The 115071-nt window shown below is 38.5% G+C and overlaps 4 protein-coding genes and 1 long non-coding RNA gene across 13 annotated transcripts; 4 read left to right on the top strand and 1 right to left on the bottom strand.

Annotated features, from left to right (window-relative positions):
- The first annotated feature begins 15949 nt into the window (after positions 1-15949).
- LOC131685751 (repressor of RNA polymerase III transcription MAF1 homolog) lies at positions 15950-44838 on the top strand. The gene is made up of 3 exons (XM_058969681.1): positions 15950-17404; positions 33778-34055; positions 42201-44838. Exons 1-3 carry the CDS (start codon positions 17060-17062, stop codon positions 42262-42264), a joined length of 687 nt encoding a protein of 228 aa, XP_058825664.1. The 5' UTR covers positions 15950-17059; the 3' UTR covers positions 42265-44838.
- LOC131685752 (uncharacterized) lies at positions 23060-25522 on the top strand. The gene is made up of 3 exons (XR_009304864.1): positions 23060-24400; positions 24471-24543; positions 24630-25522. It is a non-coding gene; the product is annotated as an uncharacterized LOC131685752 (long non-coding RNA).
- Positions 44839-47800: 2962 nt separating the features above from the next.
- LOC131679489 (uncharacterized) lies at positions 47801-48586 on the top strand. The gene is made up of 2 exons (XM_058960224.1): positions 47801-47936; positions 47995-48586. The coding sequence occupies exon 2, from the start codon at positions 48059-48061 to the stop codon at positions 48584-48586; it is 528 nt and encodes a 175-aa protein (XP_058816207.1). The 5' UTR covers positions 47801-47936; positions 47995-48058.
- Positions 48587-50290: 1704 nt separating this feature from the next.
- LOC131679488 (zinc finger protein 582-like) lies at positions 50291-50839 on the top strand. The gene has a single exon (XM_058960223.1). It carries the CDS (start codon positions 50291-50293, stop codon positions 50837-50839), a length of 549 nt encoding a protein of 182 aa, XP_058816206.1.
- A 2577-nt stretch (positions 50840-53416) lies between these two features.
- Positions 53417-80610, bottom strand: LOC131685749 (ubiquitin carboxyl-terminal hydrolase CYLD). Of its 9 annotated transcripts, none has more exons than XM_058969674.1 (10): positions 80539-80610; positions 77494-78111; positions 76023-77028; positions 58112-58427; positions 57860-58050; positions 57108-57262; positions 56827-57045; positions 56526-56760; positions 55127-55465; positions 53417-55070 (listed from the first exon to the last, which is right to left on the bottom strand). In XM_058969674.1, the coding sequence occupies exons 2-10, from the start codon at positions 77962-77964 to the stop codon at positions 54877-54879; spliced, it is 3126 nt and encodes a 1041-aa protein (XP_058825657.1). In that variant the 5' UTR covers positions 77965-78111; positions 80539-80610; the 3' UTR covers positions 53417-54876. The 9 variants fall into 9 exon arrangements, with proteins under 9 accessions (XP_058825657.1, XP_058825662.1, XP_058825660.1 ...); XM_058969679.1 differs by having other exon boundaries at positions 77494-78059; positions 80539-80554; XM_058969677.1 differs by having other exon boundaries at positions 77494-78100; positions 80539-80553.
- Between the last annotated feature and the right edge of the window lie 34461 nt (positions 80611-115071).

Below are 115071 nucleotides of genomic sequence, written 5' to 3'. Positions count from 1 at the left end.
TGTTTCGGATTATCCTCGTCAGTAACTAACATCAACTTGATGCTAATTAGAAAAGCGCCGGTGGGCACTAATATAAAAAAGTCACACATGTTAAACGAACGCTTAAACGACTGGCTGGTACCGAGTGATGTCTCGGTAGCAAGCGCAGAAGCTCATGTTTACCGAAGCGTGTTTTTGGGATGAATCCCAAAAGTCCTAGAAGTAGCTCCACCTTTACGCGAAACGTAGTGCATCTTTTCCCATTTTGTGTTTATCTACCGTTTCTTTACGCAATTTCGCATAGTATCAAATTTTTGCATAGCATCAAAAATTCCGAAACGGGAATATTGTTGAACCCAACCAAGACAAAATGTTGTGCCACAATCTCTCACATAAAAGTTTAATTTTTAGTGTTGCTGACAAAGAGAATCCGAGACACTAAAAAACTAAACTTTTATGTAACATTTGATCAACTATACCATAACCCAGCATGAAACCTAAGCTCAGGGCAGATTATAGGAATTTATTCCGAAACGGCGCAAAGAAACGGTAGATAAACACAAAATGGGAAAAGATGTACTACGTTTCGCGTAAAGGTGGAGCTACTTCTAGGTTTAGGAAAGGCGCAAGAGAAATAATCATAAAACTAACGCGAAAGCTCATGCGCAAAAGAAGCGGTCAGCTATCATCATAGGCGTGCGCAGACTTTTTCACTAGGGGGGGGGCTAATAGCTCAAATAACTTCAGTTTTGCCAAGCCTTCATTATCAGTTACACTTTTGGTCGAGGTTTCGATACCAAAATAGTTATTTTACATACTTATTTTTCATATTTTATTTTCCGTCGGCCTCTATCCGCACTGAGTACCTATCACCGACGCAGAAGAGGTAACTTCACTATCTGGACCCTAGGTATGGACCACGGAACCAACAGCTTTACTGCCCTTGCGAAGGAAGAGGTGACCACATATTTTTCACCTCGAAAAATCTAAACAACCTCAGTTAGGATTGAACGCAGACCCATTGGGATTATTATACATTTTCTAAACATGAAATTTTAATAAAATAGTGAATGAATCCTATTAGCAGAACGTAGAACGCTTGCAAATATTCTCTTATGAAATAAAATGACACTGGAGGTTGCAATGATGTGCGCAAGGATTATTTGGAAATACTCATATCAATAAATAAGCATAAAATACTCTTATTTATAGTACTACGCTTTAGCATAAAATACTCTTATTTATAGTACTACGCTTTCGAACTTTCTTCCCCTCACTACATGATGAAGCAATAAAAAGCACATATTTGCATCATACATACTCACACTTTATTTATCACACATATATCTCATTTTTAATAAAGATAAAGATTTTAATAAAGTGGAGAGAAAATAAATTAAAGGGGGTGTCGATCTTACCCCTATGGTGTGTCGGTTTTACCCGCAGTGCCTACAAAAAGTCACTTTGTTTTCCAAGTTTTACAACCAATAATTTTTAATAAAAATGGAGCGTTGAAAAAATTAAGTCTTGTTAAGAATTTTCTGAAGAAGAATTCTGCATAAAAATTATGATTTTATTGGTTTTGTGGCAACTTAGAAAAAGTGTTAAGCTTAAGGTGTCGGTTTTAACCATAATTCCCTTACTGTGCGATTTAGTGATGAGTGACGGTGCCCAGCAAAAAGCAACACAGATGCGGCCGAACTGTGTTGCTGTTGATTTTTCAAAATGCCCCGTAATACCAGCCATTCGGGAAGTGGAACAGTTATTAAAAGTGCAGATGGAACTTAATCTGGCTGAAGTGAAAACCCTACAAATGCATCATATCAAACATTGCGTGCTGATTTCGTTCAACAACATTAACCAAGCTGAGTCATTCGCCTCGCGAAACAACATGCAGCACACCACCGAATGCGGCAATGTTAAATATAGCATTCCCGTATACATCGAGAACGGCGCCGTAGAAGTTAGGGTCCATGATTTGGCTACGCGTACCCCTGACGGCGCACAGTGGCTGGAGGCTGGCCAAAACCTCAAAAATTTATTTTTGAAATATTGATATTTTATATTTTTCCTAATTTTCTCATGTATTGAATGATGTATATTGAAAATTTTATGATAATTGGATAAGAACACGATTTTTAACATGAGTTTAAACGTAGCAAAGTCCGGACTTTTTAATGATTTTCATTTCCGAAACCACCATTGTTCTGTTCACTTCAAATGCACGTTGCTCTTCTGATTTTGGTCCGATTTTAGCATAATTAGTTTCATTGTAAAGAGGAACGAAAGAACTTGGTTAGTGAATGAAATTCATTTGGTAAATTTGCTTCGAACTATGACTTTTTAGTTTAAATATGTTTAAGGTGGTCAGATCAAAAATACTTTTTTCGCTAATGTGTTCTGTACAAATTTCGGAATCATTTCGGAACGGTCACATAGTATACATTCTATGGGAAATAACCTCTACTTTTCGAATATCACGATCTCGTTCTGCGCCTAGGTGCGCAAAAAGTTTTAAGGAGATTTTGAAGCTTTGTTGCTGATATGGAGGCGCATGGTGTTTTGTTTAAAATAGTTAGACAATCTACAGTAAACCAACACGTTGTACAATGGATTTAAAGTAGTTTTCTTCATTTTTTATGATATTGCTGACATTGGTGAACAGTAACGAAAAATCTATCATGAAAACGGGATCATAGTTATAAGAAAGGTTCAATGACACTGTATGGAAAACTCATTTAATATTTTACGACTTTTGACATCAAAGATGAGCTCAGTACTTCAAAATTAGCTTAAATTGTGATTTTCAGCCAAATTAGGTAACATTTGAGGTTTTGTCCGACTTTTGTTTGAAGACCCGCCACTGTGCGGCGCGATTAAAAAATGCTTGCAAAAATACGGAGACGTAGACTCCGTTACACATGATACATGGAGGAATTTTTTCCCGGGCATCCCTAACGGTGTTCGTGTGGTGAGAATGCGTGTGACCAAGCCAATTCCCTTAAGCTTCACAGTGTTAGGAAGGGACGATGCTCTCATTCAACAGACATCACTAGTCACGTACCCAGGGCAAATTCCTACGTGCCAGTTCTGCACGAAGAAGCTGCACCTCGGAAAACCTTGCGTAGAAACTGTTAAGGAAAACTCAAATCCAACTGAAATCAGCACACAACCATCTTACGCTAAACCACTAACAGCTGCAAAACCAGCTTCTCCGGATCAAGAAGCAACAAACATGAATTCTACAACGATCGCGTTTAATGTCTCTAAGCCAACAACCAGCAACAACAACAATGAAGCGAAATCAGAAGAGAACGGACACACAATAGCGACCCATACGATTAGCATAAGCATAAGCATAAGCATAAGAGATCGCCCGTAGTTGCTACTCCGTTATTGACCAGAACCAAATGAGATTGCAAAATGTTCATTGGAACAACATGCTTGGGAATAACATGATGAGCCACATTGTACAATCTATATTGATCCCTGCATGCTGATCAATACCGACGCCGGCCACGTCCGAATGCAGATCTTCTGGGGAAGGAAGGAATGTTAGTCCGATACCTGTTGCTACTAGAGACCGAGGAATCCTCTGCATCTCCACATGTATCACGGGAAGGGGAGAGTTGTTAGTAAGTATGCCAATAGCGTTATCATGTAATGATTGCTCTGGGCAGCCGGCTGCCGAGAATCTGGGAAATTTTTCATTTGTTATATTAATACGATTAGCAAAATAAGCAACTTGAACTCCGAATAGTCGGCTATAAGGAGCAATGCTTATACTTTAATAAATCGGTAACGTTCACTTTTCAATCACGCGACGATTTTTTTCGTGGTTTCTATCGTGTCGGTGTTGATTTCACCCAGCGATCGTTTGGATAAAATGCAGAATCCTATACAGAAAGTATTTGCGCGCGTTTTTATTTATTTATTTTTTTTTCTTGTGCCAAGCACTATTCTTGTAGATAGTTGGAATTGCACATGTATAATGATTTCGTAGTAAGAGGGGCTTTTATTAATATTAAACTTTATTAAGTAGTATGAAAACAGGAATGTAAACTGAGTTATTTCCGTAGCATTAGTATAATAGAATGCCGATTCTAAGTTAATAATAGAATGCCGATTCCAAGCAATCACTTCCGCGCACGATTTATTTATTGTTATGATCACTACTGGTTATGCTTGATAAGTCCTAATGAAGCATAGGCATACGAGATCGCCCGTGTGTTGCTACCCCGTTATTGACCAGGACCGATTGAGATTGTAAAACGTTCTTTGGAATAGCATGCTTGGGAGTACCATGCTGATCCACATTGTGCAATCTCTCCTGATCCCTGCATGCTGATCAATACCGACGCCGGCCAAGTCCGAATGCAGATCCGCTGGGAGAGGAAGGAATGTTAGTCCGACACATGTCTCTGCTAGAGGCCGAGACTGCATCTCCACATGCATCACGGGAAGGGGAAGATTATTAATAAGTGTGCCATTAGCATTATCGTGTTCTTTTTGCACTGGGTAGCCGGCTATCGAGATTGTTTAAAAGATTTATTGGATGTTCTATTAGTTCTATAGCTGGCTTTTCAAAGGACTGCGTGTAGATTATTTGATACTTATCATGCTACCGATTGAATAATTGCTTTTGTTTTGGTAGAACGTTAGATTATCTGATGTGGTTATAAGTAAACGCCGAGGTTTGTTTTGAACGTGGTCGAGTTTCAATGCGCTCGCGCTGTAGACTATCATATTATGTCTACAGATTGTTATCGTAGCAGAAAGAATCTTCACAGAGCAAGTTCCGTGAAAGCAATATGAACCTTAGAACGGACAGCTATATTATTTTCGTTTCAGTCGAACATATCGATCGAATACCGCATCTAAGTAACTGATCTCGGGTGCCATTTTTTATTGTTGAACTGTATACTGATTAGATGTATCAGAGATAAGTAAGGGAATATTCTACTTTTAGGAGGGGAGAGCAGATTATTTTTGTAGACTGTATAGGTAAAAATTAGATATATCTAGAAAACTAGGGTAGACATTGGGTTTCGAACCGTATAAAACCATCAAACGAACTCGACTCTCACTTGTTTCTATAATAGGTACTGGCCAACGATAATCTTTTTTTTTATTAAATAATCAAATGTTAAGGTCCCTATGCATAATAAAACAAAGAAAAGGCTGAAACAGTCAAACTGCTGTTTAAGACAGAAAATGTTCTGGCTCCACGATATCCGCAATAAGTGCATGTACCTAGTAATTTATCCTAGGCACAGAATTAACTTATTCCAATTGTGATTCCTACGCACAATCCCTCAAGTCTAATGCAATAACAATGCATAAAGAGCAGCCCGTCATCACTCATGGAGTCCCTGAATCCCAACTTAGTCTATACAAGATTCTCTTTTCCACCGCTCTGACCAACCAAACGTCAGTCCATTCCATTGTGAAATGTGCAATACCACCGTTGGCGGTACCAACATTGCGAAATAGCCCTGTGGTTAATCAAATAGTCTTGTAACGAGTCCAAATCAGAGTCGTCAAACTGATTTACGAGGTCCGCCTCCAAATTCCAACACGATCTGTCTTGTCTTGTCTTACGTATCGCTTCACGGCTAGGCAGTCGAGTAAAATAAAGAAAAGAAGGAACACAAAGAAAACTAGTACCTTCGGTCTAATCATTGCCGAGCCATACTGAACTTGCGGCAATACAAATTATTTTGTTGAACACCGATTTCACTGGCGCCACTCCAATCCTCATAGGGTATTTATTCATATGTTTACTGTAACACCAAAATTCCTTATTTTTCCTTTTTATATAGTGCACATGGAGCATTACCGGGATTTGCAGGGTAATTTGCATTGGGTATTGGCTATTCCACCTAATGGCGACTGTTTGTTCGGAGCAATAGTGCATCAAATGTATGGTATAACCCCAAAAAATCAGCTATTCAGTCCATACACTCTGTGGCTACGGCTAAAAGCTCGAGAGGTACTATTAGACTCTTTTGACTTTTATCGAGAACAGATAGTCAGCTCTGCACAGGAGGTAATAGAGGGGCACTTGCCTTTGGACTACAAAGTTCGTGCTTATTTGGAGAAGCTCGGATGCGTCGGTTTTTGGGGGGGCTCTGAATGCATTTCTGCGTTGGTTAATCATTTTAGAGTAGCTATTCATGTTTATCAGAATAACGCTTGCATAAGATTCGAACCTCGCCAAACGAATGATGTTAACCTACCTGTTTATCGGCTTCTTTATCGCGGTCCTGCAGAGTCAGGGGAAAGAAATCATTACGATAGTGTAATTTGTATCAGGCCATTCCAGTATTGTACTGCATCGTTAGGCATATCTGGTACCGATATCACTGAAATAGCTGAAAGTGGTATGAGAGCGAAGGTCGTGCGGTTTTCCACTGGCGCGGATACTCTAATAGCTTCCGTTGGTCACCAGATGACCGGAGCAAACGTTGATAAGGTGTTTATGGACAATCTTCGTTTAATAATTGCTGATTTTGTGGAAGCCCAACCTAGAGCGGAATTAGAAGTGCTTGGAATACCGTGCGATTCCTTAGATGAGCTATCGATGTTTGTGTTTCGCCTGCGAAATGGCCAGATCAATGGTGGATCATCTACGTTAGTTCTGCTATCTGCGTTGTTAGGCATAACTATATATGTCCACAGTGAACATCGCCCAACTATTCGTTTGGACCCCTCTGATAGGCAAGCAGCTGTTGCAATACATTTGCTAGAATTTGGTGCGAGTCATGATTTCAGTTACGCGAGTGTGGTTTCCTTGGTCACGGCCCCTGATGAGGAAGGGCCCCGACCTGTGCTTCATGGGGATCATCTTTTAGTCGGCGAAAAGGTTTTACGAGCACAAACATTTCAAACACAGATTCCTGTCAAGCCAAATATCACTATCGAATCTAATTTCGGCTTACGAGTTGCTTCTTTAAATATTAACGGATGTAGAAAGTTAGCAAAGCGAGAAGGGGTGGATGCAGTATTGTTCGCGCACAATGTTCATGTTGCTGTGCTGCAGGAAGTGAACCTAGAAGGTGCCGAACTCATAACCCAGAATTATAGATGGTATATGGGAAATGAGACAAAGAGCAAACGAAGAGGTCTTGCGGTCCTCATAAGATCAGGTACAAGCTTGCAAATTGACGACGCTAAATGTGTGGGCAAAAATATTCAGTATGTTAAGCTGACTTACGAGGTATTTATGTAAAATATATAATCTCACCTCTTGTTTACTTATCTAACTTCATAAATATATTATTGATAATCAATTACAGGTTGCATCGACTTCTCAATGTTTGCATCTTGTAAATGTCCACGGGCCAAACAAGAACAGCTCTAAATTTTTCGGGAATCTAGGATCGCTTATTAGAGAGCTGGAGGATCTTTCTAGAGTTCTTGTCGCGGGAGATTTTAACAGCCAGCTTGGGCGCACCTCGTCAATACCAGGGGAGAACTTGTTGATAGGAAAGTATACTGGGCATACTGACTTCAATGCGAACGGCATGCAAATGAGATTTTTTTCTCAATTTGCACCGATTTGCTGTTCGGAGTACACAATGTAACGCTAGTTTTAAGATCACGTGGAGTAATGGTAGGCAATCAAGCCAGATCGATCATTTGCTAACGCATGCGGATTCGTCTCTGTTTCTTCGACGCATGCAGTGCACTTCAGTGAAGGGTTTATCGACTGATCATAAGATGCTTCTAGCTAACATAGTACCGAACCGATCGAGTCAATTACATATCATGAAACAAACAACCAGAACATCTGCACCAGACATCAGACACGCCACCGAGCCCTCTTTGCTCCAAAACGAACAGATCAGGCGGAAATTTCAGGAGAGCCTTGACAATCAACTCAGTCCTTCACTATCGAGTGGCAATATCGATGAGAATTGGCGATTGATGAAGGAAAAAATTCAAAATTCAGTTTTGTCAACTTTAAAACGATCTACTCGCCTTCCAGCTAATCGTGAGTGTAGAATTGCATTAGGTCGTGTTAAAAGGTGTATGTTTTGGTCTCGGCGATCATTTCACCCAAAGTGGACTCATAGGCTTGCAGAAGCGAAAGAAGATCTCCAGCGAAAAATTCGAGAGAGCGAGGAGAGGGAAATTGCTTCCTTTTTCGAAAATTTGCAACGATTCCCTACAGGGGAAAGAATTAACCGAACGTATAAGTATCTAAAGCGATTCTCTAAAAAAAGACCACGAAAGACCCTATCAACCATTCAGCTCGGTGATTGGATTCATGAGAGTCATAGCGCACACTTGATCCCAGACCCACTTCCTGAACCGTCAGATACTATGCTACAAAGCCCTCCAACTCTAGAAGAAATAAAGTTGATACTAGCTCGACTGAAAAATGGGAAGTGTCCAGGAGTGGATAACCTTTATTCAGAGTATTTGAAATATAGTAGTGAGCAGACAGTTCGTAATCTTCATCAGCTTCTTGTCAGAGTGTGGACTGAAAATCGCCTACCGCAAGAGTGGAAGCATGTAGTGGTGGTCCCGATACCAAAAGTAAGATCTCCAAAGTCAGTAGATGATTTCCGTCGAATAAGCTTAAGTTGTACCGCTTATAAGATTTATTCATTATGGATTCTCGACAAATTACAAAATTTAGTAGGACCCCTTGGTAGCCATCAGACAGCTTTTCTTCCAGAAAGATCGGCCACCGATCATTTGCATGTGTTGCAGCGGTTGTTGCAGGAAAAGTGGAACGAAGGAACTTCTTTGATACTCATGTCACTTGATTTGGAGAAAGCTTTTGATCGCGTGTCATTATTACCTCTACCAGCAATCCTCAGAGGTATTTTTGACTCGTAGCTGAGCTATGCAAATACTTTCAATGTCTTTTCTTGATTCTTAGGAAAAGGTATACCCGATGCCTTTATCAATCGAGTGTTGGAGTGTTTGCGAGGTGAACAGCAACAGGTATTATGGCAGCAGCAGCTATCTCGGCCCACCGAAAGAATTCGTGGTATCAAACAGGGCTGTCCATTATCACCCTACATTTTTAATCTAATAATGGAAGCTGTTCTAGAGTCTGTCGAAGAAGAAGTTGAAGGATTGAGATTGAATCAGAGCGAATATTTCTCATTGCCGATAATTTTGGCCTTTGCTGATGACCTCATAATTGTAGCGCGAACAACATCAGATGTTGAGAAAATTCTATTAAAAATCAGGGAGTATCTTTCCTATGTAGGGCTGAACTTAAATGAGAGTAAGTGCAAAGTTCTCATTAGAGAGCCGAAGGGTACAGCTATTGAGTCCGTAGAAATTTTAGGTAAGACCTATAGAACGACAGACCCTCTGCGATATTTGGGTGTTTACCTAACTGCTCGGCTAGATCGTCCAATGACTATCCGTACTCGCTGCCGAAACGCTGTCCGTGCTTCTAAGCTGATTCTGGATTTTCTCAAACGCTATAGACCTTCATGGCAGGTAGCAAGAATTATCTATGAATCTGTGGTTGCTCCTAGTATGCTCTACGGTACTCAAACAGCTATTTTGACGAAATATAGCAGAAGATCCATTCGGGGTTACGAGCGACAGATTGTATTGTCTATGATAAAACTGTGTCGTGGTCAGGAGTCATCAGAATTACCAAAGTCGATAAACTCATTACTACAGAAACGGAGAATCACGAAAAAAATTCGAATGTACCAATTAAGATGGTGGGGGCACGTTCGACGACGCGTAGTATCTCACCCTCTTCGCGTTGCTGCTCGTTTGCGACCATCTCGTTTACGTGCTTGTCGACCGGGCTTTACATGGCGGGATAGTATTCAACAAAGCATGGATCGTTACGATCTTAACTATGAGGAATGGAAGCTATTGGCTGTAAACAAAGATCAATTCCACAAGAAACTTTTAGAGATATACGACAAAGAAGAATCCGACAGTAGTGATTGGGGTAACTAGTATTTCGATTGAGCATGCAACAAATAAACATCTTGTTTTTCAGAGACAGATAACGAGTTGTGAGTGGATTATGGCAGCTGAGCAAGTGTTATGCAGAAATGACATGTATTCTTTCAGGGCAATAAATATACACTCCTATAGGTTATGACCACACGACCGAATATCCAAATATCCAAATTTTTCCGAACTATTTCTTCCCACTGACACATGTAGGAATGTTTCCCAGTCCTTTTGACATAAACATAATTAATTTTCACCATGCCCAATACGCATAAAATTCTTTGCAGAAATTAATAAGTTGGAAAAACAACACCATCCGTTGCGATCACTACTCTTAGAAAATTAGGCATCAGAAAACAAAACAAAAAACAAACAATACAGGTACAGAAGAAAAATATTTCGCGTTAAAAACCAAAACTGTGGTATAAAAACCTTTTATCGCATCTAATGGAACACAAACCAAACCACTCTGGTATTTTACAAACCCCATTAAAACTTTTTTTGACCCGGTGCACAGTGTAAACAGACTATCGTACTCAATAAATCAACAGTCTGTCACCTAAAACAAACCGACAAATAAAAGAATAGAATAGAAACATAAAAAATACATGCTCATAACCAGATGCAAATAGCGGGAAGAATTTCCCAAACATTAAATAGATGTTTATTCTTGGAAAGACTGAGCGCCACACCTGGTCTTCGTTGAGAGTAGGTGAAGCAATTGGCCCCCAGAGACAGCCACCCAGAACAGAGGCCCTGATGGACCGACTACACCAAACAATACATCCAACGAACATCGCAGCATTGTAACAATCGTAATAACCATCAATACCTGAGCCTCGCGCCTCGGAAATTGTTTGGTTCCGGAATCTGGCAACAGTATTGGGTATCGAAAAAAACTTTGATTTCACGAACTTCCACTACGTATTTTCGAGATGCCTCTGATGTTAACGATACCATGAATCATAAATATATACACAAACAAAATTTACACTCCGATGAATGCTGTCCAAAGTAACATTGAACACAAAGTGCAACCTAGAACAGAAAAGCATACCAAATATATATGTAACTTATCTGTGGTATTGCAAACACTGCGTTAGCACATAATGCTCAATTTAACTTATTATTTAGTTCGATACTAAGTATCGAACTAGAAAAAACTAATGTTTTGTTCACACCTACGCGAGAATCTGTTGAAACATCACACAATAGCGACCCATACGATTAAAGCACAAACCAGAACAACCGATCGTGAACATCATGCGAGTAGCACAGATGAGGATATGGACGAGTACGACAACGAGAAAGAAGGCAGACCAAATGACCCTCAAGATTCGGCGAACAACTTTTCATCGCCAAGGAAACGAATCTCAACACGCAGCAGCAAGCTGCGTCAACAAGATGGCACGAGTAAAAAATAAATATTGTTTAATTCTTTATTTTTACATATTGTAAAATATTAAAAGATGTCCGGCTCAGTTATGCTAACGCGTTGAGCCGTGCCAAATAAACAGAGGAAAAAAAACTACACCACGTCCATAATTGTATAGTGGTCATGTTGAGAAGTTTAGCCAGCTTCATTGCAAAGAACAAGTAATACTAAGTCGAGCAAGACAACGTTAAAATGCAGATTCCTACACACAGAAAAAAAATATTGGTAAAAGTAAGAGTGTTCCGCTCTTAGCAAAAAACAATCAACGCCAACTATTAGGTTGAAAGTAAAACTTTTAAATTAATCAAGAATAATAATCAAAGTAAAAGTTTTCCTTCCAAGCAAATGAAGAATAGTACTCAAAACAAGTTTTATTTTTAAACTAAGAGTATGCGTTGGTTTTTTTTGCTAAGAGTGAAAAACTGACGGTGAAATCGAAGTACGATCACACGACATAGCGCCGCGCACCAGATTAAACCACATTTAAGATCCATGTCGGAATATGCAAGTTCTCCCGTTACGAGCGATGCTCGGAGAAACCTTTTCACTGGCGTTCACAACGGCGAACAGTGACGGGTCTTCAAACAAAAGTCGGACAAAACCTCAAATGTTACCTAATTTGGCTGAAAATCGCAATTTAAGCTAATTTTGAGGTGCTGAGCTCGTTTTTGATGTCAAAAGTCGTAAAATATTAAATGCATTTTTCCCTACAGTGTCATTGAACCTTTCTAATAACTATGATCCCGTTTTCATGATAGATTTTCCGTTTCTGTTCACCAATGACAGCAATATCATAAAAAATTAAGAACAGTACTTTAAATCCATTGTATAACGTATTGGTTTACTGTAGATTATCTAACTATTTTAAACAAAGCACCATGCGCCTCCATATCAGCAACAAAGCTTCAAAATCTCCTTAAAACTTTTTGCGCACCTAGGCGCAGAACGAGACCATGATAATCGAAAAGTAGAGGTTATTTCCCATAGAATGTATACTATGTGACCGTCCCGAAATGATTCCGAAATTTGTACAGAATACATTAGTGAAAAAATATTTTTGATCTGACCACCTCAAATATATTTAAACTAAAAAGTCATAGTTCCAAGCAAATTTACCAAATGTATTTTATTCACTAACCAAGTTCTTTCGTTCCTCTACACAATGAAACTAGTTGTGCTAAAATCGGACCAAAATCAAAAGAGCAACATGCCTTTGAAGTGAACAGGGCAATGGTGGTTTCAGAAATGAAAATCATTTAAAAGTCCGGACTTTGCTACGTTTAAACTCATGTTAAACATCGTGCTCTTATCCAATGATCATAAAATTTTGAATATACATCATTCAATACATGAGAAATTTAGGAAAAATATAAAATATCAATATTTTAAAAATAATTTTTTGAGGTTTTGGCCAGCCTCCAGCCACTGTGCGGCGTTTGCGTGATTGGTATGTGGCTGACCAAACCTATCTCTTCCTATCTGTCTTTTTAGCCAACAATAACATTAATTATAAGTCTTTTTCCTTTTTTATTTCGACTATGTTAGTCACATTTTCTTTTTTACGTTTACGACATTCAATTAGCTAGAGATTACTGGGTAGGGAAAGTTATGAAACTTAGAGCCATAGTACTCAAGTGAGAGCAAGGATGTGAAGCAAACAGATCGGAAAACTAGAAGTGGGAGGGTCATTAGAACAGGCTTAATATCGTACGGGCTTAATCTTTGCCTTCTGTTAATGAGGGTCGAGCTTAGGCAGAATAACTACGAATCACCCGAGTTCACTAACATGTGTCCTGATAAAGGTAGACGTATCTATCTTTACCGTGACAATCAACAACAACGACATACACTGCTAAAACACACTGAAAAGGCCACCCAATAACTGATGCATTTTATCTAGTAACCTACTTCCAGTACCGACTGAGCGGAAACAACGATTTTACCCAGTGCCTCTAAAGCAAGAACCAGTAACACCAATAAAGAAGCAAACATTGATGACGTAACGACAAATAGTATTATCATAGAGTAATGCGTAATCGTTCGTCTTCTCGCTGTGTTAATCACTGGCAAACTATTCTGTCAATGGACGTTGTCTGCTAAACAGAACACGGAAGAGCAGCGTATAAGCAATATTGAGCTACGTTATGTCTAGATAGTTATCACAGTCAATAAATCATGAAACCATCCAGACATGCAAGTTTTTTTTACGTAGGACCACGTTTTTGTTTTCGATGTGGGGCTGCACTTTGCAAATTCTACAAAAATTACAATTTTAAACGCATATAATTCAGCCATCTCACGATAAATTGTCAATTTTTTTGCGCATGTCGCCCCGAAATACTTCTAAGAACAGATTCCAATAGATAAACCCAAAGATTTTTGATACAATGGCATAAAAATTTAAATAATGTACAAACTAGTCAAAATATCGCGCATTTACACACAGAAGATAGCGCTTCCCAAGTCCGGCACGACCGTTTCGTGTACCTAGCGCGCTACGCTTCTATGGATGACGTCATCGTCGACTATTTAAAGAACGGCTTTGGCCGGACAAGCTCAGTTGCCTGTTGAACAGCAGGCGAAGCAGATCACTGCGCTGTGTGTTTTCGCAGCCAGTGTAGCTGAGTTAGAAGTCCGTTGCACTGGCTGTGGCGGTACGCTACCCAGTGCTGTCCAACACGCAACTGAGCTTTTTCGTTCAAACATTATGTTTTCTTTTGTGTTGTGCTCGTTTCCAGCACACTTTTATGTACAATCCCGATCACAATTATTCGTACACAAAATCGTTTGTGCATTCGAGCTCCATTTGCAAACACGGTTAACATAGTGTCGTGGTACTAGTTGTCTTTTTCACGCTACCCATCATCATCAGCGTTGACTCATTTTGCTTTGTGCGCTTTAAAAAATCGCTACGCTACAGCAGGCTATAGGCACAAGTGAAGTAAGCCAGCGTTTTGTTCAGCAGCCCTTACACGTTCAATATTTTTGTCAATACCAGTATTGACGATATTGTTGCAATATTTCAGTCCCGTTTGAAATCCACATCGTCAATACAACTTTTTTCCATTACACGTACAATACTTTTGTCAATACTCGCTTAAGGGCCGCACATTGTCATCCCATTTGAAATGCACATTGTCAATCCAACGTTTTTCCATTACACGTTCAAAGCTTTTGTTAATACTCTCTAGTATTCTGGTTGCAGTTGAAAACAATAAAATCAAACCAGCAATAATCGTATTTTCTATGGTTCTAAACAATGAAAATATGTCGGGATTAGCGCGCATTATTCGTACAATTATGTGCTATAATGTGTACTACTTCCGACGTCATGGATTAGCACTGAACAAAAGAAAAAATGAATTTCACTGGTTGGATTTTCCTGTTTTCAACTGTAATGATAATATTAACAAATATATTGAACATGCATTACATGTGCTAAGGGCATGTTCAGGAGTGTTTCAGTTCTAGCACAGAGAACAGACATCCATGATCGTACAAAAATATTTAAAAAACGTGTGTAAACATTCGAATTAATATACGAAAAACACTAGCGCCGCCACACCAACCTATCCCAACTATCCGTCAAATCGATTCCGGAGCCGATTCGAAATCCTGGATGGATTCAGCATGGAATCTAGCTCAAAGAAAACAACCGATTCCAACTCTATCGGTTGACGCATTTAAGCTGGAATTCATGCTGGAAGTCCGAATCGGTTCCGGACTAGTTTGACTGGGTAGAGGAATAACCGTTGTCAATTCTGTCGCACTCAGCCACAAAAAACATGACGACAGTAGCGCACCTGGTTTAGATATCCAAACTACCTTCGAAACCGTTAGAGATTTTACACAAGTTGAATGCTGAAGATGGACGTCTGTTCTCTGTGGTTCTAGATTCATAATTTTGACAGTTCTATAATATGAAACTAAAAATTTTAAAACTAGAACTTGCCGTCTCCAGCAGCAGTTTTAGCGGGTGTTCTATTTAGTTTAAAATTCATGTCTCGTCATGCCTTCAGCGTTAATGCATTCAAATTTATTTTTCCCGTGTCTATCGGATCTAAGTGTCTGTGCTGAAAACTTTGCATGTATTTGAAACACAGTTCTATACATGTTTTAAAATCAGCAACAAGTAGAACGGTATAACAGTTTTAAATTTTGAAACAAATCTGTTCGAAATAATAAAACAAAACGCTCTGCTGGGGATGTGAAAGTTTCAGTTCCAGTTCTACTTTGAAACTCCTATTTAAAATAAAACGCTCCTGAACATTCCCTAATGGCGTAATTTGTGATGGATCCTATTGAAATCGGACCGGGCTCACCCACTAAATATTTCTCTCTGTCACTCGTTTAGTTAGCTGCATATACATGGTTGGTTGTTTCTCTCGCTCTAGTCGTTCTCTGATCACATAGCACCAATGTGTGTATTAAATACATGCGGGTGAACTCCATATTTGAATGTATTTGTAACCGAAAACATCGATGAAAGTATACGGAAATCAAAATTTATTGCGTCATGAAATTGTAAAAATCGAACGAGAGCAATAGCATTGCCACATCTTTGTGAATTCATCTCATTAGCATAACACCACTATTTCAGTCGGACGTCTCAAGTGCTCAGTTTGTAAATCGCTTTTCTCAAAACAAAAATAGCTTCCTAGCTGTGCAAAATTTGTCGTAAAGTGAAAAAAGTTTAGCGCGAAGTGAAAATTAAAGGTTTACGAAACCCGTGGCGGTAAAATTTTGCAAGGAAAACCTAAATTTCTAAGCAAAAAAGTATTTTTCGTTGTTCGTTCGTTGGTCTAGAAGCGAAAATGATGGAAAAATATAAGTCCTCTTTGTACATCTATATGTAGCTGTAGTGGATCACCGAGCTTCGACAGCAGTTGTATGCGTGTGTTCCTTTTCTGACGCGAAATCAGATTGCGTTTGTTACCAAAATATGCTTTGAATGTGTATGTTTATTATGACTGAACGATAGACGCCAGCCGAAGCTTGACCGTGGAGGCAACGAGAAGCAAGTGAATATTTACAATTCGCTAGAAAGACGCAAGTTACTCACTGAGGAAGTGAAGAAATCGATTGGGTGTTGTTTTTATATGAAAATACCCTGCCCTTCGCGATATTTCAGGCAAAGGAAGAGCCGTTAAGTGCGTGTGCGCTAAAAGTAAAACTAAACTAAACGTTAAACTGTTTATTATATAAAAGTTCGTTCAACTGCTGCAGCGGTTCTGCAAAGTTACCGCCTGTCCCGAGTTGTATTAAATGTGCCCGCAGCGAACGCAGCATTACAGCAGTCGCCGATTCGCCAGTACCAAGATATTAAAGAAGAGACTTTGTGTGCACCCTACGACCATGTTCAGAATCGCCCGAGTCAACAATAGCTTAATAAGAGAGAGGTCGCCCAAAATGGTCATGTACTCAGTTCCACAGATCTTTACCGCGTCGAGTTTGCATCACTGTTAAGCTGATACATCTCCGCTGTGTGGAGTATTTTTCTGTGTTAAAACAACACATTAGCTTAGTTCTGTAAGCTAGAAAAAGCATCGTTTGTTGGTGTAGAAAATTGTTCAAAACAAACCAACTAAGCTATTTTACACATTGCATAAGCTCAAAGTACACAACATTTAATATTTGATAAAAAATCGAAAGCATAACCATTTCATCTCATCGTACAAAATAAACAACTGATCAAAAATGAAGCTACTGGAAAGCACCAGCTTCGAGGCAATCAACAATGCACTCCACATTCAAACCGGTGACAGTACCATTCATGGTCGCATCGAGAGTTACTCCTGCAAAATGGCAGGAAACGACAAGGCCCTGTATAAACGTTTTACTTCAGAGCAGGCGCCAACCGATTTGGAGGCCCTTTCGCCTCCTCAAACACTGCAGGATCTGTCACCGCAGTTTATGCGTAACTCACTGTCTGGAGACGAGGGGGTAACCCTCTGCGATACCATTTCGCGTAAAACTTTGTTCTATCTGATTGCAACGCTCAATTCCGCCTTTGAGCCGGACTATGACTTCAGCGATGCTAAGGTTTGTATTTATGTATCATATTTTGTTTTCAATGCTGTGTCTATATGCTGCCTAATACTGCAAACTCGCCTGCCATTATTCTTTAGTATTAGCATTCTAGATTGTCAACGAAAAAGTATTACAGTTGAATTATCCTATATAAAAATATGTACCAGTTTTGCCCAAATTGTTTCCATCTTTTAAATTTATCAAAAAATATTTTTCGAGGGATTAAATTGTACGCACACATGCTAATTTCATTTTTAGATCAGAGTCGTTCGAAACTCATTTTTATATGGACAAAATCCAACATTAGAGCGAAACTAGAGTGACTCGAAATCCGCATAAGTAATCTAATAGCATTTTCGTTTTTATACGGTGCTACACCGGTGTAGTACATATAAAAAAGGGATAGACTAATTGCACCCAAGTTTGAATGAGTGTAGCACCGACTACACCGGTGTAGTGCAGTGTTAAAAACGAAAATGCCATAAGATGCGATGAATATTATAGGACGAAATGAGTGTGAATTTTCCTCCGATTACCAATTTTATTTTTAGAGAAAAGCAAATTCAGGAATCCCATTCGTAAACAAGTGAAGGTAGCTTGTATTCGTGCTTTAGTATTGCGTATCAACGTTTTTGCTTTCTTGTGTGTGTCATGTTGCTTGCTTGAAGACAAGTAAATGTATATTGCTTGCCCTTGAAATTTTTACAATAACACTCCTTTATATCCTTTGCTTTCTCGCTAAGCCTTGAAAAATTGGATTAGTACATCTTATAAGGATGTTGAGTGTCGTTCGTGTGATTTTTGAGAATCTCATAAAGTGTTTGTATATCTGATTGTCCATAAGAATGAATCAATAATCAAAACGGATCGTTTTTGTTATGCAAAATTAAAATGGATGCTCGCTTTCATCGTAACAGTGCTTTTAGCTCGGAACCGAATTTGTTTCGAATACAGCACTACACAAGAAATCCGCTGCGAAAGCCGGTTTTCTGACGCACCTTACAGTGCGATGTCAATCATCATAATAATTATTGATGTTCGCGCGCACTACCACTACAATGATTTTTGATTTGTTTGAAATGGGTCTAAGAAAAATTTATTGAAAGAAAAAGTGAAAATTTCTCTTTGTTTTGGGATTGCTAGTCGAAATTTTGGTGTGTGAGATATATGGTTATGTCGGAAACGCTTGTTTATATGAAATCGTGAGTCGACAAATGATCCGATAATAGTCAATCTTTTATAATACGTGTCATAATTAGACCGTACGGCCGTTAAAAAATTGAAATAAAAACATCCTTTTGTTCAATAGGCGAAATCTCGTCTCGTTAGAGAAAATTGTTACCGATTTATCGGGAATCAGAATTAATGGGTTTTAGAAGAATTTTATCCCTCTATGGTCGTCGGCCGGTGCGAGGAGGAATGAAGAATATATGCGTACAATAAATGCATCATTGCTTTGATAACTCGTGAATCTATTGATGTTTCGGTTTAGCACCAATGACCCATACAAATGACATTTAGCAGGATACACAACAGAGTTCGTTATGTTCCATTTTTCGCATTAAGCATTTTGTTTGCATTGGTTTCAGTTGCTTTGTGTCGAGGCTGCTTTACCGTTACTCACGTAACAGTCCCATATGCAAAATTATCATATTACCACCCAAATCAGTTTCATTGAGGAGCATTTGATCAGGAAAGTCGAAAAAGTATCACTACAAATATAAGAGATAAATATTATCTGCAGCTTTCATCCAAAATGCATACGGGATTGGTATGCGGGTACTTCTCGTATGGGACTGACACTAGCTGGGGTTTTTTTTTAATAAATCAATAATTTACAGTGCGTTATTTGATAGCGCAATAAAAATGTGACCTAACCCTGAGATTAATTCAAAACTGATGAAAATGTACGTGGGACTGTAATGCGGGAACCGGAAGTTTATTTTTCCACTATTTTTCCAGTGTCCGGCATCTAGCGTAATGTACTTCTTAACTAAACGCTACGTAATTATTTTGCTATTGTAGGATATTTATTTTGGTTTTGTGTTAGTGGGACAATCATGCGTAAAATTTTAACAATGGGACAAACAGACTTGGTATTTTTTTCACGGAGTCTTCGAACAAACTATATGATTTGGATGTGTTTTCTGAAAATTTACCTCAAAAAGGACAGTTTGATGAAAAAAAGGAAAAAAAATAATCAAAAAGTAACATGGGACAATTATGCGTAGAACGGCTGTGTCATCAAATAATATTTCCGTTCGAATATTGCCTATCCCGAGAGGGTGTACCCCATATGGCATAATGGACGTTTGGCATAACGGGTTTGGCATAAAGACGTTTGGCATAATGGACATTTGGCATAATGCTTATTGAGAGGTAGGGACATTTGGCATAATGGACGTTTGGCATAATGGACATTTGGCATAACACCTATTGGGGGTTAAGGGACATTTGGCATAACGGACGTTTGGCATAATGGACATTTGGCATAATACCTATTGGAGGGTAAAGGGACATTTGGCATAATGGACATTTGGCATAATACTTATTGGGGAGTGAATCCAAAATTATCATAATCAACTTTCGTCATATATATGATGTTTTGTTTTGTTACTTGTTTTGTTACCAACAGAAAAAAATTCATATTATATGAATCACGCAATCTGTAAGTAGTTAGACGGATCGCAAAGAAAAAAATGATTAGAGATAGGCACATTTGAACATATTTTTAATAGGTTAAAGGGCCCTTTGGATTACGTGATGTAAATTCTGCAAGTGAAATTTTCGTAATTCGATAGCTTGAATAATGAGTAACATGTAAACTGTACATTGTACAATACTACAGTAGAATACAGAAGTATAATTGCGTTCTTTGTAAAGAAGGGCGAATCACTATACTTTTCATATACTATTTATTTATCAATATGCACAGAATAGTATACATATTGCGCGCACGAAAGGTTCCTCCACGCGCTGACGTGTAGAAACTCTTACAGCCAAACCCGTGTGTTAGCGAAGAGTGTGGGGTTATGCTTCGCGCGTGCAGGGTTCGATTGAAAAATTCATAACGCCGAAAATACTCAAATGTTCTTTCCAAAATGTTAATGGCGTTAAGAAAAATGTTTTAAGAGAAAAGAAAGTCATCCAACATTTCAATATTTTACATTAAATAAGCAGCATGATTATTTTTAATAAACTTCATTCGAAAACTGAGAAAAGCACACATTTCATGTTTTCAACAATTTTTAATGTCTTCTTCAGTTATTGCAGTATTGGCGATCAAATAAAAGTATTTAAAAAAATTAAAGCGAATTACTACTATTTGAAAAAAAATACGTGTCAAATATTTTAGACAGCCAAATCGAAAAAATGGTAAAAAATTTGGGGTGGTAAATTTTATGTGGAATGCTCTATATATAATGTAAAGTAGGGTGCATCACAATTCTGTGCCTAATAGTAATTAAGTATTATATGAAATGCATAGCGATGCAGCCTTCTTTACAAATAACACAATTATACATCTGTATTCTGCCGTACATGTTATTCTTTATTCAAGTTATCAAAAAACGGAAGTCTTACTTGCTGAATTTACACCACGTAATCCAAAGGACCCTTTAACCCATTAAGAATAATGTGTGTAAATGTGCCTATATTTAGTCATTTTTTGTGATGATCCAACTAAATACTTATATATTGCGTAATTCATACAAAATGGAAAATATTTTTTTGGGTTGATTCCAAATTACGAAATGAAACATCGTATATATGACAAAAGTTGATTATGATAATTTTGGATTCATTCCCCAATAAGTATTATGCCATTTTATGCCAAATGTCCATTATGCCAAATGTCTCATTACCCCCCAATAAATATTATGCCAAATGTCCATTATGCCAAACGTCCGTTATGCCAAATGTCCCTTAACCCCCAATAGGTATTATGCCAAATGTCCATTATGCCAAACGTCCATTATGCCAAATGTCCCTACCTCTCAATAAGCATTATGCCAAATGTCCATTATGCCAAACGTCTTTATGCCAAACCCGTTATGCCAAACGTCCATTATGCCAAATGGGGTACACCCTCCCGAGATAAACTAGCGTTTCGTCGATTTGTTGCTATATGTGACACAAATGAGTGCGGCGAACGATACAAAAATAAACGTCAAACCGTTTTTTCGCTTGCACTAATGCAAAGTGAACATGCGCGTAATTCGGCGCACGGCTTGGTGGCGCATGGCTGAAAAGTCTCGATGTGGATTTTAGAAAAGATTCGCAATATCGCTTCACATCGGCGTTAGAGCTTTGCGTATAAGATTAAGTTCCATCCGGGTACTGCTAAACCAAGCAGAGTATATTTTTGCTTTTTTCAGTTTGATAACCTAGGAACTGATACCTGGGGAATACGTATTGTTTGGTCTGTAAATAGGATGGTGGCCAATGTTTCTTGTTATCAACAAAAAAGTGATTTCTGGATTCAGAGTGAGGGCCAGGTACACGTTTTCTTTTTGTTGATGAGGGACGGGTTTGTTCTGGGCCTGTGGCTTTCGTCGTTTGTTAGGTTCCATTCTCGTCGCTAAGGATGTCTTCATGACTGGTTGGTGGATTTATATTCCTACTTACAAGTCAATTGATCACTTCGCTTGGGCGGCGACGCATAAGGGTCCTGCTAATTGTCAATTATTTTGTCCTTGGGTTTGTTGACTAGTTCAGCAAAGGAATGCAGAACTACTGATTGTTTCGCTCGACCGGTTTCTCTTAGAAATGGCGTACCGCTTTCTCAGATATGCTTGGTTTGGCGTTCGGTTTGACCAGATTGAGTCATTCGCTATGCTTTCCCCAATCATAACAACTACCAATATCGACTAGAACATGGATTATCAAAATCGGTTATAATCAGCCTTATTCTGCATTACGACGGATCGCATTTTCGAACGAATGTGGTTCGATCGAAGCAGGCTCCCGTTTGCTTTTACTGTCGTTACAAACGTACGCAAACCGCTCAATTTTGTAAAATTTGACTCGCAGGGCGGGTCGAAATCCACTTAAGTAGCTATAAGCTGCCAAATATAATAAGAAAAAATGTAGCGAAATAGGTATTGACATCTTCTATTATCGCATTTATTAATACTCGCTTGTAGCTCTCCGAATCTACGGGTTGGTGCTTAGTCCTGTCACTAAGCTAGTGTCGGATTCTGATGAGAAAAACTCGAAACCCATCTCCATAACTAATTTAATTACAGGTTTTGTGTCTTTTACGCGCAAATGTGATTTTAAACAATTTTCTCCTTAGTGAAAATACAATAGTTCATTCCAAAATTTCCGCTAAGGACAAATATAGTGTTCACAATCGTAACTCATAAATTAAATAAAATGGATATTCTGGCTCACGCCGAGAACACACAAATGAATGTACACTGCTGGTCAATAAAATAGGTGTGAGATAAAAATACATGAAATTTTGAGTTTTCTCCAAAAATATTTTTATATTCAAATATTTTATAGTTAGGCACAGTCGTAAATATGAAAAGGAACATTTTTATTTGTAAAATAAATGTTATGCGTTATCATAACTCTCTCTCTTCTCCATGAAATCCAAAAAAGTACCTGGTCAATGAAATAGGTGTATTGTAGTCCATTGCATTAAAAATTTTCAAAACCATTGATTTTAAGACTTGGTATTTTTAACAACTAGTAAACTGTGTAAACTCGCTTATTCACATAAATTTTACCCATTCGTCTTGGCATTGAGTCATTCAATTGCTGATAAGTTTCCGTTGGTATAGCGTACCATTCCTTTTAAGCTGCTTCCCACAATCGATCCTTATTTGTGAAATTTTGATCGAATAACTTCTTTTTAAGTACATTCCGTAGATTTTCTACGGAATTGATGACAGGAGATTGGCAGGGTCCGAAATTATAGTCACTTTATTATCCCGAAATCATTCCTTTAAATATTCCGATGTGTGTTTTCGATCAATATCTTGCTGAAACTGCCATGTAAAGGCACGTTATCTTTGGGATAAAACTGCATGACATCCTTTAGGATGTCCATCCTTTAGCCTTGCATTCGAATCTTGCCATTATAGTGATGTTGTGAAAAATAGGACCTGCGCCATTCCACGAAAAGCAAGGCCCAATCCTCATTGTTCTCGCTCCCGTGCTTTACCATACTTTGCGTGTGTCGCAGATTAAACTCTATGCACTTTGGACGTTTAACGTTTCTTTGTGCATCGGAGAAAAACAGATTTGTCTTCGGTTCGGCCCTCCGAAGGATATGTTGCCATTTATTGATTCCTTCCGAACCAAGCCCATTAACACTGTTAAAAAGCAAATTGCATATTTCTTCGAAGGCTTTTGCTTCGCAATAGTGGACCCTTCTTAGCAATTCTTTCTGGAAGATTGGAATTTTACGGCCTACTGCGAACTGTTCTCGGACCTACCACTTTTCCAATCTGTAACCACCGGTTACGACAGTTGTTAGTTGGCTTTGCCAAATTGATAAGTGTCGCTAGGTTTGCTCATTCCCTTTCCCAATCCCTAACTCCTACTCTGTGTAAAACATCAAAATGTGTGAGTGATGGCCTTCCAAGTCCAGGTTGTCATCTGAGACGGGTGGGTCACTCACGCAGAAGGGTTGCAGGCGCTCACCCAAGGTGTCTCATCACAACGGTGTGAGCATAACGTAGCGCAACATGCTATCCATCGCTGTCGCAGCCATTGGAAGGGCTGCCAAGGTTTTGACAATTTAAATGTCAGTTCGGATGATATTGCAAAAATTGAGGTTTTTCGGTATCATCCGAGCTGAGTTAGGCTCGGCGGTCGCCGAGATAGTTCTTTCGGTTCTCGACATTCGAGGAAGTCAGAAGTGCGCGCGGTTTTTGCTCATTATTCAATGTGATTTTTCTTGTACAGTTTAAGTGGTGTATTGTGTGAATAATGTTCTTTTTTAGTTTTAGATATAGATAGATTAGATTAAAAGTAAAAGTAAACGGTTATAGTACGGTTAGTAAATAGTGATAGCGTATTGTCCTAGTATAAAACAAATTGTAAATTTTTGTATGTATTTTAACAGTGTCACAAAACGAAGAAAAAACGAAGAAATTGAAAAGCACGAATCCCATACAAATTAAAATCAAGTTGAAAAGGTAAAATTGCTACATAAAACAGGTTAAAAGATGGTGCGGGATAGGGTTTCGAAACACCTTAGTATATGCTAATTTGCGCTGTGCAGGTCCACAGCGGGCCTTTTTTTCTCTGGCTTCGGACTACGTCCGAAGGGTTTCTTCGCAGGAAGCACGCCAAACAGAAATCCTCAAAGCGAACCGATTAGAGAACCGAGAGTCCTTGCTGAAGAACCCTAGATCCGACGCGCTGGGGAGATTCGCCGCCATTTTTGGCAACTCCGCCAGTGTGCTAACGCCGCCATTGTTATTGACGGTGTACAATTACGAGGTCGGCAGGTTTGTCGCCTTCAAAGTTCCGGACCGTTTTCCTGCCACCAGCGAACCCAGATCCACCAGAATTTGCCATGGCTGTAATAGTCAGCCGCACAACCACTGTAAACTTGCACCAGATAAAAAGATCCGCAAGTAGCTAAATCGTGACGTCACATAGCATTAAGTTTAGTTAGGGTATGGTAATAAATTGTATGTATAAATTAAAATTCTGTACCATCTGTATATTCTCGTATAACATTGTCCGTACAATAACACCACTACTTTGAATCGGTTTCCGGACTCGAAAGGAGTCGTCAGTCCTCGTCCTAGGATGTTTCCGCTGAAAGAGCATTCACGGTATCGCTTTTGAGCATATTAAAATATTGCTTTACCTTTTTAGTTGTTCACCTTGGTTGCAGCAGCGATTGATGGTCCGGTTTCCCCTGTTCCCGAAGTGAATGAGTTCCGTGGTGAGTACAACTAAAACCCTGAATGTATACCAGCAGTAGAGAGCATAATCCCCCTCCAACCACCCACTGAGCAAGTCGAGGGGCTACAAATTGGCGCCCAACATAACAACCCACAGTTAGATTTTTTTTTCAAAATCCCTACGGAGGGAGTACAAAACAGAACGCTGTTTTATTAGGTTATTTTCGTCCTCTGAACGAAAGTATACAGTTTTTCGGAAAATGGATGTTGAATTTGATATTCTGTATAAAAGTTTGCTCGTTCATCACCTGGAAAGGGATGAAATCGCACACGAGCTCGCGATCCGCGGAATAGAATTTACGGAAGCTGAAACGCGAGCAGCCCTCGCGCGGCGTTTGAGGGAACAAATTAAAACAGAGAAGAACAGTGATATCCGCGATATTGATTTCAATCGGCTTGATACAACGGTCGATGAAGAGATCAAGCTTATAGATAGAAAGATTAAGGACATTAGAGATTATTTAAGAAATCCCAGAAGGTACGAAGGGTCACGTGAAGCGTTAAAAACTAGGCTTGTACATTGCTTCGCGCGCGTTAAACGAGTGGCGGAAAATACGGATGAGGAGGAAGATTTAAACGATGTAGATTCGCTAGTGTCGTGCATTCGCGGTGCGTTTAATATGCATTTCTCTTTTTTCTCGGCAATAGGCCAGCAAGAAATTGCAACCCAATTAAATCAGTCGATGGCGAATATGTCCATCGGCCCCGCCGGTTCGAATATCGATAGGAAATCAACTGCGTCGTCTAGTCAAAACGACGATAACGATTTCGTAACCCCGGGAGAACATTTAAAACGAAACCTTAAATCATTAGACAATTTTTCGACTGGTTGGAATATTCCAATGAACAATTGGTTCCCATGGATGACGCAACCTGGTGCATACCCATGGATGTTTGGACCCCCACAAATGCAAATATGGCCTGCTCAGAAAGTGCTTCATTTTAGTGCAGCAGATAGTGCGTCCAACCAAGTAGACCCTGTGATTGACAAGAATAGGGAAATTTTCGTCAAAAGCAAAAATAAGAGTTCGTCACCCAAGTCGTCGCGAAAAAGTAAACCAGTTTCAGAGACATCGTCTGAAACCGAATCCGGTTGCTCGACGGATAGAACGCAATATAGCTCGCGGAGATCGAATCGAAATGTCAGGGTTAATAATAATCGTCGGGAGTATAGACCAGGACCGAGATCAGGGAAGTGTAGGCCAGTGTCAGACTGGAGACTAAAATACGACGGGTCCGATGACGGTCAGTTGTTAATGAAATTTTTACGGGAAGTTGAGTTCTACGCGAAGTCGGAAAATATGTCCACCAGAGAATTGTTCCGTTCAGCAATTCATCTGTTTAGTGGACCGGCGAAATCGTGGTACATGACGGGTTTCGAGAATGATGATTTCTCATCTTGGGAAGAGCTTAAAGAAGAACTCAAGAGGGAATTTTTGAGTCCGGATCACGACCACACGAGCGAAATACGCGCGATCGCGAGAAAGCAGAGTCCCCGCGAAAAATTTCAGGATTATTTTCTGGACATACAGAAAATTTTCAACTCGTTAACCAAGCCTATGACAGAACGCAAGAAGTTTGAAATCGTGTTTCGTAATATGCGCGCGGAATATAAAGGCCATGCGGTGTCGTCAGAAATCGACAACTTGGCTGATCTCAAGAAATTTGGCAGACGGTTAGATGCCACCTATTGGTATAAATACCAACCCCACGCGAACGAGAACAATCCCCGGGGGAAGCAGGTTAACGAAATCGAAACCGGCGCGAAACGGAAACAGAAAGCTAAGCCCGACAACGAACAGTACAAATCGCGAGTCTTTAATAACTCCAAATCGCGCGCGAACATTTCGGATGAGGAGATTAAACGTGTGCCGAACTCGCAACAGGGTAGTGAAAGGGATCGACCACAGGGACTGCAAATTGTGCTGGATAACTATCAAGTACCGAAAGACGGCGTTTGTTTCAACTGTCGCCTCAAAGGCCACCATGCTCGAGAGTGTGACAGACCGCGACACCAATATTGTCAACGATGTGGCTTTCATGATGTGGATACCGACACTTGTCCCTTCTGTAAAAAAAACGCAGTCAAGACTGTCCCGAAGGGCAGGCCAGTCTGCCGCTCATAAAGCCCCTTTTACCGCAAGATTGCACCGAACAATTGCAAAACCTTGGTCTCGACCAAGTTTGTTCCTCCGAGTACGTGCATTCTTACAATTACGAGATTAATGAGTCGATTATACACCCAGAAAATGACGAGAGACCGTTTGTTAAAATATCTGTCCTAGGAATACCTATGGTAGGCCTACTGGACAGCGGCGCTCATTTAAGTATCCTGGGTGTCGGTTCCAAAAAAATTATTAAAAAGTGTAATTTGAAATTACTCCCTTCAGATGTAAGCCTTAAAACTGCAAATGGGGAGCAGCTGAAAGTTAGTGGAGTGGTGTGCCTTCCTGTTACTTTTAATAATGCAACGAAAATTGTAGAAGCCCTAGTAGTTCCCTCCCTAAAGAGACGAATTCTCCTTGGGATGAATTTTTGGAAATCGTTCGATATTCGACCAACCATAGGTCAAGCAAAGGTGGAAGAATTAGAACGTGACGATGAATCAAAATTATGCGCGAACGAGTCCGGTACAGATACGGACAACGATGAATTAGAATTAACGGAGGATCAGAAACATAGATTAGAATATGTAAAAACGTTATTCAAAGTAGCAGGAGAAGGTACCCTTGACACTACACACTTAATTAACCATCGAATCGAGCTAACAGAAGAAGCGAAAAAACTTCCGCCCGCTCGAATTAACCCGTTCCCAACTTCGCCGAAGAAGCAGGAACAAATCAATGAAGAATTGAACAAGATGCTTCAAAGCAAAGTGATTGAAAAGTCTTACAGTGATTGGGCCTTACGCCTCGTCCCGGTAGACAAAACAGATGGCTCTATACGTTTATGCCTTGACGCGCGTAAACTCAACGACCGCACTGTCAGGGATTGCTATCCTCTCCCACATGCGGACCGTATCTTAAGCAGACTCGGGGCGGCGGAATATATTACAACCATAGACCTCTCTAAAGCCTTTCTACAAGTTCCGTTACACCCTCGTTCGCGAAAATATACGGCATTCTCCGTGTTGGGGCGAGGATTGTTCCAGTTCACCCGAATGCCTTTCGGTCTAGTCAATAGCCCGGCAACGCTGTCGAGACTGATGGATCGAGTCTTAGGTGGAGGTGAACTGGAACCAAACGTATTTGTATACCTGGACGACATAATTGTGGTTTCAAATACGTTTGAGTAACACCTGGCCCTGCTAGAAGAGGTTGCGAAGCGTTTAAACGCGGCCAATCTCTCAATTAATTTAAGCAAATCTCGTTTTTGTGTGGCAGAAGTTCCATACCTGGGATACATCTTGGGTCAAGGAGGCCTAAGGCCCAACCCTGACCGAGTATCCGCCATTGTCAACTACGAAAGACCTACCTCGTTAAGGGCTCTAAGGAGATTCTTAGGAATGTGTAACTATTATAGACGGTTCATAGCCGACTATAGTGAGGTTACACAACCCCTAACAGAGCTCCTTAGAAATAAGCCCAAAGCCGTAATCTGGAATGATAAAGCAGAATTATCATTTGCAAACATCAAGGGACTCTTAATTAGTGCCCCAATCCTTACAAATCCAAACTTCAACTTACCTTTCGCGATCCACTGCGACGCAAGCGATACGGCGATTGCCGGTGTCCTTACACAAACGCATGATGAAACAGAAAAGCCTATAGCCTTTTTCTCGCAGAAGCTAAGTACAATCCAACAAAGATACTTCGCCACAGAAAAGGAAGGATTGGCGGTAATAAGATCCATCGAAAAATTTAGATGTTACATCGAAGGTGCTAAATTCACCGTTTACACCGACGCGTCAGCATTAACATACATTATGCGAAGCAGTTGGCGTACGTCATCTCGCTTATGTCGCTGGAGTATGGACCTGCAGCGCCATGATATGACCATTCTGCACAGGAAAGGGTCCGAGAATTACGTTCCGGATGCTTTGTCCAGGTCCGTTGAAGAAGTTATGTCCACTGATGAAACCGGATGGTATCCGGAAATGGTTCAAAAGGTACAAGAAAACCCTGAAAAATATAAAGATTTTAAACTTGAGCGGGGAATCTTAAAAAAATTTGTTTCCGTTCAGGGAGATTCGTTAGATTACCGTTTTTCTTGGAAGACTTGTGTACCAGCTTCTGCGAGAGAAAGGATCCTCGTCGAAGAGCATGACGACAAAATGCATCTAGGGACGGAGAAGACTTTAGCTTTTGTTAGGAAGAAGTACTTCTGGCCCAAAATGGCCGAAGATGTCCAGAAATACATTCGACACTGCTCACTATGCAAACAAAATAAGCCCGCGAATCGTTCACAAATCCCTGAACCCGGTAAACAACGCCTAACAACGAAACCCTTCCAAATCATCGCACTAGATTTCATCCAGTCCCTTCCCCGTAGTAAAAACGGCAACGCACATCTACTAGTCGTGATGGACTTGTTTTCGAAATGGTCGATCTTAGTTCCAATGAAACGAATCTCCGCGCCCCAAGTAACCAAGGTTCTCGAAGAATGTTGGTTCCGTAAGTACTCGGTTCCGGAATATTTAATATCCGATAACGCGACCACCTTTTTGTCCACCGAATTTAAAACTCTACTATCCAAATACGGTATTCAACACTGGGCCAATTCGAGGCACCACAGTCAATCGAACCCGGTGGAACGGCTGAATCGAACAATAAACGCGTGTCTCCGATCCTACGTCAAAGAAAATCAGAAGATTTGGGACACCCGGGTGTCCGAGATTGAGTTTTGCCTCAATAATACACCCCATACCGCGACAGGTTATTCTCCCTATCGAATTCTTTTCGGACATGATATAGTTGAAAGAGCAGGAGAGCACAAAATGGATAGGGACGAAAGGGATATATCTGAGGAGGAAAGAATGGAACTGAGAGGAGAGGTGAACAGGAAAATTTACTCCATAGTATACAAAAATTTAAGAAAAGCCCATGACAAACATGTCATGGACTACAATTTGCGGTCGAAGACGGCTGCTCCTGTTTACTCTGTAGGGCAGAGAGTGTACAGGAGGAACTTTAAACAGTCATCAGCAGCTGATGCCTACAACGCCAAACTGGATGCGCTGTACATCCCGTGCGTAGTCCTTGCACGAATTGGCACCAGCTCGTATGAGCTTGCCAATGAAGCTGGTAAACCGATTGGGGTTTTTTCCGTGGCTGATTTGAAACCCGAAGCCTGAAATGGAAAAAAAATCGAATAAGACTTCCAGCAAATTATTTTCAATCAATTTGGGGGCACCATTGAGCGGTCCGGACCTCAATGAGTAGCAACTGTAAATTGCGATCTGAAATGAGATTTATATAGTCAATAATAGATGTCGATTAGCTTGTTTATATTGTCTACTTACGTGAAAAAAATCTTCAAGGGAAATTGTCTCCTTGCCGTGAAACCTTCCTCCAGCAAATTTCCAACGAAACCGACGAATGTCATCAAAAACGACCAGAGCTCACTAGAAATTTTGCCGATTTTGGTGCACCGCGAAAGCTTCACGGCAACGACGCGTTTTTCGTGCACAACCTACCTGTAAAATAGTAAAATAACACTTCAAAAATATAATTAAATGAGATAAAACACTTTTCACTCACGCACGCGTAGCGGTATAGTAAACAACAATCGTGATCGACGGCTGACAGTTTTCAACACACACATGTGTTGGTGTAATGAGTTCTTTCTCCACTTCGTTGAGTGAAGTGGATGTATAGAACACTTTTTAATAAGGGCCTATGAAGGCGTACCTGGGAATAATTTTCCAATCGGCAAAATTATTTTTCGTCAGGGAACGTTAAGATGTGGAATAATAACAATTGTTTGTTTAATTTAAACCAATACTTCGTTAATTGGGAGGGGGACGATGGGGTATTGTAACCACCGGTTACGACAGTTGTTAGTTGGCTTTGCCAAATTGATAAGTGTCGCTAGGTTTGCTCATTCCCTTTCCCAATCCCTAACTCCTACTCTGTGTAAAACATCAAAATGTGTGAGTGATGGCCTTCCAAGTCCAGGTTGTCATCTGAGACGGGTGGGTCACTCACGCAGAAGGGTTGCAGGCGCTCACCCAAGGTGTCTCATCACAACGGTGTGAGCATAACGTAGCGCAACATGCTATCCATCGCTGTCGCAGCCATTGGAAGGGCTGCCAAGGTTTTGACAATTTAAATGTCAGTTCGGATGATATTGCAAAAATTGAGGTTTTTCGGTATCATCCGAGCTGAGTTAGGCTCGGCGGTCGCCGAGATAGTTCTTTCGGTTCTCGACATTCGAGGAAGTCAGAAGTGCGCGCGGTTTTTGCTCATTATTCAATGTGATTTTTCTTGTACAGTTTAAGTGGTGTATTGTGTGAATAATGTTCTTTTTTAGTTTTAGATATAGATAGATTAGATTAAAAGTAAAAGTAAACGGTTATAGTACGGTTAGTAAATAGTGATAGCGTATTGTCCTAGTATAAAACAAATTGTAAATTTTTGTATGTATTTTAACAGTGTCACAAAACGAAGAAAAAACGAAGAAATTGAAAAGCACGAATCCCATACAAATTAAAATCAAGTTAAAAAGGTAAAATTGCTACATAAAACAGGTTAAAAGATGGTGCGGGATAGGGTTTCGAAACACCTTAGTATATGCTAATTTGCGCTGTGCAGGTCCACAGCGGGCCTTTTTTTCTCTGGCTTCGGACTACGTCCGAAGGGTTTCTTCGCAGGAAGCACGCCAAACAGAAATCCTCAAAGCGAACCGATTAGAGAACCGAGAGTCCTTGCTGAAGAACCCTAGATCCGACGCGCTGGGGAGATTCGCCGCCATTTTTGGCAACTCCGCCAGTGTGCTAACGCCGCCATTGTTATTGACGGTGTACAATTACGAGGTCGGCAGGTTTGTCGCCTTCAAAGTTCCGGACCGTTTTCCTGCCACCAGCGAACCCAGATCCACCAGAATTTGCCATGGCTGTAATAGTCAGCCGCACAACCACTGTAAACCTGCACCAGATAAAAAGATCCGCAAGTAGCTAAATCGTGACGTCACATAGCATTAAGTTTAGTTAGGGTATGGTAATAAATTGTATGTATAAATTAAAATTCTGTACCATCTGTATATTCTCGTATAACATTGTCCGTACAATAACACCACTACTTTGAATCGGTTTCCGGACTCGAAAGGAGTCGTCAGTCCTCGTCCTAGGATGTTTCCGCTGAAAGAGCATTCACGGTATCGCTTTTGAGCATATTAAAATATTGCTTTACCTTTTTAGTTGTTCACCTTGGTTGCAGCAGCGATTGATGGTCCGGTTTCCCCTGTTCCCGAAGTGAATGAGTTCCGTGGTGAGTACAACTAAAACCCTGAATGTATACCAGCAGTAGAGAGCATAATCCCCCTCCAACCACCCACTGAGCAAGTCGAGGGGCTACAAATCTGTGCTGAATTAGTCTTGGATGACGCGAATGGATCAGATTTCGCTAATAATGCAATACAATGGTCAGCTGCTGTAGATGTTTTCTTGGGTGTTTTGCGCGTTTCCTTTTTTCAAAGATTTTAAGGTTGCACAGAGATCGCGCAAAATTCGCAAACGAAAAAAGCAGTTTTTTCCCACACCATATGTCAGATCTTCATAAAAATCAATCAGCGTATGTAGAATGTTGTTACAGTACTGCTGATTGATTTTTATGAAGATCTGATATACGGTGTGGAAAAAAACTGTTTTTCTCGATTGCGAATTTTGCGCATTCTCTGTGCAACCTTAAGACATTTGTAACGAAGTTTTCTCTCGTTCTCGTTCCACTCTAGTAGAGTGACATGCTCGAACCATTCTATAACAAATCTTTGACTTATTCAACATTTAAACATTTATTCGTACGCAGGATTCAAACGTCACCAAATAAAACGTATAATGGAATTATGTAAAATAATAACCCTTTAATATATTTCACACACCTATTATATTGACCACACGAAAAAACCTGCGGCAGTCTTGTTTTGCATCTTGACAAAGATTGCAAATGTAATCAGCGCCAACAACCCACTAGAAACTTGACAGATACTAAGGCTTGTGTGTGCGGTAGGTGTGATTGAGACTGCTGTAACTTTGTCTGTGTAATTGAGAGAAAAACAAAATAGTCTATCACACACCTATTTTATTGGCCAGCAGTGTATTTAAAAAGATAGACGGAGCTATGTCCAAAGATCTATTTTTTTCTTGTCTTACGACTCACGCAATCCGCTCACTGTAACAAAACCGCTTGTAACGTCTCTTCTTGTTTAACCAAAAAAGACGTATAAATGTACTCATTCAGTCGACAAAATAGTTTAAAGGAAGTATGGTAACTATTTTTTTTCGTTTTTATATTACAGAGCCACGAGTTCAGCAGGGAGCCTTCACTCCAGTGGGTTCTCAACTCGATCGAGGGAAATCTTTCGGCGGTTGCCGGTGAGCAGTACCAAAAGATTCGCACCGCTTTGTGGTCAACCATTGAGGAAGAAATCTTGCTGAATGATTGTGACATCTATAGCTACAATCCGGATTTAAACTCGGATCCGTTCGGAGAACCGGGCTGCTTGTGGTCATTCAATTATTTCTTCTACAATAAAAAATTGAAGCGCATCGTGTTCTTCACATGTCGGGCAATCAAGTAAGTGTAGTCACCATGAATCTACTAATATGTTAGATGTTGTTTCTTATGGAGGATTTAACCCTAAGGGTCATTCTTCTCCGAATCTACCAATATTTTAAATCATGTGTATTCACTCCCGAACCCCGTAAAATAGCATTTAAAAGTGTTCTTTTGTTGAAAAAAAATGGATGGTAATGTCAAGGACATAAAAAATACACTGAGATTTGGTTAAATCAAATATATTGATATTTCAGAAGTTATGTCGATATTGTGCAACGGAATAATATATTAAAACATTGATAACCGCAAGGGAATGATCGATAGATTCCATGAAAACTTCACTTCTACTAAAAAAATGGATCATAATCGCATAACACCTACCTTCCGGTTGCTTATATTTTTTCCCGCATCTAGGACACTTTGGGAAGCAAGTAATATTAAAAGCCTATCTCCAGTATCTCGTATCTAGTAGTTATCGATATTCAGCGCAGCTTATTTTCTCTGACGTTCAGTGGCAGCCCAAAACAGCTTTGGACACAGCACGGATTGCAAACATTTCTTATTCGCACGCAACGTTGGATGCTCCCCTCGCCGGTCAAGTCATGTGTAAAAAGCAACTGATTCATAGGTACGGAGTTATCAGCGTTCCAAAAAGGTTTTGCTCAGGCAGCAAATTAAATCGGTCGCTCCCGACCTTTCGATAAAAACCCTTTACCAAAATGGATGCGATTCCTTATCTAAAACTCAATTTTTATTTCGTTAAACTTCGACGTTTCGTTCCTGGCAAACCTTCGTCTTGCTTCGGCAAATACGCGTTTACGCAGGTTTAGGTTGTCTTACCTCCATTCTATAACATTTACCCTACGTGTGCCCGAAAGCCATTTACCCGAATGGTATTTGTCCGAATGCACAGTAATTTGTTTTCGTGCTCAAAATTAATAGCGTCTAAACCGTTAACTTTAGTTGTTCTGAGAAGTTCTTGCCATTAAGATTGCGCATCTACATGAATATATTCTTCAGTGATTAATTTACCTATAATTGATAGAAACTTTTTGTATTCGGCAGAGTTGTGGAACATTTTACTGCAAAGGAAATTGTTGAATACATCATATTTCTAGCTTTAATGGTTTTCGAGTTATGATACATGTTATATGGAAGACCCTTTAAAATTAGTTTTTTTCATGATATGTTTGCAGTGTTCAATCATATATTTTTGCGGAACAAAGTAACTTCCTATCTGTTATATTGAAAATATATAGGGTTAATTGCTTCTTAAAATTAGAAGTAAATTAAATGAAAATATCTTTTTAGTTTAATAAATTTAATTTCCTGCTGTGTATTTTCATTTCGATACCCGGCCAGAAGGGCAAGTTGCTGGCTAACAGGGGGCTATTTGCCAACTCGGATGCGCATTTCCCTTCAATTTGCGCGCAAATTGCTGATAATTAGGGGCCTATTTCAAATGCAACATTTGGGCGATTTGCCGCCGTCATTTTCTTGACGCCTTTAAATCGCCCACGGAACGCGCCATTTAATCGCCCTTAGTTGCCTAATATGAAAATTACAAATAATGCTTATTTTCGGATTCATTATCTACTCACATAAACTTATCAGCATACTAGGTAATCACCACCAAACTATAGGAAGAAGCATGGTGAAATTGGACATTCCGGAAAATGGTATTCCGGGAAACGACATACAATCGAATCCAACTTCAAAATCAAATCCTTCTCCCGTGATACTTGTGGAATGCGCAGTAGTATACGCGGCCTCCAGCAGCAAGTATCGGACTAACCAATCCTTCCCTTCCGTGATCTACGTTCGGGCCTGGCCGGCGCCGGTATTGATCAATGAACACTGAGGATTACCAGGAGTTGCATATTGAAGGATGTTTCGCTACTCCCAAGCACAATTCGACATAGATTTTTCATTAGGGCTTAAATCGCAAATGTAAACAAACTCCGTTTTCGCTATTACGACATTATGCAACAAAAATACTACAAGATTGAGGTGAAAATTAGTTAAAATGGTTTTTAGTTCGATGTATAATTAAAGAAAACAAAACGGCGAAACATGCATTTTCTTTGAGATTTCGACTTAGGCCCTTCTTCTCATATGGAATATAAAGGCCAAACTTACATTTTTAGACAGAAGCGGGCGTACGGTTATTATTCACAAATAAAAGAATAAACGGCGGTTCTGTTATATAAATGATAAGCAATATCTACTATGATCATGTCTACTCGATAGTTGTTGCACATAAACATTCGAATATTTCGATATTTTCATGAAATTTGAAGAAAAGATTCACGCGCCCTTTCTTTTACATTGGGTTTCTATGCGCCCATTTGCTGAGCCCTATAAAAAGTATACTGTCAAGCTCGCCCATTTACCCAGCCCTACCCAGCAAGACAGAGTCAGTTTAGCCCATTTACCGCGCCCTTCTGAAAATTATGTACACGGTTTAGCCCTTCCGCAAATGGTGGTTGCTGAAGGGCGAAATCACGACTGGGATGCAAATTGGGCGTAAGCATTTTTTTAGTTTCTACTCACTAAAAGCACATAGGAATTGAATTCTTTGTTATATTGTCATAAGGTTTAACGAAAAATGCTTCCGGAAAAACACGGTCATAAAGTAATTTATACCTACAATAAAAACTACATTTAGAAAACCTTCGCCGAATATTAAAACTGATTTTTCTCCATTTGAGTACATTGCGACTTAGGCCCTAATGAAAGATCTGTGTCGAATTATCCACTTATTCCCTATGGAACTGCAGCTAATCCAGATCGGTAACGGAGTAGCAGCCAGGGGTGGTTGCACAAGCTCAAGCTCGAGCAAGTAATCTATTCGATTGTATAACATTCCCCCGAATACCATTCCCCAGAAAAAAAATACCGAAGCTTTTTCCCCAGAAACACATATACCAGAAAGTACTAATTCCCAGAAAACTGATTCCCAGAAAGTACCAAAGCCCAGAAAACTTTCACCAGAAAGAACCATAACCCAGAAAACTGTTCCGCAGAAAGTACCAAAACCCAGAAAATCATTTTACCGAAATTTTTTCTTCTATTTTTTCAATAAACAATTCGTTACATTTAGATAATGTGTACTTAAATACTTGTTATAAGTTTGCTATCCACATCCATTTTTTAATATTTACGCATTGTGCTTAAATTTAAACGCATTAAAAAATATGGAAAGATCTACGGGCGATGATTATATGTTAAATGAAAGCTTTCGATTCCTATTTGATAGAAAAAATATTATAATTGGTTTTAAACCATTTTTTGCATTTATAACCGCTTGCAACTCTAGGTACATTTGGTCCACTATAGCTGCAAAAGAGCTCAAAAACCAAGGAAAACTCACTATTTCAGTTGTTTTTTGAGCAAATTTCTATGGTAAAACTTGTGTTGCCTTGCGAGTTTAGTGCGAACTACAAAGCAAAAAATAATTAGAGACGGCTGGCATTTTAATCAAGCGTTTAGCCTACTACTGCAACTAGTAGTACACCGCGGCTATTGCAGCACCAACCCTATTGTTTGTTAAATATTCAACAACCGTCGATTTTCGATATTTGCGGCATCGCGCCGCGGAAATATCCCAAAACTCTATAATACATTTGAGTTGCAAAGACATGTAATATTACCTGAAGATCTAGAAACATAAAAAGAGCTCCAATAGGTTAAATACCTAATAGGACATCTCAAATCTCTATCGCTTTGCGTGCCATTGACGGTTAATGATTGAGCACAAAGCTTTGGCTTCCTAGAGCTAAAAACTAAAATTGTTTTTTTTTTCGATTTCTTGGTACAATGGCAAGCGACGTAGGATTTTGTGAAATGGTGCACTTGTTAATGAAAAAGCGCTAAAAGTCATTAAAATCGACGCAATTTTAAAACAACTATGTGATAAAAATATAAAATCCTACGTACGTCGTTGGAGATAGCAATTCTGAATACGGGGCTAACCTGTTTGGCATAAATCATTCGGCATAACGTCGTTTGGCATAATGCCCGTTTGGCATAAGAAAAAAAATGATAGTAGGCCATTTGGCATAATAGCCATTTGGCACAATGGTCGTTTGGCATAAAATATACAGGATATTGAATGCTATTGCGGTCGTTTGGCATAAAAGTCGTTTGGCATAAGAGCCATGTGGCATAAAGTATGAAAATACCCGTTCAAATGTTTATGGCGTTTTGATTCACTGAAAGTACGATTCCAAGAATAGCTCATGTTTGAAAGAAGGAATCAACTTCAGTGAGACGAAGAAAATTTCTGTGTCAGATTGATTACATAGCAAACTAAAGTAAGTATGGAATTTGTGCATTGAGAATATTTGCATTTAGAACTATGTTGGTCATCTTGCATGAAAGTTAAAAAATTTGTGAAATGTCATGCAACAAAAAATCGGTAATTGTAATCTGCTAATGATAGGCTATTTTAAAACTACAGATCTCATGTCAAATCAATTAGAGGGAACGAGCGAAGAAGAACCATTGTATTAACCATTCCATTTACGAATATTTGGATTGCTACATTTTTTTAACCCAACTACTTTTTATACAATATGAAATCTAATTCGAGATATATAGTATCTTGCTTTACGAATGTTTGTTCTTCTGACGTTTACTTTTGTTTGCAATCTAAATTGAAAAGAGGGAAAAATCTCGACTAGTTCATAGTCACAAGAAGAAAAAAGCTCAAAGCAATAAAATTAAAAGTTAAAAGAAATTTACTACATATATGTAAAAGAAGGCAAAATCTCAGACGCTTTAAGTTATTATCGAAATCAAAAACTTTCGAAGAATTGACAATATTCAGAATAATGTAAACTCTTAGAAATTCATAGTTGCATTTAAAATGAATAAAATTCAAACAAATTTTCAATAGAATGTGGAAAGCTAAAGCGCAGTTGGCTGCCTAGCAGGTCTTCTAGGACAAGTTCAGTGTTTACTGTAGTTTTCTTGTATTTCCGGAAAATTCAGGCAATTTGTGTACAGTCGTCCAACTAACGAATTTGATTCGCTAGTTGGACCGAAAATGCATCTTGTCAAATCTCTAATTAATGTCAGTTTGATTGGCAAAGTGAATTTGACATGAGATTTTGACATTCAGATCCAACTAGCGGAGGTCCAAATAAAAAGCGGTCCAGTTAAAAATTGACCAACCAGTGAATCACGACTGTAGTCCATATCGTGCAATGGTAAACTGCATACCAGAAAGTTACCGATTTTGTATCCTATTATTTCGGTTACATGTAAATCAAATAGACCTGGGAAATTATGTTTAATGTCTATTATGCCAAATGGCTTTATGCCAAATGGGCATTATGCGAAATGGTCCTTATGCCAAATGGCAATCTACAATTTTGTTTTAATCGATTATGCTAAATGACGTTTATGTCAAATGGCTTTATGCCAAAAGACCACTTGAATCGCGCTATGGTTATGCCAAGTGGCTTTATGCCAAATGACTTTATGCCAAACGATGTTATGCCAAATGACTTTATGCCAAATGGTCTTCCCCCCTGAATACACTGTGCCAATTTCAAAACGATCCAAAAAGAGTTGTTTGACTTACATTTCCAACCAGCTAAAAAGCGGTTTCGAAAAAAATCGCGCTTAAAGTTTTAAAGTTACGCTCGGGGTATACATAAGAGGCGCTTCGGCAACATATTTTCAAAACTATTTAAGCACATTTTCAGCCATTGAAATTTTTTTCGATTTTTTTAAAATTCTAGTAATAACTCGATATTTTCAACAACAGAGTACTTAGCATAGGTCAATAACAACGTTTTCTAACGTAATATTACTTCATTGATTGCATAGTTTCAATTGAATAAAATCTGTTGCATACGGACAGTTTTTAGAAGAAATGAATCATTTTTTTGGTAATGGCTTTCGAATTTCACTTTTGAAGACGAAAACCCTATTAGTCGAAACTTTACTTAAGCGGGGCCCATGTAATTTAAACATCGATGTCACAAATGACGTTTCAAGGCCGCAGAGATATTTGTTTTCGTCGTTAAAAGTTAAATTGAAAAGCCGAAACATGTATCCTCAAAATAAAAAAAAATCAAGATCCATTCAGTAGATCTTTCGCTAATTATTCCCAAAAACACCTCAATTTTAGGCCTCGAGAGTAGAGGGAAATTTCGATGGTACATGATGCAACAAACATCGAAGAATGTTATAAAAAATCTTTAATATGATAGTTCGAATATGTTTTTCCTATTTTAGCCAACTTTTTGCTCCAGCTATTCCATAGTGTGCTTGAAAGAATGAATCAACCCCTATGTTTGAGAAAACCGGTCAGCCGAGGGCTATTTGACATACATATTCAAAAAGTTGCTCATGTTTAAAAGAAGGAGTCAATTCCTATGTTAGAATAAACCGAGCATACGAGTTAATCACAGGTCATGTCCTTATTGATTCATCTGCTACATAAATTGCCATCCACGGGTCAATCGGAACATTGAGCGTTGAACGAACGTTCCTGCCCTTATTACACATTCTCCTTCCAGATAAATCAGAATCCAACTACAAAAAAAGCTCTAGAACTGATAAAAACCATAGCAGCCAACAACAATATTATAATTAATCCGTCGATTGTATTGACAGATTTTGAAACCGCTTAGATAAACACTATAGCAAGGATTGTTCCCAATTCTGTGCGATATGGTTGCTTTTTCCACCTAACGAAACATTGGTGGAAACGGATTTAAAAATTGGGATTATCTGGAATTTATTTGAAAAGCGTGCAAATGCAGATCTCTTTCAGACAAACCCAGGCCTTGGACTTTTTGAAGCCTCAAGATGTGCCTGAAGGCTTGGGTATTGTCCGTGCTTCAGCTCCGGAACAAATGTCCCCGTACTTCGATTACATAAAAAATACGTTTTGGGAAAGCGAAGGGTTGGAAAACACTGCGCACAGGCACAGGCCAGATTTTCCCCTGAATTATGGACCATGCGATACAATACCCTCAATGACATACCCAGAACCTCAAACGCAATAGAAGGGTATCACAACCAATTAAATGCACAATTAAAAGATACCAGTGACCTTAAACTTTATGCGGTTGTGAAAGCATTCAAAGAGAAAGAGCAGTCCACGTCGGCGGAATATATGCGATATCTGCAAGAAGACATGATAAACCGGCGTCGCTGTAAAAAACAGGCAGAAGAGATAAAAAATTAAAAGACGTTTTAATTGTCGACCAGGAAGATGGTACAACATTAAAATATACCATTTTATCAATAGCTCTTATATTATAAAACCAAACCTGAATATTAATACTAATAAATAAGTCATCTTCAGATAAAATACCTCAATTTCTGGGAAATGGTTTTTTCTAGGGTATGAACTTCTGGGTATTTGTTCATTCTGGGTAACGGTTTTCTGGGCAAAAATACTTTCTGGGAAAAGGTTTTCTGGTAATTGGTACTTTCGACGGAATGGTTTTCTGGAGAATGGTTCTTTCTGGGGAAAAATCTTCGGTGTTTTAGTTTCTGGGGAATGGTTTTCGGGGGAAAGTCGTACAACCATCTATTCGAGTAAATGGTCCAGTCTGGTTAATGTTCCATTTGGATGTGTGACTTTTGGGCGAAGGACATTCGGGTGAACGTTATGGAACCCCTTACCTCTTATAAAAATAAGCCATTCAACATATTAGGAGGAACACCGAGCCGAAATGAAGAATTCGGTGGGATCGTTTACTATACAGCAGTTACTTCTCCTTTTTCTGACGCACATGCGATGCAATGCAAGCATATACGTTTAATAGTCAGCTCTTCCGCTTCTTTTCTCATGAAATTTTCGACAGTTTCTAATTGTTCGTTGGCTTGCTGTTTTTCAGCTATCTCCTGCATCGATAATCGTCATATGTTCATTCGCACATCTGTAATCAGTTAGGCAAGGTGTGGTATTATGGTCAGCATCTGCGTTCAGTCATCGGATTTTACTGTTAAAAGCACCGAGATCTTAGTAGTTTTCCTCGTTTTCCGTAGTTCCCTGATATTCAAACTGTTTCTCTAATCATCTGGAGTTATAACTGACAAGAGACGGCTTGGTAACAGCTTCTACTTCGAGTCATTAAATATCAACAAATAGGTGAAATATGATGATAACTGATTCTTTCTCTTTCCGTTCAACAGTTCAGTTTACGCCGATTCTGGATTCACCAGCGATTTCGCTATGGAGGATGAAGAATGCTACTAGATTGAACAGTACAACAAATCTTCTTGACAACACTTTGCACTTTGATCCGATGATCTACATATACAAAACCGAACCGATGTTTGTTTATTTTTTCAAGACAATACCTATTATTACAACAATGATTTGATAGGCAGAGGGATAGCTTGTCCAATGTAGAATGTATCCACATTTATTTAATTTAACCTTTTCTGTTAGAATCTTCTAACAACTATGTTTTTGTTTTGTAGGGATAATTCCCCGATTTTTTTCATCGTAGCTATATTACCACCACAGAAATTTTAAAAACCCGATAAAGCAATTAACCAACTTTAAATTAACTTTATAACATAGCAAAGGATTCCATTGTAAGCATATTGATTAGAAAAGATAAAAAAAACTTTGAACAATTTTTGTAACACCACACAGCACAGCACCGTTACGTGAAGGCAGGTGAGAGCTGCGGCGTGAGAATTGACGTAACCGTGAGTGCGCGATGCCGGCAATGTGTAACCAACTGGAACAAGCGTGCTTTTTTTTTAGATTGTTAAGGCATCAGTATATATAGGCACCTACATTTGATCATTCATCGTGATGATAAATTAAGGTTGTTATCAATATCGAAGTTGCACTCAAAATATTACAAGTAACTAACAGTAAACGTTTGAGACTGCAATGGAGCGAAATTTAGTTACATGTCAAGGCTAAGTGCACACATTAGAAGTTGCTGATTGTATTACTATAAATGAAAAAAAAATATATATATGAAAATCTTTTTCCAAGTCAGGCATAAAGGGTAGATTTCGCTTCAGCCTGCAGACGCCAGTTGGTGAGATTGCCCCTGTTTTTGTTTGCTAACAAGTGGCTTTTCTTGTATAAACACATGATCTGGACTGGGAAGTTTTGTTGGGGATAATGCAAAATAAATCACTAGAAGATTGCAGAAAAGCTTCACCCCAGGAATGTACTATTTAACAATGCTGTACTTTCTGGTGTGAATATTAGTTGGCAAACACTAACAGTATTTTGGTACACTCCGTGGGATAGGGCGGTTGATTTGTCATCTACCATCGGTCAGTCGCGATGGTAAATCCGCGTGTGAGAACTATTTCATTGACTGTACTCTGTGATATTAGCATGTAGGAGAAATAGATTTATACTTTATATTCAAATTTTTCGCTCTAAATGTATGTGAATTTTCAACTTTATATCCTCCTATGCCTCTAAATACTTAGTTTGATGAAATAAAAACCTGAATTGCAGTGAACTGGAATATTTAAAGTCAGAAATTTCTGATCTGATCTGATTATTTAAACGTGAGAATACCGCATCTTGTTTAATCATTGTTGTCAAAGTACAAACTTCGTATCATGAGAAAAGTAATGCAACAGGCTTGGTCATTTGTTCCAGGTTCACTTTTGAAAGACCAACCAAAATTTCTATTTTTTGCTTTTAACCTTTTCAGCTTGTCTTCTCGATTTATTAATAATTTTAAAACGGAACAAACAGAAGTTTGTGGTTAAAAGACGATTATAATAGCGATCTCCAACAAATAAACAAACAAACCGATCAAATGAGCCGCATACAGAAACATTCGCTCAATATTTGAAATCGAAACTAAAATAATGGAAGATATAGCAAATGAACACTCAATCATAACAATTCACAATAGCATGATGCGATTACGAGTTAACCTTAGATGCATAACGTGCTGTTCGAACCATGAAAGCGACATTTACTAATCACGAAAGTGCAAGTAAACAAAACAAAACGTCTGTCCTATGGGAAATGTCGACAACCTTTCTCATTAGCACTGCTTGTTATTAGTGATAAGGGGACAGTTTATCGGTACACCGATTAACCGGCTTTCGTTTTCTATCTGGAGTAATAATCTCGCTGTAGCTGGCTTAGATAAGGTTAACTCGTGTCCTAAAGTTGCAGAGCTATTCGAGCTCGATCCGCTACTGCTGCTGACGGCGGCGTCATATTTGTTAATTTTTGTTAGTCGATACACAAGACACTTAACTCACGTTCGCAGTATAACTTTTACTTTGCGATAAGATCTTGGCTGTTTGCAAAAATAGTATTTTTTCGTTATCTTGCGAGATTGAGGAAAATAATTTACGGAGACGAAGAAACGAGTATAACGAACCGTGGTGGAAGGAATCATGTGCATACTCATTTAAATTTAGCTTTCGTGGTTGGGATACTTATCTCACTTAAGTCGAAAACGATTCATTTCAGTTCAATTAAGACACATTTTATTTTGGCCTATGTTTAAATCATCTGTCATTACTTTTCATTGACCTATTTAATCATTGTAGAATGTACCGATCCACCATAGGTATAACATAAAACAAAAATTAAAACAAGTTTTTTTGCGCACCCCAACCTACCGCGATGGGTTAATCACAACACACACAAAAAATAAACATTAATGTTTTTAACAGTAGCAATGTTGAATGAAAACAGAACGAAATAACTATGTTGTTTCACATAATTAGCCCTCTATCACTTAAATAGTATTCTAATTACAATAACATTATCTTATAAAAACTCTAAAAAAGAAAATATCACAATGGACAGGAAAACCGAAAATCTATATGTTTACTTGAGAATATATCACTGCCTTTGCTCAAGCGTTGTGGGTTTCGTTCATGCTTGCGCCGTTGCTTATTCCACTAATGAATGCTTGTTCCGTTTTGGCGGTAAACCCACCAGTAATTAAAACAGCGTTGGAATGTGGAATGATCGTCATAACTAACCCGTCGATGCTCTAAAGCGGACCCTACACGAGCAGAAATATTGACAATAAATCATATTAAATACTATTTCCCGGAATGTACCATATCCCGGAATATCGTTTCCCGGAATGTACCATTTCCAGGAAAACCATTTTCCGGAATGTATCATTTCCGGGAAAACTATTTCCCGGAATGTATCATTTCCCGGAAAAACCATTTCGCAGAATACCATTTCCCGGAAAATAAAAAAAACTCATACCTCACCGACCAAACTTATTTTTAGAAGAACTGTTATGCAGCTAATTGTGTTCTAGGAGATTTTACCTACTTTAGAACATGAAAAGTTGTTTGAAAATATTTTTAAATTTTTTTGATCGAGTTGTTATGGCGCTAAAAAACAAGATAGCGATAAGATTGCAAAACTGTCATTTTAAAGATTTAATCTTTTCGATTCCGCGATGTTAGGAAAATTTATTCAAATTGATCATTATATGAACAGCTTACGGACGGCTTTTGGGTTTGAACCAAAAAGAAACTTAGGCGGATATAAAAAAATCGTTTGGAGAATAAAAAGCACCCTAATGGATGGGAAATCAATGAATTAAATGGGTACCACAATAGTAGCAAATACTTTCCAATTTTCCCACCGCAGGTAGTGAAGTGGTGAATAAATTCACGGCCGTCTAATTCCTGACTAACAGGCCCTATATTTTGCTTGATATTTGTTCCAAATTTTGCGGGTTCAGTTAAAATGGTATATTTTCAATTCTTTTACTATTTTGAATCGATTCCGTCACGTGGTAATCTTCGGTGAAAAGTATAATACCCCACTGTAGAATTTTCAAGATTTGAAAATATTGTTATTGAAATAAAATGATATAACAGAAAGTGGAAGGCGAACAGAACACCTAATTGTATATATTATCAATTCTGTCCTATCGTTTTTAGGTAAACTCTAAGCGTACTAAAAACTTCAAACGCGTTTTTTTCCATCCACTTCAAACCACGAGCTTTGAAATATTCACAGCATATTCGAAATTATTTTTTCCAGCGACGTTCGAAGGATTTTAGTTAATAAATGATATCTGTATCGATTTTCTATGCTATTTTCGGCAAATTTAAGACTAAGAGAAATTACTTTGCATTTATTAACGTTGACTTCCATTTCGTTAAGCGTGCACCATTATTGAATATTACAGATATCTTCTTGAAGCACTACGCACTACGGCGTCAAGTGCAGAAGCGATAGTTCGGAAGATTTTGAGATCGTTCGCGTACAGCAATTTCCCAGAATTGATCCGACTACAGATATCGTTAATAAACAGAATAAAAATAAGCTGGCCCAGATGACTGCCTTGCGGGACACCTGTGGGTGTTCTGAATGTGCTTGAGCGCGTGTTTTTTGCGATGTTGTGCGGTACTTTGTCGAAAGCAATGAAATTGGTTGTTGATTTAAATTATATTTTCAGTGTTTCGAGTGAAATTAAAATAGCGAAAAAAAATCCTACGTAAGTCACTTGCTATAGTTCTAAGGAATCGAAAAAAAAACTTTAGTTTTTGACACTAGGTCAAACATTACAGGAGATAGGCTCGGATTAAAAAAAACGTGCTGGCGGGAAAATGCTGAACAAATTACTTAAAATTAATATTTTGTGCTGCATAAGTCGTATTATGAATCCCATCTTGGGATCTTGATTCATCTCCTTATTGCGCAAAGAAAAATATGCTTATACCGTACTCTATAATGGTGTAAATTCGTAACGATCAATTTAGAACGCCTCGAAATGCGGCCATTTTTGAAATTTAAAAGGCAGCATATCGCCTTCTTTTAGCATAAGCTATTTTCTGGACATTCGATTGATTGATAATGATTTCAAATAAAATTACATATGCATGAGAATTAGTTTTTTTTAAATTCATTAACATGATCAGCGAGCAAAGACAAGCTGTGAAGGAAACCAAACAAATATTTGAGTAGCAACATAGTTCTAAATTCAAATGTTCTAAAAGTACTTCAGATTTCACTAGTATAACAAATTGCCGAGAAAAAGTACGATCCGGGAAATGATATTCCGGGACTTGGTATATTCCGGGAATTGGTACATTCCGGGAAATAGTATTCCGGGAAATGGTACATTCCGGGAAATGGTTTTCCGGGAAATGGCATTCCGGAAAATGGTTTTCCGGGAAATGGTATTCTGGGAAACGACATACAATCAAATGGGATTGATGGATTGAAGCAGTCTTGTTAATAAATTTATTGACAATATTTCTATCCTGTGTAGGGTCTGCTTAAAAAACGTTACAGAAATGTTCATAAGATCATAAGTAAAATCGTTTCATAACATAACTGCATCTGCCATACGCGAGCGGTGGGTCACTTGTATAACGATGGAGCCAACGACACGACTAGACATTCAATGCAACATGCCTTAGAAAAAGTGTCTCGAGCGATTTACCTCCAGTTACCAGTATATTGAGTGACCCCTCGATGCGCGCAACAAAATAATTTCTTCAGCAACACTTCTTTGTTTAGCTGATTTTCGGTTGCTGTGTAGCAACCATGTTTTGTTTGTTTCGGTTTAGCGAGTTTTGCTGGTATTAAATGAAAACCAACGGGGAGAAGGGTGTCGCCCTCGTAATGAGTTTTTTCTTTGTGTTGAATCAAATAGAAGATAGATAATAATTATTGTTACATCTTGAACATCTCATCATGCCCTGTACCGTGCCTACCTGTTTAACCACGGATGGAACGTTTAAGCTTTTTCCGCGGTACGACCTGCTTTCGGAACGGTGGCTCAAGGCAATATAGGTCGGCACTGGACTGCCGGTAGCAGTTTGTGATAAACAGGAACTGTCTCAGTACGAGATCTGCGAGCAGCATTTTACGACCGTACAGGACACGCAACCGGAAGACTGTTGGTGCCAGGAACCGACTCTGTTCTATCATTGGTATGTAGATTGAGATTAATTTTACGAGTGAGTGATTGTTCCTTTTAATCGATTATAGCAACGGTGATTTACTGGAAGTTGGTAGCTGCCGGTTGTGCTTAAACTTTCACCCCAGTACCAATATGATTGCCATACGCAATATGCTGGAGGGAAAGATTGTCCCTTCCATTGTGTTTGAAATATTGAACATTCACTTTAAGGACGATGATCTCCTGTTGATGATATGCGGCGAATGTATCGCTCGTGCCGAAATATTACATTCAATCTGGGCGGCGTTTCTTGCAGCTGAGAAAGATTTTACGAAGTTGTTAGCGACTGCACAAACCTCGGCACTGGAGATTCACAGTAAAATTGTTTTAGAACATCCGTCCGTAGATGCGTTCATTGAGGAAACAGAACTATGTAGTATCGTAGAAGCTGAGAACGAACAGTCGTTACAATTAACACTACCTCCAGATGAACCATTGCTTAGATCACCTTTCAAGGATACAGCAGTAATCGCACCTAAAACAATAACCAGATTTAGAAACTCGACGAAATCGGTTGCATTGAAAGCCGTCGTTGGTAGAAAGGGGAGCACGTCGTTTGGCATAAGTTCGTTTGGCATAAGTTCTTTTGGCATAATGTTCATTTGGCATAACAGTAGGTGACACATACGTTCGTTTGGCATAATGGTCGTTTGGCATAATGGTCATTTGGCATAATGTTGGTTTGGCATAATTTAAAAAATACGTTGAATTTTCTGTTACTAGTCGTTGACGCCTAATGTGGCTACGCCAAATCGCTTTAAACAGGGTGCTGTCCGACATCGCTCCGCTCCGTCGGACTTGAACTAGTTGATAGCCCCTATGTTTGAGTAATCCGGGCAAACGAGTGGATCACAGGTTTGCTCGCGAGGGGCCGCCGACGCACCATCGGAACCCGGCGGAACCCACTTCGGATCCTTGGTCTCAGTTATGCGACAATGCCAAGGGTTAATTGGTATATAGGTTCAAATAACTGCTCATATTTGAAAGAAGAATCAACCCTTATGTTTAAGTAATCCGGGCAAACGAGTAAATCAACACTTTGCTAGCGAACTTATTAAACATGCAGATTAAAAGAGCTGCTCATTTTTGAAAGAAGGAGTCAACTCCTAATTTTGGGTAAAACGGGCAAACCAGTATATCACCAGTTTACTTGCGAGGGCCATTTGGTATGCAAATTTAAAGAACAGCTCATGACTGAAAGAAGGAATCAACCTTCTGGCAAATATACACGTATATATTTGCCAGAAACAAGGATTGATTCCTTCTTTAAGACATGAGCAGTTCTTTGAATTTGTATACCAAATAGCGCTCGGAAGTAAACTGGTGATCCACTCGTTTGCTCAAACTTAGGGGTTGATTCCTTCTTTCAAACATGAGCAGTTCTTTGAATCAATATACCAAATAGCCCTTGGAAATATCGCATAACCGTGACCAACGGGCCGAGGTGGTCATCGACCGGCCGTCAGAAGTGGCTACCTCTCACCAGCAACTCACTCGTTTGCTCGGGTTACTCAAACATAGGGGCTATCAAATAGTTTAACTACCATACTTAAAGCGATGTGGCGTTGCCACATTAGGCGTCAACATTAAATATAAGAGATTTCAATGGATATTTCAAATTATGCCAAACGACCATTATGCCAAACGACCATTATGCCAAATGACCATTATGCCAAATGAACATTATGCCAAACGAAAGCATGTGTCACCTGCTGTTATGCCAAATGAACATTATGCCAAATAAACTTATGCCAAATGAACTTATGCCAAACGAACTTATGCCAAACGACGTGCTCCCGGTAGAAAGTGTTATATCTGCGTAACTGTTTTTGAAGACGCAAACGAGTTACTCCAACATTTGTCGGAAGTACATGCCACAAACGTGGGATACCATTGCAAAGAATGTTTTTCCCAGTTCCGTCAGGTTATCGCATATAACCGTCATCTGGGTCGACTTGAAACAAAGGAACGACCGAACAAATGTAGCGTCTGTCAGCTTGGATTTTCTTCCCCAAATCAGGTGAAGGTCCATGAAAACAAAGTTCATGGAATTGAAAATAATGCCAAAATTCGTTCACCAGTGACGATATTCAAAAGCTGTAATATTTGTGATGAAACATTCAGGTGTAACTCTAAACTGAACTTTCACATATGAAGGGTACACAACAGCCAGGGGATTCCAACCTGTAACATATGCGACAAGATCTTCACAGCTAAGTCAAGTTTGGAACGACACATGCTTTTACACACGCAAGAAAACCTTTCGTTTGCGACTTGTGTGACACCTACTTTAGTCGTTCGCTTGATGTTAAGAATCATGTAAGAATGGTGCACGAAAGTTTAAATCCTCACGTTTGTGAGGAATGTAGTGAACAATTCAAAAACTATCACGGTCTTTGCAAGCATCGTCAGATTGTTCATTTAAACAAATCTCTGCCAACGGTACGGTTTAAGCCGTATCACTTGATCTGTAAGCTCTGTAAGCGACCTCACAGAAAATCTAATGAACTGATTGAACATATTCGACAGGACCACTCTAATGAAACGTATCCATACGTACAGTGTCCGGTTTGTCCAAAAACCTTTTTGTCTACGCAACATCTGAGTTGCCATAAAGAGATTCATACGGACAAGTACACCTGTACGTACTGCGGCGCGCGCAATGCGACAATTCACCGGCTGCAAACCCACGTCAAAAATCATCACAATGAAGAGCGTAGGTATGACTATCCCATCTGCAACAGTAAATTGTACAAATCGGCATCCGTCCTGCCAACGCACGTGCTCACCCATAGCCGCGGGCAGCAATGCCGGTGCGATATATTTCGGAAAGATTTTATGCGAAAGGATCAGTTGAGCATACATCGCCGGTGAGAAAGAGTTTATAGTAGTTAGGTTGTTAATGAAAAGGAAGTTTTTTTTTTGGTTGCAAGACCCATACAGGCGAGAAACCATTTCAGTGTGAAATCTGTCAGAAACGATTCAGCGATGGTGCATCGTACTGCAAGCACAAGAAGCGCTGCATGCGGTTGTCTTTGAACAGTGATGTGTCTGTTTGAGGGGCGCTGAAGGCAGATCATGATCAAGAAGGATTCACAAAGGCTGTACTATTGATATTGTTTAAATTATATTGTCTATAAGGGATACCAAATTGTAGTATGTGTAGTCTTTAAGAATTTACATCACCACAGGATTGAAAATATATTCTTCTCACTTTTTAATTCGGACACTTGTGATATTTCATAAGTATACCACAGGGGTGAAAGGGCGGACAACGATGACCGGGGAAAGTAGAAGATAAAACTTACAGCTTTGTGGCATCTGGAAGATAAACATCAATTAAATTCTCGAGCTGTCTGACATCACGTACCGGGACGCCAGGTTACCCTTATCAATCTCGCAGGTAATCGTTTAAAAATGGGCTCGACCTCCAGGGAGCTCTGTTTTTAATTTCCAACACTACAGCTTCAGATACCTACAGCCAGTTAATGCAGGCACAAATGTGAGGGTACTACGATCATCAGAAGGACTCTGGTGCGTGTTGGCAGGAATTTTTGAAGCTGTCCAACCAGGTCAAACCGTTCGAAATTTGATTCGGACTCCTGAATAGAGTCAGTATAGATTCTAACTCAAATGCAACGACTGATTCCGAAACCGAATTGAGTTGGAATCCATACTGATTCCATTCAAAATTCCGAACCGGTTCGGAATGGGTTTAACTAGGAAGATGTCAGAAAATTTCATCAGCAAAACCAGGTAGCAATTGTCATTAGTGGTGAAACCTTTTTAGCATTTCTTTCAAAAGATTGGAGTGTTACTGGGGGGAAACGAACTTTATCGAAGAGAACGTTGTTCAGCAAACTGGTCCCGATCTGCGAATTATCCATGAGTCGTATCTTGATCGCTGAAAATAGTAGTAACATTAGCGCAATAATCAGACTATTATAACATATTTTAAAAATCAAGATTTGTATTGTTGTCGTGTATTTGTTTTTCCCTGCGTAACCAAGGGATGCAAGAGGTTATTTGGAAAAAATAACAACAGATTTTTCAGTGTTGGTAGTTTCATGCATTTTCAAACGAAAAGTCATATTTGACATTACCAGTTACCTGAGTCACTGAGGGGTAGTCAGATTTGCGATACAGTTTTGAAATTCCAGTGTCTAGTCGTGTCGTTGATGGAGCTATTCAAAGAGGGTTACTATGATTAATAATAAAATCCACTTGTTTTAAAGTCATGCTACTTCTTTAGCTAATAACTTTTCTAGGCGAATTTTCACAAACGTACAAAGTTTCACGAATGTGTTCAGTAGAAGAATGCCTTTAGAAATATATAGTGTTCTCAAGAATTGATCGATGAGGTGATTTTTTAAGAATTTATTATCAATTTTAACCGATTTTTCATACTAATTTCCATATAAACTTTGAAATTTTTGGAGGGTCTGTAGACACAACCGATCGGTACCAAAATTTACACAATTACTAAGGGCCGTAAAAGGAATCAGTAGAACCTGGTGGAGTCAAAAATTGAATTTTAAAAAAAACGTAATATCTAGCAATGAAAGTCTGTTTACTTTCTCTCCTTTAACCCTTTACAAGGCAGTGGCAACTATATTGCCACCTTTTCGTTTTGTTCGTAACTCAGAAATATGAAGTGAGAAGTGTTCCAATCTCATGAAATCTACTTGTTAGGAGTCTGGCAACTCTTCTTATTACTTTTTATTGAGATACAGTGAAAAGTGTCAGATTAGTGAAGTTTTTTGTAAAAAAACGGCGATTTCCTTTTGGATAATAAAATTAGCTCGATTTTGAAAAAAATGCTCTAGACCGTATAAGTTGGTGATGGAAATTCGTAAAAACAGCTATTTTTAAACCGAAAATTTTGTGTTTTGAGGGGTAAAAATTACAAAGAAAAAATTAAATGAATAAATGAATGTAATCTGTGGTCTCATTTTTCAACTTATCCTCAGAATCCAGAGGTTATTTACTGTTAATCAGGTAATAACCAGTAACTCACCTTTCTTTCTGAATTTCCGATCCAGCTTGATTTGTCTTTATATTTTCACCAATCTCATTGAAAATACATCAAACATTACGAAGACTGACGTTTTCTAACGGCGGTACCAAGTATATTTTCAAACATTATTTTATTACGAAATAAATGTAAATATATTCTAAACTAAGTAAAAAAAAAACCGCGTTTCTATTAATATAACATCCATTAATAGCTCCAAATTCTGGGCCTTATAAAGGGTTAAATTACTCGGCGTCAGTGCACTGAGTGCACGCTGCTCTGAAAATCTAGCGAAATCGTCTTAGGACACCAGCGGCTGCTCGTTCAGTGAACCATAAGCGCGACATCCGGAGGGTTAACACCCATACTATGACAATCTTCATGGAAAAACTGTGAAATCAATGTATATTTTCGGATTGGAATTAAAACAGGTATCATTCTTTGAACTTGTTTTTGTGCAGCTTGCTACTGAGCACGAAAAAATTGGACGTAATGATAGACAAGAAAATAATTACCAATATTTTAACTTGACGAATGAACAACAAAAAGAGCACAGGGATCGATTGAAAAACAACAATTGAAATTTATTGGTGCTGCTGTAGAGCACTATGCAGTAAAGAATGTCAGTTGAATTGGAAGCGTTTAATGAAACATTGCTCGTTAAAGTTGAGTCTAGCTTGTAGTTTTGATTGAATACCTCCCGTCATATTTTCCCGTGTACAGTAAAACAGCTTGCTGCATTAGGTGTATTTCTAATAGTTTTTTTTATTTTATCTGGAGTTAAACCTTTTGTCCATCTGAACAATCTGGTGTCAAAAATGTATATAGTTCACAGTAGCTCTCACGGAATCGATCTGCTAAATCGTTCACCTAATTTCTAGTTTTTTGCTACTAATATTGCATTGTTTTCATGTACAACAATTTATAATAGCTTTATCTTGTTTGCTTCGCCACAAATTGCTGCTTCTAAACCATCATTTAGACCAATTTAATTGTAGGTACATGTTTTGTATAACATTTGCCTAATCCGTTCCGGTCGCAAGCGGAAGGGCGCAAAGCATTCGCTGTATAGTGATTACAATCGGGTCTATCTACTACGACGTGGTAGGAATCCAGGTAGTAGGACACCCGACTGTGTATTGTTTCGTCATAACTCGCTAAGCGATATTCAGCCGCTATAAGCATGACTGTTCCCTGTTCTATGGGATTCCCTATACACATGAGACAATTATGCGTAGAGCGGCATTATTCTATTGGGTAAATTCCGCTTTGAATCAAACACACAAAACCCATGGAGAGTTTCTGAGATCGCGGACAACAATCAATACAGTAAACAGTCTGTTCCCGACTAAATCTTAATTAAAGCTAGTGTTGCGTTTTTTTGTTCTTATTAGTTTATCAAATAGGTATGCGAAATAGAATCCAATAACTTACTGATTGGGGAACATATAAAGCAATTTATGTTGGTTTGGCCACATCTAAACTACAACAAGCCTGCCTAAATTCAATATGTTGTAATGTTTCCGATGGTTTGTCTTTTTTTGCTTCTCTACTTCACTTTAGCGATATATATATATATATTTGAACTTGTTGTTTCGTGTATTGCATTCGCCAAGTTAATTAACTTTTTGTGGTAAGTTCAGGTTATAATAGGTACCTAGGTATCATGTAAATATGTATCTTCACTTCTCTTCTAAACAAAGAAAAGATTGACTCACTGATTCCATTTGTAATCATGTACATAGCATCTTTGAGAAGGGCGAATCTTTTTTTGATTGGGACATGTTTTCAGTTATAGGTACAGTTAGGTTTGCAATTATCTGGGAGGTAACAATTTGAAAAGAGGTTTATAGAAAGATATATAAAGTGTAAGGAACGCGAGAAATTTTGGATGCATTTAGCGGTACATCATCACGTCTGTGCTTTGATACATACACATGTAGGCATCACAGAGCAAGCGTTTCGCATGCTCCGGTAACATTCTATCATTGATTGCTGTTTCGTTTAGCTGTCGAGCGCCGTCTTCAGATAGCCAAAGCGGCAAATCAGGTACCGGGAGCATTTCCGGAATGTTGTAACCATTTTGTTCCCCTATTGAAAAAAAACAAAGCTCAAGTCATGATCAGAAGAATGTATCCCATAAATACCTCTTCTATCGGCCATGGAGTCGAAGAACACCCATGGTGCATCCTGTCCGGAAGCTGCCTTGACAAACGCAACGTAGTGGGACGTTTCAATACATACAACGGCAAACAGTTCCATAAAAAGTCTTGGAACAGAGCAGTGGTCTGCCATTAGCTTATAATCGTTGGGCACTGTCAGTGGATTTGGCTTATGGTTCTGTCGTTTAACATGGGTATGTACGGTTTCGAGACAGCCTTTGCAGAAAGCTGTGCTTTCTAATCCAACGCCGCTCTGCATAATTCCGAAGCACTCGCGGCATTCATGCTCTGCTAGCTTTCCACACACTGTGCACTGTCGTGGTGCTACATTGAAGATAAAGAAAATAAATAATTTTTAATTCTTATCCAATTTTATTACTGAAGCGGATTCGGCATGAGCGGATCTATAGATCAAGAAACTAATAATCGATCAATATATTGATGGTATAATGGCCTTTTAAAAATATGTACATAGAAATTTAAATGGGATTGGCATATTGAAACAGTGTTGTCAAAATTATTATTGGCAGGCATTGCATTTATCGCTCATATGAGTAAAAGCGCCCGGATAGTTTGCTACAGCGACAATAAAAACTCACATTTTCACACGAAAAGTTATTGGCACTCACACAACTTCTCCGGATAAATACAACGTGTTATTTCTCCGGATAAATAAAACAGCCGGAGAATGAGTGAATGAGTTTATCACGGTATCCTTTTGGTGTTCCCTGCTTTGCTGTCGTTATTCCAAAACACGATAAAACAAGTCCATCATACTTCTTTGCCGCTTTTCTTTGTAATTAAGTGTATTTTTTGAAGTTTTTATTGATTTCCACGAAATTAAAATTTTATCACCTTCTCCGGTGAGAAGGAAAAAGTCAAATAAATTTTATCCGGAAAATCATTCTCACGCTATTTGTGGAGACGGAGAATTTTGCGACTCATCTTATCTCGGAAAAGTTGGACATCGGATAAGCTACTTCTCGCGTGAGTGAGAGAGAATTACTACCCCTGATTATTGGTAATATTCTTGTCTTATGCAGGGTCTGGTATACATCTTCAATGTATTTATAAAATATTTAATTTATTGTTAAAATTTCAATCAATTTCATTGTACTTGTTTTTTTCCTCTGAATACGTTGCTACGAATGTTTTTCCTTTCCGCTGTCGTTTGGTCCGCGTTTTTTAATCTATTGACAAATTATCAAATGAGCAATGAACGCTAATACATTTTTCAATGTTAAAAATGATTCTTCAATAGTAAAATTTTAAGAATAACTATCAAAAAACTTTTGTTTTAAATTTAATGTTTAAGTATGAAACAAAAAGATGATAAACTTTTGTTTAGGTTTGCAATAAGTGTAGATAATTGAAAAATACTCACAATCTTCAATTATATCCGTAACATCCAGCACTTGCGACGGCAGTATTCGTGGATACATCTTAAAATTCTTTCCGAATCGAGGCATCTGAATGATCAAACAGGATGGCACTTCCTTTAGCTTGATGTTCGACGTGAGGAAACTCTGATCAAATAGCTGCTGCACCGAGGGCAGCTTCAACTGGTCATCTTTTTCGACAAAAAGTTGATAATAGAAAGTGTCCAAACCAGAGCTTAGCTGCAAAATTAATCAAACATTTGAAATGATATTTGTTCGGCAATCGTTGTATGATTCGTTTCTAACCTTTAGAAAAGGATCTGCCCGTAAAATCTGAGCCAGCAGACTGTTGAGGAATTCCTCAGGATCTTTTTCTTCGGTGGTTAAACCCGTGACGGAACTGAGTTGGTCTAGTAAATGACGTAACTTCATAACTCGATCGGCCCGGACAAAGTGATTCTTTCTTAGCGGATTAACTATTTCCTCTCTGAGCACCCTCTGTACTTCTTCGTACCTGAGGTTATCCTGATGCAAACAAAAACTATAATTAGTTCAAAGTGAGAGGTATAAATGATAATTTAACCAACCTCCGGTTCCCGTGGTCGGAACAGTAACGAATCGAACACGCTGGTGAAAGTGAACATAGCAAACAGAGTGGCGTCCAGATAACACGAATTGTGATGACCCTGTATCCCTTTAAACTGTCCACAAATGGCTTCCAGATCTTCTTGTGCCATAATATCTGTGTAGAGGCGAGAAAAAATTGGCAAGCGGAGATATTACTTAATTGATATCATCATGGTTTGCATTAATGAAAAAGGAATGTAATCTAATGTGTGCTGCTTTAATATTTTTTTTCTGGTGGAAATGTAGAATGATTGATATTTTGTGTCCACGTGGTATATGAACGACTCCTGACTAGAAACACTTATCTACCAACCAGCCATGAATACATCCGAACCAATGAGAATGAACCGCGCCAATCGAAGACTCAGGCACATAACCAACCCCAGTATCAAATATTGGGGTTATATCAACTTAAAAAGTACGTCTTTATATCCATAACCTCCATTAACCTATCTATATAAAACGTATAGGTTTATTACTCTACCTTTCAAAAACAACAATACCGATCGTCCCTATTATCTTAAAACGAGCTTTGCAATTAGGCATTTTAGTTTTACTTATTTTAGTTTTTACTGTTCTGTGCTGTTTGGTTTCGATGACCGCTACAACATTGTCGCACAATGTAATTAGGCAGTAGTAAAAAATAAAAACTGTAAACACTGTCAACTAGCCCCGGTCTCCCCTATTAGGCGTGTGTAAAATAAATACTCACTCAACGGTGCCACAGCACCCTCCACGACGGGACAATCTTTTTTGCCGAACAGATTTGCATCCGATTTCGATGTCGAAGCGAGAGCCTTTGCCGGAAGCGGTGAAGTAGGCCCAATATCCTGAAAACGCCGATCCAGGTTACATTGAACCGGATATACAAATATCGCTCGTTTTGGGGGGCATTTGAACAGCCTATAGAAGAATGAAACAATGTTATTTCGGCATTTTTTTTTTCAGTGCAATCAGTACATACTTGATACCATTATAAACACCATCTGTCGCCTCAACGGCTATATCGATTGGTTCATCTTCCAGTTCAACACCGACCATCACACGAGTGTTGCTACTGTTCGTCTCTGGGATGTGTAGTGGTCCAATCCAACGAATAACACCGTGTAAGTCGACATTCTCAATATCAACCTCAACCATTGAGCCAACCTCAAGCATTGGGTTATCAGGTACTTCCTTCAAAGGTGATGGTTGTATAGCCACGTCCGATGTCTCCGACAGGGATGAGGTATGAGGTATGTTGCTATTGTCAAGAGTGTGTGATGGTTCATCGTTCAGTTCTGATGGCGTTTGATACGGTATGGCATGGAAGTAGTTTGAAGGGTGAAAAATACGAGATAATAAGTTATAGTTTTCTATATTATAGTGCCGATATAAACTCAAAAAGATACATCTTATGGTAGCGACCGCGCTATTTAATGCCATTGCTAAATTACTTTATAGATTTCGAACAAGATAAAATTTAATGTTTCCTCTGTTTATGTTATGTACGTAACAAACAACACTTGTATTGGCGAATTCAGTGACTGCAACGCTGCGCAAGTGACACAAGAGATTACAACCACTAGAGGTCGCATGCCGCTGTCAACACTGGTGCCCAGTAAAGTTCAGCCGGAAATGAACTGGAATTCTGGCTGGTTCCAGTTCGTATTCCGGCTCCAGTGCAACAACCGATTCTAACTAGAATCGGTTGTGTCACTGGAGCCGGAATACGAACTGGAACCAGCCAGAATTCCGGTTCATTTCCGGCTGAGCTTAACTGGCTGGTTTATGTTCTCGCTCTTACATATGATAGGCCCATTAGTTTGACATTTATTGCCCCCAGTACAATGGCAAAGTAATGGGTTACAATATGTTAAAACGAGATCACATGTTTTAATCAATTAATATATGGAGATGCATTAAAGACCCGTTTTTTACCAGCCCCTTGGGGAATTTTAGGCTGATAAAACCGGGACATTGATAAAATCGGGACATATATTTTTCTTTCTTTTTAAGAAACCGAAGCTCTTAAAATATTATTCTTTAGTCCCTAGATATAGTCTGACAGTACAAAATTTAAAAAAAAAATATATTTTTTTTGCATTTTTCGGATCTCTAAGATAAGAAAAATATTCTCAAGAAAGGATTTGCTCGAATTCAATTTGGTTCGTCTGCTAGAGCCCATCAACCTACAAATTTCAATTTTCATATAAAGCTGATAAAATCGGGTCAAAAAGCTGATAAAATCGGGGATAGCTAAAATCGGGTCTTCGCTGTAGTAGCGCTTTGCTCACTTTAGTAGTTACAATGTGGAAATTCGAACCAAGTTTCTTGTACTGGATAGAATCGAGTCCATGTAAACAAGTTCTCTCAACTGTCAGAAAAGTGAGGTTATACATTTTCATGCAATGTTCTATTGACTTATTTGACGGTTAGGACACCAACGCAGTTGTTATGTGTTTGAACATATATGTATACGAAATAAGACATAAGAACCGATTTAACCTCAATCTCGCACTAACACAACTGCACATGGATTAGTCAATTAGGTTCTTTACAGACACAGTTAACCTCACTTTTCTTCTCAGTTCACTAGTACTGTTTACATGGACTTTTGAAATTTTATGGACGACTAGATTCGCTCGAAGCAAATCGCCAAAGTCCCTCTAAACAAGGTCCTAGCATGCGTCAAAATTGTTCGTGGTAGTGAAGAGAGACAGTCTATAAAACGTGGTATTGATGACGTAGACGCTACCATTCGCCCTTATAAACTGTCACGCATACGAACACAGCGGCAGTTTCCGTTTTGACGCATGCTAGGACCTTCCTATATAAGGACTTTGGCAAAACGCAAGAATTTTTCTAAGTTCATGTAAAGAGTACAAGCGAACTGTCAAAAATCAAAACGCGAGTTCATTTGTGACGTCAGCGTAAAGTATTCAATAGCTAATGAATAGGGAAGAGCCGCTGTCATTTGACGGATTGAGAAAAAGCAGAAAAATGTAAATAAAAACACAACATTCTTATGCAGTTTTTCATGAGCCAAATTTTTGTTCAAAATGTATAAAGTTTATTATTTTCAGTGTTAGGTACTCTTTTCTTCTATAAATACAACCTAAATCTATGCTTGAAATGAGAAGCAAATACATTGCGATTACGTAAACCAGCCTTGAAAGCAGTTGTTCCACAGCATTTGTTGAATCACATCACTTTTTACTGCAACTTTTCTAAATGAAAATTATGTTCCTAGGGTAGACGAACCGTCTGATCATCTTTGCTTCGTTCCTAACAACCAGTTAAGTTAAAATATTTGCCCGAATAAAGGGAAATCGCTCGCGATTGAGCGAAGTGAAATGTCGAGTACAACGTACGCTTATTCATCCTACCATTTGAGCATTATGTAAGATGTTTTTACTAAAGAAAAAAAAAGTTTTTAACGAATTTGTTACGTAATAAGAGAGGGAGGGATAAAGAAATGTGTGCCATTTTGTTACATGGCGGAAGAAGGGAGTTAATTTTGGGCAATTTTTGCGTTTCGTTATTCATGACTGGTCCCTACCAGACATTTTTTGAAAACAGCGAAACTCGCATTTGGCCCAAACCGAGAAAAAGGCGATGATATTCTCGATGTTTTGTTTTTAGGGGGTCAAGGATTTCAGCGTGAAAAAAACACATTTTTTGTTTTTTTTTAAACTTTGTGTGAAAATCAAAACTTGTTGTACATCTTTTTTCGAAAGTTATCCTACTGGAGCAGTACAGCTAGGTTCTCGGAAGGGCTCCTCGCCGGAATCACTTACTACAATTGCAGACGAGACCGGAAATGCCACCCACTACAGCACAGCTTATTCTGAATGTGATATTCATTGTACAGTTCAGATAGGTGCGGGCAAAAGGACTTCGCGATCGCGTGTATCATCGCGAAGGACTCGATCGTTTGTACCTTAACGTGTTCGATCGCGCGTGCGTTTGTATGTCGCGTGTACTAACGTGTATATAACATCGTGTGTAAGTTCTATTTGATAACCGTGTGCCTTTCGCATACTCGTGCGTATTCTTGGATGATCGCGCGCGTGAATATTATTGTTCCACATCAAAGTTCTAGGTGATGCCGCCATGGAACGTGTTGTCTAGTGGACAGAGCTACGAAATTTCAAAATCAGATACCTATACGTGCTTGAATTTACAGAAACCAACATGCAGATTCATCGCCTCCCTCATTCATTAACTTTTCAACTGACTGAAATTTCATGCAGAATCAAATGCTTGAGTGCAGAGAAAATATAAATTCCTTCACAAACTAAAGCATTCATTTGTTATTATGTGGACAGTTTGAAGACAAAAATTGACATCTTCTACATTTTCGAGCATAAGTGAACTGCGTAATCTATATCTGGTGCACCTTTGCTCAATAATCCCTCTCAGAGCTAGCATAGGAACAAAATTCAATCTGTTTCTGAAACCGAACATGTCCGAACCTGAATGCACTGCGTCAGGAGAACGAATGACGAGGGAAGCGAATCATACATTTCATTCATCGCGACGGGGATGAATTGAATTTCGCTTCCTTTCAAGTTCACGCAGGGACGTCAATTTTTGTGAGCTCTGTTAGTGGATATGAACGTTATTTTTGGATTGATCCGACTGTATGTATGGACCTAAGTTGCTAGGACGGATGGTGAATCTTTCCGGACGTGACCAAAACATTATTTGTTGTGGGTTCGCGTTTGAGACAGTGTTTGTAACTTCGTAAGTACTAAAGCGTTCACCTTATTACCGGGGTGTTATCAAGTTTGCGTGATAGCGGACGTAGGTCTGCGTTCGTATGTTGTGATTGTCGCGTGTACAAATTCGATTTTGCAACCGTGTTCTTGGATGGTAGCGCGGATCGTCATGCTGATATTTATGGCGTTTTCGATTGACCCCGAAACTGAGTCAGGTTCTAACCGCAACCTCTGTCAGTTCATACATTTTGACAGCAAATGGGGTTAGAAACTAATTCAGTTCCGCTTCAAGCAAAAACGACATTAGTTTTCGGTGTACGATTCAGACACTGACAGGGAGTGAGTTACCCCATATTACTAGAGTTCCCGCTCAAGTCACCTTGGAACGTATTGTCCAGAAAATATGGGAGTTATTTTCTTTTTCTTTGGTTCTTTTTTTAAATTGATCCAATTGAAGGCATGGACCTAGACTGTTGGTACCGGGGATAGAAACTTCCGGACGTGCCCTATTCATCATCACGCGACCGTGAGAGTTCTGTAGGTTGACACTTGAGATCGCGTTTGTAAGTTTATGAGTGCTGAGACTTTCATCTTATCGCCGGGGTTATCATGTTGGCGAGATCGCGTGTGCAGCAACCTATGATGATCTCGAATGGCTCAAGCATTCGTATAGGTGCTAAGACATTCACTTTATCACCGGGGTGTTATTATGTTTGCGAGATCGCGAGCGTAGATTGCTTGGATAATCACGAGGGGTTCAAACGTGTATATGCTGACGTGATTTTGTAACCGTGTGGCCATTCACATATTTGCTTGTGTCCTTGAATGGTTGCGCGAACCATGAGTCTGATATTTAATTTTAGGTATACGTTTCAGATTCTAGCAGCGAGGTCTTTCCCACATATAGCTAGCGTTCCCGGTCATGTCGCCATGAGACGTGTTGTCTAATAGGTATGAGAATATTTTCTTAATTGGTCCAGCTGATGGCATGAACCTAGCCTTCTAGGACCGAAGATGGACTTTCGGACGTGAACGATTCGTGGTCGCGTACGCGCGGGTATTTTTGTAGGTTCCCGTTTGAGAAGGCGTATGAGAATGTATGAGCGTTAAGACGTTCACTTTTTCACCGAGGTGTAACCATATTTGCGAGATCGCGGGCGTATGTGTGCATGGGTGGTGGCGAAGAGCTCAAGCGTTTGTATGTTAACGTATTTTTTCGCGTGTGCTAGTATGTATGTGACTTCGCGTGCATACATTCGATTTTGTAACCGTGGTACCATTCACATATCCCTTAAATGCATAATATTGCTATTTGGCAATATACCGAATGCTGTTATATAAAGCCTCAACAAGAGGTAAATAACGTATCCATGCCGAAAAATGGTCCCGCCGGCCGCGAATCTGATATGAAATTTTTAGTGTGCGATTCAGATGCTACACTCCACCGAAAAAATACCTAAAATTGAGTACTTTTGACTCAATCTCGTGGTATCGTGCAGGAAGGTAAAATTAGGTAAACCATTTCCATTTAACTATGGCAAAAATCATAACTCAACCTTGAGTATAATTTACTCAAATTTAAGTTGCATTTACCTAATTTTGAGTATACCCCTAACGACTCAAAAGTACCTTATTGCACGGAAGACCTCGACTGAGTAGAATCTCTCGTTTTGTTTTTGACAACACTAATAAGTGCGAAAGCCACGCACAACTCAAAACTACCTAAATTGAAGTTAAAAGAACTTATTCTGTGGGTTGTTTTATTTTTGCGTGTAGGAATGAGTGAGTTTCCTTGTGTCAACTAGAGTTCTCGGTCGCGTCGCCATAGAAAGTGTTATCTGGTGGATATAGCGTTATTTTTTAACTGGCCTAGTTGAAGGCGTATGTAGAATGGCAGTATAGGACTTGAAAACAAGAGATAAATAGGCAAAAGATGAAAGATGTACATAATAGATTAGATAGGTACAAGAAAATTACGATAATCACATGACAAATATACATTAGTATTTCACTGCCGCTCTACGCATAATTCTATATCTCGACAAACAAAGGATTAGGGATCAAAAGCCAAATATAAAAATTCATTTTGAGGAGAAATTCTAAAGAAGCCGTTATTACTCAAGCAGGGTGCATAGCAGCCAACGAAAGAGACAAATTTTTAAATTTTGTTTGCTATCAGCGGCTGCGCTGGACGATTAACGATGCGTTCAGAATTTTCCCCCCAAAGAGAATATTGACAGTTGGCTTTTGAGCCCTAAGGGACCGTTCATAAACTACGTAGACCAAAATTTGAGAATTAATAGCCATGTCATCTGAAAGTATTATCGCAGAGTATCAAAGCTTAACTCCGAATATTTTCGAAGTTAAATATAGTAGATCCGGTTTGCACGGAGTTTCGTAGGGTCGACATAAAATTTAACGGGTGTTTAAAGATTTTGAAATCAGTGTAAATGATTGCAAGAGAAACTGATTAACTCGACTAAACACTTTGTTGTAGAAGTTTAACTACACTAATGCTTTAACCCCCGAAATCAATTAATAAAAAGTAAAAAAAATAATCCACTTATTGTTAAAAATTGGGTGTTTTGTTGTTACAATGATGGTTTTAATGCTTAACTTTGACCATTTTTGAACTTTTTATGGTTCATGCATTTAATGGTCCATGCATGTCTGCTAACTAGTGGTGTCTCAGATGATTTCACAGTCAAAATCTTCCGTCGAGAGGTATTTTGGGCGAACGTCTTTAGAACTGTCATTTTGTATTATTCCTAGCTCAAAACTATATCAAAATATACGCAAGAAACAACAACGTGTGAGGTGGTCCAAAAAAATCGTGGGTTCTGGGTTGAGTGGTCGCTTAACGAGTAGTTACCTCAACAGTGAACTAGCTTTGAAGTGTGCCTAAATACACCTAGCTGAATAGACCGATATTTTGAATACAACTCTCTTTAAATCCTATTTATAATTAGTAATACAAGAATAACAAAAAATAAAAGTTTACGTAGTTTTTTTCAAAGACCCCCCCTCCCCTCGTAGACAAACATAGACTTTTGCTAGACCCCCCCCCCCCCCCCCCCCTATGAGTCTTATGGTTTATGAACGGCCCCTAATCATATGTTTGCCGAGATATTAACTTTTGAATGGGGATAATAAAATTTGACAAACTTTTGTTATGCTGATTTCTCTTAATTTGTTATAATTTCAACGCAGAAAACATTTGAAATTGATTCTACGAGTGGTAAAGATGTGGATTTTTCACGAAATTGAGCTCGGCAGCGGAATAATGAGCGAAACAAGTTGGTTTACTAAAATCTCTTTAGCCCTTTTGAAGAATTAATATTGAATTGTCCCATGTGTACAGGGAATCCCATATATTTTCTCATTTATCAATGTCTTTCTTAGATTGTTGGTTGTGAACTGGTAAAGAGAGGAAAAGTATAGAACAGAAACTAGGATCATCAGCCTTCCCGGCTTCCTCGATGCACCGCTATCGAGGCGTATTGTAATCAACATCTTGAAACGGGCTTCTTATATAAACCAAATCCTGAGTAGTCATAATGATTAGTGGATTATTAACAAGAGAACTAATTACCCTCTAGTAGTAGAACTTGGTGAAAATATAAACTAAAAAGAATCAAGGTCCTTACATTTATATAACTCTATTGAATCTATTGTGGCTTGACGATGTTTACAATACTAACAGTAGGTTACAAAATCTTTAGTGGCCTGAGTCGAAATTCTGGCAGTTTAGTGTCTTCGGGTAAGTATCTCGGGTAAAGTTGAGCTATTTTTGTTGTTAAATTTAAATTTGATTAAACAAGTTTAAACTGAGCACCACCAGCTCTATCCATTGATAGAAGCGTTCTAGCAAAGAACTTTCCTCTACAAACAAAATGTGTGTAAACGATGATGTGTAGCAAATCATTCTAAAATGAATTTAATTTTTCATCGTATAGCTGTTGGTATGTCTGTTGGATTTCTTAGGAGGAACGAAACAAAAATATTGATGCTGATTTAAGTACAATTGATTGAGTAATGTCGATATACATACAACTGCCCCATGTGCTATGGTATTCTCTGTACACATCGGCAGTTATGCGTATAGCGGCAGCCCAATGAGATGAATAATTATCTGCCCCATTTTTTCAAACATTTCCCTAATGAATAACCGCGTAAATGACTTATAATTTTAATGTTGAGCATTAAATATAACCTAACCTTCAAAATTATTTTGATCGAAGTCTGCTTCCCAGTCGAAATGCTCCAGCACAGTTAATGGAATACTATCCAAAAGTTCCTGATCCACAAAATCGGGAACCATCTTGCCTTTTAAACCAATATTAATTAAATTATCTAACGTTTATCTGCTTAACAAAGGAATCGCAAACAAATCTTCAATGAAACCAATGCAGGATATATACGTATTATTTACGGAAAATCTATTTTTAATTCAACTATTGCATGCGTGAATGAAACACCATTTTAGCACTGTCTTCTTTCGACGACGACAACTTAGTCACACATGTGAGACACTGAACTGACGAATAGATATTTTGATTAGGAAACCTCCAATCAACCGCATATTTATGCTTTTCTGCTACAAATCTAACGACACCTTCGAATAAACGAGATCTTGGAACTGAATGCGAAACCTATGAGCGGTAGACTGAAGAAGAGCTGTAGAAATGCACCACTTCTATTTGCGGAAGAGATTTGAGATATGTGTCGGATCGGGAGCGATGCGAACGACTAGCTATTTTTAGCATCACGCAAGCTGTACTCTGTGCATGCTGCTACGAAATCGTTCGGTGTTGCGGTAAGCATCCAATCCACGATATAACCGGAGTTTGGTTTGCAGCAGCCTCAAAAAGTTTGTTGTTGAATTCAAAAATTATTTTTTTGGATCATGCGTATTTGAAATCTACGTTATTTGGTGGTAGGTAAAGTTTATTTTGCAATGCGCTGTTATTATATAGTACTTAGTTGATACTTAGATTTTGACAGCATGTTTCAGGTTTTCCGCCAAAATAACGGAAAGTCCTGTTCGAATCAAGCTTATGAAACTTCGATTAAGAATTCCGCTGTTCGTTGGGGAAACTGCGCAAGAAAATACTCTGAATGCATATTGCCCATCAGTGATGTCCCTATCCTCTGTGCAGTAAAGAGAAATTGAAATTACTCCCCACACTCTGGCAAGCAAAACGAGAGCGCTTCTCTTTCGTTCATATACACCACCGTATTTGATATGTGTAAGCGCACGTTGATGGCAGAGGTAAATTTTCATACACCCAACACTGGAACGAGCTAGAGTGTGGAGAAGAGCTCTTGAAATTCTCTGTGGCGCGCTCAGATAAATTCGCCACAGCGCACGCCCCAGAGTCGCTGTGGTGTATTCACTGGCGTGGTTTCACTGGCGTGTATTCACTGGCGTGTGATCTTTGGTTTGTTTTCGTCTTACAAGCGACATTGCGAGTGAGATTGATTTGATTTACACAGGTTGTTGCGTTGTATTGTGTGGATATCGGTGGCTTATTTTAAGCTTATATGATTTTCTACTGAAGATTTCATAGTTGCTTGGTAAAGCTTGCGAGTTTATAGAGTGTTGTTACACTACCGTGGGAAACCTGAAGTATTCGAGCCTAGGGGCAAACAAGGAAAACGTTTTACGTATCAATGTATCGGCTGGTATAAACAAAGTTTTATAATGATCTGTAGTATCAGATTAATCGCATAACAGATGTAAGACGGGATTTGTACATCCACATTAGGTACGGCCTATTTTTTGTTCGACTGAATAACTCAATGGTAAGTTAACTTATTTTGATTGCGAATTTGGCGACGCCAAAAAGTAAAGTGATCCATTACAAGTAATGTCCTGGTATTACACACGTTTTCGATTATTATCATACGCAGGCATTGTAATTCTCTCACTCACGCGAGAAAAGGCTTATCCGATGTCCAACTTTTCCGAGATAAAGTCCACATAAAACAAGATAACGTTCACGAGAATTCACATTGTTACTTGTTTTTTACATTTCTTATAAAAGAAATGTATAGAATTCGCTCAAACTTTCAAGATTTTTTCCGAGGCCCGGAGGGCCGAGTCTTATAAACCAATCGACTCAGCTCGACGATTTGAGACAATGTCTGTGTGTGTGTGTGTATGTAACGGACAAATTCTCATTCGAGTTTCTCAGCAATGGCTGAACCGATCTTATCCAAACCAATTTTAAATGAAAGAACTAAAAAACAGTATGAACGCTATTAATTTGTTTTTGATTCTGATGTTTAGTTTCCAAGATATGAATGTTTAAATGCGTAAAAATGGCGTTTTTTGCAGTTTTTTTTTAATTATCTGCCGAAATTGACAATATAGATTAACACTTTATATGTTTTTTGACAGCTTTAACGAATACCTTTAGAAAAAGCTATAGATTGTTGAAATCGAACTATTATCAAAAGAGATATTTAACATAAAATGCGGGCGAAAGATTTTTATCATTTCCCATTGCCAGAAATATGACCAAAAACATGTAATGTATTATTAACGCCAAAACGGCTTATTTTAGGTCAATAGTATCTTCGGAGAATTTAATGAAGGCAATATGCCCTTTCTTTTGGTATTGTGCTTTTGCTGATTAATCCCCCTATGAGTGAGATATTTTCACAAATTTTCTTGGAAGTGATTATATCGAAATGATGTCTTCAGCAAATTTGTAGCTCTTACTTTTGCGAATAACTTTACTGAAGACTTCAAATATCTATTTTGAATACTTTGAAAGTTATGGCTTGTTGTTGGATTACTCTTTGTCGCCTATTTATTGTTCAATATAGTAATAATCCATTGAACTAAGCCAAACATTATTTCAATAAAACAAATTTTGTATTTCATTTTTCTATCTACAACCGCTAGAAATAATCACCGAACACTTCCAAGTTGTCTGGAAGGAACTTGATAACTTATCAGTGCAAAAATGTTCATTTGTACGAACCTTCTGATTGCAATTTTTCTAACTTATAACCATCGGATCGATCTGAAACATATCGGAAAATAAAAAGCGAAATAAATAGCTACAAGCAACGGCATAACCAAGAGAAAGTTTTGGGGTTTACCACCATACAACACCCCCCCCCCCCCCCCCCCCCACCACACCCAACAAAAAAAATTGGATTGAAGTTGAAAATTTATTGATGCTGACTGATTTAATTCAATATTACAATAACAATTATCTGATCCGTAGATTGATAACCTGTTGTTGTAAACATCATGAGGACTTTTGATAAATTGTCGGAATGGGGTCCTGATATGTAACTGATCTATTGGTCTTGATTTCACAGTTGTCTAATAGCATCAATATCAAATTCCTGCCTGAAAACATTCCAATAGAAAATTCCAGAGTTCTGTAATCAATCATAATCCTCAGATTAATTTTCAAATTGAGCTCGTTTTTGTAGAGATGTACTATAATAAGGGTCTTTATTTAATAGGAAGCGAAGTTAAAATTGATTTAATGAAACATAGTACTGCTCACCAAAAAAATGCATAACTTTCAACATTTTATAAAAATGTTTTTGCCTTTCTCATTCACTCTAAAATTCGTCAATCTAATCCCGTCCCGGAGGGCCGAGTGTCATATGCCAATCGACTGAGTTCGTCGAGATCGGAAAATGTCTGTGTGTGTATGTATGTGTGTATGTGGAAAAAAATGTGACCTCTGTTTCTCAGAGATGGCTGGACCGATTTGCACAAAGTTAGTCTCAAATGAAAGGTATAACCTTCCCATCGGCTGCTATTGAATTTTTTATTGATTGGACTTCCGGTTCCGGAGTTACGAGTTGAAAAGTGCAATCACACAGCAAATTCCCATATAAACTGAAATGAAAAATTTTCAAATCAAATTTGTATTTTTGATTCCAAAAGCCTTTAAAATTCATGAAACATTGAGAAGTTTGGCAAAAATGGACTTTTTTGGACTTTAGTACAGTTTTGCCTTTCTCATATAGAACAGTTATGCAATTACTCTAAAAATCGTCAATCATACCAGCCCGGAGGGAGTATACAGTGAGGGGTTGCTACTTTAAAATTAAAACTAGTTTAAAATTTCTTAACAAGTTGAAAATTTTCGGCAGGACCTGGACCTCCCGGATCTTTCTCCATGATCCGCCGCTGGTTTCAAGCGATGTTTCAGTATCACATAGTATCTCAAGATCGTGGCTGTCGATCCATTGTATGTATGTGCAAATCGTACTGAACATGTAATATTCATTTCCACCATTGTATTGAACATAACCAGCCATGGAATCGTAGTTTGGACAAATGAGAAAAGCACAATTGCACCACTAGGTGGATTAAAACAGGTTTTTATTTTGGGAATGCGTCGAGTTGAGACGAAAACGTAATATGATTAATAACGAGGATAACACTTTCCGAATGTAGAGAGAAATTTATGAAAAATGACGATTTCCATTCGACTCTAGCAGGTTCTGATCAATTTTGATGAGCATTTGATTTTTGTTGTATGATCAATTATAAGTATAATTCAAATGTTTAAAAACAGTAATTTAAGGTCAAGATAGCATCATTTTGAAACCGTCAATTTCGGAAGTTTAGTATCTTCAATGAGTTTTACAAACGTTAAACAGCGCATCATTTGATAAAATAATTTTGACGGTATATCGTCCAAGAAGTATTTATGGTGAATTTTCTCAGGTTAATTTTCATGACTACAATAAAGTCTCAACAAGTTCTCTAAAGACACGAACCTTGTTACTATTTTCTGGAAAATATTTCTGCATAATTTTAAAACTTTAAAAATTATGGTTTCGGAATTATGCCGTTTGGACAGTAAGATCGATTTTCACCAAACCGAATTTCTGGCTACGCCGCTGACTTCAAGTAAGTAGAAACAAAGTCGTTCTACACTCGTCCACAAGAAACTTCTTCGAATGCTGAATATCTATTATAATACATTGACACCCCAATTTTATCAGCCAAATATGAATTGCCAAATATGATTTTTTATTGCATCGAACTACAACAATTTTTAGGTAGCTTTCAAGGGGTTATTTTATAGACTTCTTCCAAAATTTGGCGAACCTATTCCAATTCGTATACCAATTAATTGGAATACTTAAGGGTTTATATGTTGCAGATAGAGAAAATACTGAAATTTTCAGCTTTTTTCCTACACAATATTACGAAAGCTTATTAAACAATTTTTCCTAATAAGTTTGTGTAAATTATAAACTATTTGAAATTTTTTAATACTTAAATTTTTTATTTAACCGTGATTTTTTAATAAATAGTGACCATCGCTTCACAACGTAGTCTATTTTTCATGGCTTGCGGTGAGCACGATCTCTCGAATTGCTGAACTGAAAATTAATAATAGAAATTAATTTTTAGTGTTCTTTACAGATTTAACTCGCCGCGCAGATAGCTCTGAATTAGACCCGCTGGTGCCCTAAGACGATTTCGCTAGATTTTCGGAGCACTGTGCACCCAGTGCATTAACGCAAGTAACGGAAGGCTATCGAAAAGTTTCGTGAAAATGAAAATTCCAGTAATGATGATGATTTCCCCAAACGGTTCGTTTTCGAGAGGTTTTTATTTGTTCTTTGGCATTAGGATTAACGATAATAATTCAAATCAAGGATACTACTGGGAAGTCACCTTTAGAAAAAGTCGATGTCGAAGTAAAATTTGGAACTATGCACGCATTCACTTCAGAGCTGCGATTTCATTTCAACGCTTTTTTGTGAAAAGGGCGATACTCACAAATGTAAACATAAGGCTTTTTACATACATGCGAATGATTAATAAATAATCCCTTTAGGAAAATTCAGTTTCCCACCACAATATAGATATTTTATTAACAGAGCATTAACAATAATTCGATGGTATGTCTATTTTATGGGCCATTTTTTCGCTTTCCTATTGATTTGGTTTGAGATTTCTAGCACTGATGTTGTCCTATGCTGATTTGAGCGATTCTCTGAGTCCTGCCACTATGCCATGTAGTATGTGTTATCATAAACATCGCGAAGCATCAAGTTCTAAATGTTCTCAAACGATATAATATCCGAAGCGAGTGATAAGAGTTATAAGAAATGTCTCATCACACTGTTAGGTGGATTAACCCTCAAAAAGGCAACCGGGTCTAAGAGGCCCGGCACGTTACAATTTTTTAGTTACAAAAAAATGTGTATGCAGTATAAGCTTGGGCATGGAAATTTTGATAAGTAGCTTTGAAATCTATAACAAAAATAAAGAATTGTGAAATTTTCATCTATGGAGTGATGCGCAGCTATGTTTGAATTTTTTACATGCACAAAAAGGCAAGCCGGGTCTGGCAGGCCCGGTGTGCATGCAATACTAGGCTACTACTACTACTAGGAATACCACGGGTTTTATACATTAATATTTATCTGAAAAAAACATTTGGATGAGTTCATCGTCATATTAGCAGGAATTTTTTCATGTTTTGATTGATTTTATCTTTTTACCTTTTCTTTTAAGAAAAAAATCTTGAAAGTTTAAGCGAATTCTATACATTTCTTTTATAAGAAATGTAGAAATAGCATACGATAATGACGTGTGTCATATTTTTTTGGGTAAATACTTTTATTTCACTCACTGTGGTCTACTTGACAATTATTTGGATACAACATAACCTAACTCTGTCGTTATTGTCTATTTGTTGTCTATTCTTTCTGTTATAGTTTTCGTAATAATTCAAATTGTAGGATCTAAAAACAACAAAAAATTGAAATGGCTATAAGACGATATGCCCATGTTTTCAATCGTCTCAAAGAATCTGAAGTAATGGAAGAAATTCGAGCAAATTCAACAGCAGACGATTCCGAAATTGATTTGCAAAGCGAGGAAGAAGATGTGAATGATATTGCTTCCGATGATGAATCTGATGTAGAAAAATATGAATATGTACTCCGGTTATGCATCAGAAGAAATTGATAGCAACCCAGAAACATTTATTGGTCGTGTTCAAACGAAATGGAGCTTAGAACCAATCGACAGTCGACGTGATCTTCCGAGTACTACCCTTTTGGAAAAAAAATTGAGCTTTTTACATTCATCGCCTTATACGCTGAAATCGGGATTTACTGCGTGTTCGTACTCATCATCCTGTAATTCCGGAACCGGAAGTCGGATCAATTAGAAATTCAACAGCAGCCAATGGGAATGCTGTACCTTTCATTTGAAACCAAGTTTGTAAAAATCGGAAAAGAATTCGCTGAGAGATAGGTATGACATTATCTTAGGAACTTGGTAAGTTCCCCCGGGGCATCAAGAACCGCCATAGCTGGCCAATGTGGTCGAAGTACCCTCGGTGGGTCATTAATGATCTAGACATGCAAAGCCAAGTAATGTTGCACATATTTTAATATATATTGCATCATTTGGACATCATGGTGGTATCAGTTTCTATGGAAATTTGCTGTGTGATTGTACTCTTCAACACCTAACTCCAGAACCAAAAGTCGGATCAATAAAAAAAAATCAATAGCGACCGATGGGAAGGCTGCACCTTTCATTTGAGACTAAATTTGTACAAATCGGTCCAGCTACCTCAGAGAAAAATCGGTGAGATTGTTTGCCACATACATACATCCATACATACATACATACATACATACACACACATACAGACATTTTACGATCTCGATGAACTGAGTCGAATGGTATAAGAGATTTGGCCCTGCGGGTCTCGGTTAAAAAGTCGAAATTTCGACCGATTGCATAACCTTTCTATATGAGAACGGCAAAAAAGGAGCTTGAATTTAGACGGGCCTTAGAGGCCCGGCTTGCCCTTTAATGTTAGGATTTTAGCTTGCCTTCACAAGGGTTAAAAGCGTTTTTTCTGTAGCGCGTTATTAAAAATAATGACGTGCCAATTTAGAAGCGCTTCTATTTGACCGGTACAGTGCTTTCAAGGGGTTACAGCACTGTAGATTTTTTAAAGCATTTAATTTTTATTTATTAGTTGAATTTTGTTTACTGGTGCTTTAGGATGCTGAAAATGATATTCCAAAAAATGAATCGCGAAAACATTAAATAAATATTCAAGTTTTTTCGCAACGCCTCTTATGTATACCTCGAGTATACTGAAAACGTTAACCGTGATGAAAAGATTCTGTTGTGAACATTGATATTTTGATATTTTCCCAACGCTACCTTTTTGATAAAACACCTCATTCAAGAAAGTTATAATGAGGAATAATTTATCACACAAAAATCGCTTGTTTAAACTTGAGGAAACACCTTACTTGTTACTTGAAAATACGAAAATTTCATAGAGATTGACAGAGATTCCGACAGATACTACCAGATACCTAATATTTTGTTTTGCTGTTGATATTACGTGCATTATAATTACGGTCTAAAATACTAACTGACGCAAAAATCTAGAATACGTATAATAAACATTGTTGCTGCTGACCCATTTATAACATACTTTTATGGAACACAAGATTCATTGTTCATTTAAAATAAGCGTGAACACTAGTGGCCTTTTTTCTTGACCCCGAAACTGAGCCAATTTATTTCGCTCATTGACGCGCAGAATCCCGGTCCTAGCTCCCATGCTCTTGAAACATTCGCTTTCGCCTGCTGTTTAAACGATTTCCACGCAAAATAATAGACAAATAAACAAATGCATAACGGTGTAATTGTGATGTTGTATGTAAATTAATTATCGTATACCTAATTTTACTGAATATGTCAAGCCTGTCGACGAAATCTAAGATTTCGTTTAAACTTGTAGGATTAAGTTATAATAAAACTATTAATACTTATAACACGAGTTTGCATATCAGGTGCCTCTGGTCATTATAAAACTCTCTAAACGATGATACGTAAAAAGTTTTCCCAATTTGCTCCGAGGACCGAGTACTTTTAGTTTTGCAGGTAGTGTAACAATATTTTATAAACTCGTTCGATTTACCAAGCAACTTGTATGAAATCTTCAGTAGAAAATAATATAAGCTTGAAATAAACCACCACCATCCACACAATACAACGCAACAACCTGTGCAAATCAAATCAATCTCACTGGCAATGTCGCTTGTAAGACGAAAACAAACCAAAGATCACACGCCAGTGAATACACGCCAGTGAAACCACGCCAGTGAATACACCACAGCGACACTGGGGCGCGCGCGGTGGTGACTTTATCTGAGCGCGCCACAGAGAATTTAAAGAGCAAGAGAGCACGGTTATCTCGCACCCAACTACCTCAACACCAGCGCACACTTGAAATCGGTCTATACAGCTCCGAAAGAAAGAGCGTTCTGCTTTTTTCTGTGGTGTGTGATCATTGTATCCTCTGTGTAGGCATCACACTTACGCGCCAGTGCATCACTAGGGTGAAATGCCATCACTGGCCTATTGTATGCTCTTTAGATTTATCCTGATCATACACAGCTTTCAAGACTTATGCTGCTCATTAAAGCATAAAGCATATGTATTTTCGTCGAAAATGAGTTATCTGTTGGATTGTATTCTGTATCATCAATGAATCATAATGCACAAATAAGATTACCAGGTTTGTTTGGAAAATATTGAAAAAACTACCAAAACATGATTGTCCCATCCATAAAGCTCAATGAGAATGTATCTCTTCAACAGCGTTTTTCTCGGCTTGCTGTTTTTCAATATGGTACTCTTAAGCTTTTATGGGCATTGCCCATAAAAGCTTAAGAGTACCATATTGAAAAACAGCAAGCCGAGAAAAACGCTGTTGAAGAGATACATTCTCATTGAGCTTTATGGATGGGACAATCATGTTTTGGTAGTTTTTTCAATATTTTCCAAACAAACCTGGTAATCTTATTTGTGCATTATGATTCATTGATGATACAGAATACAATCCAACAGATAACTCATTTTCGACGAAAATACATATGCTTTATGCTTTAATGAGCAGCATAAGTCTTGAAAGCTGTGTATGATCAGGATAAATCCAAAGAGCATACAATAGGCATCGTTACCGAAAACTTGAAGAGCACGAAATTGCCGAAGGAGGTAAACACATTTAAATGACAAATGACCAATTCACGGATTAAAATACTTCTACGACAAAAAACCTGTACCTATAGAATGTGTTCTATATATCTATTCTCCTTTAAGTATATCAAATCCGTCATACTTACTTGCCATTGTTGTAGCATCTATCATAATCTTCTGTTCTTTTCTTCGGCCGAGGTCTCCTGATTTTGAGTTCCCCAGATGATTCAACGGGTTTGGTGACCTGATTCGTTCATTTTTGCCAGAAACCTGATTGCTACTCGTACTGTTACTGCTGCTACTGCTATATCCACCAATGTTCAAACCATTTGGTCCAGATTTTGGGAATGTTTGCGTTTTTTGGTCACTATTCAAAATTGAAGCTATTCCCCCTGCTTCAACTGGCCAACCGTTGCCTAAAATTTCTGTATAGTCAACAAATTCTGGAAGGACCGGAGGTTGAACTATTATCACATCACTTTCACTACTTGTCGCTTCCTTGATGTCAGTTTTATCGATGATTACGAGATCGCGGTCTTCCAAAGCCATAATGGTACTCTGCTTGGGTGTTTTTTTGCGGGATTTGGACAATAACAGTGTACTGTTATTAGAGCTATTTTGGGAGCTTTTACCCGAACGGAAGCTATCCTCTGTTTGACTATCAGCGAAGCGCAGTTCTTCATTCATACGATCAACGGGATTACTGTTGTTTATTCGACTAGAACTACCAGTACTACTGCTACTGTCCTGCTTGGAAAGATTCGGACTGGATATTGATGCTGCCATCCTTTTCTGGTTTCTAGTATCCATCTGTTTGTTTGTGGAAAAATCTGCTGAGTTTCGATTATGCCCACCCGGTTCAGGTGTAAAAGATCGCGTCGTATGGTCGTTTCGAGAATCGCTAGCAGGTTTGCCAATTCCTGGGATTCGTTTCGCGTTGCGTTTAATCCGCAAGTTGAGATGATCTTTTGCGCCACAGATCAGACCATCTAATAAATTTTTTTTCGGATGTTTCGAACTACTAGGGTTGTCGAATTCGTCTAGCACAAGCCAATTTGCTGCAAGTATGAAGGATGCTTGTGGTAACGTTTGCATGTATTTGGACACGAATAATAGATCATCTTTCTGAGGAGACTCGCCGTTATTAAAATCCTACAACAGCATACAATTTTAGATTAATATTTAAAATTAGATAAGGTGTTATTTTGGACTTTTCGATTGATTTGTACAGGAGTAGTTCCGTGCATTTTCGAGCAGAAGTGAAAAAACGGGTATGCTACGTTCACACTTCTACTCGAAAGTGCAAAACCAGTGCCATCGAAAACTATATTTGTATTTAAATGTAGTTGGTCACAGTAGAACACCAACATAACAGATATCCTGACTTGTTTAGTGGAATTTGTCTGTGAAGTTCAAATTTAAGCAAGCGATTTCAACTAATATCAGAATAATTTATCGCAAATTCTGTAACTACAACTACCTATTAGTTAGACATTAAAGCCAATTCACGAACATAACTTGGAAAATACGCAAATTTAGAAAGTTTACGTGCCAATAAGAACAAGTTAAAAACAAAAAAACTTATAAACTATGTAGATTAAGAACAAACAACGTTACCATCAATTCCATGCCTAGATAATAGCCCGGTCCTATTTCTTGCACAGTATCTACAAAACGAATGATGCAGTCATATGTCACCGTGGGCCGGCCGAAGGCCCGACCGGAAACCTTTACATGGCAGTCCGCTTGAAGCTGCCTAACTTGGTTCAACCGCTTGGTTTGTTTAACAAAATCAAGTCGTTCTTGTGGATCTAGTATGGCTATCACGTAGGGCCACACATCGTCCGCCACCGGGATTAACGATGATTGCTGACATTGAAACTGTGGTTCGTCGTGTTTCTGGTTTTCCGAGTTGTAATAGTCCTTGACGCATACTATCGCCAGCTTAGCCGATGGTCGTTCCGTAACCCGTAGCGTCATTCCGGGTTCAATGGAGATTGCATTTCCATTATTTTCTTCGAACTTCAAGCCACTCAGAGAAATCAGTTTGGCTTGAAAATGTTCCGCGCTCACCGCGAAACTAGACATTTTGCTGAGGACGTATTTGCAAAGCGATTTGTATTGCAACAACTTTCACATTCACTTGCTATGTTTTGTTCAAACTCTTGATCGTTCGAGCGCGTCTAACATGAATAATTTTACAAAATAAAATTACACTTTTCATCTGCAAAACGCCTGCCAAAAATTCAAATATAGGATATAAACATACTATAAAGTAAATACAAAAACAAACAGCAAGACACAAGATCAATCCAAAAGAATGCATGCATGTATTCGTGCAGTGAAACGATGAAAGCTTTCAAAATTTAGCAAAGGCGAATAACAGAGGTAATGTATACTTAGAGATGAGCGGAGTGCAAAAGCCCCAGTTGAACCTATAAATCCTAGAGCACTCTAGTTAGAGTGTGGCCAAGAGGCCATGACGTATTCAAACGAACATGAAATTTGACGTATTCACAATAGAAATGTCAGATTTCTGCTCGTTTGGATACGTCAAAGGCGTCTTGGTTGCACTCTAACTAGAGTGCTCTAATAAACAGCAGATTTTCACAGTTTTCCAATTCATTGGATAGATTTCCAGTTTCCTGTTACAATGCACAGATTAGCAAAGCTATCACCATTTATAACATGGTGCTAAATTTTTTCCTCAAGCAAAAACTAAAAAAAGGTTGCGACTTCTTAACTTGCAACAAACTTGTACGTTGTCCTTAACACAGATTTTTACATAGACTATGCAGATTAAAATACCTGCCATCCCTGCTATGGTATTCCCCATAAAAAATCCTCCGGATAATATGGCCGACGAAATCGGTCTGTTTCAACGAATTAAATCGGTCGATTAGTAGATAGATTAAAACTGGGACTAGATTTCTCGACAAACATATGATTACGGCCTAAAAGCCAACTGTCAAAATCCACTTTGAATGGAAATTCCGGACAAACCGTTACACGCCAATCACAGATGTTGGTAGTAAACGAAAGAGAAAAGTTTTCTCTTTCATAAACTGTTGTGAACTGTGTTCGACTAGTAACGGTTTGTCCGGAATTTCCATTCAAAGTGAATCTTGTCAGTTGGCTTTTAGGTCGTAATCATATGTTTGTCGAGATTTAAATAAATTAAATCAGGCGATTAAACTGTTGGCAAAAAATGTTCACCAATGATACCCAACTTAGTTAATTCTAGAGAAAATTTTCAATAGGACGTAAGTAACATTGAGAGCCTCTCTTTGTTTACTTTCTCTTTCGTTTATTACGACGTCATTACAACACTTTGCACTAATTTTCCAGTACATATCGAAAGCCGACGGTTTTTACTAGAATATTATGCAAAGAGTAGAGTAGTAAATGTTGAAATGGCCGAGTAATGAACAGAAGAGAAAGACCCCAAAGAGAATCTCTCATTGTTACTTACGTCCTATTGTAAATTTTCTCTAGAATTACTTCGGACGACTCCGAAGCACCCGATTTTGTCGGTCGGCTTGGAAATTTATCAAATCTCGACAAACATATGATTTCCCTAATTACAACTACCCTAATAAAAAAATTATACACGAGCTTAAACCCATATAGTCCAACGATTCCACAAATTGTTTGGATTATACCCTGAACAGGTCGTTAGGCTCTTGGACCATAAGATGTTTATTAGGGTAGAGCTCAAAATCAGACTGGCAAAATTCACTTTGGGGTAGAGCTACCATGATTTGGTTAAAAATCTGTATCCACGTTGTAAAAAATCTGTATTTGTGTGTACGCAATGAAGAAAAAGAATTTTGATAATTGATGCGCATTTAAAAGTTTTAAGTATTGTCTACTATAATTACGCATAATTCTCCTTTGACTCATAAATTGAACCTCTTAAAAAATAATTTTGATAATAACAAATGCTCGAATGCAGTCGAGCACGTAGAGCTTGCACATTTTTGGGTGATGCCAGTATAACATGCTTGTTTTTCCTGTTGCCGGTTTTTACATCCGCGAGTCTATTACTATTGTTTATACGAGCAACCAGATTTGCTGTCCGCGCATCTCGATATGCACATGCATCTCTGGAAAATCTTTCCTTTGCCTAAAATAAACACCTCAATAAAAAAAGAATCAACCTTTACACATTACGCGTTTTTTTTTCTTTGTACTATCTAGTCAATCAGCACGGTAGTGTATTAATCCTATAAGAAAATCGATTATTGCTATCGTATATTGATACTGAGATATAAGATTAGCAAAGGGTACAAATTTCAATAGAAGAGTAATTCGTCATCAAACGATATTTTATAAATCGGTACTGAATGAAAAAAATGCCAAATTACACATCTAACTTTACAAAATTACCAACATTATTTGAAAAAGGAACTATAAAATCAATGGAATAAACACGTAATTAACGAACAGGGTATCGCGAGCTAATAAAATACAATTACAGAAAATTAATGGCCCTACACTTTTTCAGGAGAAACACTGACTTGCCAATCAATTTTTCGATTTTGGCAGGCTTCCACCAAATGTACGACTGACACTAGTGAATTACAACACAAAACACAATAGTTTTTCGATTGATTTTGCGAAGCAGCAACCAAGACTAGATTTTTCACGAATCAAACAAACCACTTTGTGATGACGATGACTAAACTAGCAGACTGCTTTTGCACGCAAAGGAAGGAACTTTATGAATGGAAATATTGATAACGAATAAAGTGAATAACAGAGCAGAGGCAGAGAAATCACATTATGAAAATGCTTATGTGTTAGTGTAACAATCGTTTTCCTAAAAGGGCTAAAATCATAAAGGTAGCATAATTTTTGAAAAGAGGGAAACTCGCATTTGACTCAAATCTACACGCATATTTAAACCAAAAATATGCGTTATTGAATCCTATCATTTATTGTTTATTACTTCAAACAACAAACTTATTGGTCCGAAAATATTTCTTTATTGCAATTACAATAAATTTGTGCTTTCAATAAAAACATTTTTATTTTCAGTAATTTTCTTTTGATTTCAAAAAAATATTTCTAGAGAAAATTTTCAATAGGACGTAAGTAACAATGAGAGATTCTCTTTGTGGTCTTTCTCTTCTGTTCATTACTCGGCCATTTCAACATTTACTACTCTACTCTTTGCATAATATTATAGTAAAAACCGTCGGCTTTCGATATGTACTGGAAAATTAGTACAAAGCGTTGTAATGACGTCGTAATAAACGAAAGAGAAAGTAAACAAAGAGAGGCTCTCAATGTTACTTACGTCCTATTGAAAATTTTCTCTAGATTTATTAAAAAAAGGAACATAACTTTTTATTGAAACAATAAATAGATTTTATTGAATTCAATAAATAAATTTATTGTCTCCCGACCAATAATTTTATTTATTGAAATTAATCCGTATTTTTATTGAACCTACAAATCTTTTTTTATGCGTGTAGGAAAAGGCGATGATATTCTCGAAGTTTGATTCGAAATGTTATGAGCTCAGACAAGACGTGACAATAGGGGGTGGGTCGTTTTTGTTCCAATTTTACGTCAGAATGGTCCAGCTCCTGATTAGTTGATTCTGACTTTTTGCACCGTACGCAATGTTACTTCAGGGATATCGAAATCATGTTTGGCTTACCACTAAATCTAGTTATGATTTAGCAATTAAAAATTTTTAATATTGACGTTAACAATTGTATTAAGAGTTATCTGTACGGTATATGCAACCCAGGGACAACTTGGCAGATAGTGCTTGTTTCATATATGTACCACCGATTTGATGGTGGCGCTAGTATGCCTTCTATGTGCGAGTACCACGAATAACGAAACGAAAAAGTGTCAAGAGAAAAGCGTTTTTCATTACGTGTGTTATAGGCGCCGTCAATGCGGCTAGAAGAACATTTAGAAAAAGCGTATTCCAAAAAATGGACAAAGAAAACTATTATTAGAGAATCAATTTATCCCTAACTGGAAACCGTCAGCAAAGTTACATACATCTTATTATAAATTTAGCTGGAAGTCGTTGTTTTTAGCATCCGGCTCGCTTCCTTCCTCACAATGTTTTGGTTTTCTTGTTGTGTGACGTTTGTAGTCGGTAAATCATTGGTGCTTTTTTCTCGAGAAATATAAATGAAAAACATTTTGGCCAATGAAATTAAATCAACAAGCTTAACATTTCGTGAACCTAAGACATCTTGTTTCAAGTTCATTAAGAACGTCAAGAATTCTAGTATTTTGATCGGCAAAATAAATAGTATATCTAAGACTTTCTACCTATTTAGCAAAATTGGTTTTGAATATAATTTGTGTGCTTTTATCAGAATTCTGGCATCAAACCGATAGTGCTCGGTTTCAGCAAGAATGCTGCCAGGAATGTACAATTTTGTTCGACTCCTGTCAGTTTTGTTCGACTTTTGCAATTATTCTGTCCGGCAGATATTGCGGTGGTATTGGTACGGATCCCTTCAGCATTATCCTGGCATTTTACTCCAATTTGATAGAAACCTAACGGAATGGCATCTACCGGAGGATTTCATGCCTGGGAAAATATTGATTCGATCCGGAAGATTTTCGGAAATTCCAATACAGCCGTGATTCGCTGGTTGGGCCACACCTCTTTCCAACTAACGAATTTGGTTCGTTAATTGGACCGACTGACAGATGTTAAAAACACTCCTAAGGAGTCGTTAGTAGTGTAATTACATCTATTCACATCTCTATTAATTATCAGATTGATTGTCAAAGTAGATTGGACATAAGATTTCGACATTAAGATGCTTTTTAGTTGGACAATGGTCCAACTAGCGGAGGTCCAACTAAAAAGCGGTCCAGTTAAAAAGTGTCAAACCAGCAAACCACGACTGTACAAGTGGAAGTGGCTCGATTTTGAAAGTAATTTTGAATTTCCGATAATCGAATTTTATTTTATTTTGGATTTTTTTTTCGAGAGTTGTCCTACTGGAGCTGTAGAGCTAGGTTCTCGGAAGGGCTCCCCGTCAGAATCACATACTACAATTTGCAGACGAGACAGGCAATGTCGCCCAATAAAACACTGCATTAGGCCAATTGTAGCGGGCCGTGATTCTGAATGTGATATTCATTGTACGGTTCAGGTATGTGCGGGCGTAGGGACTCGCGATCGCGTGTATCATCGCGAAGGGCTCGAACATTTGTACGTTAACGTGCTCGATCGCGTGTGCGTTTGTATGTCGTGTGTGCGTTTGTATGTCGCGTGAGCGTTTGTATGTCGCGTGTGCTAACGTGTATGAACTTCGCGTGTATAAATTCTATTTGATAACCGTGTGCCTTTCGTATATTCGCGTGTGTTCTAGAACGATCGCGCGCGGACCGTGAATCTGATACTTAATTTTTGATTTTTGGTGTACGGTTCAGATTCCAGAAGAAAGTGGGTTCTTACATATCATTAGAATTCCCATTCATGTCGCCGTAGAACACGTGGTCTAGTGGATATGAGCTTTATTTTTTTTTGATTGATCCAACTGAATGTATGGACCTAAATTGCTAGAATGAAGGCTAAAGATTTCCGGACGTGACCGATTCATGATCGCGCGCGCTTGCGGGTTCGCGTTTGAGATCGCGTTTGTAACGTCGTAAGTACTAAAACATTCACACAATTGCCGGAGTGTTATCAAGTTTACGCGATCTCGGGCATAGGTGTGCGTAGATGATCGCAAAGGGCTTAAGCGTTCGTATGTTGACGTGTTTGTCGCGTGTGCTCGCGCGTATGTGACTTCGCGTGTATAAATTCGATTTTAAAACCCTGCGGCCATTCATATATTCGCGGACCGTCATTCCGATCTTTAGCTTTCGGTGTACGGATCACATTCTGACAGGGAGAGAGTTACCCCATATCACTAGAGTTTTCGGTCATGTCGCCATGGAACATTTTGTATAGTGGATATGGGAGTTATTTTTCAATTTTATTATTTTTTTTATTAATTAACAAGGACCTAGATTGTTGGTACCGAGGATAGAGACTTCCGAACGATCCCGATTCATGATGGCGCGAGCGCGGGAGTTTGTAGGTTGACGCTTGAGATCGTGTTGCTAAGTTTATGAGTGCTGAGATTTTCTCCTTATCACCGGGGTGTAATCACGTTTGCGAGTTCGTGGGCGTAGGTTGCTTGGAAAATCGCGAGGGGCTCTAACGTTTGTGCGCTGACGTGATTTTGTAACGTGTGTTCTTGAATGGTCGCGCGAACCGTGAGTCTGATATTAAATTTTCGGTGCGCGGTTAGAATTCTGGCAGAGAGTGGGATCGTTTATATCGATAGGGTTCCCGGTCATGTCGCCATGAGACGTGTTGTCTAATAGGTATGAGCGTATTTTCTTAATTGGTCCAGCTAAAGGCTGGACCTAGACTTCTAGGATCAAGGATAGACTTCCGGACATGATCGATACGTAACCGCGTGCGCGAGGGCTTTTTTATAGGTTCATGCTTGAGACCGCGTTTGAGAATGTGTGAGTGTTAAGACGTTCACTATCACCATCTTTGTTGACCCAGCTGAAGGCGGGTGTAGAATGGCAGTATAGGACTCGAAAAGAAGAAATAAAAGACAATATATAAGAGACGTAATAGATTAGATAGGTACAAGATACAGCTGAAGTTATGATCATCACATGAGACATACATTAGTACTTCAAACACTACTAATACTTGAATAGCCAATCACCACACATAGCACATCCTTTCTCAATTATCTATTTGTTATTGGTTGATTGTTGGTTATGAGCTGGTAAATAGAGGAAAGGTATAGAACAGATAAAAGGCTCATATCAGCCCTCTCGGCCTCCTCGACACACCACTATCGAGGCGTATTGTAATCAACATCTTGAAGCGGGCTTCTTATATAAATCAAATCCTCAGTAGTCATAATGTTTGGTGGATTATTAACATGAGAGCTAATTAACCTTTAGTAGTAGAACTTGGTGCAAATAAAAACTAAAAAGAGCGAAGGTCCTTATATTTAGATAACTCTATTGAACCTATTGTGGCTTGATGATGTTTACAATACCGTCAATCCCATCAACCTGCGAGAGGGTAATCGAATTTTATTTTATTTTGGATTTTTTATATTTAAAATGGAATCTATGTTTCTGTTTAGGTATGGCGGAATAAGAACAGCTTCTAATTTGAACAGCGAAAAAAATTTAATGATAGAAATGCTTAAATTGTTTATTTTTTACAGATATGAAAAATAATAAAAGGGATGCGCCTTTTTCAAATTTTGCTCCATTCGAGCCGCCATGACATCACCAAATCACCGCAAAATTTGCTCATGAGTTGAATATATGGGAGCTGTCAAGTTGTCCCCGGGCTGGGTATATCCCAGTCAAAAAGGGCAAGTTGCTGGCTAACGGGGGGCTATTTGCCAACTCGGATGCGCTAATTGCCCTTCAATTTGCCAGAAAGTTGCTGGCAATTAGTGGGCTATTTCAAATGCAACATTTGGGCGATTTGCCGCCGTCATTTTTATGCCGCACAGCCCGCCCCTAAATCGCTCCCAAATCGCCCACGGAACGCGCATTTAATCGCCCTTAATTGCCTAATATGAAAATTACAAATAATACTTATTTTCGGATTCATTATCTACTCACTTATACTTACCAGTATACTAGGTAATCACCACCAACTTATAGCTAAATGAAGCGCACAAGACAAACAAAATACAAGTAAGAATACACCAATTGTTCAAAAAACAATTTTAAGCTTAAGCCAAACATGAACCGCCATGTTTGAAAAACGCAAAAAAAACCAAGTCCATTTCAGCCGCCAGAAAATTTGTCTAAGTATTGAAATTGCCTTTAAATCGCATTCGCAAATTGCATTTGTTCCTAGGGGCAATTAGCACAGGCGAGTTGAGTCAAACGTCAAACTTATTAAATCGCCTGACCATGTTCGTCCGCATTTTTTTGACAGGGATGCCGCAGACGAAATAAATAAAATAAACATATTCCAATCCACGATGACGTCATCATTTTCATGTTGACAGTACCTGCGGGTGGAACTGGGTTTTGACGTCTTACACGCAACGCAAAATACATTATGAATTTCTATTTAGATGGAAAGAAATGCATTTAATTTCGCTGATTTTTAAAAATGCATCACAAGTGATCTGCCCCTAGTCGGGTGCTCATTTTTTCGGTTTTCCTGCTGTGGAAAGCCGGCTTCCAGTATTAGTTAGTAAACGATGAGAAAAAAATGGAAACGTATCCTTCCATTGGAAGACCATTACAATTCAACGAACGCGTACATATGTAGTTTGCATTCTGTTATCGGTGAGTTACATGTGATTAAACCAAGAATTTGAAAGAATTTAGTGTTGATTGCATTTGTACGTAAAGCAGCAAAACTCACGGATGTGACACATCGATTGGGTACACTTACTTAAGCAAAATAATTTCAAGAACAATTGTGTCCATATAATTGAATCAAAATGTAGAAGGGTGTAGTGAATTACATAAAATCCTAAACGACCGCTTTGTGTTGGTTATTATCAGACAGTACATGGCATTTTTAGCGGTACAAAAGGTACATTGCGATGTACGAAGATCGCAACTCTCCACCTGGACTATCAAAATACAAATTTAGATAGACTCCCGATGCGGCCAACTGCATCCGGGCGCTTTTCTACTTCATGTAAATGGTCGCACCTGTACGAAAATTCATAGAAAAAGTATCGCCCACGTATATTGTTTCGTGTAACCCTTACAGTGGTAATAGGAAAAGCAACGCCGTTTATTCAAAACGTAATATCTAACAAATGTAAACAAACTGAGTTTATTATTCCAAATAAAAGCTAAGCATTGACTCTTTATCGTCCACAAATAATAGAGAAAAATGATAACTCTTTGTATGTTAATTTAATCTTCAAAGTCAAAATGTCATATATAGTATACCAAAGCTCTGCTAGTATTTTGTAGATGTGTTTTGCGTTGTGACTGTAGTTAGTATGGTTTTCCAATGCCAAACCTCATATCTACACTCTCGGTTGCAATACAGCACATGAAATATATCACAACTACAAGTCCGTCTCTCTAAATGTCACAGTAAAATGTACCATCTACAAACGGCGTTGCCAAGACCACATATGTAAAAGAGCATAATAGCAAAAGTGATCGGCAAAATGTAATAAAACAATAGTTATCAATTATCTCCCTATTATCTTCGCGAAAAACATGCTTATACGATACTGCAATGAATAAATGCAGAGGTAATAGTAGAATTAATAGCCTTCTGTGCTTTAATTGTTAAATAAATTTGAAAGTTGCAAGGAAATTTTTGCACGCGATTTTCTCCGTTTGACGTTTCTGTTAGATATGATGTAATGAAAAAACGCTCTAGATTTAAGGGGTTACATACCTTTTTGTGCGAAAAATGTGAAGAAAGTTTAAATTTACTTAAAGGCGTAAAGCAATGATTTCATTACATCAAACTTATAGTATTCTGGTAGCACATTTTTCAGTGCAATAAACAAGCATATGATTATAAAAGTATATATTTAATTGGCGGAGTTATGGCTTTTTCCCCGAAACCTTTTTTTATTTAAGAGGTTTGCGGTGATCACGAATGAAGATCAACTAAAATCCCAAAACGAGAATTACTCGTACCTTAACGATTAGGTGAATAAATAATAATTTTTCCGGCATTCGGGAACGTTTTGCCTTTCTCATATAAAGAAAGGCTATGCAATCACTGTAAAAATCGACTTTTTAACCGAGGCCCGGAGGGCCGAGTGTCATACACCATTCGATTCAGTTCGTCGAGATCGGCAAATGTCTGTGTGTGTATGTATGTGTGTGTCATTTAAACTCACACAATTTTCTCAGAGATGGCTGAACCGATTTTCGCAAACTTAGTTTCATCTGAAAGCTCCCATAAGCTGCTATTGAATTTTCAGTTGATCCGACTTCCGGTTCCGGAGTTACGGGTTGAAGAGTGCGGTCACACAGCAAATTCCCACATAAACTGGTACCACCATGATGTCCAAATGATGTAAAACATATTAAAATTGATGTAACATTACTCTAGTTTGCGGGTCTGGATTACTAGTGATCAATCAAAGCAGTTTTGACCACATTGGCCACCTATGACGATTCATGACGCCCCTGGGGAACCCGCCAAGTTCCTAAGCTAATATCACACCCATTCCCCAACGAATTCTCTACCGATTTTCACAAACTTGATTTCAAATGAAAGATACAGTATTACCATTGACTGCTGCTGAATTTCATTCGGTACTGACTCTTGCTTCCGGAGTTACAGGGGTGTTAGTAAGGATACACTGGAATTTCCCATATAAATCGGTACAATCGTAATACCTCGGAGGCTAAAAACTATTGAATAGGTCACCAAATTACTTCTAATCGCAGATCTAGATCACTGATTGCCAATCAAACATTCTTTGAATATATTGTCCACTATCGACGATTCCGGAAGTCCGGAATTCCGGGCATATTCCACAATTAAAGTCACATCGGTTCTTCGGACTGAACCGATTTTCTCAAACCAAGTCTCAAATGGAAGGCAAAATATGCAGTTGAGTATTGCGTCGCCGCACCTACCCGGACACTGATATTAAATTCCATCTCCATCCGACTTCCGGCTCCGGAGTTACGGGTTGTGGAATGCGATCACATAGAAAACTCCGATTCAAACCGATACCGCGATGAATGCAAAAAGGTGCTCTTATATATACTTACCAAGTGTAATAAGAATGAAAGACATTTCCATAATGTTATATTGTACGAACCAGCTATTAAATCATGGTTTGGAGAAATGAGAAAGGCACAATTGCACCTCTAGGTGGATTAAAACAGGGGTTTTCCTAAAAAATCGCTGTGTTAAGCTCTGAAAATTATATAAAAAATTTATAATATGCAAAACAAAAATTTAGGCATTAAAAAGGAATCGTTAAAGTACGAGAAAAATTAATTACGATCAATTGAAAAAAAAATGAAAAACATCGGTTAAGTCGTGAGTCCGTGTCGAATCGTGATCACGGAAAACCATTTTTGGAAAAAACGACATTTCGAGAAAACCGTGTTTAAAATTTCTAGTTACCACTGCGCTTGGTAGACGAAGCGCTGTAACTTTCGATCTATTGCTCGGATCTCTATAAAAATTTGGGAAAATATTTCCAAGGAGTTGTACTTTCAGATAAAGTAATAAAAAAAATCAATTTTTTTGAAAAATAAGAAGGTATGTAACCCCTTAATCAACTGAATCATTGTAGTAAATATAAATTTGTTACGGTTTGTAATGTAATGAGAACGGACAATTACAATGTCTATTCTGCGCAAGAAGCCGTTCATCAATGAGAACAACGCAGAATTAGTTACCTATTCATTTACGAAATATCACCGCTTTAGCAAAATATTGGAAAGATGAAATCTTTGTCGTCGAGTCCAAATTCAATATCTTTGACTAAAATTAGCATTGTTTCGAGTGGAAAATCACAGAACTGAACGTAGAACTTGTTATAGCAGCAGTTACGCTCTGGTATTGTGAGGTAATGGTATGTGGTATTATATGATCTTAACATCGACCGGACTAGGTCACAGAATCTCAAAAAGTGAGATAATGACAGCTAGATAATTTGTAGCACAAAGATGGTGATTGTATATTCACCATTCTATCTGTTATTTTTCACTTATAAAATACATATATTCATACATTATGGTGAACGAATTCGGATTTGATTCACTGTATAATATAATAACTTCGGGAATTCGGATATGAACATATAGTAAACATACTTTTCGTACTAAATAGTTATTACACTCTATAAAATAGGCATACATCATATCTTAGAACAAATTAACCAGTACAAAATAAACCTTGTAGTTTTTACACGGGCTATCATCTTATCGTTTCAAAAATGAAAATTACTAATACTAAACATAATATTTTACAAAAACTGAATACAAAAATCTCTGTAATAATTCTTTCTAAGGAGTATAGTCGCCTTCGTAATATCTAAGTGTATATTATTCAAAAGAAAAACTTAGAGCAAGAGACAAGTGCAGAGAAAACCAGCATGCCGTATGCCGCGATATTTCATGTCAACACATTGTTATCAGGATAGATCGTTGTTCCAGTTGGTATAATATAGCCGTGCTTGAAAGCTGAAAACTCCAACCGTACCAAAATGGTGTCTCCGCTTTTCTCTTTCTGTGAGTTTTTCTAATCTGTACGTAAATAAGTCCACCGTAACCGAGACAGTTTCGTACAAACGCATCCCGATCAAATCGGTTCGGAATTCTGAATGATTTCTATATGGATTCCAGCACGATTGAGTACGAATTGTTTGTTGTATTTAAGCGGGAATCCGTTTAGAAATTATGCAGGATTCACAACCAAGTTCCGGGTCGCGGTTCGGGTTTACGTAGTGATTGCCGTATGTTTATTCGTATTGTGGGTCAAGTCCAATTTTGTCAAAAAAATGGATTTTCTATACACTAAAGTCTATTTGTTAACGTACTATACATTAGTAAATACAATTAATTGTTCTGTTTTTTTAACACACGTCATAATCTAATCTTTATGTAGATACGATTCGAATTGTCCTAAATATAACAACTTACAGGATATCAAGGTACTTTTTGATTTTTCACACATTTTTTTCTCCGTTCATAAACGGATTATTTATTTTTCTGTTCCCGACATGTTATAAACTACTGGAAAAGATAAGGCCTTGGATGCAACACGACTTGCAAAATGTAAGAACCAAATTTCTACACTGATTCACGTGTTTATCTGTCTAATTGAACACCTTACAACTTATGTTTATTCATATTTTTATACATTATAAACAGTCTGATATTGTTCTGAAGTCATCTGCAGTTTTTCAGTTAGCAGTCTTCTTTCTGTCTGGAATTTCCAGTATATGGTTAATTGCTTCACGTGCTTCCAATTAAATGCATTCGATCATTAAAGTTATTTCTGCTGATGTTAAGGTAAGTCTCATAGTATAAAATCGGGTTAGTAACTTTACATGTTACTAAGTATATTGTCAAAACTCATATGTGTTCAATATCACGGTTCAAATTTCCAATCACAATTGCATTGAGTTCAGAGGAGCTTACATCTTACCTAAGCTTATATTTACAAATCGCTCATGAAACACGAATCATAACGGTGAAATTTTTCTGAAGGAAATGTTTTTCTCCAATGCGATTACTAATAAGGTTGTTTTTTGTTTTGGGTTTCATATTCATTGTTTGAATCCTACATGATTTGCCAATTGCCAACGATAGTTGTAACGAACGATCTGGAGCAGAAACGAGAATATCCCACAATCAACACGTCATCGTCATCAATCTGTTAGACATTGTACGGTCATACATTTATATTTTTACAAACTTGCCGCTATATAGGATACAGACTAACAAACATAACACTTGAAAACAAAAATAAAATAATGTCATTTTAAGTAAATCGCATGACGAGCCTTTTTTCACCATTCTCAAGATAGCTTTCATCGCCTACAAAGCATTGTGCTTGCACAGAAAATGAAGCATAGTAACCTGGTTTCGCGAACACATTCCTGCCAAAGCTGTGACAACAAATGAAGAAGCAAAACAATTGTCTTCTTTTCTATCCTTTCGCAATATGGATGGCTTCGCTCGCGATGTTCTAGAGCGTCTCGCTGTTTGCAGTTCTAATTTCTATGTCGCTTTCGCACACTATAATAAATACGTCGGAATTTGAAAACCGCCTTTTATATCTTTATAAGGCCTTGCCACCTTTTCGCTTCGAAGATATAATAGATTAGGCAATAGAAAAAAGGGCCCCATATAAGGTTATATTGGATATCTTCCAACACTTCTAAAATGGATCTGAGTAGCGGAGACAAGCGAAAAAACTGCCAATTAAAATCGTAAATAGAAACATTGAATTAAATCCCTTTGAAAAACTTACCAAAATGCGTGAATGGAATGTTTTAAAAATGATAGTATTAAATACCGAAAGTTCGTTAAGTTCAAATGTAATTGAACAAAGATTGAGAAATTTAAATATCGAAATTTATAAAACTCCGTTTCATACAGATATGAAACAAACGGTCAAATAGAAAGAAGTCATTCAACATAGAGAGCAATTTCAAGATGCATTAAAAAAGAATGGCCACAAATTCTAGGATGGATGAGAAGTACAGTTAATAAATATATTAATACAATCAATTCATTTACACTGGGCACCCGTAAGTGCAAGAAGCAGGAAAGAGCATGTGATCGCGAGCACCAAGACACTTTTGACGATGAGGGAGGAAATTAAAGAATCGACGAATGACGCAGTAGCCGAAAAGACAAATGTTTTCCCGTCACGAAAGAAGGTCTTCGCGCGCAATAAAAAGTTGCGCGCACAAGATCCTAAGGATAATAAATAATATTTGCTTTTATTTTTATTTTTTACGTTTTGTAAACACATGAAAGACGGCTCCACTATGAGCATCTAACGCAAGGAGAAAGGCGGCCAGAATGGATGTTCTACTAGTAATCAGGGTTACAAGCGTGTAGTGAAAGCGTTTAAACGAAATCCCAACGCTTCGGTCAGGGTGTGGCCAAAAAGTTGAATTTGTCCGAGTCTTTCGTTCAGAGAGCCGATGACTGGGAGGGACTGATAACGAACAATGTGCAGAAGGCTCCAAATCGTGGTGAACGGCAGAATACGGTCGGTAAGCCTGGAAACTGTACATCCAGATGGTGATGAGGCCTCATTGTCTCATCGTGGATGATAAAACTTACGTCCAGCAGGACTTCCGGCATCTATCGGGACTACTGTTCTTCAATGTTTAGCACAAGTTTGATGTTCCTGAGGAAGCAGAAATATTCAAAGTTTGCGAATGAATATATATCAAAAAGACATGTTCTCTTATAATCACCGAGATTTTTTACACTTCACAAATCTCCCATCTTGTAAGGTCTTTTTTTAATGCTGCCTTGATAAATGCAGCCAGGGCATCTAAAACGTTTGTCTCAACCTCATCTTACGAAGGATGGATTAAACAGTTCCAAGTAAATGTCTTTTGTAAGACTCCTTGTATTCGAACAGACAGTTTGGCCTCCCTCATCTTAGAAAAGAAGAGAGCATTTATAGTTCCAGGATCCTTAATGACCTCTGGGTTTGTATCATACTCATTTAAAGTAGATTTTAAAGAAATCGATCTACCAGATTTTTACCAGCTCCGGCTTAGCGGATATATTCTATTAGAGTCTCAAGGACACTCACTGTGTGAAAAGAAATTAATGAAAACATCTCTGCCCTAGACAGAACTATGGACCACTTTGAATTGAGAGCGTATCTTAAGGAGTTGAAACTGTCTTCAGTTCAAGATCTAGAAGGACCTGCTGTAAAGATTCCAGGAGACTGGTTGAAAACGTAACGTTCCGCTCACTCTCTGTTAAATCGATTGAAATGGAAGTAAATCTACATAATAAGGCCCGAACTTGAAAATGAATACGTGTAGTCTAAAATAAAAAAAAGAAGCGTCTGATTTTTCTGTTGAAATAGTCAATACGGAAATATTAATAATAATAATCATTTGAATCAATTTCGTGCATCATTTGTGTGAGTGGAAAATGGCGAGTTTATCAGCATTTGAGGAGGGTCGCTTGATCATTCTTCAAAATGAATCAAGAGCGAAAATAAAGTCCGACCGTATGCCAGATCTTAGAGAGGACATGCATGCAAGCGAGGCTGAGTTCCTTAGGAAGTTGAGGAATCAATCAAACACTAGGCTGGTGGGCCATACTATTCCCAGAGGGCCCCCAATCCTCGGATCCGAAATTCCTTCCAGGTTCGCCCGGAAAGTTGCCCCATTGGCAAGAGTCACCATCCAGGACCAACAATACGGAGCAACAGCTACATTGAATTTATTGCCAGCACGAGGGTACCTGACCCCTCGAACTGAACCTCTCGTGGATCTGCAAATTGTTACACTGAGCAACAATGTAGACATGTCTATGAAAGCAAATGTTGCGATGTGGGTCTCATTTATGAGCGCATTTTACGGGAATAGATCAGAGGGGATTAGCAATGAACCCAATATTATGTATAAAGCCTATTGCACACTCATCACATCTCTCGTAAAGGAGGATTATGTAAATCAGATCAATGTCGCGCTGCGCAGCAATGGAATACGCATAACCAATTTGTCTTGTGCCAATTCTGATGCCTTCATTGCTGCTCTACAAAAGGAATTCCCTAACATGCCTGATTTGCTCTCAGTTCGCCTCCAAACAAACGCAGCTTATATGGATAACCTCTTAGCATTGTCTGCTGTGTTATTGCAGACGTTGGGCAGAAAATTGACGGAAGCCAATTTCATGGGTTGGTTCAAAAACCGATATGGCAGCGCCTTAGCCTCCATATCGGGTCGAACTGTTGTACAATATTGGGTTGACAGCCCTCCCATTTTGGGCAATTTGCTGATTGCGAATGGCGCCATGTCTTTGTCTTTCTTATTCAGGCGATTCGTGTTTGATGTTCTGGTATCCCGTACAAAAAACAACAATCAAGTATCCAAAATGATGGACCACGTCTGCACAATGCTGGCATGGACGGAGTGTTCCTACATTCCAACAATAGACAGGTATCTGATCGGAAGATTCCCAGAACTTTAAAATCTGAAGAGAATGGCAGGAGAGGAGACAGCACTGGGCCGTATGATGAATTTTTTGGAGGCATTAGGCAAATCTCAGAGATTTGTGAAATTGATGATGCCTAACAATGAGTGTCGTCCCATCCATCGTGAATTGTTGCAAAGATCCATCATCACATCAGCTATTATCGCGGATGAGATTGAGCCATCATATGCCAGCTATTTTGTCGATACAAAAACTCGTTTTTACAAAATGATGAAATCATTGGAAAATATATTCGTCTAAAAGGGCGCGCAGACATTACATTGATGGCTATGGATCCTGTGGCTCGAATGAATGATCCTTCAATCCGTACATTGATCACCAGCCTGGAGGAATATAATGAAGAAAAGGTGGAAGAGATTTCAGAAACTGCTGAGGTCGACCCCAATTATTAAACCATCTGCACTCCACGTGCTGCTTGCTCTACATGCCTACCCATCGTCATTTAGATTTCACTCAGTTAAATAACAATACGAGGATCCAACGATCTTCTGGCCGGATCTAGCTTCATGGCATCATTCAAAAGCTGTCCTGGAGTGGTACGAAGCCAACGGGTCACATTCGTACCCAAGAGCATGAACCCCTCCACCGCACCAAAATTTAGGTCCATCGAAAAATACTAGGCAATTATAAAGCAGGCACTACGGGAGCATCTCAAGGAGGTCAAACATGAGGAAGACACGAAGAAAAAGGTGGTTTCCGTACAGAAGAAGCTGCAGCCAGATGTTGTACAGAACCTAATGAGTGGAGTTGAGCGTAAGGTGCGAGCGTACGGTTATGGTATTGATGTTGAATGAAATAAATATGCCATAAGGGTTATATTTTATTGTCCAAAAGGTTGAAAAGGATTGGTTTACTAGGTAGTATTCTGCAGCGTTTTTTCCGTGATGTGGGGCATCCTTTAACGCTATAAGCCGTGTCAAATAAACAAATTAATAAAGAAATCCATTCATTTATGAACAATACTCCACACAATTTATACATCGGAAAAAATGATAAGAAAGAAATTAAATGCAGATCAAAGAGCATTACAAAAAATTAAGAATCACAAAACAATTACTCAAATATATCAAAAATTCCAAACCCAAGATCAAGATTACCCTGTATTTGAACAAGGACAATATGCTTTCGATAAAACTAATGAAATATCAAAAAGAAAAAGCAAATTCAAAACAGTTAAAATTAAAGAAGATGAAGATACCTTTGTAATAGATTCTAGTAATCGAAAAATTCGTAAAGCAAATTAGAGAAAAAATGTACTATAATTTAGTTTTGTATTCTTTTATTTTCAGATTCGTAATATGTGTAATTTCATATATATTGCCAATCGAAGGTAAGATACAGATATATGATTCACACCAAGAGTTATATATTATTCACACCAAGAGTGCGAGCTGAAGCGTACAATAACCAAGTGAAAGAACTAGAACATAAGCCAGAAGCTGACAAAAATGACGATGACGTAACCTATTCAAGCCTTTTGGTCTTCCTAAACTGATCACGTGTGATCAATCAACGTCGTTCAGGAGTCAAAATTTCAAGGCATTTCTGGAATCACACGGTGTGGCAATCCATCACGCTAGTAGTAGCAATAGTAATGGCATCATCGAAAGATTTCACAACACACTATTAGAAATGTATATGGCGAATAGACGCAAAGTCGAAGAATTGTCCCTTTATCGGGGACTCTCACTAATAACAACCTTATACAACGACGCGAAACACTCAACTACAAATTTAACACCTCGACAGATAATATTCGGAAATTCTACCTCTCTAAAGTTAGACGATATAAACTCGACAAAGCAACGAGCAATAATGACTGCCAGGGACAACATCGACCGAGAAGCTACTAGACATAATTCGAAGTTTGCGACAGGATGCAAAGATTACGAGGATATTGGGAATCCAGAAGTCTTAGCAAAAACGAAGACCAAACCATCCCAATTTATGATAGATATAGGAGAGTAGAAATCCAAGAGCAAGACATAAAGACGATTACTGACACGACTAATATAAAAACACACAAGAAAACCGTTAAAAAGCCGACTGAGTAATACTAAATTAACCTATCCGTTCCATTCCAGACTACGTATCTTGGCGGAGACGACGGTGACTTGGGCAGATGTGAGAATTCATAACCTAAACCACAACCATGTCGCTATAACACCATTATGATGTGTAAGAATAAGCAGCAATTATCTACGAATTGTACATAAATGTACAGAGCAGTTAGAAATGCGCATAACAGGGATTGATAACGTAGCGCAGGAGGCAACAGACGTAAATAAATCACTAAGCAATATCTTGAAAATTAAATTAAACGAACTGCACTCCATTATATTAAAAATTAGACCAAATAATAGGAAGAGACGATCGGAAATGTTAGCAAAAGGTTGGAGGTGTGTACCTAGAAGCCTAGATGCAGAGGATCTAAATATCATCACCACCACCATTAATTCATTGATTGCCCAGAACGATAAGCAAATTAGAATCAATAAGGCAATTGAACATAGGATGAGTAACATCACTCAACACTTAAACTCCTTAAAATATCAAGAGAACATTACGTCAGAAACAATAGCGGGACTAAATTCCGCAAATCTCATACTCAATTTAGACGAACTCATATAGTCATATCTCAATTAGAAAATATAGAAGAACCAATAACCTTAGCTAGAAGAAACATCCCCAGTAGCCGCGCCATCATCATAAACTGTAGTTATGCATACACGTGCCCAGAAGTCATCAAATGTGCATACACCGTACTGTTCGACCCAAGTCAAACACCCCACCCGCCCAAATATCAGCAGTCAACGCATCCGGTCACCAACATTGCATCAGCCAGTAACCAAAAGCGAGACGCCAGGTAATCATTTACACGACGCAACAGGATAATCGTCGACGCTGCAGTTTCCGACTAGGTAACCAGGTTCTAGGAAACTGCTGCTAGTTGCTAGTTCAGTTTAGTCAGATCCGTCAACGAGTTGAGTAAGAACCTTTCAGTAAGCTAGTCTCTGTAATCGGACAGCTTGTAATTTTTTTAAAAATAATCAATGTGAATAAACACTTATCTGGCGCAGTCGATTAGGCCTCCTCGCTAAGAGTTTAAAGAGTGAATCCGTGCTAGTGATTAGAAAAATCTTATTGCCACAAAAAAGAAAAATAATCAAGAGTGTAGTAGACCTGGTGAATGTAATTAAAGTGAGTGGCAGTGGAACTTTGGAACTACTAGCATACCGTGAAATAGTGTCGAATTTACGATTTTCTATTTGCGGTGTGAAATCGTCCGGCGCGAGCCATCCCCCGATAAGTAGAGGACTTGAGACCCTTTCAAGGAGGACCTTTCTAACTTTTAGTAGGATTTTAACCCTGAGAGGCGGTACCTACCCTCTCACAACATAAAGGATGGATAACTTAATTATTATCATTGGCCTCCTTCTTCTTCCAGTTTCTCAATCAGATGCTCTCCATTAAGAAATAATGGATCTTTCTAATAATTCAAGAATACTTGCGATAAAACTAGGTGAAGCTTCCATAAAACAAGACTTACAACACAGATAGAAGAAGTAACAAAAATTCAAAGAAGCATTAATGTTCGAGGGATCTTAGTCAAGTCTATCACTGGTAACCTTGATAACGAAGACCTTTTAAATCGAAATAACCAAATCGATGCACTCAAAAATTCAAACAACTTGTTGATAACAGAGAACAATGAACAAATAAAAATCAATGACCTTTTCGAAAAAAGAATTAACAATTTAACAAAAGAAGCTTATGGACAGTCAGTAGCAATCAGGGATTTTATAAAACAATCAAGATTAAACTTAGATCAGTTGACTGGAATAATATGCTATACCTACACAATGTAACTTTCAACTTAGACCCAATTCGATACCAGTTGGACAACATTTTTGAAGCCGTTCAGCTCTCACGTCTTGGAGTAATCCCAACAACACTGTTGTACCCTGCAGAACTCGAGTTGGCAACTCAAATTTTGAAATCGCAGAACATCGATGTCACAAGCTACGACCAAACTTATGAATATTTGGAAACGACAGCATTTGATAATGACTCTTCCATAGAATTCATTATCAAAACACCAAGGCTGAAAAATGGTAATTACCAATTTCTTCGAACTGAACCAGTACCAATTGATAACAAAATAATCAAAACTACCAGTAAATATGCACTAACTAACGGAAAAGAAACATTCCTGTTGAACACAACATGCAGTCAATTCGAAAGTACTTTCGTGTGCAACATCGAAAACTTAATTAACGTAACCAATAACGAATGTCACCACAAACTACTTCGCGGTGAACCAAGTAAATGTGTGTTTACCAAGGATACAAGATCTTCGCAGATTGAAATTATCAGTAACAACGGTATTCTACTAAAAATCCCGTACACCTCGAAAATACATGTGGCTACGGACCCAAAATCCTTTCTGGTACATTCTTCATTACATTCAACAATTGTTCCATCACTATTGGAAAAACTAGCTACGATAGCAAAACTTTTCGTTTCAAAACAAGACCCGACGTTCTTCCGTTACATTTTGTTACCGTTAATAAATCAGATGCGATGTTAGAACCTATGGAGATATTACACGATTTACAAGCTAACAATCGTCACAGGATAAATCATCTAGAAATTACAAACCCAAAGGACAGCTTTGTGAACACAAGAAGCATCGTCATTATGTAATTGCTTGTTACAAGTTTCTTCATACACGTTATTAAAGAAATTTGGAGCATCAAAACCTTCATAAGAATTCAACAGCCAAACTCGACACAATAGGTTGAACCGAGACGGTTCAATTTAACGAAGGGGAAATTATGCATACACGCGCCCAGGAGTCATCAGGTGTGCATACACCGTACTGTTCGACCCAAGTCAAACACCCGATCCCCACACGCGCAAACATCAGCAGTCAACGCATCCGGTCACCAACATTGCATCAGCCAGTAACCAGGAGCGAGACGCCAGGTAATCATTTACACGACGCAACAGGATAATCGTCGACGCTGCGGTTCCCGACTAGGTAGCCAGGTTGTAGGAAACAATTAAACCAGTTGCTAGTTCAGTTTAGTCAAATCCGTCAACGAGTTGAGTAAGAACCTTTCAGTAAGCTAGTCTCTGTCTTCGGACAGTTTGTAATTTAAAAAAAAAATAATCAATGTGAATAAACACTTATCCCTATATCGAGCCGACAACAACTTCAGGATTCAATTGGACGCAAATTATTATCTCGACGGGCCAAACCAACACTTATCCAAAACCCCATGTTTTAAGAGCAAAGATTTATTTATATGTTCCAGCTCCCAAATAGAACCGATAACGGAATGTACTCTGCAGTTGGTTTCCGAAAAAGCAGTCTACTGTACTATAGAAAGAACGTATGGGAAAAGTCTCATCAAACGAGTAGACGACGGGAACATCGTCAATCAACGACGCAGATCTTACCTTGTCATCTAATTACTCCGTCCAGGAACGCAAGCTACAAGGGTCGGTCCTCGTTCAGTTTCTAAACTGTACGCTTAAACTCAACGGAGAAGAGTATTCCAACAACAATTATGAGGCACAACCCTAATCGTTCATTCCGACAACAGGTCTTAAGGTTAACCCTATTAAACTCATAAACCGTCTTCCCTTGGAGCTCTTGCAGGAACAACATCTAGAGCAAAGGAGTAACATAGCACACCTAAACCTAACGACCACCAACATTCATTGGATGTTGAACCTGCTCGGCTGGCTATCATTCGGAACCTTTTCAACACTGATGGCCATCATTGTTACTGTTACGGTAATTTGGGCCCTGAAGGCCCTAATTTGGAAGAAACTTTATAACATATGTAGCCATAAGAAAGTAAACGAATAAACGACTAATTTTGACTTCTACCCTCATAGAGTAAGTTGGCTTTTTAAAAACCTCGAGGTATAATTGATTACCGGCGCAGGTGGTAGAATGCGTCAGCGGTAAAGTTAAATTCTTAATTAAACTTTTGAGAGGGAGAAGTCTTCGGCGGGCAACATTAGGCCATTGCAAATCTTTTTTAAAAATTATGTCACCCCCCCCCCCCCCTTCAAAATCGCTGAAAAAAATCAGGGGGCAAATATTTTTTTTAAAATAACCAAGATTCAAAAAATTGTCACGTTTTATAGAGCTACAATAGCTTCCATAGAGTTTTGCTTTTCGTAACTGAAAACTATTATGGTAGTTTTAGAAATTACCATCCCATGATAATTTTTATTTTGACCATTCTCGGGTAAATGTGAATTTTAAATGAGATCATCGATCCAGTCCAACAACAAATGAAACGTTTGCTGGTCGCGGAAGGAAGGACCCATCTGTGTATCATCAAACGAAAATCTCATGGAAAGGCTAATCCAGACCGACTTCTGAATCGATTCCATTTTAAACGCAACAGTCGATAGAGACATAATCGATCGTTGCATTCGAAAATAATTTTGATAAGGAAACAATCTGAATTCAAATCAGACTCCTGGCGATTTATATGTGGTTCAATATTCAATATACATGAGCTTTACCGAAAAGTTTTTGACAATTAAAGATTTCATATGGGATCGTAGTGTTCATACCGTATTTCCGCAGCCATATGTGCGATTCTTATGAACTTGATCAGATCAAAATCTGCTACCGAACCTTCCATTTAAGGCTAAGCTTGTGAAAATCGAATAAGTCGTTTTCCAAGAAGCCGAAGAGACATTAATTCTGAAATATTCCAAGAACCAGAAACATGAGAAATTTTCGAGATAGACGCTGGAATCAAAAGAACTTTGTCTGGCAATCAGCGATCAAGAATGCTCTAGCAAAGCTAAATATAGATCTTACAAATAATGGTATCATCGGCACTTACCGCAGGGGGAACCGGCAATCCATTATCGATGTCAATTTTTGTAGCCTTGGAGTAACCGGAAAGATGGACTGAAAAGTGTGCGAGGATATATCCACAGCGACCACCAAGCGATCTGGTACAGCATTGATAACAGGACTATGAACTACACATGAATATGAATATGTGGGAGATATATAAACGAGTGAAGATGGAAAACAGCGATTTTTCACAGGAACGTGTCCGTCGAAGAACTTGAATTTGAGGGTATCCTCTTCAACCTAAATGCGAACGAGTTCACGGCACTACTAACAAGGGCGTGTAATGCGACCCTACCAAGGGATGGGAAACCGAGAAACGGTCGCCGGGTGCAATACGACGATTATCGATCTACGTATAAGTTGCCTCCGAGCTTGGAGAAGAAGTCGGAGATCACTTCGGTTTCTTATCTCGCTCAGTTCAGAAGCTAGAAATCGCTCCGCTGCAATAGCAGGGCAAATAAAAAATTTACCCGCGCGACGCTTGGTCTATTTGCAAAGACAAAAATTGATTCCTTCTGCCTAGTGTATGAAACGTGAACAAACAATGAGTGACAATGCAAAGCAAAAGTATATCACGATGCGGGCAAACTGTGTTGCTGTTGACTACACGAAATATCCGGTAATACCATCAATTCATGAAGGGGAGCAAATGTTGAAGGTGAACTTGAAGTTCAACGTAGCTTGCGGTACTTTATGCGGTGCAATTCCACCATTTACGTCATGCGGTACTGAATATGTTAAAAAAACATTAGTCAAGCAGAATCATTCGCTTCCCAGAACAACATGAAACACGTCATCGAATGTAATGACATTTTATACAGTATCCCAACGTATATAGATGTTGACAGTATTGAAATAAAGATACATGACCTGGCACCACGTACTAGTTCCTTCGCTATCAAACAAATCCTGTCGAAATACGGAGAGGTGAATAGTGTTAAGGAAGATACTTGGAGGAACTTCTTCCCAAGACTCCGCAACGGCGTTCGTGTGGTGAGAATGCGTCCGACAAAACCTATTCCCTCTTACTTGACTTTCACATGCAAATCACCTCATGGTGTTGAATATTCTCAACGAATACTAGTCACGCATCCAGGACAGATTCCTACCTGTCAATATTGTGATCATCCGCTACACCACGGGAAACCTTGCGCAGAGAATGCTAAAGAAATTCCACCTAATACGACCAAAGCCGGTATACAATCATCGTATGTTAAACCAACGACTGCAGACCGGGCATTCACAAGCACCAGCTCGACAACGATCGGCCCCAGTACCACTAAACCAACTGCCATTACCAACATCGAAGTAACAACGATTACAGCAAATGTTTCCAAACCAACAACCAACACCACCAATAAGGAATCTAATACCGATGAAGAAGGATTTACAATAGCGACCCATAAGCACAAACAACAAATAAGAACATCCGACGATGAGCAAGATGAATGCAGTACCGATGATGATATGGACGTTAACGAAAACGCGAGAGAAGACGGACCAAATGACCCCCAAGGTGCGCTCCACGGCTCAGTTGTGCTAACGCATTGAGCCGTGTCAAATATATTTAAAATCAAAACAGAAGTCAGAAAGCTCAAGGGAAGCGAGCTGCAAGAACCGCTCTCAACAAAGCAGTCAAGCTGTACAAGAAAGCCTTGCCACAAAGCCAACGCGAATTTCCTTAGGAGAGACCTACAAAGTTGGCATAACAAAGATAAAAGACTCAGCTACACCACCTGAAAGGTGCCCGGAAAAGATGGAGGTCACCTTCGAAAGGTTTTCCCCACAACATGAATCTATTTTCGCCGTACAGTGAGGAAGATGATCACAAAGATGAAGATCGATTTACCAACAAACAGCTTATCGAGATGGCGAAAGCCATAAAAGTGAAGTGATACATGAGAGCCCGGATATGTTCAAAACGATCCGATAATTGGAAGCGACAAAAGCTGATGTTGCTTCCGATGCCGGGACAACATGGAGATCTTTCAGCGTAGTCAATATATCCCTTGGTAATGTTAGAGAGAAGGAGTAATCCTGAACAAGCTAACGAAGTACGCGGACCGTGAGAACGGCATCTCATATAATTCGGCTTCCTTATAGGCAGGTCTACAGTGAAATCCATCCAAACGGTTGTGGGAGCTTTGGAGACAGCAGAGATAAGGATATCGTTTTTGCGTGGTGGTTCCCTTAGACGTGAAGAATTCTTCAATAGTACTAGCTGGGAAGCAATCGCCCATTCGCTGAACAGCATGAGTAACTCTGCAGGATATTATAGAGCTACTTTCAGTACCGAACACTGATCTACGAGACAGACAAGGGAGAATCACAACTACAACTGACGTTCCTCGACTCGACGCTGTGGAACGCAGTGTACGATGGAGTATTGAAGCTGAACCTTCCCAGAGATATAACGATTTTCGGCTTCACGGATGATGTGGTGTTCCAAGTAGTCGGACAATCGCTAGAAGAGGAGACACTCGACACGAAGACGATTGCCCATCATAAAACAGAGTTGGTGATGACTAGCAGCCGAAAGACAGCGCGGTCGGAAAATATATCATCGATTTGAACTTTTAAAGTTACAATGATTATGTTAAGGGGAAGGCTGAGAGAGCAAGCACAGCTTTGCTTGAGGCGCCAGTGTACTGGGCACCACGAACCAGCTGGAATCGCCGGACCGAAGCATGTGAGCAGACTAGTTTCACCGTCAGGGACAAGATCGAGTAGGTCGAGTGAAGCACCAGCGGTGGGTCGTCGAGTTTTCAACGAACCGGAAGCAGCGAACCAGAAGCTACGCTCCATTCGGTATCGCCGAACCGTCCTCGCCAAGTACTGCTTGGCCCTTTGAGTAGGATTTATGGACTATGCGAGAAGATTGCGACAAAACTGGGAGCTAAATGACTCACGCAACAGGCATCGGTATCGGGAGAACTTCCGACGAGGAATTGAGATGGCTCGCGAAAACAGGAACTTAATGGTTCACAGAAACGGGAGCCAAATGGCTAACGGAAGTTCACCACTGCGATTAGTCGGATATGTGTTCGGAGCTAAACCACTCTAATGTATCATTTTGTCTTAAGACTGAATCAGCCTCCCCACGATATAACACTTCGATGCAGTCTCGTGGAACAAAAGGAAGGAAGAGAAGTAAGGACCATTAGTAGCGGTTAGGCACAAAAGTGAATCCCACCTAGAGCCAATGCACTTTTGAAGCTATTTAACCATACTATAAAACATACAGACATTTTCAGATATCGACGAACTGAATCTAGTTGTATATGACACTCGACACTCCGGGTATAGCTTAAAAAGTCGAGTTTCAGAGTGATTGCATAGTCTTCCTTATATAAAAAAGGCAAAAAAATGAACTGATGATTGTTATACATTTCATAAATCCGTACGACTATCAAATGAATTTATCTGGCTACCTACTGCGCAACAAGATGGAGAAAAATGCAAAGATTTCGAAGATGTACACGGAACCGAGCCGAATTACTATCATGTACCAAACAAACAAATCTACAAGTCTTCAAGCACAAGCGATAAACCAAAGCTGATGTTTCCACTAGAGTTCGAAAAAGTATAGTATGCACAGGATGTACGTTCGCCAGGCTACTGTATACGAAATACGCAATAGTAAAAAATATCAGAGAAAACCATATCTGAGATGAATAATTCCATTGACGCACACTTTACCTTTGGATTCATTCCAGAATGTTTTCCAAAAGTCCATAAGTGAAATGTTGCAATCCTGTTTCTGTACATTGTTATCAAGCAGGTTCACCTTTGACCGATTTTCATGCCTTGTGTGTACAGTCGGTCCATGTGCCGCTACAACGGAACGAAAACTATTCAAGCAACCAAAAGTTAATACCTTAAAGTACTCTTAAATGTTTACATTAAGTTCTTAGAGAACTTTCAAGCTTTTATTGGGAATTTAAAAATTGCACTGTTGGGAAAATTATTTAAAACGAAAACTTTAGCATCCCTTTCCTATGTGAACTTTTGATTGATTCAGTAATGTTTGCTTGAATTTTTCTAGTAAAACAAATAGCTCAACCCCGCTATACGAAATCACCCTGCGGAAACGTCCACGAGAACAATCGAAAGAAAATGCAAAAAGAAAAAAAATTGTGTTTATTAAAATAAACATTTATTTTTTGTTTGCCCCCCCCTTCAGAAAAAAATTTGTACTTGGACATAATTTTTAAAAAAGATTTGTAATGGCCTTACTGTTCATCCGTACTGAATAACAGCATCCTATTCGATCAAGAGACGATTTCGAATTAGCGAATAACCCGGCGCATCCTTGAGGACCGGCATCTCATCCGCGGAAGCAATAGTGGTGGATGACCGGAAATTTGAGGCACGACACCCGCACTACTCATAATACTAATGACGAGTTTGGCAGTGACAAACACGCTTGGACAGAAACGAATCCAAATTTACGACCTTACGAATAACCCCGGACGGGTGTCGTTGCAGCTTAGAGCTGGGCGAATAAAAACAGGATCACACAAATTTTTCCACGTAATAGATGTTGCACCTTTAGAACCAACACTCTCTAAAATCAGAGTGATTGTGAATGGCCTTAGCATATTTAACGTAACGAGACACCGTAGTTCTAATTAATAAAAAAAATAGATATGATTCAAAAAACTTATACCCCTTACCTATCACTAGAAACAAAAGATGCTCGTTTAATGGTATTGGAAGTATGATCAAAATTATTACAAAGAATTTAGATAATCAGGATCTTGCGAAAATAAACAGTCAGTTAAACAATCTGCAAGAACAAAACAAAGTTCTGATTAGAACAAGTGAATATAAATCATAAAGTTCAGGATAGGTTGAATGGGATCATAGCCGCCATAAACAATCAACAAGATGTCATTAAAAGCAATCTCATTCGATACATACAGGACATCGTAAACGGAAGAAACATTACAGAGGAAATAAGAATTCTCAAAGAAATGTTCAATCTTAATCTCAACGTAGGTCTCTTAGCAAGTCATGTGAATAATATTTTCGAAACAATGCAAATCTCTAAAGAGAAAACTATTTCTAAAGGTATCTTATCCACAGAAGAGCCCACCGAGGCTACTAAAATATTACAAAATGAAAACGTTATTATTGACAGTTTTGATCAAGTTATAGAGTATCTAGATATTGTTGTAGTTCACAAACATTCAAAAATTAAATTCATTGTACTGATACCGCAGCTAAAGAGGGACATATTCGAACATCAACTACTACAACCATTGGCTAAAAACGGAACGCTGCTAAATCTACATTCTACGGAAGCATTTTGACAATCGGAATTCGACATATCTAATCATTGGAGAATGCAGGAGGATGGGAGAGAGCGTTATATGCAACGAACAAAACGTTAAAGATGTTTCAAGAGACACATGCTGTTCGAAACTATTAAGAGGAATATCCGGCAGCTGTGACCTCATAGTGGCAGAGGTCGAACACCAAGTCAAACAAATCTCTAGTAATTACATACTGATTACAGGAGAAGAAGTCACGTCAATCACTTCAAATTGTGGGCTCTTGTGCTATGCATCTTCCTGCATAATCAATTACACTCCATAAAAACGTACGGTGACTACCAAGCCTAATTAGTAAGCACACTCATCAATGCTGCTTCCAAACATTGCACACACTTAGGATGGTCCAAGCGTTTTGACCCGACGCACAAAGGAGTAATTGGGGTCGAATCCTGGCCAAAATTATTTGCTGCTGCAATTGTTGTTATTATGCCTTAATATGAACTAAAAATAGACAATTACTAGTTTTTGGAACAATTTGGCATCTGCCCACCTACCAGTGAAGAGGCCAATTTTCTATATCCTTTCGAATACTAGTGATTTCTAGGTGATCTTTGTGAATACATTTGTTTTTCCAGTTGCATAAACATTTGATCAGTGGGAAAGGGAGAAGAAAAGGGACACCTGTGCATATTTTCATAGAGATACATTTTGGCAAACATAATATTTGGCCCTACAGCATTTCGGTGTACCTCAAATTAGTAAAAATTTCAATATTTTCAAATCGCTTGGGATTGGTGGATCGGACAAGATCGGAAGAGTTCGAATAATTTTTGAATAGCTGAAATCTTGTTTTGTAATACTGTTTCTGCAACTTTGCCGGATCTAGCCGTATAATGTAACTTTTTTATCATTCTAATTTGGAATAAAATGTTTCAAAAGGTATTTTTTAAAGTTGGTGCAATACACAGCAAGTCTACTTTTTTTAGTTAGTTTTAAGCTGAAGTTAAACAAACGGTTGTGTTGAACTAGGTTTGTAATAATATTGTCTTATTTAATACAGTCATCATCACTAGAAAGCGGTTTTGCTGAATATATAACGAAAACGATTAAAATATCCCTTTAAATATCACCATTAGGCATACATGCAAAAATTCTTTAACAATTTTTGGTATATTCCTAATTTTGCCACATTATACAGTAGGTTCTTAGGTATGTAAAAAAATATAACGAAGCAAAAAAATCGAAAAAAAAATATTTTGGTTTTTGGCCAAGAATTTGTTCTAGTTACTCCTCTGTGCGACTCTGTCAGCGTACACATATTTTGCTGACTCTTATTACGAGTGTAGTGACCCTGCAGCGCAGGATATAACCAAAAGAGTCAAATAACCAAAGCATTGGCATCGATGGGTGCATCGCCAAAATTAATGTTATTGTCAGCATTCTTTCCCGGGCATCTAGTTAATTCTTTCTCTTTTTAACACATTGAATTATAGCCAAAAATATTTTGACTTTGTAAGCTATAAAAACCGAACCATTTCAGAAATAAAGTACAGTCTTTGTCGTCGCAAATACCACTTACCGAAGAAATATCCCTAGGGCGATCCTAAGTCTAAAGGACTTTAGAAAACCGCCGGGTGTGCGGTATTAGTATGGTCCTATGATAGGGCGACCTAACGACAGTCAAAGGAACCTGTCAAGTGCAGTGAAAATTAAGTGTAGAACAGTGTGGTGATAGCCATGGATGGAGAAGAATCCAAGGCTTATGTGGAGCATAATGGAGATCAACACGTTAAAATTATAAATCTTCAAAATGAACATTCAAATAAAATAGAACAAAACACACTACTATTGCGGATCGTTCTAATGGTTAGTGCTGTGCAATTAGCATTTAGTGTAAACACTTTAATAAGAAGAAACTTCAACAAAAGAAGCAATGAAGAAAGCACACACTCTAGTGTATTTGTCAAAAATAAGTGTAGAGAAGTGAACATAACAGTACGAACTCCGAAGTACTTAGTGACAACATAATTTTCTTAAATCACGATGGATGACGAGTGTTGGGTCAATATGAACGAAGCTCCATACGTGCCGGACCTCGAAAATAAAAAAGTTACTCGAAAAGTGCCACCAAAACTATCTAAAACATCGAAGAAACATTTCAGAGAAAAAGAACGGAAACGATGGAACCGTATATTGGAGAAGGAACAAGAAAAAATGAAGAAAAAACAAAATGAGTTGAATGCCAATGAATCATGGCCGCAACACAGGAAATAAAGACAGTAGTGCGAATCCTCAAGGAAGGAATCAAAATTGGTTGAATAGTGAAATTGAAAATTTCTATTGGTGCAGGTGACCAGTTTATGAAAACACTCGTAGAAAAGGACTACATAAAAATATTAAACATTGGCAAAAAGGAATATACAGTGGAAATCAAGTCCCTAACAAACATTGGAATAGTGAGCAGCGAAGCAAATAAAGTGAAAAACATTCATAAATATGCCAGAAAAGTGTTACCAAGCATTACGGGAACAATTATATTGTCAACACCGAAGGGCATAATGGCCCATAATAAAGCCTTCGATAGAAAATTAGGAGGACGTGTCATTGCGATAGTATGCTAAAAAAAATGTGGTAACGAAAACTAAAAGTAAAAAAATGTCAACGTTAGTTGCCCTAGTATCGACTGTACTAGAAGTGGCTTTATTCTATAGCTTTTGGCTGTTCATAAAAAGCTATTATATTGAGTTATGAACATAAATACAACCTGTGAAGAACTGGAAAAATAGTGCGGACAGTGTACGGACAGTATGCGGAGAAAATATCATCAATCAACCGAAACAAACAGACACGAGGTCAGCTAAACGCAACCAAGGCACACAGCAACAGGTGAAATATCGAAATCAGCCACGCAGCCCGCTACCAACGAGTTGACGATCCACAAAGCAACACGTCGAAGCCACGCGAATGGAATCGAACGACAGCAAGGCAGCAGAAATTATCTATAAGAAGTGATCGAAATTAAATTAGTAGTCAGTCTTAGTCAACCTTCCAATGTAACCACATTTAATAGTGAATAAATTTGTTATTTTAACGTTCCCACGACCACGAAAAGCTAACTGGCGCAGTCAAGGTAGTCTGTGGAAGTAGTGTATCGAAAAGTGCTCCCGGTGTACCGGGAGACCATCGGTGACAGAATATCATCCGAGTTGCGTGCATCCAAAGCGAAGGATTCACAGACAAGACCATCTTAAACTTACAAGGAAGGAATAGGTTTGACTCCAGATGAGGTGCAGCGCAACTCATCTGTAAGTAATCTTTCTAAGTAAAAAGAAACCAAATAAATCGTGAAGGCCCTTTCAATTGCGACAAGCAGCTTATCTCGATCCAAACCCATAAAACACTACTAATTCAGAGGTCCGCACCCCCACTCGCGGTAAGTAACGGCCTGTAAATATCGCCGATAGAACTAGGTATACTAACGTAAAAAAAACAAAACATCTGAATCGCTCTTAGTGATAAATTACGTGCAAAACGCAAGTGAAACCACTAACACCAAACTGAATACGAAACGAAATAGAGATTGTGGCATGTGTATCACACATGTCATCGACTCACGGTCATTCCCAGTAAAATGCACACGTTGCGTCTTGCTGAGCTCAACAATAAACAATTTGCACTCCATAAACACTCTTCCATGAAAGTGTCATCTTACAGAGATATTGCCTTCCCACTGTTACCGGGTTAAACTGTTGCTAAACTTTGCGGTCTCTTTCTAATATAGCCTCTCTCACGATCAACGTAGCGATCAATGATTGGCTTACAAATACATAATGACTTCAGGTACCTCCAAATTGCATAGGCTAGGATAAGTTATGTCTCTGAATAAAGATAATTCAACTTTGAACAACGCATGAGAACACATCGTGCTTTTAATTAATATCACACTCAAAGGTATAAGACGAGAGGACCACATGGCTACCAGTGACGAGCCTGTAAAACTAAAAGTGTTGTGCCCACAGTATAAAATACTTGAATAAACTATCGTGAAAATAATAGTGCAAAGGTCCCTAGTGTGTACAATGAACAACATATATGGGCTAAAACACGTAAGCACAAGTGGCAAAATTTGCGCACTGAATTAAAATTAATTGTGCGTGGCAGCCAAAATAACTTCACTTGGAGTGAGTGATTAGTGATTGGTGATTGGACGTTAAACGCAACATCGAACAATTGTGAATACTAACAATAAAAATGGGCAATAAGAAATCTAACCCGAAAGTAGAAGCAAACGGTGACAAAGACACAACCGTTATACAGAATCAAGAAGTACATTCGGAATTCCACGAAAGTCATGAGATTAAGTTGTTATTGATCATAATATTAGTGTCAATACAATTATTGTTTGCCTTGTACAAATACACGAAAAAAAGACTACTGAAACAGGCTTTCAATAAAGCGCGAAAATCTTTGAATAATCTCGCGGATGTGTAATGAATTCGTGTGCAGCGTTAAGACAGCAGCGAAGCGAAACGAGAGCTGAAGCATACCGTGCTGCCGAAGTTGGAGCTGAAATATACCATGCCACCGGAGTGATAACGCACACCGAAGATTGCTAACACGTCCAAAAGAATGAAGTTTAAAATATAGCAGTTCTAGAAGCAACCGCGGAAAAGATGAATGTTATTAATGTCAATAATATGTAAGGATTTATCTATAATAAATTAATTTTCGAAAAGGCACTTAAGATATATAAAGATACTAAACAGTTAGTACAACAAAAAAGGATCTCGCAAATTGTTTCATTTAAAGCAGTAGTAACCGGTATCATTTTTACAAAAAGACTAACTCCCAAAATAACGTCACTAATGGACATAATTAAGACTGCTTCCACGCTCATACCCGAGTTCGATGGCAGCAGTGACAAGTTAAACGGAATAATCGCTGCCATCAAGGCTTTAGAGACAATAGTAAATGATGCTAATAGAGCGACTGCCATCCAAGTAATATTATCAAAACTTTCAGGAAAAGCTCGATCGGCCGTGGGTGAAAATCCACAGCAAATTCAAGACATTATCGACGGGCTAAAAGCAAGATGCTCGACATCCAACCCACCTGAAGTATTTCAACTAAACCGAGGCATCGTGACAAAGGAAATTTCTACGGAAGACCTGATCGAACAGATCAAAACGCTAACCCAAAATGAAAACTTCTCGATCGCCACCATCGCCAACTTAGAGCGAAAAAATAACGATCCATTTTTCAGTTTCGTAACCCCCGATCCAATCAAAAACATTCCTACCTTAAATGGAAACAGGAAGGAAACGCTTGCCTGGGTCGAATATACACAGCAAAGGCTTGATCTTTTCGCGGATTATGAATACGAACCAAGCTATAAGCAAATTATTAGAGTGGTTAAATCGAAAATAACGGGAGAAGTCAGAGAAGTATTAGTTGCCTCCAGTAACCCGAAAGAATGGTAAGATATAAAAGAAGTTTTTTAAACTCTTTTAGCGACAAAAGAGATATAACTTCTCACACACAATCTTCATTTTATGAGAAACAAGGGAAATCCTCCTTGATTGATTACTTCCAAAAAATGAAGACGATCGACACCGCGATCATGTCCTCGGCGGCCCAAATGGACGATTACAAAGAGTTCACTGAAGCCGTTAATTATTGACAGTTTAAACGGTGAACAGCTGCCATTCAATGTATGTAAGAAGCTACAAACCAAAGACGCTCGAGGAAGCCCACGATGTGTCCATTCAACATTCGAACGCTGCCTATAGGCAACGCATGGAAAACAAACAGGGTCCTCCAATGGGTAGAGCATACTATTATAGAAACTCGCCCCACGGCGAGCATTCGAAAACAGACAACAAGCAGACCCCATAAAACAAACAGACAAGTTCATTTAACCATCGTTAACACTAAACACTGAATTACTCTCTAGTCCTGACAACTTGACATCGTTCTTTAGAATTTTAATGAGATTCCAAGAAGGAAAGTACGCAGTAGCAGGAGACATCCAAGAGATGTTCTCACAAATTAAAATACGCAAAGAGGACCAGGAGGCTCAACGATGCTTATGGAGGAACGGCGAGGCTTCAAACATCGTGGGACACTACGTGATGCAGGTAATGACGTTTGGAGCACCCTGCTCATCTGCATGTGCACAAGCAGTGAAGAATCCAAACGCAGAGAGCTACTGAGATTGCGATCCGGCGGCAGCGAACGCTATTATAAAACAACACTACGTTGACGATTATCTGGACAGTTTCACGACAGCGGAGGAAGCCAGTGCAGTCACGTTCGGAGTTATAAAAATTCATGAAGCTGCGCACTTCATACTAAGAAACATTATTTCAAACGATACCGAAATGCTAGACGTTCTACCTGAACGTAACGTCGCGAGACAATCCACCCAAAAGGAATTCATTGAAAAAACTGCAACATCATAGAAAGTTCTTGGAGTATACTGGGACACGACCCGAGACACAATTGGGTATAGAGTAGCAGATTTCAAGTCCAAAGACATACCAACAAAAAGAGAAGTCCTCTCAACGATTGCCAGAACTTTTGACTTTCTTGGACTAATAGCGCGTATTACGCTTGGAAAAAATTATTGATGCAGCAAGGTATAGACTGCGATGAGAAAATATCTATGAAGTTAATGGCAGATTGGAAAATTTGGACAATCTATATTGGACTATCTACAACATCGCAGCTGAGAATTCCTAGATGTGCCACCGTCACCAAGTGCAAGAGCAGCAGTTTTAGGGACTAAGCCAGGGCCTTCAAGTTATCGATTAATAAAACAAATTTCATTCAGTCTGTAACGTCGGTGAAGTGAAGTTGCACTTTTGATTTAGATTTTTTAAAAAAGCTAAATCCTTTAGTATATTTCTTTAGTGGCGCATTCGGGCGCGGATTTTTGCAGTGATAATTCGGGATCGATCCTTCCGCGAGCGTACATCGTGTGAATTGTGTTTTATTCTGAAGAAACTCCGCTGAACTGTAAGTAATTTTAATCTTTTATAATCTAACGCTAAAGAGAACGATTAAGTGAAACAAAAAAGCCCTATCTTTAGATAAACCAATAATACAAGTACTAATTCAGAGACCCGAGCCCCACGGTAAGCGGAGGTCTGAATATCACAAATCTAAAATAAGTGAAACTAACCCTAAACAAAGAAAACACTAAATAATTTGCAACAAAGTGTCTAAGTTATTTTTTTATAAGTGAATCTAACAATGGAAGCTCACCTTCAGGCACGCATAGCTGAATTACAGCAGCTGCTGGCCGAAAAAGAGGAGCATATCGAGCAAATGCAACTCGAATCAATTGGTGCAGCAGAAGCAGTGCAGGCTGCACAAGCTGCCGCGCGTTTGCGATTGCAAACAATTAACACCACAGACCAAACTCCACGGGTAGAAGATATTTTAAAAACGCTTCAAACACCCCAAATAATTAAAGAGTTGCCGTCTTTCGATGGCAACCCAATAAAGTTGCATAGCTTTATTAAGAGTATCGATAACCTCATGCCATTAATAGAAAGTGCAAGAGGTTCAACTGTCTTTAATGTCTGTATGATAGAATCAGTGATAAACAATTATGAAACCATGTCACGCGAGATGCATCTCGCTGACGAGCAAAATATGGCAAAATCTCTTTATAAACAACTCCGGATGGAATGCTGATGAAAAAGAGAAATTATTGAAAGTAATTTCTCAACATAGTATTACGTTTTTTATAGAAGGGCAACAGCTTTCGTTTACAAATGCTATTAAACACAGCATAAAAACGAAAGATGAACTACCCATCCACACGAAATCATACCGCCACCCCTTCTGTCATAGAGAAGGAGGTAAAGCGTCAGATGTCCGACTTGCTAAATCAAGGAATCATACGGCAGTCAAACAGCCCGTGGACTTCTCCTGTATGGATCGTCCCAAAAAAATTGGATGCATCCGGTAAGAAAAAATGGCGGATGGTAATTGATTACCGTAAATTGAATGAGAAAACGATTGATGATCGTTATCCCATTCCTAACATAACGGATATTCTAGACAAGCTAGAGCGATGTATACACTACGAGTTTATGAGAATGCCTTTTGGCCTGAAAAATGCCCCATCCACCTTTCAACGTGTGATGGATAATGTTCTTCGAGAACATATTGGTGTCATCTGTTTGGTTTACATGGATGATATCATCCCAGTCTAACAGAGCATATTGACAGCCTGTCAAAAATATTCAAAACATTAGAAAAACAGAATCTGAAGATACAGCGAGTTCCTACAAAAGGAAGTTGCCTTCT

This window comes from Topomyia yanbarensis, chromosome 2, assembly GCF_030247195.1.
Source record: "Topomyia yanbarensis strain Yona2022 chromosome 2, ASM3024719v1, whole genome shotgun sequence".
NCBI lineage: Eukaryota > Metazoa > Arthropoda > Insecta > Diptera > Culicidae > Topomyia > Topomyia yanbarensis.
The sequence above is the reverse complement of the archived record's forward strand: the minus strand, read 5'-3'. Positions and strand labels throughout refer to the sequence as shown.

Excerpts from the sequence above, each read along its gene's own strand:
- LOC131679488 (XM_058960223.1), top strand. The coding sequence starts at position 50,291 with ATGGTGCACGAAAGTTTAAATCCTCACGTTTGTGAGGAATGTAGTGAA.
- LOC131685749 (XM_058969674.1), bottom strand. The coding sequence starts at position 77,964 with ATGTCTAGTTTCGCGGTGAGCGCGGAACATTTTCAAGCCAAACTGATT. Across the intron at positions 56,761-56,826 it reads GGGCAGATCCTTTTCTAAAG|CTAAGCTCTGGTTTGGACAC; the intron begins GTTAGAAACGAA and ends TTAATTTTGCAG. Across the intron at positions 55,466-56,525 it reads TACGGATATAATTGAAGATT|CACCACGACAGTGCACAGTG; the intron begins GTGAGTATTTTT and ends TCTTCAATGTAG.
- LOC131685751 (XM_058969681.1), top strand. The coding sequence starts at position 17,060 with ATGAAGCTACTGGAAAGCACCAGCTTCGAGGCAATCAACAATGCACTC. Across the intron at positions 17,405-33,777 it reads ATGACTTCAGCGATGCTAAG|AGCCACGAGTTCAGCAGGGA; the intron begins GTTTGTATTTAT and ends TTTATATTACAG. Across the intron at positions 34,056-42,200 it reads TTCACATGTCGGGCAATCAA|TTCAGTTTACGCCGATTCTG; the intron begins GTAAGTGTAGTC and ends TCCGTTCAACAG.
- LOC131679489 (XM_058960224.1), top strand. The coding sequence starts at position 48,059 with ATGATTGCCATACGCAATATGCTGGAGGGAAAGATTGTCCCTTCCATT.